The sequence below is a fragment of the Sinohyriopsis cumingii genome, chromosome 10 (genome assembly GCF_028554795.1).
Source record: "Sinohyriopsis cumingii isolate HCF-2022 chromosome 10, ASM2855479v2, whole genome shotgun sequence".
Taxonomy (NCBI): Eukaryota; Metazoa; Mollusca; class Bivalvia; order Unionida; family Unionidae; genus Sinohyriopsis; species Sinohyriopsis cumingii.
The window spans coordinates 25,699,340-25,824,483 of record NC_142970.1 but is presented as its reverse complement, the minus strand read 5'-3'; the positions used below and the strand labels follow the sequence as shown (position 1 = coordinate 25,824,483).

General features: G+C 37.5%; 2 protein-coding genes across 2 annotated transcripts; both read right to left on the bottom strand.

Annotated features, from left to right (window-relative positions):
* Positions 1 to 40,161: 40,161 nt before the first annotated feature.
* LOC149789773 (uncharacterized) lies at positions 40,162 to 51,304 on the bottom strand. Its single transcript, XM_089971773.1, has one exon. It carries the CDS (start codon positions 51,164 to 51,166, stop codon positions 49,625 to 49,627), a length of 1,542 nt encoding a protein of 513 aa, XP_089827899.1. The 5' UTR covers positions 51,167 to 51,304; the 3' UTR covers positions 40,162 to 49,624.
* Positions 51,305 to 78,155: 26,851 nt separating this feature from the next.
* Positions 78,156 to 122,403, bottom strand: LOC149789772 (uncharacterized). The gene is made up of 2 exons (XM_089973119.1): positions 120,792 to 122,403; positions 78,156 to 86,998 (listed from the first exon to the last, which is right to left on the bottom strand). Exons 1-2 carry the CDS (start codon positions 122,327 to 122,329, stop codon positions 85,339 to 85,341), a joined length of 3,198 nt encoding a protein of 1,065 aa, XP_089829245.1. The 5' UTR covers positions 122,330 to 122,403; the 3' UTR covers positions 78,156 to 85,338.
* Between the last annotated feature and the right edge of the window lie 2,741 nt (positions 122,404 to 125,144).

Below are 125,144 nucleotides of genomic sequence, written 5' to 3'. Positions count from 1 at the left end.
CAATGTTTCAGGAATATCTCACACATTTGGCAACATATATCGACACTCTTCCACTAATTTATGTGTAAGTATTTTAATTACTGTGCTGTCTTTATCCTGGCGGAATGAAAATATGACACCTGCAAATGGACGCATTTTCATGTTCCGTTGACATACATTTGAATTTGTTGCAATGTGACGGTAGTCGAGGTATTCCGAAGAATGTTTAAGTAAGTTCATGTGGCGGATAAATTTCTTGAACGAAACGAAGCATTACTTTACAGTTACAGCAGGTATAATATATTTTTATATTCGTAAAGAATAATATTTTAACTTAACCCGATATCGGCATTCCCAGCTTTCATCGCTTTCCTGCCAACTGAAATGTAGACCAACTAAACTTTAAAACAGGTCCGTTTCTTTTGTAAGAATTTGAATTTATTAGAGAAAAGACACCAGAGTAAGTAAAGTCTGACTGTAGTCTGACTCTACATCTCCTTTTGTTTGTACCCTCCACCGATTTCAAAAAAGAAATCGTTTAATGTGATAAAAAGTGCACAGAACTAAGTCAATTGAATTATTGATTTATAATTTCTAGCCTGACTGTGACCAGAATGGCATTAATACTGGAAACCACTTCATCTTTCATGCTTAACGGACTTTCCATACTAACACGGCGCCATATTACATACACCATGGGCTAGTTTATTTCCATCAGACAATATAATGACGTTTTTCATCCTGTTCAGTAACTGCCGGATAATTCCGTAAAGTAATTCACTTTGTAGACATGAACATTGAAATTAAACCGTATGTTAAATCCGTGGAAGATGCAAATTTGTTGTCATTCTTTTCGTTTGCTTGATTCGAAATTTTACAATTCGGAAGCAGACGAGTTAATGTATATCCATCTGAAGTCGTTCACACACCCCTTTGCTGAAAATGGACTTGTCCAGGAACTGGAAATTGATATCGAGCATATCCGTCCATTGTATTGAAAACTTTCGTTAAGCATGAAACTCGCAAACGATGACGGTGTTATTGACACCCTAGCGGCAGTCAGGTTAGAAATTGTTCATGCTTTTCTTTATTGGAATCGGCGGGGGGGGGGGGAGGGTACAAACAAACGGGCATGTATATTCTGACTATAAAACATTATGAGTTAACTTTGTAGAAAAGCGCCTTTATTTTATTTGCCAGTTATATGAAATATTCCTGAAATTTGACTTTCGTCACGATGTTAATCGACATCAAAACACACTGCACAGCTCTGTTTGTTAGGCAGTAAGACCTTGACGCAAAAACATAAATATCAGCGTCAAGGTCTAACCCGTAGGACTGCCTGCTGCTATGTGAAAACAAAAACTAACTGTAAGCGAAATCAAATGCTTGTACAAACCAGCAAGCGAAACGATGCGGTTCTCGGTATTATTTACAATTACAATATTTTCCCACGCGTCGATGACTGTTCATTGGCTTACCGACTTGCCGTGAGAACCAGGCCCAGTTTTAAGTTATTTCCGTCGCCGACGTTTGTTATTATTTGTGAAGTGAATCAAGCAAGGGGTGACAACCTCTCCGGCCTTAAAGAGATCTTTTGGTTGTTGTGATTGTTGTACTGAATGTGTGACTGTCCGGGGAATTATAAAAAATGTGAGCAATGGTCTGTAATTAAATAATTATTATATAAATAAGAATATGAGTGATTATGCACTATGGAATATCGTAGATCTAAATTAAATGACTAGAGGTAATTATCTCACCGTCCGTAATTCTATCAAGCAACAACTACGACACTGCAATTTGCAGAAGATACAGAATTACTAATATTTAAACCAATTTTGGAACAAACAAAAAAGATTTCTGAAGCGACAACAACATTGTCAACACAAATTCAAGACTTTAAAACTACTGTTGAGGATCTATCTAAATTGAGATTAAAAGCAAGATAAATTAATCCTCAAGGCTATGTACAAATGATAGAGAATCCACATGCAATTCCTGCGGCGGGATATCCGCTACAGCGTCAGCTTCTACGACCAGAATTGTGTAAAAGTAGTGAAGTGGGACGATTCAGGGACAATGCGAGAATAGATTGCAGACCCCACCTGAGACTGATTAGGGACAAGATTTATAGGGACAATGGGAAAATACATCACAGACCACCGGGGACTGTTTAGGGACAATGGAAAATTGAACATTGTAAATATTAGGTCTGTTTGCCACACGTCGAGGATTTTAAACAGAGACAGAAAGAAGAATTGGATACATTTTTACAGCAACAAAAGGAAGCAGAACAAGCTTTTCTTCTTCAACAACAACAGCAAGAAGAAGAGGCAAGAAGGGAACGACAGGAAGAAGAAGAAGTATCAGCGCAGAAACAAGGTCTAAGAGAGAATGATTAAAGTCAAACGGTTCCGGTACTTTTAGACATTTTAGGAGAGTTAAGGAGTGTGAAACAAATGTATCAGACTTCTTTATTACGACGCAAGAGAAAAGGACCTTCCTGAGCTGAACAACCCAATCCTGTTGCTACGTCTGTAGTACCACCCCTAGTGATTTCTACCAAATGATCATCACAGGAGGCAGTCCAGAAGTTGGCTTTGGCAGTGCCAAAGGCTTAAGACAGTTGAAGCAGATTACATCGCGTTCCTAAGTTTGTCTTTTAAACAAACAAATATCCAACCGTAATTTTCAAGGCCACTCACTTCTCTCGACAAGAGATAGTATTTCAATTGCCAACATCAAATCAAATTAAAAAAAAAAACCTTTTATCCATATTGTACGTGTGTGAATGCTTGAGTGAGTGCGTGAAGTGTAGACTCTTATTCTAAAAATCAATATCCAAGAGACACTTACGCTTTAAGCCTGGTCTATTCTGGTACAAATTTTAGAATCCAATTCACAACACAACACAACACTTTAAAAAGTTCAGAGGCTTCTTCTGTGTCCGGCTTCACTCTCTCTGTTTTTTTAATTTCTTCACTCTCACGACGTTTTCCTCCACTTCTTCCTCACTTTCTCCTCTTCTTTTCTTCTCATGTTTCCCTTTCTGAACGTGTCTGGGTTCTTCCTTTGGGGAGGGTACCTCTTCTTCCTGTTCTATACCCCTCTCTTCTTTTCCTTGCTAATGATGTTTCTTATGGCAATCTAAAGACCAATGTCCTTTTTCTTGACAATGATAGCAGATATCTTGACTTTTGTCTCGAAAGGAGAGTGAGTAGTCCGTCGGCTTGTCTGAAGAAAATTTTCTAATGACACCTCGCAAAGCTCTGATCAAAAGTTCGATCTGTTTTGGCACTTCCATCGTTCTGCTCGGTTTGAGAGTGAAATGAATATTGGAAGGAAGTCACACACCCTTCATATATACGCTGGTCTGCCATGGATATAAAGTAACCATGGCGTTTTAAATGTAGTCATTTTCGCAGTCAACATAAAGCGATCGCATAAATTAGTGAAGAAAGGAGAAGAAAATAAGAGGCAGAAACGTGATTTATGGCCTCTTATAGTAGTTGAAGTCATGGCACAAATTTATGCCAGTGATTCTGAAGATGACATGACTGAGTCAGAATCCAGGGGCAGAGAATCTACACCCAGCCAAACTTCACCACCATTAGTAAACTTTGAAAATGACTAGAAAATTTAGAACCACAACTTACAGCTACACGGTGAAGTTTAAAGATTTCAAGTCCAACGTACCCTTGAAGAAAGCAGAAGGCTTCATTACCGAGGTTTGGGATTCTTTGTTAACCACTCTGAAACGCCAATGTCAAGCCAAAGAAGACGATCGCTTGAGATTTCCATTCATCACGAGAGTGTCAAATCCCCCGTTTGGATCTAGTATAGCAACCCAGCAGAATTGACAGCTTCCAAAGTCATCGGCAAGATTCAATATGTGCAACAATCCAACGACACGTTTGACATCACCGATGGAAAAGCGACACTGGTTATGACCCACGTATCTCTCCCCAAGGGGACCGGACAACGCAGAAAAGTGTTATTTATGGACGACCTTCGCAGCACCGAAAGGAGCCTCGTCCAAATTAACAACTCTCAAGACCAGATGTGTTTAGCCAGGGCTATCGTCGTAGGACGAACGTATGCCGACAAGAACGACACGACAGAATGGAAAAGGGCCTTGGAGAACATTCGAAAATCGAACCGAGCCAAACAACGAAGTAGAGCAGAACTTCTGTTTCAACAAGCTGGCCTGTCCAAAGACACCCCCTATGGCATTCCTGAAATGCGAAAGAAAAAAAATGCAAGATGTCCTAGCTCCACGCTACAGCTTGTAAGAGCACCCTCAAGAAGTGCGCGGACCTTTGTTGTTTCGAGGCAAATATTACCAAGACGAGAAATATATTCACTTCGATTACCACGATGAACATTTTGATACCATTACCAGTATCACTGCATTCTTGGGATAAGGTAATTACTGTGAGAAATGTGACTATGGCTATAACAATCGAGAGCAGCACAAGCATTGTGGATCGAAATGCTCAGGATGTTTGGCCTCTCAACCCTGTCTGGACGAAGGACAAGAACGAGTGCATTGTTCTGCTTGTAAGCGCACTTTTTGTCAGCCCTGCCTGTTACCAACAACATCTGAAGACACAAGGTTCACAGTACAAATGTTTTTGTCAACTCCAGATATTGTGTCCTACTTATGGACAAGTCATACTTACCAATAATGCCAAGGCACACGTATTTTCAGGAAAGAAACGATGTCAGATTTGTTACCAAATCGAGGACTTGGAAAATCAATGCTACATTCAAAAATACCATTTCAAAAAGGAGGAAGAGGACCAAAAGAAAGGCAATTTCATATTTTTCGATTTCGAAAGCAGGCATTCGCATTCCTAATTTCTGCGTGGCTCATCGAGCGTGCGAAAAGTGCATTCAAGAACCTATCTTTAGTCATTGCCCTCTCTGCAGTAAGATTCCTGGAGGACGTGAAAACATCTTTCGGGGACCGAACACTCCAGCTGATTTTGCTCAATCGATCTTAGACCCTATCGACGAGACGTGGAGCCAAGAGGACATTGAACGCTACGGAGATTGTCATCGTCTTGCCCCAGTGATGGCTCACAATTTCTTGAGATAAGATGGACATTTTCTTTTGAGATACTATACGGAACAAGGCACCGAACGTCCTAAAGTGACTTTGAACGGAGGCAAAATCATTTCCATGAAAGTGGGACAAGTACAGTTTAAAGATTCGATGAGCTACTTGGCCACACCTTTGAATCGAATGCCTGAAACGTTTGGAATGACATAAATGACCATAGGCTACATTCAGCAATTTTTCAAAACCGAAGACAATCAACATACCGCTCTACTCCATTTGCCTGAGGCTCACGATTACGTGCGCACCGAACAACTAGAAGCTTTCTATGCTTGGTACCAGGCCCATGTCTCAGACCTTTTCGTCTTTCAGGAAGAAATGTTAAAGTATTGTCGTTCCGACGTGGACATTTTACGGCGTTGCTGTGGAAAAGTTCCAGAACTGTTCATGGAATACGTAGGGATCGATCCTTTGAAAGAAACTTGCACCATTGCCAAAGTATGTTCCTTAGTGTACCGTCAACGATTCATGCCCGAAAACACCCTGGCTGTCACGAGTTCTGAAACAACCAACTTTGTCAGTCGTCAGTACTCGGTCAAAGCCCTACGCTGTTTACATTACTTCTGCAACAAAGAAGACAAATGGTTCCAACATGCCCGCAACTGAGGAGGCGAAAAGACCATCGGAACGTATTCATTGGATGGCTGCTACTTAGAAAACCCCAAGATCGTGTACGAGTTTAACGGTTGCTTATTTCACGGATGTCCCCTCTGTTACCCTCAACGTCACACAAAAAAATCAGTTTTTACATCGAACCATGGAAGACTTTTACCAGCCCACTTGTCTGCGACGCTTGAATTTAGAGCAGGAAGGATACCAAGTGGTGGGAATGTGTGAACACGAGTACGATCATCGTTTGAAAACCGATCCCGAGTTTAAACGCATCGTAGAAAGTTACAAGTTGATGGATCCACTGAACCCGAGGGACAGTTTGTACGGAGGACGGACGAATGACACCTGTTTGTTGTACCACGATGACGAAGAGAAAGGAGAAGAAATCAAATACTTGGATGTGTGTTCACTGTATCCCTACGTGTGCAAATATTGTCGATTTCCTACAGGGCACACGCAATTGTTGACGGAACACATTGACCTAGACAACATTCGATAATACGAAGGCTTTATCAAGTGCAAAGTTTTACCTCCCACCAACTTGTGCCATCCCGTGTTACCTCACCTTTGCCAAAGAAAGCTGATGTTTCCCTTGTTCCGTATTTGTGCCGAAACGTGTAACCAAGGCCAACCATGTCAGCACACCCGAGAAAGAACGTGCCTTGACGGGAACGTGGGTCAGCGTGGAATTCTTTAAAGCTCTGGGCATGGGATACCAACTGCTAGAAGTGTACTAAATTTACCACTTTCACAAAACACAAAAATAACACAAGGGAGACGAGACTCAGAAAGACATTTTCGCAGACTATTTGTATGCCTTTTGAAACTGAAAGAAGAAGTCAGTGGCTATCCTTCCTGGTAACACACTCCCGAAGACCAAAATACATTAAAGAGAAATACTGGGAGCAGGAAGGCATCACTTTAGACCACACTGAGAAAAACGAAGGCAGGCGATCGTTTGCGAAAGTGATGTTAAATTGCTTGTGGGGCAAAATGACAAAACGACCGTGTTTGCCCAAGACAGAGTATTTGACAGAACCTTCTCGGTACTTCCAGATGATTCACGACAAAACCAAGTTCATGAAACACGTGGACGTCGTCCGTGAGGATTTGATCTTAGTCAATTACGAAGAAGATCTGAACTTTGTAGAAGCCGACGAATTTGGAAATGTCATCATTGCGGCTTACGTGACAGACCATGCTCGCTCAAAATTGTACGAAGCAGTAGAACTGTTAAGTGATTGCGTCTTGTACTTTGACACCGACAGTTGCATCTGCATCGATCGCCCGGGTCACCAACACCCTAACATCGAAGGAGACCGTTTAGGAGCCTGGACAGACGAACACCCGACGACAAGATTCTAAGTTTCGATAGTGGCAGTCCTAAACATTACCGCTACGAATACCGAGACCCACAAGGAGAGGTGCATACCGAGTGTAAAGTGAAAGGATTGACTCTCAGTTATCGCACCAGTCAAGTGGTGAACTTTGGCGTACTGAAAGATGCCTTGCAGTCTGGACAGGATGGAAACTTTAAAGTGATCACTCACGAACGGCATAGGATTGTACGTTTAACCACTCACCAAATCGTCAGTTGACCTTGGAAAAGCTGTATCAAATTGTGTACCAGAAGCGCGTGCGACTTCCGAACCACTTCACTTTACCGCCCGGTCACGTCGATATTGGTCAGTATGGTGGCGCTCTACAGTTTTGTATTTTGCACAGAGTTGGGGTTTTAAAAAAATATAATTTCCCCGGCTTTCCTCACTGGTTATACTGGCTTTTTAAAACGGCCTTAAATATCTTAGGTATAAATCAAAGAACCTTTAATTCCCTTTATTTTGGTATATGACTGATGGGTGTAATATGGGTTATAGAGGATACTGATTGGCCTTAATACAGATGTGCTCCTTTCAACAAAGTGCTAGCTCCACTTGGTCATTTTCACTTCCTGAACTTAGCGGTAAATTGTAACAAAAAAGAGCCGATAAGTTTTTTTTACATTTTTTATATTTTGTTTTTCATCCATTGCACTTTCAGAAGATGGTCTTGTCGAGTCTGTGCGTATCCCTGAATACTGCGACTTTGAAAATCGTCTTCCATCGTTCAAAGGAAAATGGCCTAAATATCTGGGGGGACCGACCCCTGAAGAATTAGCCAGAGGGGGATTTTTCTACTTGCGCGAAGGGGATAAAGTCAAGTGCATCAGTTGCGGTGTGTCGCTACACCAGTGGGAACAACAAGATTCAGCATACCTGGAACATGCTCGATGGTCCCCATATTGTCACTACCTACCTTTAGTGGGACCGAGTCATTGAAGTATCATACCATGTCGTTTAAGAAACCAGATTGGCTAGGAGTCAAATGTTGGACACCAGCGAAAATAGCATTTCAACCCCATTTAAAAAATAATATTCAAGCATTACCCAACGGACTGCAAGAGAAGACCTACAAGGAAGTTTGGCAGGGGCCTGCTAGTGCAAAGTCTTAATGGGCGACTGTAGAACTTTTGTGTCGAGAAATTCACAACAGGAAAGTGAAAGAACTCAACAAACGGAATAGATTTTTCTGGATCAAGTGTTCGTTCACCCTATTATTCCATTTAGGCCGTTTACAACAGAAGATTTCATTCACATTCTTGACCGTTACCCTGAATGGCAGTGGTCAGAAATTACTATGTTCATTACTTTCGCTCTAGTTGTTGTTATTGTTGTTGGGTTTAAGGACATTTTTCAGCAACAACAACTAGAGCGAAAGTAATGTTTATCAGAAGTGATTCAACCGATTCCGTGGAAGGAAATCAATGACACTATTCAACCAGTGGACGATTGCCAACACTTATTACGCGAACTGTGTCCATTGAATTGGGGTCGACGTGTGACGTGTGTTTTAGTGACATGTTTATTGGGCTTTTGTTTACCAGCCGATTCCTTGTGGACTCTTTACGAACAGTACTTACCACGCAATAAATCAAGAAAGTGGTTCTTTAAATGTCCCCGAGAGACTCATTTTGCTCAAAACCTTGCGTTTTCGTCTGGATACTTCTCGACCTCTACGGGATAAAAAAGATTCTTCAACTTTTAGGTACCGAAGATGTGTATGACGATGTGTGTGTAGCTTGTGACTTACACCCCCATTGGAGAGATGTACGAGACTGGAAGCATTGGGGTTTTGAGGTTAGGACCCAAGAAGTTCCCCACTATGCTCAAGATTTGTGATCCTTTCTTCCTTCCAAAGTCCAAGGAAAAAAGTCACTTTTAAACCTGTGTTAGTGACAGTACCAGAAGAACCCGTCACCGAGGACTATCAGTCCCTTCAGGACAGGACTGTCATGGACATTCCTAAAAGACCATTTCGGGAGGACACTTGTGTGACATTACCCTAAAAGAACCTGTATGAACAATACACCCTGTCCCTAGGACATCTTTGACATCTTTAACATGCTCATTGCTCGGCCTAGCGGTTGAGGCAAAATCGAATTTGTCAAACGTTTGATCGAACATAAACATTATTTGATCGATCGTCCACCTCAACGAATCGTGTGGTGTTACAAAGAGTGTTTGTTGTAGGCATTCCTAGCGAAAACGACGGAATCGTGTCTGACCGCAGTCAGACCCATCTGGTAATTTTCGACGACATGTTAGGAGAAGACGAAGAAGAAATTAAACTGTGGTTTACGCGCAAAGGGCTTCATCGTACTGCCAGTGTCTTCTGCATTACTCAACATTTGTTTCAACAAAGTGAACCCCACCTCACCATCAGTAGCAATGCTCATTACGTGGTCTTGTTTCAAAGTTCAAGAGATAAATCACATGTGCAAGTCTTAGCCATACAGTTATGAACCCCTTGGCTGACTCATGCGTACGACGATGCCACTCAAGCCCCACACGCCTATTTACTCGTGGATTTGAAACCCACTGCCCCCGATTATTTGCGATTTCGTACACATTTGTTTCACCACTGGTGTCAAGACGGAGGGCGTGTCATGTCCTGTATACATCCCCGTCGTCGACTTAACCAAAAAAAATCTATAAAAACCTCGGACACTTGGGTTCTGTCTCACACAGCGTCAACATTACGTCCCTTCAGTCTCATCTTCCCGTCAAATTGATTCGTGCCTTGTATGGCATTAGTCGCGAAATAAAACCACAAATACGTGCTCGTGTCCTAGAAGCCTGTCTCAAAGAAGTTTCTCGATGGTTCACGGTGACAGCACGTCAGTAAGTGCAAGGCATCATTCAAACTCATCATCAAACCGAATGCTTTTTTGACAGAAACAAAGTAGCCTTGAAACAACTGGCCGATCCTCCCATCGACACTCAAACCAAAAAGCAAATTATTTTGAAACCTAGCGGGAGCGGTTCTCTAGGAGGTGTCATCATTCGCTTCCTCTTAAGGTGGGATCCTAATGCCCCCAAAGTTTTCCCCAAGAAAAAACAAATCCCGAAGATGCTAAACGAAGCCCCGAGAAGAAAAAGAGCAGTGGTGGCAAGACCAGGTCACAACCCTCAGAAAAAGAAAAGCCCACATAAAAATAAAAGGAAAAGTGCTCAGAAAATAAAAGCCCTCAGAAGAAAAGCTTCTGCCCGCAAGAGAGACACATCGACCAGGACGCAATCTTACATTCGCAAACCACGACCTGCAGCTGCGATGACCGCGTCTCCAGTAGCCACAGATTCTTCTACTTCTCCGTTGTTGGGGATGCCACTCCAACCCCAGTTGCCACACGTTCTTCCTCAGGTGATGAGAGCATGGAAACCCACGTCTCGAAGAACTTCTGCAGTGGTTTCACCCTCCTCCTCCTTAGCTGCAGTGGCAGCTGCTCGCAAAGTACCTGCTCCCAAAATTAAAGTCCAAGAGAGATCGGGTATGTTACAGAGTTTACTGAATTCGTCCAAGCAAGAGCTATACCGATTTAGTCTGTTGCGAACCCCTCCACATCGTGTGATTCCTGTCATCAAGTTGATACGACGTAAAGACAATCAGTGGCAACGCGTTCTAGTATAAAAATGGCATGAGGCAAAGTATGGGTATCAGTGTTTTGTGCTCCTGAAGACCCAAAGATGCCACTCCCCAAAAGGTATCCCTCTTCTAGCCCAAAGGAAAGAAAATGAAAGGACTGCTTTCTCGTTCTGTCAAACATGGGGACATGTTGTCTGTCCTGTCCAAAGCTTCTCCACCCATGCGAAAAAAACTCATTCAAACTGCCTCCAAAGATGTCATCAATACCGTGTGCGAATGTTGTTTCAGCGTCTTGAAAGGCACGATACCTTTGTCAAAACACCAGAAACAATGCTTAGGCAAACATCGTCACGTTCTTCGCCAAATGGTTCAAAAGAAAATACCTATTCATCAAAAGAAGAAGATGTTGGTACAACGGGGTGACAAATTTAGCATCTATTGTTAGGACCCTTGCTGAAATGAATATTGGGAACCATATTGGGAGGACTCGTGGGAGCAAGATAAAAAGGACCTCTGAAGTCCAAAGATCTCAGACGTGACCCTTGACGTCAAATGGAAGGACGAAAACTGCCTTTAGTGCCTTACAAACGATGAATGGAATACCATCGTTTGAAAAAAGAACGGACCAGGCATTTGCCTCCCAATCCAATCATTCGACAGAAGCGAAAAAGAAAAAAGGGAAACAAGTAGTGAAGAAAGGAAAGAACAAAACCGTTGCATTACCACATCCACCATTTTCGACTTCTACACCCGTAGCCCATCGGACACGTAAATCCGTTTCCAAACCACCTTTCGTCCCGTCCAAAGTAGCATCAACGAAGTGTGGGTGAGTTATTAACAAAAAATGGAGAAGGTGTTAGCCACCATTTACTACGATCCATCCCTCCTGCAAGTTACGGATTAGTTCAGAAATTGTATCGTGCTGCCAAAACTCGACTGAAAAGTCTCGACATTGAAAGCATTCTCGAACGACGAACCCGTAAAGTGGGAAAACGACGTGTCAAAGAAGTCAAAGTTCGTTGGAAAGGATATCCACTCAGTTTTGATTCTTGGATCGACGCTTCGCAAGTCATCGACTATACAATGAAGAGACCATCATACCCTTTCACACAGCCTCAGATACCGCGACTACTGCAGCGACCACTCCTTCACACAGTTGTTCTCTGCAAGATCTACAAAAGCAACCCTTGTGGGTGTGGTGAGGAGAACGTGTATCTAAAACTCAAATCGTCTTTTTCAGCCAAATCTTTGTAGTGTATTGTGTCATCGGTGCGGCCATTGCCAATTTGAGTTTACAACAAGGTGACAAACAATTGAGGACCATTTTATTGAGCAGTTGCATCGGTTGCCTTCTTCCCAATGCATCCAATAAATACTCCTCGAACGGCAACAACGGGAATCTTGCGTCACCACTCCAACAACAACATCCCCATTTTTAGCGGAGACTTCCAGCAACCCCTCGGTCTTCCACTGAACTCTGGAATTATGAACAACCATAACCAATTTTACTTGACGTTACCCAGTGACAGTTCCTTGGAGGTGTTTCCCCATAACTCTTTGTGTTGTTACACGGCCAAATTACGTCAGGCCATCCAGTTAGATCAGGAAGCCTACTGGGAAGTGGCTTTGGTGGAAATCACCAGTCCTTAATGTCTTTCTAAATCATTTTTTTTTTACGGTCGAAGTTCATGACGAGCAAATTCAAAAGTACTTGAATACCCATGTAGATTATAAAAGGAAAACACATAAAGTACAAACTCAAAAGTGGACCTATCACTTGACAATTTCCCCATTCTATTATTTTAGCGGTCAATATTTGGTGAACACCATTGATTTCAAATTTAATGCAGTGTTTCTTAAAGTTTTGGAGAGTGCTAGAAAAGTGTTACCCTTGAGTACCATAAAGTAGCTCGTCGCCAACTGATAAAATTTCCGGAGGTTAAAGTGTTTTCTATTTTATTTTGTCCTGAAAATTGTATGACATGTTGGGCGGGGACATGTAGATGAGGAAGAAAGTAGAAGAAAAAGGCGAATTAGCAGTCATTTCTGACAACGATTCTTTTGTCAAGTTACTTCGTACCCCAGTAGAACTCAACCAAGGACTGAATTTGATCTTTGTGTACTCCGATGTGGTGGAGTATAACGTGGTGGGACTCACCACCGAACCGTTGCTGCGTGTCATTCATTTCAAAGTGGATTCTGCCACGGTTGCTGACGAAGAAAGTGGAAACACCTATCACTTCACCGCGAATTTGTAAATTCTCACTATCTGTCCTTCAGCAAGTCGGATTTTGACACTGTCAACAATACTATAAAAGGAGATCAGGGACAAAATATAAAGGAAAAGTGACGGTGAAACTCCAGTTTCGAAAACGATTCTCTAACGAGTTGTAAGTCATGTATCCAGTGTACCGATGCGTCGCTCGACAACGAAGACACGGTTTAGGAGATATGTTAAAATCGACCTTTCGTTCGGTTGCTCTCGTGTTGAAACCGATGGTAACACGCGGATTGCATGCCTTGAACGATGCCGCACTGACGCAAGGCAAAGAATTTCTCCAAAATATCATCATTGACAAACAAAACCCTAAAGAAGCTTTCTTGAGAGCAGGCAAAAATGTCTTGTTGCAAACAGGCAAAGACATTTTGGGTCGACGAGAAACTCCTATAAATGCCCTGAACTCTAATGAGGCAGGCATTTCCACTTCCCTTGCTCCACAGCATGGACAAGGCAGAAAAGGACGACGAAGAAAACACCTCTTCACACTGCTAAAGCTAGAAAGAAAAAGAAAAGAAGAACTGATCGAGACTTAGACGTTTTCATTATTAAATCATTGAAACAAAAATGATGCACCGAGAGTCTTCCGCCTGTTCAAAGTCGGAACTGGATCTGTTTGCCATGCCACCCACTATGATCACAATGCAAGAATCCCAGTGGCTCGATATTCATCTTGTCTCCGCTTTGCCGGATTCAGCTCTCATCGAGTTTGATATCGAAGGGTAACACTCCTCCAGGAGGCTATGGTAGAGTAGCTTCTGTCAACAATTTCATGCATTACGTGTTCAGTGAAGTGGATTTGTATTTGTATAACAAACTGGTCAGCATTAGCATGGATCCTTACCCTTAACGAGCGCACCTGTAAAATCTCTTGATGTACGGAAAAAGACTAAGAGTACTCATCTAGATACTTGCGTGGCATGGGAAACCTGATACAGCCGGTGAGAACACGTTTAACGACACACTCCTGACAGCAGACGACGATTCTCACAATGTGTGGTTTAATGACCGTCGTAAGAACATTCTGCAAGGATGTAGTTTAGAACTGTTGGATCGTTTACATTTGAACATGCGGTTACAAGAAAAGTATTTGCTGAACGGAGTGGATATCCGCCTGAGACTGAATCGTAGCAATGCCGCTTTCCATTTGATGGCCCATGCCAACGAATACAAAACCATAATCCAAGAAGCCAGGCTCAATGTGCGTTGTGTGGAAGTGTTACCTAAAGTGTGAAACGACATTAGTCCCACTTTGAGCAGAACGACCGCCAAGTATCCGATATGAAGACTGGAAGTGAAAACGTTCACTATTCCCGCTAGACAACTATCCTTGATCGAGCATCATCTGTTCCAAGGACAATTATCCAAACGTTTGATCATTGGCATCGACAAGAATTTACCCTTCAATGGACCTCACAACGAAAACTCTTTCCAGTTTCAACATTACAACGTAACCAAAATCGAAGTCAGTAGAGATGGCCAGACAATGTCTACCAGACCCTTTGAGGCTAAGTTTGGTGACAGAAATTATTTGAGATCGTATTTGTCCCTGTACGAAGCCACCGGACAGTTGGAGACCAACACCTGTCACGGCATTTCATACGACGATTATGCCGGAGGCTATGTTTTGTGGGCTTTTGATTTCACTCCAGTCCAAGGCAGCGTCGAAGGACATTTCCAGCCTATAAAATCTGGTCAGATTCGTGTGGAACTTCAGTTTGCAAATCCACTACCCCCAGATAACACAGTGAACATCATCCTGTATGCCGAATTTAATAATACCATGTAAATCAACAGTTTGAGAGAAGAAATTCTAGACTATGATGATGATCCTCACAATGTGGGGTTTAATGAGTCACGGCGTTTCATACGACGATTATGCCGGAGGCTATGTTTTGTGGGCTTTTGATTTCACTGCAGTCCAAGGCAGCTTCGAAGGACATTTCCACCCTATAAAATCTGCTCAGATTCGTGTGGAACTTCAGTTTGCAAATCCACTACTCCCAGAATAGAAGAAATTCTAGACTATTAGAAGCCATGGAAGATTGTTATCCCTCTTTACATAGTGGAGAATAATTGGACATAGAATAGAAGGAGACCGTGGAAGTAGAACCGGAAGACAAAGACAAAGATGACATCGTGATAAAGTCCAGATGGCGAGAACAAGAAGAACATTTAGTCTCCTGTTTTGCTAAATGCCCGGTAGAAAAATTAAGGAATTGATAAAGAATGATTGCTAGGGATGTCAAAACGATCATCCCAGTCAACATCAACACGATAAATGTCTGATGTTGAGTCAAGAAGACAAATTGGACGAATATCTGGACGAAGTTTGGAGTCTCATCTCGGAAGAAGACGTATTGCATCAGTGGCATAAAGGCTTGAGTGAACATTCTTGTCCTCCATTAACGACTCTAAAGATCCATCGCATCGAAGTTCTCTTAGCTCAGAGTGCAGAGGCAAAGCGAAGAAACGGTTAGTTGTCAGATATTTTCAAAGTGAAAGTCAGGATTGAATTGATCATTTATCATCAAATGTGAAGAAAACCAACATAAAAACGGATAGCTGGGAACTTTATTACCTTTTGTACCACAGTTCGTATACTACTTCCTGGAATCCTGTCGTGTGCGCTAAAGTTGAACTGTCTCATTGCAAACCTCGAGACCGTCAAGCTTGTCTCATCAACACGGACGACAGTTATCTCAAAGGAACCCACTGGGTAGCCGTCTACTTTCCCCGGGAGGAAACGTAGTGTAAATCAATGGCACAATGACTTCCAGCAGTTCACAGCGTTGTCAACCTTGTCAAAAATAGATGGGTATTAAAAAAATGTTTGTCAGTAAAAATTATTTATTGTTAATTGTTAATTGTGAGTTATTGGAATAAAAATGTTGTGTTTTGAAATAATGTGTCTGTCATTTGTTTGCCATTTGTATGATGAACCATGTTCTTTGACTTCTCGCTATCCCTCAAAACAAACTATTTTAGCGTTCCGACTCTAAACAGTGTAGGGATGTTTTATATCGCGTTGGCGCTTGAACCACATAAAGCGGGGTAGTCTCCACTTTGACCATCTGCAGTTTGACCATCCATTGTTGACTCATCCTCCTATGAAGATGTGTCTAAGATTACCGAAACTGAACTAAGCTTACGTTAATTTGCATCGTGTCAGGCAAAACTTGATACCGAAGCCTGAAGAGATAGAGAATGTCAGAATGTTGAAAGTCACTGAAGGCATGATAGAAGAGGTCTTCAGAGAGGAAATAAACAAGGAGAAAGAAGAATGGACAGAGAAGTACAGACTTCAGAAACAGCAGAGAGAGCAGAGGGAGAAGCAACATCAGCAGCAGGAACCTGACAGAGGTTTTGTCGACTGCCGTATCGACACCAAAGAGTTCTCCTTCTCTTTCCGAAAAAGCAGACCCTATTCTGTGTGAAAGCCTACCGCCGGAGGAGGTCGCAATCTTAGATCATAAAAGATTGCCATAGCTCCTCGTCCATAAAATCAGCCCTTTTCAGGGCTAACCAATACTCTAGAAAAGAAATACTAATTCAATTGCCAATGGTTCGGTAGTCAGAAAGTAGACGTGAGTCTTTTAGCACATCATTTCTTTATCTTTCTTCAAAGTGCGTCGATAAGCACTTGGTTTGTTTGACTTTCTTAGCTTTTATTTTCCCCGTAGCTTGTCAACATTTTTAATTAATGTTTGTAATTAAAAAGTGAATGTTTCTTTTAAGTCCGCGCAATTGTTAATAATAAGAACAATATACAGGCAACGCTCGTCAGTCTGGCTACTACTGTTGATTGGTGAACTGTAAAGAATATGAGAAGAGTCCAAAAATTACTGGAGCTTCAATGGGATCTGGAGAATGCCAGACGTCTCCTGGAGGAGATAAGAATAGAGAATGAACAAATGAAGATGGAGAAACAGAAGGAAAAGGAGAAAGAGAAGGAGAATGAGAAGAATAGTATCCTTCTAATGAGACCGATTTGCCATGTCAGACCGGTGATAATAATAAAGAAGCAGCTACCAATCTTCACGGTACCGCCTACAGAAGACTGGGATTGGCAGACAGAATTGGAAGCACACTGGCCCCAAAACCAGAAAAGAAGCCAAGTTTTTAAAAAAACAGCCCTTTTCACTGCTACTCCAAATCTCTAGAAAAGAAACTATTCAAGTTTCCAATTCGTGTGGATGTGGAGTAGTGTCATTATAAACACTTGCTCGTTTACTGATGTAATTAAGTGTGTGTGTGTGTGTGTGTGTGTATGTTTGCGTGTGTGTGTGTTTGTATGAGCTCATGTACGTTTGCGTGGATAGTAGATTATTGGGGTTGTAAGCGCTCACGTACGTTTGTGTGGATAGTAGAGTGTGTGGGTTTTTTACCTTCCCTTCTGTTGGATGGTATAATTTGGTATGTTTTTCTTCTTCCCGTGTGTGAATGGTATATTTGTGGTTAGTTTTTGCTTCTTTCCGTATGTGGATAGTATATTTAAGGTATTAATAGTATATTAAGGGTTTGATTTCGGTTCTTGGCTTCTGTGGATATTATATTTGGGGTTTGGTTTTGCTTTCTTGCGTGTGTGGATATTAATATTGTTGATAGTTTTTTCTTCCTCAGGTGTGTGGATAGTATATATGTATTGGGAATTTGTTTTGGTTTCTTCGCGTGTGTGATTAGTAGACGTGTGGTGTGGTTTTGCTCCTTCCCATGTGTGAATAGCAGATGTGTAGTCTTTTTAGCTTCCCTTCTGTGTGGATAGTATAATTGTTTGCTTTTCTTCTTCTTGTGTGTGGATTGTATATTTGTGGTCTGCTTTTGCTCCTTCCCGTGTGTGGATGGTAGATTTGTGGTCACTTTTTGTTACTTCCTGTGTGTGGAAAGTATATTTAGAATATTTATAGTAAAATAAGGGTTTGATTTTGCTTCTTGGCGTGTGTGGATAGTATATTTGGGGTTTGATTTTGTTTCTTGGCATGAGTGGATAGTAATATTGTGGATAGCTTTGCTCCATCAAGTGAGTGGATAGTATATATATATATATATATATATATATATATATATATATATATATATATATATATATATATATATATATATATATATATATATATATATATATATATATATATATATATATATATATATATTGGGGTTAGTTTTGGCTTCTTCGAGTGTGCGGAAAGTAGATGTGTGATGTGTTCTTTGCTCCTTACCGTGTGTAGATAGTCGATGTATGGTGTGATTTTTGCTTCTTCGCGTGTGTGGATAGTATATTTGTGTTTGTTATGGCAGCTTTCAGTGTGTGGATAGTATATAATATGTGAAGTGAATGTAAGGGTCATTCATATGCCTCGAAAAGAATTGCTTTCATGACTATTTTTTTTAAATGTTGTATAAGTGTTTGTCTATTATCTGTGTTATATAAATCTAAGTCCCACCCATTCATCCCGATTGAGGTCAGTCCGGTGCACACCTGTAAACTCACTCTTTGCTCAGTATTTTACGTCACCTTCCCTGGTTGCAACATTGTTACCAATCTCACCTACCGTAACGTCAGACGCTATACAAACTCCACTTTCCCTTGGAAGTAAACAGACCCAATATTCCTCATGTTCAATTTCCCCTCGTCACTAAACAGTCCCCGGGGGTGGTTGTCTGTAATGTATTTTCTCATTGTCTGTCCCTAAACAGTCCCGGGGCAGTCTGTAATGTATTTTCCCATTGTCACTGAGACGTCCCACTTCACTACTTATAACACTCCAGATAAAGAATGGTATGCCATTGGGTTAGGTGAACGCTGGAGTATTTTAACAATCGAAGGCAAACAGCATGAAAAGAAATATAAAGACATTGTATGAAAGAATTAATAAACCGCGGGCGAGACAACGATCAATATCACATCACCATCATCATCGCTCACCCCCCCCCCCCCATTAACCCTCTTCGTCGATCTCGACGAGGAAGACAACAATCACCATTACCGCCTCACTCAGCGTCGATCTGTACGAAGGAGATTTGTCAGGGATTGTTTGCGGGTGCGGCCATGGACATGAATGTTCATCCATCACTTATCGATGAAATTGATGATATACAGAGTTGGATATATAGAGACGGACTCGGTGATATTATTCTGTGTCTATTAAGAAGGATAGCCACAAAAGCGTTATGCATTGTAAAGCAATTATAAATGAAAGCTATTGATGTTGTCCGTGATAAAGGTACTAATAATATGGGTGTTGTTGCTAGTAAAGCACTTTCTGCAATCAAAGAACGACTAGCTCCATTAATACGAAGACGAAAATCACTTCCAGAACAGCAGGGAGTGTAAAAAGACCAATTTCGGAGTAAGTCTTCATTGAAAATAAAGCTTCATACAAAAAATAAAAGTACAAGGTTAATAACGTCAAACCGAAGCTTCTAACTCACCGAGATCTTCTCTAATTGAGTTGGCACATCTTGTTACTTTTTCGTTTGCCGCTTGTGGTATCCGTCGGACACTCATTTTTGGTCGTACCATCCTTGCTGATGTGGTGTGTGCGTAATTAAATCACTATTATACCGGTAATGGAATTTCACACATATACATTAGCTCGAGAGAGACCAGAGGCAATTAAGAAATATATCCGTGTTCGTGATGCTGTCAAGCAGCAACTACAAGCACGTCAGGAGTTTCAGGTGGAATTTTCAGAGTGTACAGTACAGTTATTTAAACGAATTGTCGAAAAAAATTTTTTTTACAGCAACTGAGGCAATCTTGCAAGAAACAGCGATGATTACTCAAGATCGACTGGTCAATGAATGACGTTTGCAAATGTTACAACTGATCATCCAGAAATCAGACAGTATGATGCACGACGATCAAGAAACAATGCCAACAGCCCTGACGCTGATGTGTGGCCGTTATTTAATGATACTGATCATGAATTCAGCTTAGGATTCGCGGCCCGTAGATCAATGTTAAATGGTGAGGAAGAATTTTCATATGTGATTCCACTACCACACATTTATGAATTTTATATTCATCTCTGAAAGGTTATTTTTGGAAACAAGCATATAGTTGTACTTACTACAAAAGACAACGACAATGATGCAGTCTGGTGACCCGACGCAGTTGGTACGTGTATAGTAAGACTAACTTTCGTTTCGCATGCCAGTAATGACTCCATCGACAGACGAAGAACAAGAGTTACTCTCTTTTATGAGTCAAGGCGGTAAATCAACATTGTCATGGTTGACGATGATAACAGACAGTATTTCAAGTGAACTTGCTGGTTTATTTACATGACAGCATCACAACAGGGTGTCTCTGCACCACTACATATATTTATCGCATTTCAGGAAAACGCACGAGAAAACACACAAACACGATATTCAATGGTATTTGACACACATGGAGTTACTGAAGTCTCTTTAAGGATGAATGAGCATCAAGAACCATCCGAAGAAGTATTACTGAGTTTTGATAACAGTCATGTAGCACGTGCTTATCATCGGTTGATGTAATTTATGGGGCGTTATCAGAATGTTTATTCTGGTTTGCAGATACGTTAATGTGATTTGACAACCCCGTATCCAATCTAATACTTATCGTTGGAACATTTAGACTTATTCAGGCAATCTGTTGTTGACATACACTTCCTAGCTCATGTAGCACAATCACCACCAAGAATACCTGGTACACCAGTTATTCCTTGTGGTTACAGAGCAATCGCTGTTACACTCTCATAGAAAACAATGCAACTTGAAGGTGTTGGTGGAAGAGTGAGAGTTATTGGTGCCCCAGTGGAAAACATGTAATTAAATTGCTCATGACATTATAATGTCATATTATAATTTTAGTGTTACTATGACCCCTGGTCAGATTACAAAACTTAAATCGAAATCAGCAACACACTGTGGAATAAAAATATGACTAAAAAAGAACAACTCGAAGGTGGTCAGAATAAACTATCAATGTCAGAACGTCAACTCACGCACTTCAATAAAGCAACATAATCAAAATCAGATGTTAGACTTAATCTTTCTTCTGGTGCCATTAAAGACGTAGTCAAGACGGGTGGTATATTTCACTTCATGCAGCTATATTAGCGTTAATATCCGCTGAAGCTGAAGCCCCAACTGTTGCGAAAGCAGCTGCACTTGTTGCTATTAGAACTGCCTTGAAATGGCATAAAGAAAGCAACTGGAAAAGGAATAAAGACTTCTAAACAAGGGAAAGAATCTAAGACTGCCAGGAACCCATCTCTTGGTACGGAAAAGGTCTGAGACTTCCCGAACACTTTTTTAGATGCATAGCTTCTCCTTCCTATGTCCAATTTTGATGAACGCCATGTTGCTAAAAAGTAAATATCAAAAACTTCACAGTAGTTTTAATGCGTGCTCAATTACCAAAAAAGAAAACAAACAACAAAACCGTGTTGAAACTGGTATCATTAATCACGATAAAAGTTCTGATCCTGGTAACCATTGGGCTTCATACGCGATTGATCCACGTGGAAATTTTTATTTTGATTCGCATGGGTTTGCCCCACTAAAAGAATTTGTAAAATATGTTAGCGCTGTAATACATAGCTTTCCTGCTATTCGGCATTCAACATTACCAACACAGACAATAACCAATATGTGACCGTAATGTAATTGCTCTACTCGACACTGTGTCAAGGTCACTGACACCACCTCATAAAAAATATCACTGAAAAACAACAACTCGAAGAGGTTCAAAATAAACTATTGTCAGAACGTCAACTCACATCATAAGGCTAAAGAATCAAAATCCGGTGTTAGACTGAATCTTTCTCTGGGTGCCATTAAAGACGCATTCAAGACGGGTGGTATATTTCCACTTCTTGCAGATATACCAGCGTTAATAGCCGCTGAAGCCCCAGTTGCTGCAAAATCATCTGCATTAGGTGTTGTTGTAGCTGCCTCTGGAATGGCATTAAAGAAAGCAACAGGTGAATGAATAAGGACTTCTTAGAAAAGGAAAAAGGTCTAAGACTACCAGGACCCCTCCATTAGTGGTAAGGAACAGGTATGAGACTTCCCGTAACACTTCGATAGATGCAACGCGTCTTTTTGCTATGTCCAATTTAGATTTACTTGATGCTGATAAAAATTTAAATATCAAAAACTTCCGAGGTATTTTGTGTGTGATCAATGTATCATTAATCACTATAAAAGATCTGATCCTGGAACTAATTGGGTTGCATATGCGATTAATCCACGTGGAATTGTTTATTTTGATTCGTATGAGCTGGCAGCACCAAAATAATTTTTAACGATGTCAGCACTGGAATACGTACTATTCTTGCAATTTGGTATTCAACATTACCATCACAGACAATAACCGATCCACCACTGTGTGGCCGTGAAGTAATTGCTGTACTCGACGATGTGTCAAGGTCTCTGACGTCACCTCATAAAGTCGTGCACGAGTATACAAGTAGATGGTATAACCATCCACCGTCATTTGAAACAGATTTAAAAGTATAATGGTAAATATTTATGGAAGATCTTCTGCGAGTCTTACTCTGAGTAAATATGTAACCCTTGATGAGGCCAAGGAAGAATTCGCTAATCTTTTGAGTCTTGCAAATGTGGACCAAAATGAAGTCGCTGTTTTTCAGGATAAACAAGGACGATTAAAAACGAGTAATACCCACTTTATATATATTATTATGCGGGTTCCATATTGATTATAACTGACGCTGAATACACAATTATGTCAACGATGACTACACTTGTCCGATATTCTTTTTTACTTTAACTGTATACTCGTCACCGATGTTTCTCAGGTTGGTTTGCCACACACATGCTAGATTTCATCTTTAATTTTGAACGTCGATTTGATAGTTAATTATATGTTAATTTGTTGGTACTTTAATGACTAATTCAAGACACCTATAATATGACACGGGGTTGCATATTTCTTCAGGTTCTAGCACGAATGGTATTTGGTCCTCTTGATCCAACATAATTAACTCACATCTAGTAAATTCGTTAATTGGATATCGCCATGGCTTTGTTGTGTTTATCGTAAATATCGTAGTACCGAATTATGATAACCTGTATATCCCGTTAACCTCAGCGTGATGTTGAATGGGTTATTGAGTGGTGACCATAATGTTTATCCAGATGCTACCGTATATACTACACTCTCGGTAGCTATCTACGTCACAGACTGATGACTGATTGACTCCGAAAAAATTGATTAATTATTATATTTATCTTTCTACGAAAATTTAAAAACCTGAGTACATGATTAAAATATTTACATCTAGATGTGGTCATTCCATCATTGCTATCAACAATAACAATAACATCACCAGCAGTTGTAACTACTTGTGTTTCAGATGCAACAACAACTACAAAATTGCATTAGAATACAATAAAGTTGCATACAGCAAAGCTAGAATACTCCAAATTACTTCCTTGAAATCATCATGTCTCCGCAATGGAATAATAGCTGATACTGAGTTTACAGAAATGATTAAGATTTAGAACAAGGCAATGACCATATCAGAATCTACGTCCGCTTTAGAAAACCGGGATTTTGAAATCCTGATTTGAAATCAGAGGTTTAACAATAATGTCATCATCGCAAGAATTACTGCATAAGATGGGTGCTATTAAACATACGTCAAAACTCCGATGATATCAGCAAACTCAACCAGTCCCAAGTTAAGCGTCAACTTTCCAACTGTAATGGCACTAAACGAAATAGCACTAGCACAATTACGAGAATATCATAGTTGGCCAAATATTAGATCAAATTTATTTGGTGGGTTGCAAGCAATAATTCACTGGTATTTGCATATATATATATATATATATATATATATATATATATATATATATATATATATATATATATATATATATATATATATATATATATATATAATATTACATTAATATACCAACAAATGTCGATGAAGAATTTATCAAATCATCTTACGACATAGTTAGACACGAGCATGCACGTGCATTTGGCGACCGACAAAATTTGTTTTCCAGTATAGCACAATATTGCAATAACGACGTAAAGCAGGATATTATTGAAATGATACATCTAAACCAGATTACATCTAACCTTAAATATATTAACAAAGCTGTCATTGAAACAATCATTAAATGCTATGAACTTTTTACAACACCCTATATAAAGAATCTTAGACGCTTGTTTCTCATCATTATCAAATAACTGAAACAGAATTATTAACATTTAAATTAACAGGATTCAATTACGACTACCTAACAAAATCAATGAAGGATCTATCGCGTTAGTGAATATTTTCCAAAAGGTATCGCTTTTTGGCGAAAAATAGCCCAACCAGCAGCTATTATCGAGTATAACAATGATCCAAACGGTGGCGGCAGGCATATTTCCCCAAGAATTGTAAATAAAACATCAACCATCGCGGTCAATCTTGCATGTGATGCAAATGTTGGCAGCTATCAAGTAGATCTTGAAAAATCCAGTCAAGCTGAGCAAAGATCAATTTTATATATATTTACACCTCAAGTACCTCCTGGATCTTTAATCGTACATGAATCAATTAATCCGGTTTATCTGCGATGTCATAATCCGTTATTACCAAGGATACATTTCAAACTTGCTGACCAGACCGGACACTTGCTTGATTTCCAATATGAAGCTTTGAATATAAATCTATATGTAAGATCACAGATCTTCACGTTTTTTTTTAATCCTGATTCATAATCAGGTGAAATAAAATATATTATCCTTGACAAAGTCAAGGCAGAATTAACTTTTTATTGATTCTCGTTCACATTTCAGTTAAATGGTACTCAAAGTTTTGAAAATCCCAATGAAAACAGAAAATAAAAATTACAATTTCATTAATATATTATAACAGAAATTAAAATCCTACCGAAAACAGACAAAAAATATTACAATTTTCATAAATATATTATAACAGAATTTATTTTTTACTGATCGTCAGTCAGATAATGGTAAATGGTACTTAACCTTGTCAAAGTCAAGACAGTAAGATTTTTTAATTTGATGGGGTACATGTTACTCAATTAATTCGTATATAACCCAAATTAAATTAGATAATTAGTCAAATTAGTATATTACCCATAATTTGTCGGATTATCAAACAGTTTCATCAAATCGATGGGTATATTACCAAAAATAAATCAGATTATCAAACAATTTCATCAACTTTATTGGGTCAATAATACGAATGAAAATAAATTTGAATCTGAATAAAGATTTATATCAGAATGAATATTATTGTCAGACAAAATATTCTGATCAGAAAAATATAATAATCAGAAATAATATTATTATGCAAAAGATAATTATCTCACAAAAAAATTATTATCTGAATAAATATTATAAACTTAATAAAAATATGAATCTTATTCTTCACTGATTTTTTAATTTGCTGGGGTAAATAGTACTCAAAATTGTGATCATAGATCACACTTCATGATTTGAAGGGGTAAATGGTATTTAAAATTGTGAAAATCATTCAGATTTTATAATTTGATAGGGTCAATGAAAAAAGTTGTATCAGAATAAATATTATAATCAGAATTAAAATAATTGAATCTGAATAAATATCATTATCAGAATAAAAATTAATCATGGTATTATTTGGTGTTAACACTTTTTAAATCACTAGTGACTTTGTCACTGCTTTCATTTTCACAATCCGTTACCCGGGACAAAGCTGAATCTCTTGCTGTTTGCTTTCACAATCCACATTAGTGACGTTTTTACTATTTTCACCTTCACAATCACTACCGTCAATGACAGCACTTTCCTTTCCACGATTTGACATAATCTTTCTCAATTGTCTTTCGCGATTATTCACAATATTTTCTATTTCTTTTTCATGAAATAATTCAAATCTTTTTTTTTACTCGTGCGTGAGAGAGATACGATCTTTTCAACTTCTGCATCTTTGACTGTCGCCTAGGATTAGAACATAGCTTTGTCGATTCTACTTAATGATCGGTATTCTGATGGTAATATATATCTATCTTCAAGATTTCGTTGTCATGGTTCAAAATCACAAATAATGTTTTTCAGGATTCATTTTATCATATATTTTAAACCCGCCATGTTGTAATTGCAGAAAAATAGCATTAATAGCTTCGAAATTCATTATATAAAAAATACATATCTAAAAAAATTAAAATATTTACACAACACTAACTTAAGTCTATAGACAACGTAACCTCCACGTGAACTCGTAGATTGCCAAACGGCATTCTAGCAAATCCAGACGGCGATAGGAAATATTTACATACACAACCCCATTTGAACTCGAAGGTAGCCAACCGACAATCTAGCAAGTTAAGAGATATGTAACATTTACACAACACAATTTCCATGTGAACTCCAACATTACCAAATGATATTCCAGCAAGTTCAGTGGGCGATATATTTACATTCTTAGCTCTAAGGACGGCACAACACCTATGTGAATCCCTAGATTGCCAAACAACATTCTACCAAGTCTATAGGGTATATATATATGGTTAGAATGGGTGTGTGCAATACTTATTGCCAAACGACACTCTTGATAATTCAGAAGGTACGAAACATTTACCGTATATACACTCTTAGTTCTAAGGACGGCATAGTGTACATATAGGAACTTATTTACGGTACATACAATCTTAGTTCGAAGGACAGCCCAGTGTATATATAGTAGCAAATTTACAGTATAATCAATCGTAGTGCTATGGATTGCACAACACATAATATGATCTAACCTTATCCTAAGGAAGTCACAGCATTAATTTATTCAAAAACTTATATTCTAAGGACAAGAAATGTCCAGAAATAAGGATCAGAAATATCAGTAAAAGCGATCCTGTATCCGACTGGCTGGTTAAAGTTCGGATGATGGAAACTATGATAAGTTTGTACAACCTAATAGAGATATTTATTGCAAAGAATCTATCCATGAAGAAATGAAACTTCTTGCGTTCAAAATATACCCATAAGGATGCTGAATAATTCAGGAGTAATTGTTTTCCGTTCCGTCAGTTGTTGATCATTTCGCTTAGAAGGAAAATTCAGGGAAACCAACACGATTTGAATTACTTAAAGATATGCAGAGCAGATGCATCGAATATGGACACGTCGGATTGTGGAATACTAAATAGGATTATAAAGATGTTATTTCAGTTAATATTGCTGCATGATATCCTGGACGTTTTCTCTGAATGGGAGAATGTTCTGAGTATTTTAAGATATTCGGTCATCCAACATACGAAATGACAAGAATTGTAATAAACTGACCGTTACCAGATTTTGTGCAAATTGAATTTGTTTGTATCAAGTCATTTAAGTAGGCCGAAAGTCTCCATTCGATTTGTTATGTCTGCTTTGGCAAACGCTTTTCAGAAAAAAAAATGTGGGCACTAATAGTTTTATTACGATATATGCTGGATGTAAAAGTATTATTGTTATTAGTAAGGGAAGCAATTATATAGCTCGCAAAAATAAGTTTAGTTACCACAGAAAAGAAATATTCTGATGATGAAAATCCTGATATAACATATTTTGACAATAAAAAAGCAAATGATCTTGGCAGAAAATTAATTGGTAAATTTACAAATGAGGACCATATGGTCATAAACGACATTGCAAAAGATTAATTAGAGATGATGCTGAACTCGATTTTATAATTACTGATACAACGAAGATTAACATATTTATAAGTCGAATTAATGTTAACTTATCGGAAGCAACTAAATTAGGTACATTTGAGAGTAATATTGATAGTGAATCAACGCTGTATACTCGTTTAAGATCTTCCACGCTCGCGTATGCTTCGATAAATCTATTATCGATGATAAACAGATTTTCTGATGCCGCTTTAGAGTCTCCACAGATTCATTTTATATATAAAAACAAAAGATTGCTAGAACAACAAGATATCAGCGCTGATGCATCATGGGGTGAATGAAGAATAAAACATGAAAAGATATTTAGTTGTTCTGAATCTGCCGACGTTGAAATCAAATATATATATATATATTACAAAAATAATCAGATATCAGAATTATCATCAGCACCATCGGTATGTGATCCTTTGACCAGACATAAGATTGTATTGTCTCAATGGAGCGGTATGTTCTGGTAAAGAAAAACACATGCGATCGAATTATTTCCTCGGAGTTTTTCAAACTATGTAGATATAATCGTGTTAATCCCTACACATAGACTCGGCAGAGAAATTAACGAATGAGGAGTGAAATCTGATGCTTACCACAGCTTCTTTCGATGGAAGGGATATACATGGAGTCCAGGTCGAATGGGTGAGAAATATAGTCCATGATTATTATGTGGGATGAAATATGTACAGAGGCATTAAAACTATTTTTTGTTTGGTTGTTGAGAAAAAATACTGTTATGAAAATGTGTGGTGATCATGGTCACCCGCCACACTTTGTTAGGTTGTTTACGCACGAATGGTTGAAATAATTCGTAGGTTATTATAAGACGATAACTGATGATCATATAGTGCTTGATAGAGAATTAAGTGAGCTTAAGAAATGAATTAGACTACAACCAGAAAAAATTCAGTGTGAAATAATGCGTGAGATAATTTCAGAAACTCATATGAATGAGTTTTGGAACATGTGGATAGCAGATGAGTTGATAGTTGCAAGTAGAAAAAATAATTCGTGATATATTTCAACGACAATTATTTCAGTTACATAAAGAAACTTTTCTAGAATTACCTGCAGCATTGTTTTATCGACCAACTGATACTCGACGACAAAATATTGAAGTTGAAATTCCAGGTACAGAGTCAAGCAAACGAAATCTTGTTTTAAATGATATTGTTTCAGTTCCCCTCAGTGTTGTTGAGGATGCATTAACGATGGATAAAACTACATGGACACTTGAATATGCTATAAATATTCATTTGTCATATGGATTAACTATTTATAATACAGATATTTGGAATGTTGATGATTGCATAGAATGATCAAATTTAGTTTCTCGCAGTGTCTCGAGTCAGCAGAATACCTCAGCTGCGGAGATTATCTTAAACGTTATAGGACATAATAATCAAACTCAGGAAAGCAACAATAAGTAAGTCATTGTTGATAATATACGAAGAAATAGGTATAAAAGATATTTAAAAAAATAAATGTGACTTTGATCTTGATGTTGAATTTATCATGAAACTACAACAGCAACAGAATAATCATTGTGCGAGGTGTAACACAGTACAATAGTGTCGTGGCCCTTGTCTAAAAAACAATGATTTAAATAATACTCCAAGAGGGTTTACTGTATATAGACTTAACAGTAATCTCGATCATACAAGAAAAAATCTGATGCTGACCTGTCTTGAATGTAATCGACATCGAGACACCAGTTTACAAAAGTAGAAATTACTTGTAATAATCGGTTGGTTAATTACCGGCTCCAATACTAGTTTACTTTTTATTACCGATTTTACAAAAAAGTCAGGAAGTATTCCGCTGATAGATTTATTTTTATGGAATTTAACCAATGAATCAACTTCAAATCGGCAATTTCATAGTTGTAAATCATTATTTGTATACGCCACCAAATGAACGTGGTATGCTTGATCAATTGAATTTATTGAATATTCAACAGGTTTTGGTTGATCTCGCCCATTAAGTCGGATATCAAGTCGCGTGCCAGGACCGCAATAACTATATCCTGGAAGGTGTTTTTCTCCTGGGTATTTAGTCCATAGAGCTCCTTGTAATTTTTCTAATGAAGAAGCAATATCACCACCAGACACTTTGTGTCCGGAGAAAAATTGGTATTTTTTTCCTACCACATTACATACACTTGCCTGTAACGGCAAACGTTTTATTTTGTGTTATTATTATTGTTAATCAACTGCTGGGGGTAGGTATTCTGCATCGAACACAAAATAAATTCATATTATTTATTATATTTGTACAAAATGGATATCCTTGATTTTCCATTGACACGAAAACAAGAGGCAGTCAAACATCATCCAGCGCTACTAAATTATATCAGGGCAATTATCACAGTTGATGATCAGCGATACTACGATGTACTCAAAGATTTTAATGAAAATGGAAAATTCTTGGATAACAATGGTGACGATAATATTAATTTTAACACCTATATTGATGAAACTCCATCAGTAGATGATGATGATATATTTATTTGTAATCTTGTAGTATATCACGATATAATTCTAGACAAATAATCAAAACCATCTAGATAATTTTCCACGGCAGGCATAAACATACAGATGTAATGTACGTTACTCGGGGATATACACAAATACCTAAAGTGATCGGAGATAACTGTAACATTTTAGTTGTATTTCATAAGCTATTACACATATTGTGCGAAACATTCATCAAACTTAGTTTTCTTGTGATATGAATATGATCATATGTAGTTTTTTGTCTTCCAAAAGCACAATGTACCACACACGGATTTATAACAACAAATTAACACGATCATCGATCGCGATCTCGTATAGGTCTTGACAAAATCTTTGGTTAAAATAAACAGCATCAAAGGGGGCCCGAAAGTAATGAATCATCCAAAAAAGTAAACATTTGTCGTCATTTTAGATTTCATTTTCATGAAAAGAAACTTAGAAATCGCTTCTTTTACAATTTATTCCTGTATTCTCTTTGTAAGGTTTATTTAATGCATGGGACCATTACAAATATGTAGGGTTTGAACCCTTTGATGTTGCCAGTTATACTTCATTGCACTGAATCAAGCTGCATATAGACGGTTGAAAAAATTAGTTGGAGCACCCGTACCACGATCAGAATTGGAGAGAGAGAAAAATTTAACCGCAATTGTAGTTGCTGGATGTTGTCTTCGTGTTTGACGATAATGAATTAATAATAAAATGTTCAAGTATGCATCTAATCCCTCATTTGACATGGATACCCTAGTCCTCAAGGATAAATCGATACGTGGTTATTAATATTAATTGTTGATGTACATGTACCTAACCCGCCAGGAAGAATTGTACTGCAATATCCGGATACAAGTAGATTTCTTATACACTGAGGCATTCACTGAAGTATGAGGCAAACCTTTGAAAACCGATGATGATTCACACAGAGCTGGTGTTGGAGTTGGTCTTGTTCATAATGGTGTTATGACGTTATTTAACATTGCCACTTACATCATGGACAGAAAGTATATTGAATCATGTCTAGAAAATGTTGATGTTGCTACGACAATCTTTGGTCTTGCAAGATACGGCAATTGTATGAGGTCAGTTAATTCATTATCGTCTAACACAAAGACCACATCCCGCATATAGACTTGCGGTTATGTTTTTCTCCCTCTCCGATTCTGACACGGATACTCCAACTACCCTTGACGGACCGTCAATGGTATTGGGAAAGGATATTATTAATCATCCAGATGACAAAGAAAAAAAAACAGAAGGTGATATAAGAAACACAAGAGGGACTGGAACTATCAACGCAGTACTATCAACAAATGACAATTACAACCTGGGATTTGCATCACGTCGGTTAATGGTAACCTATGATTAAGGATTTTCATGTGCAATTCCGATTACACATATCTTTGGATTTTCCAAACATGTTAGAAAATTTATACTTGGCGCTAAATACACCCTGATACTTGTGAGAAAAGCCATCTAGAATGATGCAATCTGGAGTGCTGCTAAGGATGATGCTGGTAAAGTAATGCTTACAAAACTTTCCTTGTGGATGACAACAATGACACCATCGCTGACTGAAGAACAACGTCTGCTCTCTTTCATGGATAGCGATGGTACGTCAACGTTGTCATTGTTGATGATGATAACATACAACGATCCAATTAATGCTGCTGGGTTAATCACAGGGCAGATAGCATCACAACAGGGGGTGTCAGCACCACGACACATATTCATAGCGTGTCAGGCACATTCCAGAGCAGAAAATCAAGAAAGAAATCCAATGGTGTTTGACACGCTTGGGACTAGTGAAGATTCTCTGAGAAAAATCGGAGATCAAGAACCCTCCAAGGACACATTATTGGATTTTGAAAACAATCATGTTACACGTGATTATCATCGATTGATGTCGTTCATGGGACCTGATAAAAATGTGGATTCTGATCTACAGATATCTCAGCGTGATTTCTCAAAGCTTTATCCGATTTATTATTTTTCACTGGAACACTTGGATTTATTTAGACAATCTGTTCTTGGTGTGCACTTCCGAGATCGTGTACCACGAGTATAAGCTGTCATACCATTGCACACTGAGAGAGGGATCGAATCGGCAGCCATTTGCAATTATTCTTTGCTCGAGTCATTTGTATATGAATTAAACTGAAGTTTAATTTGAGCTATTTCAGCAATATTAATAAGGAAACCTACTGGTTGATTTTATTCGACAACTTTTAATCACACCCTAGTACGATACTTCATAATTGCTGATAACAGGATGCAGTTGAAAAGCTGGCGTCCCATTTGCTTGTTTTCCATCTTTATCGTCGTTCTTTCCTTTTTCCATTTGTAAAGTAAATATTACTTGTCTAATTATGATCGATCGAAGAAAACAACCCAAAGAAACCAATAACGAGGCTTTAGATCGCCGACTTCGTTTGACAGTAATATCAAGGATGTCAGCATCAAGGTTACTGGAGACCATCATGCTAGTGGGCCTGAAACTATGATCCTTGATACAAATATCATTGATACAATCATCAGTCATGTTGCAGTAAATGGTCTCGAAAATCTATCGAGATAGTGGCCAGCATCCTTGATGCTAGCGTTTTCGACTGGAGGAGTATTTTTGTTGTTGTTGTTGTTATTGGTGGCCCTATCACGCTTATTTTACTTCTTATCATAATACCGCTTTAGCGCTCAATATTTTCAACCGACAATACACGCACAACTTCGTCGTCCCCCCATTTGTTACATTTTCAAACACGGTTTTGGTCTTTGACTTGTACTTCGCACACTTTCCATATGATATCGACAATAAACGTTGTAACATGCCTTCGCACACGTGGCGGGAAATCCAATAGGCCACCATTTGCAATTATTATTTGCTCGAGCCATTTATATATGAATTAAATTGAAGTATAATTATATATATTATACTTCAGTTTAATTCATATACAAATAGCTGGAGCAAATAATAATTGCAAATGGTGGCCTATTGGATTTCCCGCCCCGTAGATAGATAGATAGATAGATAGATAGATATATAGATAGATAGATAGATAGATAGATAGATAGATAGATAGATAGGTAGGTAGGTAGGTAGATAGATAGATAGATAGATAGATAGATAGATAGATAGATAGATAGATAGACAGACAGACAGATAGATAGATAGATAGATAGATAGATAGATAGATAGATAGATAGATGGAGTGTAGTGTTCGAGCTGGAGGTCATTTCAAATTTCATCTTAAGCATGGGACCAAGGGCGAGTTTAAACGTGTTGGGGAAATTCATGTTTGGTAAACATTGAGAGTTAGATACTTGTAGTTGGACAAGGACACAACTGCTGGTGCTAATCGCCAGATTGATGCAACCGTGAACGACCAACGAGCAAGGGAAATCGTCAATTATTTACAGGACGAACAAAAATATTTTTTAAGAATAAAATTTATTGATGCAGTGGTCGACGACAACTTCGACCCTTTTCGCGAGTCACGCAACCGTGCTGGTGCTTTTACCAATGCAGTGGTTTATGCTATTTATCCGTTAAGTAAGCCTGACGCTTACGCGCTTGCACCAATGGGAGGGTTACTAGATACCCCAGGTGGCATTTTAAATTGTGTCGCCCATAGAATCACAGAAGACGTTAAAAAAGCATTGTGAGGGAAAGGTTTGACAGCGTTACGACGTAATAAAATAAGACAATGGGAGACTAAAGTGTCATCAAGTGGGGCCACTATTAGCGATATTGCTGTCTTTGAATTGACCCTAAGATTTGCCATAACGGTTCAAACAATAACCAGTGAGTTTTTGTACAGCCCTAAATATAAACAAATGGAGCACAGATTACATTAATTGACCATAACGTTCACGCTTGGACATCAACTCTAACAATATTTCCACGAGATAAACGAGTTAGATATGTTCCCAGTGTAAACTCTGATGGGCGGGGTGATGATGTATTTGAGTATATTCGTGAAATCGGTAAAATCGATCCAGTGCCTATGTTGCTGTGTCAGAGTTATGATGAACAACAACGATTTGATCAATATCTTTATCGTGCTGAATCATTTCATACAACGATGACTAAAGTCGCACAAAAATAAACCGACGACGCCAAAGAGATAGAACGATTACTTTGTAATCGTGTCACTGTTTCCTCTGTGTTCGCTCATTTAACCAGAAGAAATATTCATGTAGACCAACGTAGAAAGAATTTCTCAATGATATTCAGCGATCGTGTGTCGAGTATGTAGGTTGTGGAATACCAATTATGATAGCAACGAAATTATCTCCGTTGATATGGTTGCATTTAAAGCTGGAAGTTTTCTTAGGATGGGTGATTGTGCGCCGTACTTTAGGCGATTTGGGCATCCTAACCATAAGATGACTATGGCATCGATAAATGGGATCCTACCCGATTTGGTCTTGACAGGATTTGCAATCTTTGAGTCACTTGAATTTGTAAGGGGATTCATCCTGTTATTGTAGTTTGGTTTGGTAGACATTTTAATAAATCTAATCAGGTGATAAATCCCAACGATTACTGTACTTCAGCTTAGCTGGTTTCAATGGTATTGTTACGATATCTACTTGATGGGGCGATGCTGTTATCGCTGACGGTGAGCGAGGCAATAATTTCGCACCGACCACACAAGCAAGTTTAGATACCAGAACCCGGTCACAACTGGAAGACGTCACAAGGAGCATCATAGCATCATAGAAGAAGTTGTACACGATTAATTATCATCTAGGCTGATTTTATAATCAAGGTCACAACGAGCAAAGACACGTTTGTTTGCAAAAATAGTGTACTTTTAAACGATGGAACTAAACTGGGTACTATTGTGTGTTATTATGATGGGAATTCACCCCCAATATAGTCATTTAAGATCATCGATGTTAGCTTATGTGTCCATAAACCTTATACCAATGATAAACAGATTTCCTGATACATTGGACAGAGTCGCCAAAGATTCATTTTATATCGATATAACAAATATTGCATTGTTAGATGAATGTAATATTAGGGCAGGATATGCTCCATGAGGTAGATGGCGTGTCATGAATGAGATGATACTTTATTATCCGAAATCTGCCAATAATACGCCGCTACATGAGCATTACAAAATCACATAGATGTCACAACCGTCCGCAGCACCATCTGAAAACGAAATGTTTGTAGGCATTGAACTGTTTATCATAACGGACCAGGGGGTTGCAGCAAGTCAGGTAATTAGCGACGACCGATCGGTCAGCAAAGTCCGATCACCTGCTACTCAACCAGCAAAACACGGTTCAATTAACTCGACTGCTGCTGTTCAATAGCTCTGTCGTGAGCTGTATTTTCATCTCTATGGTCCTGTTTACAGCTTCACAGCTGCTGTGGTCATCTCTATGGTCAGCTATACAGATACTAACCCGTCAACTCTGATCAGCTGAAAATATATTTAACACCGTGTGCTAAGAATGACAGGGGCATAAACGATAACACGTAATGACGTTATATGCTGTAAGTTATACAAATTATATTATCGGTACCACATTACAAAGCTATAAACAGGTTCAGGTGTGAGTCTACCTGTGTCCGATAAGAACCCTATTGAACTAAACGTTTGTTAATAAAATGCAACTTTATCGCTAAATTAGATCTTATGTCTAGTCATATTTTACTACACAAGCCTGAGCTACATAGAAAATGGACAAATAAAAGTTGTAGTACAATAGATATAACCTATAATATACATAAGAAATTAATAAATAACGCACATAACACTACAGCTGGAGGTCTGCATGTCCTTAAGCAGACTGTTCACCGACAAGACGTTTCCGTCGTATACTGTTTTCTTCTACGGTGAGCTATTTATACGCAGACGATGTAGCACTACATCGTCTGTGCACTTGATGGATATCTTTTTCTCCCATCGAAAGCACTTCGAACGAGCAGGATAGAATGAACCGAACTCACTGCTTTTAAATATTGTATAATGTACATAAATCACACTCGGGCATAGTTATGCACAGAAAAACGAAACCCGAGTTAATTTATTTAATAAATAACAAAGGGATACATACAATTCCGTGGCATCAGTATCGATGGTTTACTGAGATGAAATTGAGGTCAATATTTACCATGAATGGTATTTAATTCTCTTTGGTTTCTGTACTTAAGATTGGATCTATTAGTTTATATACAAGATTGATTCTGACAGCGGTGGCTAAGTTGGATAATCTACTGACAGGGTGTTTGATGAGCTGTCTAGCGATGGCAACAGTTCCATTTGTCGACGAACGTCGTCAAAGTGGCGTTAACAGAAACAAGTATATATACAAATGTTAAAGGCAAAATATAAATCAACGGTTGGAAGTACCCTGATGTATGAATACCAAATCGAGGCCAATGAAATTATCGCAAATGATGCAAACACGCAAAGTTGACTACACCACCTAGTGTCAAAACATTAAGATTTTTTTCAATAACGAAGAAGTGGCCTCACCATTCTATTCATCCCTGGTACGTTTGCCAATACACATTTTACACCAAGGTTTACTAAAGTGAGAAATAAGGGTATTGAACTTGATTCAGTAAGGACGCACATTATCGTGTAACTGGTGTGGGACGATAACGACGAGAACTATCCTTTAGTACACATGCCATAGATGCAACGGGTATATTTTGAAATGAATGTTGTGCTAAACCCCGGATCAGTGAATTGTGGATAACAGGAAAGTTACTAAATTAGTGGTTTTTGCAATTGTATAACAGATTCGCGTATACACAATCTTACCTGGTTTGTAGTTTGGATGTAACTGATGAGTCCCGAAAGGGTCTGCCAGTCGTGCAACTGAATATATCGATTATATTATTAATATAACGACAACGATTGACCCCCCCCCCCATGTAATGATATGAATAAATAATCGAAGAAGAGCACATACTCTGTGCCAGATTAAGGCCTTCCAAGCCCCTAAGCAATAAAAATAATATGCCCTACACCATACAAAATATGAAACTAAAGAATACATTAAAAGCTTCAAAAATATTCAAAATACACGGATATCCAGTTTTAAAGAATCATATAAAATTCATTAAATTTTATTATCAACACTTAATTTGAATTTGTTCTGGCGCCCCAGTTATGCTAGTGCCCTTACATGTGCTTAGCGTTCTTAATCAGTAATTCGGCCCTGCACATACTGATGTAATTTTCTCAGAAGTTTATGCAGAACTTCGTACTGCTCAGCAACCTGGTTGAAAAGAAATCGTCTAGATTTTCGACCCAATCTTACCTTGTATATCCTGTACTACTTACAAATACAAGTATTGATTGCCAAGTCATTTTTTCGTAATACAAATATTTATTGTCGTAGTTTTTTGATATTCTGGTTTTACCCAATAGATTCATCTTTGACTTGAACGGATAGGACCAAAAATGTTTTTTTGCCATTGAGAAATTCTTCTGGGATAAATATATTATTTACAATTACTGCAATTGTTGCAACCTATTTGTAGTATATAAACTATCGCGTGTTCAGATGTGTATACTTAACAGTTATCAAGGCATTAGATTTTTCTGTAATTTATATTTGTAAATTTAGCAACCTGGTCTCTCGGCTCCTAATAGACTATTCTATTTCTGATATTGTTCAGGTACAAAAGACGACCACTTCTACCAAAACATGTTCTTTAGTAATATATAACTTGATTTTAAGGCATCCAAATTTTCAGTCATTATTCTATAGGCAAATCTAATTATACTTATATTTAAAGATTTGCCTGATAATAATATATAAATGATAAAATATGTTATCAAGGATGCAGCTTTGACTGGATTTGACAAAACATATCAACTACAGCAACGACCGCGTACTAGGGCTGTAGATCGCAAAAAGAGGCTAATGCGATTTTAAAACAAATAAAAAGAGGTTGTTTTAAATATAAGATTATGAAAGAAACGTGCCATTCACATATAAACGTGACCGCCAACGGTCTATGGGTTTCTCAATAAATTTTATTTAAAAAGAAATTCTTAATATTGTCAGAAGCGAGATGGCGATTCATAGAAGTACAAAGTTCCTAGTCACATGAAATAATTAGCTTACATAAAATAATTCGTTATGATGCTTCGCGACATGCTACAAATCTTGCAACAGCAGAACCATGAGACAGCTCAACAACAAAATGAATCTTTGTGTCACGTTTGCCTACACGCGATTACGTAAGTCAGGATCAAAGGAATGGGTATGTAGTCCCTGCGTCTATCGTAGCGATTCGTGTTTGTACAAGAGCCCGCTTCGTTAGGTGTCAAAACTCACATGTAGACGTTGGAAACTTTGTTCTAGAACAAAGGACCCTCGATGCTGTTGTAAATCTCCCCGCGTTGACTGATGGCCTGAGGCTCGTCTGTTAATCTGGACCCACTGGGGTATAATTGATATCCAATCGGAACTGAGGAAGGGTGGGGCCATCAATTCGAACCAGAATTTAAGTCATTTGGGCTGGGAACAAATTAGTAATTGTAAGACATCGTGCTGGGAAGCTGTAGCAATAACTCCGGGAGCCACTCGCGATCTGGCGGGAAAACCCTTAATACATTCCAAGGACAGAAAGCTTTGTAAAGGTCAGTGAGTTATTTGCTCGATTGTTGCAGAATATTACGGCATTGTAATTGTAATTATGTGCAGTATGTATATTTACTTACTAGAATCGTTAGTACGTAGAATCATCTTTGTATTGTTTAATTTACATGCGTACTTGAGAAATGAGCTATGATTATGTAGATTGCCAGCTCGTCAGAATTAATATTGTAATTCGTTATTGGGTTACTTCGTGATAAACTAGTATATTTATTCATGTGATATTCTAGATATTGCAACTGTTGAATTGAATTGTAACTTTGGAAATGGTTGCAGTGTGTAAAATTCAATAATATGGATATTTGAATATTTGTGTACACTTGTGGGAGTGTAATATACAGAAAAGCGTCTGATTGTTGTGATATTGTTCAGAATCATGAGATTAAGAATATATCGATTCCGAGGCATTCTCTCTCCGATATGGAGTAGTTCTTCTCGGCAGCAGATAATTTCCGACTGCCATGCGCAATTTAGTGATGCCTGTATGAAAAGTAGAATACCGCTTTTTACTACAACGTTGTTTTCTATAAGAACGTGTGGGTTTTCGATGTGCACGAATGCGTGACCGAAGATGTAGATAGCCTTTATCTGATGATTGATTGTTGATTTAGTGTGAGGCGAGATGGCTAACAAAACATGCTAACGTCCTTGTGTTTTTCGCAGGAAGTTTTTGGGGGCAGAACTACCGGGTAGTAAGTCCCGAGTCACAAAGAGGGAGACAGGATAGAGCAAGGCAGTAGGCAGATAACAAGCCTAGTCGCTAGAGAGCGAGAAATAGGATGAGAAAAGGAGACGAGAAGGGGAAGAGTACAGGTAGAATCGTAGTACGGAGAACGCCGGAAGGAGGAAAGGAATTGGCAGAGTAAAACACAGATGAGTAGAAACCATGTACAGGGGAAAGCCATCTCACGTTATAATCACGTGATGAAATAGGTTGTTACATGGTCGAGAGGAAGAAGATTGGTTGAAATTAATATCGTTTAAATTGTATTAAATTGTGTTCTTAATAATTTAATTGTCGGTATTGCAGACTGGGGGCTCGGAGCTTTACCTATCTCTATCACTAATTTCACTTCCTACAAAAACGAGCCAGGGTGGGAGTTCCATAGTAAATTAAATACAATATTGGGAGCTACCCACCTCAACTCATAACAGTACGTCATAGAACCCCACACTTTGCCGGGGAAAATATAGGTTAAATATGTATCCAGCTGCGTTATGATATTGAGAAACAAAATTGACGAGTATACACATATGGGAAGTGGTTGGATTTTTAATCAAGTCATTGTTGTGCATATCAATACATTAAAAAAAACCTACGTTACGGGGTTCCGGTGAGGGTACATATACGAAAATTTACCAAACATGATCAAAAACACCAGAAGTTGCATTAATGTTTTTAATAAAGATAATACATGTTTTCAGTGGTCAGTATTAGCAGCGTTATTTCCTGCGGATAAAAATTCTAACAGAGTATCAAAATACATTGATCATGTTCATGAGCATAATTTTGATGGAATCCAGTTTCCTGTATAGGTTAAAGATGTTCCAAAATTTGAAAAACAGAATGATCCAATCACAATCAACATGTTTTCGATATCTTACAAATCTGATGTTTATCCGTTAAATATTAATGATTCTGCAGATATAACACAATAAATGTATTATTATATCAGGATCATTATTGCTTCATAAAACATTTTTTCACGGTTGGTTAGATCTGAAATCAGCAAAGATAATGATATAAAAGAATTCTGCTTCAGGTGTCTGCATCAATTTACAGATAAAGTAGAACTTGACAAACATAAAAGCTATTCCAAACATGTACAACGAATATATATGCCATCATACGACGAAAACGTGATTGTAAAATTTAAAAAAATTCGTCATGAACTTTAAGTACCTTTTGTGACCTATACAGATTTTTAGGCGCTGTCGTAAAGCTGATCAGGTAAAAAGAGATTATACAAAAGTTATTCATTATCATATTCCTTGTAGTATTGCCTACAAAGTTTGTGATGATGAGCGATAAAGTGTTCCTATTAACTTATATCGTGGTGAAAATCCAGCTCAATGGCTATTATTGAGCTAGTTGGAAGAAAACGAAAAAAATAATAGAATGTTAAAGTATGTCACGCCAATATTACCGATGACTAACGATGAAATAAAAGATTTAACGAAGCTAAAACTTGTCATATTTGTAATGAGACTCTTGGTCAAAAAGATCGCGTAAGAGTTCACTGTCAAATGACAAGTAAATTCAGAGGCGCGGCACATATCAAATGCAATACCTCTTTTAAATGTCCTGATTATATTCCGGAAATATTTCGAAATTTGAGATGTTATCATGCACATTTTATAGTAGAAGCTTTCAGTGATCCAAATATACCGAAACATAATATTAAGTGTAATCCAAACAATAGTGAAAAATATCTGTCATTCACGTTCAGCAATTGACTTCTTATTGATTCACTACAAATAAGGCAGCATCGTTGGCCGTGCTAGCCTGAAACCTTAAAAGAAGTGATTTTTTATAGTAAGCTCAACAATGAATATATAACTGATGCAGTGTATCAGCGAGCAAAATTTATCTGGGAAAAATTCGGTTGTAGAGCAATTGCGAACTACATGATTTATATCTAAAAGCCGATGTGCTATTTGCTCTCCATTATATTTGAGGAATTCATGAAACATTATAAATTAGATCCTGCACATTACTACATAGCACCTTGATTATCTTGAGATGCTATGTTATCAATAACAGCTACCACAATCGAGCTACTACCGGATGAAAGAATGTTTAACTTTATTGAGGCTGATATAAAAGGCAGAATACGTGTAATCACAAAGAAACATCCTGTTGCAAACAAGGAATATAAAATATTTGATCCTACCGACGAAATTACATCGTCTGTCTTGACATATATAAGGTGTATGAATAATGAATAGGCAATGATCCAGTCAATCCCTTTAAGCAATTTTATATGGGTTGATGATATTGATATTTTGATATAAAAAACCTGTTGATGTCGATTACTTTATTGAGGTTGATCTTGGTTACCCTTATTAATTACATGACTTCGGTAGATGTTAGTTCTTTGACAGACGAGCAGCGATTACAAATAGAAAACTTTGGTATCAGCAAATGCTAAGCAAAAACTTTATACCAAATTTAATGATTGAAACAAGTTATATCATGCATATAGAAAATCTCGAACAATGTCTGAAGCAAGGACTAATCTTAAGCAATATTTATCTGGCAATACAGTTTAAACAAGGGTGATGGCAAAGAAGTTATATTTATAATAATATGGAGCAAGCAAAGATATCCACAACAGATTTGAAAAAGACTTTTAAGCTCATGAATAATAGTGTATTTGGTACGACAATGGAAAATATCTGAAATCGGATCAATGTAGTACTAGTTAATAATATTGAACAGCGAAACAAGCTGGTAGCAAATAATGATTGTATAAGTATGAAAATTTTCAACACAAACCTTGGCGGTTCACGGAAAAAAGATTACTTTGATGTTAAATATACCGAGATATGTTGGGTTTAGTGTTCTGGAACAAAGTAAGTACCTATTCTACGAATTTCACTACGGAACAATAAAAAAAGATTTTGGTAATATAACAAAATTATTAGTTAAAGATAACAACTCGTTATGTTTTGATATCAGTGCAGATGATATTTACAAGTATATGTATGATAACAAGGAAAATTTTGATGACAGATTATCCTAACAGCTCTCCATACATTGATGAAACAAGCAAAAATTTTATAGGAAAATGTAAGGATGAAACAAATGTTGTTTTAATTACAGGATTTATTGGATTAAGAGGTAAAGTGTATTCTGTCCAAAAGGAAGGTGGTAAGCTAAATAAATGAGCAAAAGGTATGAAGAAAAAGATAGCAAGCAATAAGTTAAATTTTGATGATTATATCATATCATTGAATGGCGGACAGAATTTGGTTAAAATGACAGCATTATGGAATGACAAACATAAAATAGAAACACAAGTGATGACGAAGACTGCGCTATCACCATTTGATGATAAACAATATCATGATTGTAAAAGTCCAGATATGCTAGTGCATGGATATTACAAAACGGACAAAGGTTCCAATGACAATTTTTTTTATTGAGCTAGGTGTTCTTTGATTTCTTAGAATTTTATATGAATTTATACATAATAATTTTACAATTGTTCATGATGACATTATAATTAATCCTGAAGAAATTGTTGTTGAAATTTATTGTTGGTGTATAAACAAGGTCCACTGGAATTCATTATCGATAACGAAGAATGTGGTAAATATTTTGAATCGGGAAATAACACAATTAAGTTGTTGCTGGTTAAAGGAAGTAATAATACTTATTTTCCATTCCTTAAGACATTATCCGAGATTTTATCACAATGAAATGAAAACTTTTAATATCCTATCAGCAAAGATAAATATACCAGATTTACGATAGAACTGGATAAAGTAAATGCTTTACCGATCGAAATGAGTGGTTAAATAAAAATAAATTACTTGATGTTCTTGGTCAAGCCGGCAAATAAATATCAGGAAAAATATATCTGAGGTTTTGCAAGTATAACTATGATTTTCTATCTAAATAAAATACAAAATAAACAACACCAACAAGTCGAATGTGTGACCAGTTTCTAATGACAATCTTGTGCCAAAGGGACTGCGTTTAAAACTAAAAGTTCATATTGGGAATGCTACAGCATCAAAGAAGTTTCAAGAATATATTGACTCATTATTGGAAAAAGAATCGTTGGAAATATGTGATAGACTAAAGGAACATCAGAGGAGAGTGATCAAGATAGAGAACTAACTCGAAGAACATAAAGATGAACTAAAAACTTTGATAAAAAGACAATATTGGCATTTTTTTGAAGAATTTTTTTAATAAAAAAAACGGAATCTAAACTTCACGAACTATTATCGTCAACTTAAAAAGTTACACAATTCACAGAGACAGAAAAACAATTTTCCTGGAAAATGAGAAACTGCAACATCAAAAATTACTAGAGAAAAATCAAAAAGAGATAATCAACAACCAAACAAACAGGCAGAGGAAATTACCTTCATCAATGTAAAAAATAAACGTGCAGTAACTAAGAATCACACACGGAATAAACAACAACCAAGATATAAAAATAAAATGGAACAAACATTGCCAACAGCAAGAATTACCTATCAACTAAATCACACAGAAAAAAGACCTATTCAAAACAATTGCAAAAATGATCAAGCATAAAATTTAACAGCCCAGGCACAAAAAAGGCAACCTATGCAGATGCAGAAAATAATGTGGCGAAGAAAACTACGCAGGCATCTAATATAACCGTTATAGCAACAATACAAGGACTAATGGAAGCCCTCTGCGATCTGTTGCAAACAACGCAAACAGCAGAAAGAACAGGAAATTTATTAGAATAGAAAACAAGAACAGATGGAGGAAAGAAAAGACAAAAGGAAATCGAAAGAGGAAAAGAAATTGTGTTAAACCTTTCTAAGTGAATTCTAATAGTGATTACATTTTTCTAGGTAAGGGATTATCATATTGTCCAAGAAACAAAGTGCATGATAAATTAATATTAATTTAGAAGAAGCATTTTTCAAATACACAAGATCGTTAATATTAAAAGACTATTTCTCACAATCACGTATATATTCACAATATTAAAGTAATTTTCATCTACAAAATCAGCCCTTTTTTAAAAAAATAAAAATCACCATTTAAACCTTCTAGAGGACGAGATATTTATCTCGATTTTCATATTGAAGCAACTAGACAAGAAATTTTAAATATCGGTCCTAAAAGAAAACATTTCACAAACATATCTAAAGAAATTCTCTATGTACCTTATCGTAAGATGAAAGTTTTATTATTAAAAAAGCTGATAAGTCTAGCACCATAGCAATAATGAATAAGGAGGATTATATTAAAGAAGTAGAAAGACAATTAAATGATGAAGAATATTATATAAAACATTCCTATAATCCTTCTGAAGAATTTAAAGAAAAAATAAGCAAATGTGTTAATCAAATCTCTATACACAATTGTTCCATATATGATGAACTCAATATCTTCCCAAATAAAATAAGCACACCGCAGATTTATATGTTTTAAAAAATGCATACAACTTATGATAAGTCACTACCTTTAGAAATGTTCAGGTAGGTCCATTGTTTCTACATATAACTCATTTAAAAATAATATATCTTAATATATTGAACACACTTTACAACTACTGATGAAATCACCACTTACATATGTCAAAGATACTTTTGATTTCATCACCAAACTGAAATCTTTACCAAAACTAACCGAAAGTTCATTTCTAGTTAGACTTGATGTGGCTTCACTCTACACGAATATACCACACAATGATGGCATCGAAGCATGTAAATATTATCTTGAAGAAAACGAATATACATATAAACTATCAAAAGAACATGTTTGTGATAAAACTTGTGCTCGAAAATAACTTTTTTTAATTTGGTAATACAAACTATCTCCATAAAATGGGAACAGGAATACATAGTCCTATGGCACCAGCTTATGCATCTTTATTTATGTGAAAATTAGAAAATGATTTTCTATATAAATGCCTCTTCAAACCTGATGTATGGTTTAGACGATATCTTTATGAGAGTTACTCTTTGAAAACCTTTATTATTTTATAGACAGTTTAAACAAACTACATCCAACAATAAAATTTACATATAATGTGTCTCAAACTAAAGTATCATTTTTGGATGTAGATGTCATGATAAATGAAAACAATGACATTACTACCATGATTCATGTTAAAAACATAAATATTCATGAATATGTTGAATATTCTTCATGCCATCTTAAATCATGTAAAAATGGAATACCATATAGTTAAGCAAAATGATACAGTAGAATTTTTTTGGATGAGGCTGTTTTTAAATCATCTTTGACAGAGTTAGGTCAGCATTTTTTAAATAGAAATTACCAAACTGACATCATTAATACTGCTTTCCAAAAAGTATCTCCTCTTACACGACTTGAATCTTTACAATATAAAATCAAATATAGAGACAAGGATATCATTCCTTTTGTTATTGAATATAATCCAAGTTTGCCTAATATAGGTATAATTATCAATAAATATTGGGATTATTAAAATTATCATGAAAAGCAAGTGCTAAATCACTACACGAAAGCAAACCCACACTTGTTTATAAAAGGACTAAAAATCTTAAAGATTTCCTGATTCTAAATTAGAAAAAGACATCATATAAAATAGGATCATCAACTAAATGTAATAGACCTAGATGTTCACACTGTTCTTTTATTAATGAAAATACTTCTTTTAATAGTAATAATACGAAAGAAACTGTTAACATGCATTGTGATATTAATTGTGCAACATCAAATGTTATTTATTTGATCATATGCAAAATATGTGGCATTGAATATATAGGCCAAACCAGTCAACAAATATTTAAATGTATGAACCAACATATATCAGATATAAAACATTAAATTGATCAATCATTTTCATCTCATGTTGCCGCACAAAAATTTCCCATACTTTGCAAGATTTCTCCTTCCAACCTATTGTTAAAGCTGATTCTGAGATGGAACATCTGCTAATGGAAACTTATCCTGGTTTCTTTTATGTTCTTTTTTTTTCTTTCTTTATGAACTACATCTGCTGTTTACATTCAGATAAGAACATTTTTATATTATTCTAATTTGCAGAATAACTTAATTAGTGAAAGTATCAACTAATATCATAAAAATAAGTTTACTAATTCTTAAAAATGAAAGTGCATTTTTAAATTATTTCTTAATATATTATGTTTAATTATTTAAAAAATACTTGATTATAAGTATCATGCACACCATAATTTTTTATTACATAAATTGAGTTCTGATGAAATATTGAATCTTCGTCAATAATATAACATAATATATTATATTTTTTAAAATTAATTTATTTTCTGTATCTTTAATAAGTGTGCATTATACAAATATTAATAAAACTGTTTATCTCTATTTGGTCATAAATTTTTTATAGCTATCCCATAGCTAAAACATTAAATGTCAAGATCTGTTATATTGTGTATAAACATAAAGAATAATGGAACAAGAGTATAGATATATTATCATTGCAAAAATCGTTAATGATAGCGCTCTTCGGAACAGCATCATTAAAGCGTATAATGATCAGATTCAAAACCATCTCTTATTCTTATTCATGAGAAAGGAACAACAGATTTTGTTGTGCTAACCGCTGATGATTTCAATTGGTCTAACAAATATGGAATGGGATGAGTCTTCTGTGATCGAACTGCTATTATGCAACATAGTAGATCTTATATGAAAAATGATAATCTAAAAAATTGCTTAATAGTGCTAAGTAGGAGATAAAATTCTGACATTCCTAGCTCAGAAGGGTCCCCAGACACAAGACGAGTAAAGATTTGTTTCCTGTTTTGCAATCTGCATTGGTCCATGGAAGTTTTACTTAGCAAATTTTCCATGCAGTTTACTTTTGGTTTCTGGGCATGAGTTACAAACAGCAGTTGTTAAAAATAGATCTCAGGAAAAGATAAATATATTCTTGGGGAAAATTATTGGGGGACCAAAACTCTGGGGAGTTTGGAATCTCAGAATATACTAGGATAACGAGTCTGGGGACCCTTTTAAGTTAGAAGTGGTATTCTATCTCCTACTGAAGTTGCTCCATAAAATGAATATTGGAAGATATTACAATTCTAGAAAGACTGTTGCTATTCCAAAGTAGCTATATATTTCACACTTATGACAGTTATTCCAAGTGGCTGCATGATGCTTGCATGCCATGTAACTGATGTAACTCATGTTCAAAATTTACTCCTTGAAATATGCCAAGGGAATGAAGTAAGAATGTATTATTTTAAAGATATTTTACTTACAAGATTTCGTCTCGAAAATTAGCACAAAGGTATAACATTTTCATGGTTAGTGAAAAATATGGAACCTGTTGATACAAAGGATTACATCTGTGAAAGGTCAAAAATATGGAACCTGTTGATACAAAGGATTACATCTGTGAAAGGTCAAAACTATGGAACCTGTTGATACAAAGGGTTACATCTGTTAAAGGTCAAAAAGAAATCTTGCAAAGAAATAAAATTGCTGCTATTATGTGTCATACAATGATAAAGAAGAACTCAGTGATGATATTAAGAAGTTTGTGTTCTTATCTACAGTTTTATAAACATAAAAAGACACGAAACACTCATATTAAGAACTAATTGTGTGTGGACACATCTGGATGATGACCTCAGCCTTCAAATGAGAGATATTAAGAAGTTTGTGTTCTTATCTACAGTTTTATAAACATAAAAAGACACGAAACACTCATATTAAGAACTAATTGTGTGTGGACACATCTGGATGATGACCTCAGCCTTCAAATGAGAGATGCCTTCAACATCTGCTATCATGTGTATCAGTACTTGAAGTAGATGAAGAAATAAAATCTGCTTTAAAATATTTTAACAAACTAATGGACCCATGTGTTTTACTCAATATGTATCAATATACATGAATAATGTACAGTAATCTCTCTCTTCATTGCTCGTACAATAACATGCTTTTATAGGGAATATGAACCTAATTACAATCCAAACGAAACAGGTAAAACAGTTGCTAAATGTTGCCAAGCAGGGCTTGAGATAATCATTGGAGATTTACACTATTCATTACACCATATTAGCAAAATTACACCAGTAGGGTTATACATGTTTTACAAACAAAAATTTGAGACATTTGCTGTCATTTCTGTAGATCTGTAAATTATTATATGCAGACATACCACATTGTCATTTGGAATATTCAAGCCAGAAATCAAGGTCAGTCTCTTTGCCATGCTGAAGACCTGCTGCCCCTTCATTACTTTGAAATTATGGCAAACATTTTTTCCTGCAGATCCTCATAGAGCACAATGAACACAGGACACTTGTATATCTCTTATAGTCAGTGCTGCAGTGTTATGAAACCGACCCTCACTCTAAACTCTGTCAATTGTAGAACAGGCCACTTGTATATCTCTTATAGGCAGTGTTACAGTGTTTTGAAACTAACCCTCACTCTAAACTCTGTTAACTGTAAAACAGGCCACTTGTATATCTCTTATTGGCAGTGTTACAGTGTTTTGAAACCGACCCTCACTCTAAACTCTGTCAATTGTAAAACAGGCCACTGGTATATCTCCCATGGGCAGTGTTATGAAACCAACCCTCACTCTAAACTGTGTCAATTGTAACAAAAGCCACTTCTATAGGTTGTCTCTTATTATAAAGTCTCTCAATTATAACACTGGCCACTTGTATGTCTCACATGCATAGCTTAATAAACTCTCATCATAAACTCTGGAAAATGTAACACAGGTAACTTGTATGTCTCTGTTGAATAATGTTATCATAACATCCCCAAGTAATATAGTACAGGCCACATGTATAGCTCAGTTGAAGTGTTATCATAACATCCCTCATTACAAAGTACATCATTTGTAGTAATGGTCACTTGTATGTGATAATCTCTTCGATAAACACTAACATAAAATATTAATGATATGTATCAAATCTGTTATTTTATAACTTTTTTAACAAATGTATATTTTCAATAAACAGAATATTTATATTGTAAATGTTGTCAAAGAATCAAAAGTCAGACAAAATCATATTTGAAATGTTCACTCTTATTTTTAAACGTGTTAATTTGATAAAACATGGAAAGAAAATGATATGAATACATATCTTTGTATATCTCATTAAGATAGCAAACATGTGTTGACAACGAATTTACTTAAATGGTTTTTCTCCAGTATGGATCCTCATGTGCACTTTTAAATGTCCTCTCTGACTGAACATTTTATCACACACCATACATTGGTATGGTTTTTCTCCAGTATGTATCCTAATGTGCAGTTTTAAATCTCCACTCTGATTAAACATTTTGTCACAAAAATTACACTTATATGGTTTATCTCCAGTATGTATTCTCATGTGCACTTTTAAATTTGCACTCACACTAAACAGTTTATCACACACTTCACACTTGAATGGTTTACCTCCAGTATGTATCCTCCTGTGCTGTGTTAAATGTCCACTCTGATTAAACAGTTTATTACAAACTTCACACTTGAATGGTTTTTCTCCAGTATGTATCCTCATGTGCAGTTTTAAATATTCACACCTACTGAACATTTTATCACAAACATCACACTTAAACGTTTTTTCTCCAGTATGTCTTCTCATGTGAATTTTTAATTTTCCTCTCTGACTAAACATCTTATCACATAATTCACACTTATATGGTTTTTCTCCAGTATGCATCCTCATGTGAAGTTTTAAATATTGGCTCTGAGTAAACATTTTATTACATAGTTGACACTTATATGACTTCTCTCCAGTATGTTTCCTTGTGTGAAATTCTAACTGTGCACACGTAATGAACATTGTACCACAAACGTCACACTTAAACATTTTTTCTTCAGTATGCCTCCTCATGTGAAGTTTCAAATTTCCACTCTGACTAAACATTTTATCACACATTTCGCACTTATATGGTTTTTCTCCAGTATGTGTCCTCATGTGAAGTTTTAAATTTCCACTCTGAATAAACGTTTTATGACAAACCCTGCACTTATATGGTTTAACTCCATCATGAATCCTCATGTGGAGCTTTAAATTTCCACTTCCACTAAATTTTGCACCACAGACTTCACATTTAAATGGTTTTTCCCCAGTATGAATCCTCAAATGAAGTTTCAAACATCCACGATCACTAAATTTTGTATCACACACTTCACATTGAAATTGTTTTTCTCTAGTATGCATCCTCATGTGGAGTTTTAATTGTCCACCTTGATTAAACGTTTTACCACAGATTTTACACTTATATGGTTTTTCTCCAGTATGAATTCTCAGGTGAACATTTAAATTTCCACTCCTTTTAAATATTTTATGACACACTTCACACTTATATGGTTTTTCTCCAGTATGAATCCTTGTGTGACGTTTCAAACTTCCACTTAGACTAAATTTTGCATCACACACTTCACATTTAAATGGTTTCTCTCCAGTATGAATTCTCATGTGAAGTTTTAAACTTCCACTATGACTAAATTTTGCATCACACACTTCACATTTAAACGGTTTTTCTCCAGTATGCACTCTCATGTGACGTTTCAAATCGTGATTCCTACCAAAAAATTTATTACACGTTTCACACTTGTATGGTTTTTCACCAGTATGAATCCGTGTGTGAAGGTTTAAACTTCCATTATCACTAAAAATTTTATCGCACATGTCACAATTTAATTGGTTTTCTCCAGTATGCATTCTCGCGTGACGTTTCAAATATCCATTCCAACTAAAAACAATTATTATATATTTCAAACTTGTATGGTTTTCTTTCCAGTATGCTTCATCATGTGATGTTTTAAATTTCCACTCTGATTAAACATTTTGTCACATACTTCACACTTGAATGGTTTTCCTCCGGTATGAATCCTCACGTGTAATTTTAAATCTCCACTCTCATTAAACATAATATGTCATATTTTATAACTTTTCCATGGCATGCATCCTTCTTTGCCGTTTCTAAACTACACTTTCATGAAACATTTCAAGTTTTTTTTTTTCCAGCGCTTTCTCTTTACTCAAATATACTCAAATACAATCGAATATACATGGCAAAAACGTATACACGTAGACCAGTTTGTAATCGTTATTTGACGAATGCCATCATTTCTAACTTCTAGATCTGTTTTTTAACTGTTCACGTTATTTGCGGCCAGTCTATTAATAACTCAGAGCACGTGACATAGACTGGGCATGCTTGATGTCCATAAATGGTATATGTAAGACTAAAATGGAAAGATGCAATTTTCCTTTAGTTTTTTCCCCAATTTTTGGTTTGGAAGCATAACAAGCATTAGTATATAAAAAAAAAATAATTAAATTTCATGGGTATCTTTAATTTATCTGAATATTGACAGCTTACAAGCGTATCGATTGAGTTTTCTACTTTGTTTTGATCAACTGGTGTTTAGCAGCTGGGAGGGCGAATCCTACTGCCTCGTTTTGGTGTGTGTGTGTGTGTGTGTGTGTGTGTATGTAAAATCACTGATTCTACGCGTATGTGTCCGCTAGTGTGCTGCGCTACTGTGTATAAACATTTCTACAGACTGTTTGGAACTCGAATCAGTTATTGACGTTGACATCGGGACGAGTAGTCAAAGTTTCGGGAATATCTCACACATTTGGCAACATGTATCGATACTAATCCACTAATTTATATGCAATTAATTTACTTACTGTGCTGACTTTATCCTGGCGGAATGAAAATATGATACCTGCAAATGGATGCATTTTCATGTTCCGTTGACATACATTTGAATTTGTTGCAATGTGACGGTAGTCGATGTATTCCGAAGAATGTTTAAGTAAGTTCATGTGGCGGATAAGTTTCTTGAACGAAACGAAGCATTACTTTACAGTTCCAGTAGGCATAATATCTTTTTATATTCGTTTAGTTAAAGAATAATATTTTAACTTAACCCGATATCGGAATTCCCAGCTTTCATCGTTTTCCTGTCAACTGAAATGTAGACCAACGAAATTTTAAAACAAGTCCATTTCTTTTGCAAGAATTTGAATTTATTAGAGAAAAGACACCAGAGTAAGTAAAGTCTGACTTTAGTCTGACTCTACATCCCCGTCTGTTTGTAGCCCCCTCCCCAACGATTTCAAAAAAGAAATCGTTTAATGTGACAAAAAGTGCACAGAACTAAGTCAACTGAATCATTGATTTATAATTTCTAACCTGACTGTGACCAGAATGGCATTAATACTAGAATCCACTTCATCTTTCATGCTTAACGGACTTTCCATACTAACACGGCGCCATATTACGTACACTATGGGATAGTCTATTTCCATCAGACAACATAATGGCGTTTTTCATCCTGTTCAGTAACTGCCGGATAATTCCGTAAATTAATTCAATTTGTAGACATGAACATTGAAATTAAACCGTATGTTAAATCCGTGGAAGACGCAAATTTGTTGTCATTCTAAGACCCTGACGCCCAAAACATAAATATCAGCGTCAAGGTCTAACTCGTAGCAGAGGCGTAGCGGGGGGTGGGGGGGGGGGGGCAGGGGGGTACATATGTCCCCGGGCGCCAAGGTACAGGGGCGCCAAAATGAGGCTTACAACGTTACATTATAATAAGTAAACAAGGGTAATATTCAAAAATGTGATTAAACGGGGAGGGGGCTGGGGCGCCAATTTTATAGTTCGTCCCCGGGCGCAAAATATCATAGCTACGCCTCTGACTCGTAGGACTACCTGCTGCTATGTGAAAACAAAAACCAACTGTAAGTGAAATCAGTTGCGTGTATAATTCAGCAAGCGAAACGATGCGGTTCTCGGTATTATTCACAAATACCACATTTTTCCCACGCGTCGGTTACAGGTCATTGGCTGACTGACTGGCCGTGAGAACCAGGCCAAGTTTTAAGTTATTTTAGTCGCCGGCGTTTGCTATTGTTTGTGAAGTGAATCAAGCAAGGGGTGATAACTTCTCCGGCCTTAAAGTAATTTTTTGGTCGTAGTGATTGTTGTAGTGAATGTGTGACTGTGCTGGGAATTAGACAAAATGTGAGCAATGCTCTGTAATTCAATTATCATTATATCAATAAGAATATGAGCGATTATGCACGGACTATGGAATATCGTACATCTAAATTAAATGACTAGAGGTAATTAGAAAATATCTCACCGTCGGTAATTCTATCAAGCAACAAATACAACAGTGGAATTTGCAGAAGATACAGAATTACTAATATTTAAACCAATTTTGGAACAAACGTAAAAGATTTCTGAAACGACAACGGCATTGTCAGCACAAATTCAAGACTTTAAAACTACTGGTGAGGATCTACCTAAATTGAGATTAAAAGCTAGATATATTAATCCTCAAGGCTATGTACAAGTGATAGAGAATCTACATGCAATTCCTGCTGCGGGATATCCGCTACAGCGTCAGCTTCTACGACCAAAATTGTGTAAAAGTAGTGAAGTGGGATGATTCAGAGAAAATGCGAAAATAGATTGCAGACCCTACCTGGGACTGTTTAGGGACAAGATTTATAGGGACAATGGGAAAATACATTACAGACCACCCCCCGGAACTGTTTAGGGACAATGGGAAATTGAACATTGGGAATATTGGGTCTGTTTACCACACATCGAGGATTTTGAACAGAGTCAGAAATAAGAATCGGATAAATTTTTACAGCAGCAAAAGGAAGCAGAACAAGCTTTTCTTCTTCAACAAAAACAGCAAGAAGAAGAGGCAAGAAGGGAACGACAGGAAGAAGAAGAAGTATCAGCGCAGAAACAAGGTCTAAGAGAAAATGGTGAAAGTCAAACGGTTGCGGTACTTTTAGACATTTTTGCAAAATTAACGAGTCTGAAACAAATGCGTCAGACGTCTTTATCACGGCCCAAGAGAAAAGGACCTTCCTGAGCTAAACAACCCAATCCTGTTGCTACGTCTGCAGTACCACCCCTAGTGATTTCTACCAAATGATCATCACAGGAGGCAGTCCAGAAGTTGGCCTTGGCAGTGACATAGGCTTAAGACAGTTGAAGCAGATTGCCAACATCAAAATAAAACTATATAAAAAAAACTTGTACCCATGTTGTACGTGTGTGAATGCTTGAGTGAGTGCGTGAGTGTAGGCTCTTATTCTAAAAATCAAAACCAAGAGACACTTACGGTTTATGCCTGGTCTATTCTGGTACAAATTTTACAATCCAATTCACAACACAGCACAACACTTTAAAAAGTTCAGAGGCTTCTTCTTTGTCCGTCTTCATTCTCTCTCTTTTTTTATTTCTTCACTCTCACAAGGTTTTCCTCCTCTTCTTCCTCTCTTTCTCCTTTCTTCTTTTCTTCTCATGCTTCTGTTTCTGAACGTGTCTGAGTTCTTCCTTTGGGGAGGGTACCTCTACTTCCTGTTCTGTACCCCTCTTTTCTTCTCCTTGCTCCTGTTGTTTCTTATAGCAATCTGAAGACCAATGTCCTTTTTCTTGAAAATGATAGCAGGTATCTTGACTTTTGTATCGTCTAGCACCTGTTTCGCTTTTTTGACGGTCTGGACACTCTGAACACCAATGTCCTTTCTTCTTACAGATATAGCGAGTATCTTGACTTTTATCTCGAAAGGAGAGTGAGTAGTCCGTTGGCTTGTCTGAAGAAAGTTTTCTTATGGCACCTCGCAAAGCTCTGATCAAAAGTTGGATCTGTGTAGGCTCTTCCGTCGTTCTGCGCGGTTTGAGAATGAAATGAATATTGGAAGGGAAGTCACACACCCTTTATATATACGCTGGTCTGCCATGGATATAAAGTAACCCATGGCGTTTAAAATGTAGTCAATTTTTGCAGTCAAGATGAAACGATCGCATACATTAATGAAGAAACGAGAAGAAAGTAAGAGGCAGAAACGTGATGTATCGCCTCGTATAGAAGCTGAAGTCTTGGCACAAATTCATGCCAGTGACTTTGGCCCAGAGAATCTACACCTAGCCAAACTTCACCACCATTAGTAAACCCTGAAAAATTTAGAACCACATCTTACACTTAGACGGTGAAGTTTAAAGATTTCAAGTCCAACGTACCACTGGCGAAAGCAGAAGGTTTCATTACAGAGGTTTGGGAATCTTTGTTAACCACTCTGAATCGCCAATGTCAAGCCAAAGAAGACGATCGCTTGAGACTTTCCATTCATCAGAAGAGTCTCAAATCCCCCGTTTGGATCGAGTTTAGAAACCAAGCAGAATTGACACCTTCCAAAGTCATCGACAAGATTCAACATGTGCAACAATCCAACGACACGTTTCATATCACCGATGGAAAAGCGACACTGTTTCTGACCCACGTATCTCTCCCCAGTGTGACCGGACAACGCAGAAAATTATTATTTATGGGCGACCTTCTCAGCACCGAAAGGAGCTTAGTCCAAATTAACAACTCTCAAGACCAGATGTGTTTAGCCAGGGCTATCGTCGCAGGACGAACGTATGCCGACAAGAACGACACGGCAGAGTGGAAAAAGGCCTTGGAGAACATTCAAAAATCGAACCGAGCCAAACAAGGAAGTGAAGCAGAACTTCTGTTACAACAAGTTGGCCTGTCCAAAAAGACACACCCCATGGCATTCCTGAAATGGAGAAAAAAATGCAAGATGTCCTAGTTCCACGCTACACCTTCTAAGAGCACCCTCAAGAAGTGCGCGGACCTTGGTTGTTTCGAGGCAAAGATTTCCAAGACGAAAAATACATTCACGTCTATTATCACGATTAACATTCTGATACCATTACCAGTATCGCTGCATTGTTGGGATAAGGTTATTACTGTGAGAAATGTGACCATGGCTATAACAATCGAGAGCAGCACAAGCATTGTGGATCGAAATGATCAGGATGTTTGGCCTTTCAACCCTGTCTGGACAAAGGACAAGAACGAGTACATAGTTCTGCTTGTCAGCGCACTTTTTGTCAGCCCTGCCTGTTACCAACAACATCTGAAGACGCAAGGTTCACAGCAAAAATGTGCTTGTCAACTCCAGAGATTATGTCCTACTTGTGGACAAGTCATACTGACCAATGATGCCAAGGCAATTTCATCTTTTTCGCTTTCGAATGCATGCAAGAGACGGGCATTCACATTCCTAATTTCTGCGTGGCTCATCGAGAATGCGAAAATTGCATTCTAGAACCTATCACTTGTCATTGCCCTCTCTGCAGTAAGATTCCTGGAGGAGGTGGAAATATCTTTCGGAGACCAAACACTCTAGCTGATTTTGCTCATTGGATCTTAGACCCTATGGACGAGACGTGGAACCAAGAGGACATTGAACGCTACGGAGTTTGTCGTCGTCTTGCCCCAGTGATGGCTCACAATTTCTCGGAACAAGATGGACAGTTTATTTTGAGATACTATACGGAACAAGGCACCGAACGTCCTAAAGTGACTTTGAACGGAGGCAAAATCATTTCCATGCAAGTGGGACAAGTACAGTTTAAAGATTCGATGAGCTACTTGGCCACGCATTTGAATCGAATGCCTAAAACGTTTCGAATGACAGAAATGACCACAGGCTACATTCAGTAAGTTTTCAAAATCGAAGCCAATCAACATGCCGTTCTACTCCATTTGCCTGAGGCTCACGATTACGTGCGCACCGAACAACTAGAAGCTTTCTGTTCTTGGTACCAGGCCCATGCCTCGGACCCTTTCGACTTTCAGGAAGAAATGTTAAAGTATTGTCGTTCCGACGTGGACATTTTACGGCGTTGCTGTGGAAAATTTCCAGAACTGTTCATGGAATACGTAGGGACCGATCCTTTGAAAAAAGCGTGCACCATTGCTAAAGCATGATCCTTAGTGTACTGTCAACGATCCATGCCCGAAAACACCCTTGCTGTCACGAGTTCTGAAACAACCAACTTTGTCAGGCGTCAGTACTCGGTCATAGCCCTACGATGGTTACATTACTTCTGCGACAAAGAAGACAAATGGTTTCAACATGCCCGCAACGGAGGAGGCGAAATGACCATCGGAACGTATTCATTGGATGGCTGCTACTTAGAAAACCCCAGGATCGTGTACGAGTTTAACGGTTGCTTATTTCACGGATGTTCCCTCTGTTACCCTCAACGTGACACAAAAAAATCAGTTTTTACAACGAACCATGGAAGACGTTTACCAGACCACTTATCTGCGACGCTTGAATTTAGAACAGCAAGGATACGAAGTCGTGGGAATGTGTCAACACGAGTTCTATCACCGTTTGAAAACCAATCCCGTGTTTAAACGCATCGTAGAAAGTTACAAGTTGATGGACCCACTGAACCCGAGGGACAGTTTGTACGGAGGACGGACGAATGACACCTGTTTGTTGTACCACGATGACGAAGAGAAAGGAAAAGAAATCAAATACTTGGACGTGTGTTCACTGTATCCCTAGTGTGCAAATATTGTCACTTTCCTACAGGGCAACCGCAATTGCTGAATGAACACATTGTCCTGGAGAACATTCGACAATACGAAGGCTTGATCAAGTGAAAAGTTTTGCCTCTCACCAACTTGTACCATCCCGTGCTACCTCACCTTTACCAAGGAAAACTGATCCTTCCTTTGTTCCATACTTATGCCGAAACGTGTAACCAAGACCAACCATGTCAGCACACCCTGGAAGAAAGTGCCTTTACGGGAACGTGGGTCAGCGTGGAATTGTTTAAAGCTCTTGACATGGGATACCAACTGTTAGAAGTGTACTAAATTTACCACTTTCACAAGACACAAAAATACTACAAGGGAGACGAGACTCAGAAAGACGTTTTTGCAGAATACGTGTATGCCTTTTTGAAACTAAAACAAGAAGCCAGTGGGTATCCTTCCTGGTACGACACTCCCGAAGAGCAAAAGACATTAAAGGAGAAATACTGGGATCAGGAAGGCATCACTTTAGACCACATCCAGAAAACGAAGGTAGGCGATCGTTTGCCAAAGTGATGTTAAATTGCTTGTGGGGCAAAATGGCAAAACGACCATGTTTGCCCAAGACAGAGTATTTGACAGAACCTTCCCGGTACTTCCAGATGATTCACGACAAAACCAAATTCATGAAACACGTGGATGTCGTTCGTGAGGATTTGATCGTAGTCAATTACGAAGAAGATCTGGACTTTGTAGCAGCCGACGAATTTGGAAATGTCATCATTGTGGTTTACATGGCAGCCCATGATCGCTTAAAATTGTACGAAGCTTTAGAACTGTTAAGTGATTGCGTCTTGTATTTTGACAACGACAGTTGCATCTACATCGATCGGCCGGATCACCAACACCCTAACATCGAAGGAGACCGTTTAGGAGTCTGGACAGACGAACACCCCGACGACAAGATTCTAAGTTTCGATAGGGGCGATCGTAAAAATTACAGCTACGAATAACGGGACCCACAAAGAGAGGTGCACGCCGAGTGTAAAGTGAAAGGATTGACTCTCAATTATCGCACCAGTCAAGTAGTGAACTTTGGCGTACTGAAAGATGCCTTGCAGTCTGGACAGGATGGAAACTTTAAAGTGACCACTCACGAACGGCATACGTTTGTACGTTTAACTACTCACCAAATCGTCAGTCGACCTTGGAAAAGCTGTATCAAATTGTGTACCAGAAGCGCGTGCGACTTCCGAACCACTTCACTTTACCGTCCGTTCACGTCGATATTGGTCAGTATGGTGGCGCTCTACAGTTTTGTATTTTGCACAGGGTTGGGGTTTTAAAGAAAAAGAATTTCCTCGGCTTTCCTCACTAGGTATACTGGCATTTTAAAAAGACCTTAAATATCTTAGATATAATTCAAAGAACCTTTAATTCCCTTTATTTTGGTATATGACTGATGAGTGTAATGGGGGTTATAGAGTATACTGCTTTGCCTTACTCCAGATGTGCTCCTTTCAAAAAAGTGCTAGCTCCACTTGGTCATTTTCACTTCCTGAACTTCAGAGTTAAATTGTATAAAAAAGAGCCAATAACTTTTTTTTACATTTGACATATTTTGTTATTCATCCATTGCACTTCCAGAAGCTGGTAATGTCTAGTCTGGCAAAATTCATTTTCCCTATTTTAATAGCTGTTATAGATAGTGTACTTTAGACTAATTCAGGCTCATTTTTTTAGCACAAGGGAGCATTCATTTTAATTATTAGTTTGTTTAAATCATGTACAGTTTCCAACAGTCCAATATCCAAAGAAATATCATCCGCATTATATTATTGTAGCATAGAGGAATGCCACCATTCTCTTCATTGTGCATATTTTAAATGCAAACAACTTCAACTTACATACATCACTCTCTCAAAAGTACATAATAACTGGTGAGCGCACCCTATAAAAATAAGGACAATATGCAAGATATGTTCGTCGTGACTACCATTGCCAAGTAAGAAAGATGAATTCTTTCAGAGACGCACAAAAGAAGTTCAGACAGGCACAATTCAAGTTTTCGGACTCTGAGGAGGAGTGCGATGCTGTGCCTTGCAATGAGAGCGATGCAGTAACGCATCATGGGAACTTTGTTACAACTACTATTACTACCACTACACCAACAATGGATAGTGATGTTGTGCGTGTTATACCTGACATATGCGAAAGCGATGACACTCGTTATCGATGACTCTTTATTAGTTTTCATTGTGAAGGTCAACGTTCAAGGCTACCACCCTACGGATGTCATCCATCACTGATCAAATTCCCGTCGATGTCACCCTACCCTCATCGAAGCGAACCTGTGAAAGACGAATATTCGTTCCCTGTGCGTATCCCTGAATACTGCGACTTTGAAAATCGTCTTCCATCGTTCAAAGGAAAATGGCCTAAATATCGGGGGGGGGGGGGTACCGACCCCAGAAGAATTAGCCAGAGCGGGATTTTTTCTACTTGGGCGAACGGGATAGAGTCAAATGATTCAGTTGCCGTGTGTCGCTACATCAGTGGGAACAACAATATTCATCATACCTGGAACATGCTAGATGGTCCCCGAATTGTCACTACCTACCTTTAGTCGGACCGAGCCATTACAGTATCATACAACGTCGTTTAAGAAACCAGACTGGCCAGTAGTCAAATGTTGGACACCACCAAAAATGTATTTAAACCCCATTTAAAAAATAATATTCAAGCATTACCCAACGAATTGCAAGAGAAGATCTACAAGGAAGTTTGGCAGGGACTTGCTAGAGCAAAGTCTGAATGGGTGACTGTGGAACTTTTATGTCGAGAAATTGACAAGAGGAAAGTGAAAGAAGTCAACAAACGGAATAGATTTTTCTGGATCAAGTGTGCATTACCCTATTATTCCGCTTTAGGCTGTTTACAACAGAAGATTTCATTGACATTCTTGACCGTTACCCTGAATGGCTGTGGTCAGAAATTACTATGTTCATTACTTTCGCTCTAGTTGTTGTTATTGTTGTTGGGTTTAAGGACATTTTTCAGCACACGATAGGCTATGCATGGCGGCCAGTATTAATGGTGCAGGAAGAACCCGGGAAAACCCCGGGAAGAACCACCGACCCACGAGACGCTACTGGCAAGCTTTCTCACATACCCACATTGGCCGAATCCTAGACTCTAACCCACGCAGACAGGTGAGATGGCAGCGATCCGTAACGGAGAACGCCTTAGACCACTCGGCCACTCGGGGCCCCACTTCCGGTCTAGAGGAAGATTTTAAATACAATAATACTCACTGACATGATCATGGATACTTTACAAGAGAACATTCGTGGTTTGCCTGTGGAGTTGAGAGAACGGATTTACCGAGAACTGGTCAAGATTAAAAAGAAACGTAAATAACAATTGCATCCATTATGTCACCATTGTTTAAACCCCTGATACCTGAATGGTATTAAAGGACTGATTGAGATGAAAGTGTTCATATGGTCAGACATTGTTAAACTGGACGTGGGCCGAAACGATTGGTTTGTTACTCCTGATCATATGTACTACAAGGTACACTTACTGCAATGAATTCAAGAAGAAGAGTTAGAGAGTTACCAAAATCTTTAACGCAACGTAAACTGAGTGGAAGAGGAAACTTCTGAACGGTACCTTATGATGTTTGCACATCATAAGGCACCATTCAGAAGTTTCCTCTTCCACTAAGTTTATATTGTTTGAAAGATTTTGGTAACTCATTTAGATTCGCCACTGGAATAAAATCATCCTTGTGCAGAAAGTACACGTATTGTCTCCGACAACAAAAAGGTATAAAACTAACTACCATGCCACAATGTTTATCAGAAGTGATACAACATATTCCGTGGAAGGAAATCAATGACACTATTCAAACAGTGGACGATTACCAACACTTATTACGCGAACTGTGTCCATTGAATTGGGTTCGACGTGTGACATGTGTGTTAGTGACATGTTTTCTGGACTTTCGTTTACCAGCCGATTCCTCGTGGACTCTTTACGAACAGTACTTACCACCCAATAAATCAAGAAAGTGGTTCCTTTAAATGTCCTCGAGACACTCATTTTGCACAAAACCTTGCGTTTTCGTCTGGATACTTTTCGACCTCTACTGGATAAAAAAGATTCGTCAACCTTTAGGTACCGAAGATGTGAATGACGATGTGTGTGTAGCTTGTGACTTACACCCTTATTGGAAAGATGTACGTGACTGGAAAAATTGGGGTTTTGAGGCTAGGACCCAAGAAGTGGCCCACTATCCTCAAGAGTTGTGATCCTTTCTTCCTTCCAAAGTCCAAGGAAAAAAGTCACTTTTAAACCTGTGTTAGTGACAGTACCAGAAGAACCCGTCACCGAGGCCAATTGGTCCCTTCAGGAAAGGACTGTCATGGACATTCCTGAAAGACCATTCTGGGAGGACACTTGTGTGACATTACCCTATGTAGAACCTGTAAGAACAATACACCCTGTCCCTAGGACATCTTGATTACCAAAAACATGTTGTACAGAGAGTTGTTTATATTCCACTTTGATCGTTTTAATGTGTATATAATTGCTGTACTTAACCTGTTAGCTTTTATGCATTTTTGTCTTTCATGTTGTTCCATTTTGACTTGCAACAGACGTGTCCTGAGAAAAGGTATAAAAACTCTTGTCTTGTTTGCCTTCGTGTCACAAGTCCTTGCATTATGGCTACCTCTGCTGTCTCTGCTCCCTCTTCCTTCACTTTCAAAGTCATCGACTAACACTTAGATCGTGCCAGTTGGGAGGCTTTGTATTTTCGCCATCACTTTAACATGCTCACTGCTGGGCCTAGCGGTAGACGCAAAATCGAATTTCTCAAACGTTTGATCGAACATAGACATTGTTTGATCGATCGTTAACCTCAGCAAATCGTGTGGTGTTGCAAAGAGTGTTTGTTGTAGGCATTCCTAGCGAAAACGACGGAATCGTGTCTGACCCCAGTCTAACCCATCTGGTCATTTTCGACGAAATGTTAGGAGAAGACGAAGAAGAAATTAATCTGTGGTTTACGCGCAAAGGGCTTCATCGTAATGCCAGTGTCATCTACATCACTCAACATTTGTTTCAACAAAGTAAATCCCATCTCACCATCAGTATCAATGCTCATTACGTGGTCTTGTTTAAAAGTCCTAGAGATAAATGACATGCGCAAGTCTTAGTCAAACAGTTAGGAACGCCTTGGCTGACTGATGCGTACGACGATGCCACTCAAACTCCACACACCTATTTACTCGTGGATTTGAAACCCACTACCCCCGAGTATTTGCGATTTCGTAGACATCTGTTTTACCACTGGTGTCAAGTCGGAGGGCCTGTCCTGTCCAGTACACGTCCCTGTCGTCGACTTAACCCAAAAAAAATCTATAAAAACCTCGAACATTTGGGTCCTGTCTCACAGCGTCAACATGACGTACCTTCAGTCTCATCTTCCCGTCAAATTGATTCGTGCCTTGTGTGGCATCAGTCGCGAAATAAACCCACAAATACGTGCTCGTGTCTTAGAAGCCTGTCTCAAAGAAGTCTTACGATGGTTCACGGTGACAGCACCTCAATTACTTCAAGGCATCATTGAAACTCCTCATCAAACCGAACGCTTTTTTGACAGAAACAAAGTAGCCTTGACACAACTGGCCGGTTCTGCCATCGACACTCAAACCAAAAAGCAAATTATTTTGAAACCTGGCGGGAGCGGTTCTCTAGGAGGTGTCATCATTCGCTCACTCTTAAGGTGGGATCCTAAGGCCCCCAAAGTTCTCCCCAAGAAAAGAAAACTCCCAAAGATTCTAAACGAAGCCTCGAGAAGAAAAAGAGCAGTGGTGGCAAGACCAGGTCACAACCCTCAGAAAAAGAAAAGCCCACATAAAAAAAAGGAAAAGTCCTGATAAAAGAAAAGCCCTCAAAACAAAGCTTCTGCTCGCAAGAGAGACACTTCGACCAGGACGCTATCTTACATTCGCAAACCACGACCTGCAGCTGCGATGACCGCGTCTCCAGTAGCCTCAGATTCTTCCACTTCTCCGTTGTTGGGGATGCCAGTCCAACCCCATTTGACACCTGTTCTTCCTCAGGTGATGAGAGCATGGAAACGTACGTCTGAAAGAACTTATGCTGTAGTGGTGTCACCCTCTTCTTCTTTAGCTGCAGTGGCAGCTGCTCGCTAAGTACATGCTCTCAAAATTAAAGTCCAAGAGAGATCGGGTATGTTACAGAGTTTACTGAATTTGTCCAAGCAAGAAGTATTCCGATTTAGTCCGTTGCGAACCCCTCCACAACGTGTGATTCCTGTCATCAAGTTGATACGACGTAAAGACAATCAGTGGCAACGCGTTCCAGTATAAAAAAGGCATGAGGCAAAGTATGGGTATCAGTGTTTTGTGCTCCTGAAGACCCAAAGATGCCACCCCCAAAAAGTTATCCCTCTTCTAGCCCAAAGGAAAGAAAATGAAAGGACTGCCTCCTCGTTCTGTCAAACATGGGGACATGTTGTCTATCCTTTCCAAAGCTTCTCCACCCAAGCAAAAAAAAAAAAAAAAAAAAACTCATTCAAGCTGTCTCCAAAGATGTCATCAATACCGTGTGCGAATGTTATTTCAACGTCTTGAAAGGCACGATACCTTTGTCAAAACACCAGAAGCAATGCTTAGGCAAACATCGTCACGTTCTTCGCCAAATGGTTCAAAAGAAAATACACATTCATCAAAAGAAGATGTTGATACAACGGGGAGGAATTTAGCATCTATTGTTAGGAACCTTGCTTAAAGGAGTATTGGGAACCATGTTGGGAGGACTCGTGGGAGCAAGATAAAAAGGACCTCTGAAGTCCAAAGGTCTCAGACGTGACCCTTGACGTCAAATGGAATGACGAAAACTGGCTTTAGTGCCTTACAAACGATGGATGGAATACCATCGTTGGCAAGAACAACGGACCCGGCATTTGCCTCCCGATCCAAATTTGACCGAAATGTTCCAGGTACATTACGAATTTCAGCCATTGATGGATCGCCACGATTTGTACAAAGCTGAAAAATCGCAAAAGTACAGTCAACTCTTCCAACGACTACAACTCTTTCACCAGAAAACTTTAGATGAAACAGCTCTACCCACTCTGAGAGATTTTAAGAACTTGATGAAATGTCCATCACCCACACTACCACTACCCACAGAGGTCAAGACAGACGCCACCCGACTAAAATCTGAGGAAGAAGAGGCATGAAAAGTCTTTCAAACGCCGTTAGCAGATCCCATTCCTAGTAAGATTTCAGCGTCTTTGTTGACCCCTTCCCCCACAACCCAACGAGAAGAAATGAAAGCTTATGTTAAAAAGATGATGTCCACTGCTCATTTGACAGAAGCGAAAAAGAAAGAAGGGAAACCAGAAGTGAAAAAAGAAAAGAACAAAACCATTGCATTACCACCTCCACCACCTTCGACTTCTACACCCGTAGCCCATCGGACACGTAAATCCGTTTCCAAACCACCCTTTCATCCCGTCCAAAGTAGCATCAGCGAAGTGTGGGTGACTTATTAACAAAAAATGGAGAAGGTGTTAGCCACCATTTACTACGATCCATCCCATCCTGCAAGATACGGATTAGTTCAGAAATTGTATCTTGCTGCCAAAACTCGACTGAAAAGTCTCGACATTGAAAGCATTCTCGAACGATGAACCCGTAAAGTGGGAAAACGACGTGTCAAAGAAGTCAAAGTGCGTTGGAAAGGATATCCACTCAGTTTTGATTCTTGGATCGACGCTTCGCAAGTCATCGACTATACAATGAAGTGACCATCATGCCCTTTCACACAGCCTCAGATACCGCTACTACCGCAGCGACCACTCCTTCACACTGTTCTTCTCTGCAAGATCTACAAAAGCAACCCTTGTGGGTGTGGGGTGGAGAACGTGTACCTAAAACTCAAAATCGTCTTTTTCTGCCAAGTATTTGTAGTGCATTGTGTCATCAGTGAGGCCATTGCCAATTTGAATTTGCAACAAGGAGAAAAACAATTGTGGACCATTTTATTGATCACTTGCATCGGTTACCTTCTTCCCAATCCTTCCCTGAAGTACTCATCGAGAGGGAACAACGGGAATCTTGCGTATAGTGTCCGTCACCACCTCAAAACAACAACAATCCCATTTTGGGCGGAGACTCTCCTCTCACTTTCAGTGACCTCTCGGACAGCCACTGAACTCTGGAATTATGAACAACCATAACAAATTTTACTTGACGTTACCCAGTGACAGTTCCATGGAGGTGTTTCCCCCTAACACTTTGTGTTGTTACACGGCCAAATTACGTCAGGCCATCCAATTCGATCACGAAGCCTATTAGGAATTTTCTTTGGTGGAAATCACAAGTCCTCAATGTCTTTCTAAATCAAATTTTTTTTTACGGTCGAAGATCATGACGAGCAAATGCAAACGTACTTGAATACCCATGTAGATTATAAAATGAAAGCACATAAAGAACAAACTCAAAAGTGGACCTATAACTTGATCATTTCCCCAGGCTATTATTTTAGTGGTCAACATTTGGTAAACACCATTGATTCCAAATCTAATGCAGTGTTTCTTAAAGCTTTGGAGAGTGCCAGAAAAGTGTTACCCTTGAGTACCATAAAGTAGCTCGTCGCCTACTGATAAAATTTCCGGAGGTTAAAGTGTTGTCTATTTTATTTTGTCCCGAGTTGTATGACATGTTGGGCGGGGACATGTAGATGAGGAAGAAAGTAGAAGAAAAAGGCGAATTAGCAGTCATTTGTGACAACGATTCTTTTGTCAAATTATTTCGTACCCCGGTAGAACGGAACCAAGGACTGAATTTGATCTTTGTGTACTCCGATGTGGTGGAGTATAACGTGCTGAGACTCACCTCCGTACCGTTACTGCGTGTCACTACTTTCAAAGTGGATTCTGCCACGGTCGCTGACGAAGAAATTTGAAACACCTTTCACTTTCACCGCGGATTTGTAAATTCTCACTATCTGTCCGTCAGCAAGTCGGATTTTGACACTGACAACAATACTATAAAAGGAGATCTGGGACAAAATATTCCATTCACCAAAGGAAAAGTCACGGTGAAACTCCATTTTCGAAAACCATTCTCTAATGAGTTGTAAGTCATGTATCCAGTGTACCGATGCGTCGCTCGACAACGAAGACACGGTTTAGGAGATATGTTAAAATCGGCCTTTCGTTCGGTTGCTCTCGTGTTGAAACCGATGGTGACACGCGGATTGCATGCCTTGAACGATGCCGCACAGACGCAAGGCAAAGAATTTTTCCTAAATATCATCATTGACAAACAAAACCCTAAAGAAGCTTTCTTGAGAGCAGGCAAAAATGTCTTGTTGCAAACAGGCAAAGACATTTTGGGTCGACGAGAAACTCCTATAAATGCCCTGAACTCTACTTAGGCAGGCATTTCCACTTCCCTTACTCCACAGCATGGACACGGCAGAAAAAGACGTTGAAGAAAGCACACCTTCACAAGACTTCACATTCCTAAAGCTTGAAAGACTAAGAAAAGAAGAACTGCTCGAGACTTAGACGTTTCGATTGTTAAATCATAAAAACAAAAATGATGCACCGAGTGTCTTGCGCCTGTTCAAAGTCGGAACTGGATCTGTTTGCCATGCCACCGACTATGATGACAATGCAAGAATCCCAGTGGGTCGATCTTCATCTTGTCTCCTTTTTGACGGATTCAGCTCCCATCGACTTTGATATCAAAGGATAACACTCTCCAGGAGGCGATGGTAGAGTAGCCCCTGTCAACAAGTTCATGCATTACGTGTTCAGTGAAGTGGATTTGTATTTGAATAACAAACTGGTCAGCAGTAGCATGGATACCCTTAACGAGCGTACCTGGAAAATCTATTGACGTACGGAAAAGAGATTAAGAGTACTCATCTAGATGCTTGCGTGGTATGGGAAACCTGATACAGAGGGTGAGAACACGTTTAACTACACAGTCCTGCCAGCAGACGACGATCCTCACACTGTGGGGTTTAATGAGTCACGGCGTTTCATACGACGATTATGCCGGAGGCCATGCTTTGTGGTCTTTTGATTTCACTGCAGTCCAAGGCAGATTCGAAGGACATTTCCACCCTATAAAATCTGCTCAGATTCGTGTGGAACTTCAGTTTGCAAATCCACTACTCCCAGAATAGAAGAAATTCTAGACTATTAGAAGTCATGGAAGATTGTTATCCCTCTTTACATAGTGGAGAATAATTGGACATAGAATAGAAGGAGACCGTGGAAGTAGAACCGGAAGACAAAGACAAAGATGACATCGTGATAAAGTCCAGATGGGCAGAACAAGAAGAACATTTAGTCTCCTGTTTTGCTACATGCCTGGCAGAAAAAATTAAGGAATTGATAAGAAAGATTGCTATGGATGTCAAAACGATTATCCCAGTCAAATTCAACACGATAAATGACTGATGATGATTCAAGAAGAAAAACTGGACGAATATCTGGACGAAGTTTGGAGTCTCATCTCGGAAGAAGACGTGTTGCATCAGTGGTATAAAGGCTTGAGTGAACATTCTTGTCCTCCATTAACGACTCTAAAGATCCATCGCATCGAAGTTCTCTTAGCTCAGAGTGCAGAGACAAAGCGAAGAAACGGTTAGTTGTCAGATATTTTCAAAGTGAAAGTCAGGATTGAATTGATCATTTATCATTAAATGTGAAGAAAACCAACACAAAAACAGATAGCTGGGAACTTTATTACATTTTGTACCACAGTTCGTTCACTGCTTCTTGGAATCCTGTCGTGTGCGTTAAAGTTGAATTGTCTCATCGCAAACCTCGAGACCATCAAGCTTGTGTCATCAACACGGACGACAGTCATCTCCCATGAACCCACTGGGTAGACGTCTACTTTCCCCGTGATGGTTGTGTGGAGTATTTCGATTCGTATGGATTGCTTCCTTTTTAAGACGATATCATTGACTTTATGAGAAGAAATGCTCAGAGTCAATAATATGAAATTACAGGGCACAGATTCCATGGTGTGTGGACAATATTGTGTGTATTTCCTTCATCAACGTAGCCTGGGATATTCTTTAGAAAATTTAGTAACTTATTTTGATCGTCATTCTTCTAGAAACGATGAGAAAGTAGATAGATAGTTTTGTGATCATTGTGGTTATCTTTTGTTTTAAGCTAGGAAACGTAGTGTAAATCAATAGCACAATGACTTCCAGCTGTTCATAGCGTTGTCAACCTTGTCAAAAATAGATGGTTATTTAAAAATGTTTGTTAGTAAGTAAAAATTATTTAATGTTAAAATTTAATTGTGAGTTATTGGAATCAAAATGTTGTATTTTGACATAATGTGTCTGTCATTTGTTTGCCATTTGTATGATGAACCATTTTCTTTTATCCCTCAAACTAAACTTTTTAGCGTTCCGACTCTAAACAGTGTATGGATAATTTATATCGCGTCCGCGCTTGAACAATATAAAGCGGGGTAGTCTCCAGTTTGACCATCCATTCTTGACTCATCCTCCTATGAAGATGTGCTCAAAATTATCCAAGCTGAACGAAGCTTACGTCAATTTGCATAGTGTCAGGCAAGGCTTGATACAGAAGCCTGAAGAGATAGAGAATGTCAGAATGTTGAAAGTCACTGAAGACATTATAGAAGAGGTCTTCAGAGAGGAAATAAACAAGGAGAAAAAAGAATGGACGGAGAAGTACAGACTTCAGAAACAGCAGGGAGAGCAGAGAGTAGAGATAGCAGCAATAGCAACAGCAGCAGCAGGAAACTGGCAGAGGTTTTGTCGACTGTCGTGTCGATACCAAAGAGTTCTCCTTCTCTTTCCGAAGAAGCAGACCCTATCCTGTGTGAAAGCCTGCGGCCAAACAAGGTCGCAATCTTATATCATAAAAGATTGCTATAGCTCCTCGTCCACAAAAACAGCCCTTTTCAGGGCTACCCAATACTCTAGAAAAAAATACTAACTCGATTTCCAATGGTATGGTAGTCAGAAAAATAGAAGTTTGTCTATAAGTCTATAACATCTTTTCTTTATCTTTGTTCAAAGTGCGTCTATAAACACTTCATTTGTTTGACTTTGTTAGAAGTGTGACTATAAGTATTTCGTTTCTTTCCGTAGCTTGTCAAAAATTTTGATTAATATTTGTAATTAAAAAGTGAGCGAGTCCGCGCGTATTTGGTAATAACATGGGCAATGTAAGACCAATATACAGGGAACGCTCGTCAGTCTGGCTACCGCTGTTGATTGGTAAACTGTAAAGAAGATGAGCAGAGTCCAAAATTTACTGGAGCTTCAATGGGATCTGGAGAATGCCAGACGTATCCTGGAGGAGATAAGTATAGGGGATGAACAATTGAAGATGGAGAGAGAGAAGGAAACGGAGAAGGAGAATGAAAAGAATACTATCCTTCTGATTAGACCGATTTGCCATGTCAGACCGGAAATAATAATAAAGAAGCAACTACCAATCTTCACAGTACCACCTGAAGAAGAATGGGATTGGGAGATAGAACTGGAAGCACGCTGGCCCCAACACCAGAAGAGAAGTGAAGTTTTAAAAAAACAGCTCTTTTCAGGGCTACTCCAATTCTCTAGAAAAGAAACTATTCAGGTTTCCAGTTCGTGTGTATGTGGAGTAGTGTCATTATAAACACTCGCTCGTTTACTGACGTAATTAAGTGTGTGTGTGTGTGTGTGTGTGTGTGTGTGTGTGTGTGTGTGTGTGTGTGTGTGTTTGTGTGTTTGTATGAGCTCACGTACGTTTGCGTGGATAGTAGAGTGTGTGTTTTTTTTACCTTCCCTTCTGTGTGGATGGCATAATTTGTTATGTTTTTCTTCTTCCGGTGTGTTAATGGTAGAGTTGTGGTTAAATTTTGCTTCTTCCCGTGTGTGGATAGTATCTTTAAGGTAATGATAGTATATTAAGGGTTTGATTTTGGTTCTTGGCGTGTGTGGATATTATATTTGGGGTTTGATTTTGCTTCTTCGTGTGTGTGGATAGTAATATTGTGGATAGTTTTTGCTCCCTCAGGTGTGTGGATAGTATATATATTTCGGGTTTGTTTTGGTTTCTTCGCGTGTGTGAGTAGTAGATGTGTGATGTGGTTTTTGTTCCTTCCCATGTGTAGATAGCAGATGTGTGTTTTTTTAGCTTCCCTTCTGTGTGGATGGTATAATTCGGTTAGTTTTTCTTCTTCTTGTGTGTGGATTGTATATTTGTGGTTTGGTTTTGCTCCTTCCCGTGTGTGGATGGTAGATTTGTGGTTAGTTTTTGCTTCATCATGTGTGTGGAAAGTATATTTAGATTATTTATAGTAAAATAAGGGTTTGATTTTGGTTCTTGGCGTGTATGGCTAGTATATTTGGGGTTTTATTTTGTTTCTTGACGTGTGTGGATAGGAATATTTTGGACAGTTTTTGCTCCCTCAGGTGTGTGGATAGTATATATATATATATATATATATATATATATATATATATATATATATATATATATATATATATATATATATATTGGGGTTTGTTTTGGCTTCTTCGAGTGTGCGGAAAGTAGATGTGTGGTGTGATGTTTGCTCCTTCCCGTGTGTAGATAGTAGATGTGTGGTGTGGATTTTGCTTCTTCGCATGTGTGGATAGTATATTTGTGTTTCTTATGGCACCATTGAGTGTGTGGATAGTATATAATATGTGAAGTGAATGTAAGGGTCATTCATATGCCTCGAAAAGAATTGCTTTCTTGACTAAATGTTTTTTAAATATTGTATAAGTGTTTGTCTATTATCTGTGTTATATAAATCTAAGTCCCACCCATTCATCCCGATTGAGGTCAGTCCGGTGCACACCTGTACACTCGCTCTTTGCTCAGTACTGTTATGTCACCTTCCCTGGTTGTAACATTGTTACCAATCTCCGTTACCAAACACGTCAGACGCTATACAAACTCCACTTTCCCTTGTCCGTAAACAGACCCAATATTCCTCATGTTCATTTTCCCATCATCACTAAACAGTCCCGGGTGGTGGTGGTCTATAATGTATTTTCCCACTGTCCCTATAAAGCTTGTCCCTAAACAGTCCCAGGGGGAGTCTGTAATGTATTTTCCCATTGTCCCTGAATCGTCCCACTTGACTACTTATAGCACTCCAGAAAAAAATGGTATGCTATTGGGTTTAGTGAACGCTGGAGTATTTTTAGCAATCAATGGAACACAGCATGAACAGACGTACAAAGACTTTGTATGAAAAAATTAATAAACTGCGGGCGAGACAACCATCAATATCACATCATCATCATCATCGCCCCTCTCCCCCCCCCCATTAACCCGCAGCTTCGATCTCGACGAGGGAGACAACAATCACCTTTACCGCCCCACTCAGCGTCGATCTTTACGAAGGAGACAACAATCACCACCAGCATCACAACTAACGCATTCACCACCATCATCACCATCGCCAGACGAATTTTATGATCCATCTACTGTTTTTGATATTTCTACATCTAGTGCCACTGTCCGTAGTTTTGCTACTGCTTTTACAAGTGCTACCATTAACGTCCTTGCCGACGTTGATCGACTAAGATGTTAGTTGGATTTGGGCGATGGGCTGGTAATAATTTCACAGAAATTATCAATGAAATAGCTGGGATTTGTCAGGGACATTTTGCGGGTGCGGCCATGGACATGAATGTTCATCCATCACTAATCGATGAAATTGATGATATACAGAGTTGGTCTCAGCGATATTGATCAGTGTCTATTAAGAAGGATAGCCCAAAAGCGGTATGCATTGTAAAGCAGTTATAAATGAAAGCTATTGATGTTGTCCGTGATAAAGGTACTAATAATATGGGTGGTGTAGCTAGTAAAGCACTTTCTGCGATCAAAGAGCGACTAGCTCCGTTTAATACGAAGACAAAAACCACTCCCAGAACAGCAGGGAGTGTGAACAAACCAATTTCGGAGTAAGTCTTCATTGAAAATAAAGCTTCATACAAAAAATGAAAATACAAGGTCAAAGCTTCTAAATGGCCGAGATCTTCTCTAATTGAGTTAGCTCATCTTGTTACTTTATCGTTTGCCGCTTGTTTTCAAATTTGTAAATGTGTTTGGTTACCCGTCGGACACTCATTCTTGGTCGCACCCTCCTTGTTGCTGTAGTGTGTGCGTAATTAAATCACTATTATATCAGTAATGGAATTTCACAGATCTAGATTAGCTCGAGAGCGACTAGAGGCAATTAAGAAGTATATCCATATTGAATGGATTTGACAAAACATATCAGCTACAGCAACGACGTCGTACTAGGGCTGTAGGTCGCAAAAAGAGGCTAATACGATTTTAAAACAAATAAAAAGAGGTTGTTTTAAATATAAGATCATGAAAAAAACTTGTCATTCACATAAAAACGTGACCGCGAACGGTCTATCGGTTTCTCAATAAATTTATTTAAAAAGAAATTGTTAACATTGTCAGAAGCGAGATGGCGATTCATAGAAGTACAAAGTTCCTAGTCACATGAAATAATTAGCTTACATAAAATAATTCGTTATGATGCTTCGCGTCATGCTACAAATCTTGCAACAGCAGAAACATGGACCAGCTCAACAACAAAATGAATCTTTGTGTCACGTTTGCCTGCACGCGATTACGTAAGTCAGGATCAAAGGAATGGGTATGTAGTCCCTGCATCTATCGTAGCGATTCGTGTTTGTACAAGAGCCCGCTTCGTTAGGTGTCAAAACTCACATGTAGACGTTGGAAACTTTGTTCTAGAACAAAGGACCCTCCATGCTGTTGCTAATATCCCCGAGTTGACAGATGACCTGAGGCTCGTCTGTTAAACTGAACCCACTGGGGTATAATTTATATCCAATCGGAACTGAGGAAGGGTGTGGCCATCAATTCGAACCAGAATTTAACAGTCATTTGGGCTGGGAACGAATTAGTGATTGTAAGGCATCGTGCTGGGAAACTGTAGCAATAACTCCGGGTGCCACTTGTGATCTGGCGGGAAAACCCTTAATACATTCCAAGGACAGAAAGCTTTGTAAAGGTCAGTGAGTTATTTGCTCGATTGTTGCAGAATGTTACGGCATTGTAATTGTAATTATGTGCAGTATGTATATTTACTTACTAGAATCGTTAGTACGTAGAATTATTTTTGTATTGTTTAACTTACATGCGTACTTGAGAAATGAGCTATGATTATGTAGATTGCCAGCTCGTCAGAATCAATATTGTAATTCGCTATTGGGTTACTTCGTGGTAAACTAGTGTATTTGTTCATGTGATATTCTAGATATTGCAACTGTTGAATTGAATTGTAACTTTGGAAATGGTTGCAGTGTGTAAAATTCAATAATATGGATATTTGAATATTTGTGTACACTTGTGGGAGTCTAATGTACAGAAATGCCTCTGATTGTTGTGATATTGTTTAGAATAATGAGATTAAGAATATATCGATTCCGAGGCATTCTCTCTCCGATACGGAGTAGTTCTTCTCGGCAGCAGACAATTTCCGACTGCCGTACGCAATTTAGTGATGCCTGTATGATAAGTAGGATGCCGCCCTTTATTGCAACGTTGTTTTCTATAAGAACGTGTGGGTTTTCGATGTGCACGAATGCGTGACCGAAGATGTAGATAGCCTTTATCTGATGATTGATTATTGATTTAGTGTGAGGCGAGATGGCTAACAAAACATGCTAATGTCCTTGTGTTTTTCGCAGGAAGCTTTTGGGGACAGAACTACCGGGTAGTAAGTCCCGAGTCACAAAGAGGGAGACAGGATAGAGCAAGGCAGTAGGCAGAGAACAAGCCTAGTCGCTAGAGAGCGAGAAATAGGAGGAGAAAAGGAGACGAGCAGGGGACGAGTACAGGAAGAATCGTAGTATGGAGAACGCTGGAAGGAGGAAAGGAATTGGCAGAGTAAAACACAGATGAGTAGAAACCATGTACAGGGGAAAGCCATCTCACACTATAATCACGTGATGATATAGGTTGTTACATGGTCGAGAGGAAGAAGATTGGTTGAGAAATTAATATCGTTTAAATTGTCTTAAATTGTTATCCTTTTGAATTTCACAATTGTGTTCTTAATAATTTAATTGTCGGTATTGCAGACTGGGGGCTCGGAGCTTTACCTGTCTCTATCACTAACTTAACTTCCTACAAAAACGAGCCAGGGTGGGAGTTCCATAGTAAATCAAATAAAATATTGGGAGCTACCCACCCAACTCATCACAGTACGTCATAGAACCCCACACTTTGCCGGGGAAGATATAGGTCACATATGTATCCAGCTGCGTTATGATACTGAAAAACAAAATTCACGAGTATACACATGTGGGTAGTGGTTGGATTTTTAATCAAGTCATTGTTGTGCATATCAATACATTAAAAAAAAAACTCCGTTACGGGGTTCCGGTGAGGGTTCCTATATACAAAGATTTACCAAACATGATGAAAAACACCAGAAGTTGCATTAATGTTTTTAATAAAGATAATAAATGTTTTCAGTGGTCAATATTAGCAGCGTTATTTCCTGCTGATAAAAATTCTAAAAGAGTATCAAAATACGTTGATCATGCTCATAAGCTAAATTTTGATGGAATCCAGTTTCCTGTATAGGTTAAAGATGTTCCAAAATTTGAAAAACAGAATGATCCAATCATTCAATCACAATCAACGTGTTTTCGATATTTGACAAGTCTGATGTTTATCCGTTAAATATTAATGATTCTGCAGATATAAGCACAATAAATGTATTATTATATCAGGATCATTATTGCTTCATAAAATATTTTTTTCACGGTTGGTTGGACCTGAAATCAGCAAAGATAATAATATAAAAGAATTCTGCTTCAGGTGTCTGCATCAATTTACAGATAAAGTAGAACTTGACAAACATAAAGGCTATTCCAAACATGTACAACGAATATATATGCCATCATACGACGAAAACGTGATTGCAAAATTTAAAAAAATTCGTCATGAACTTTAAGTACCTTTTGTGACCAATGCAGATTTTTAGGCGCTTTCGTAAAGCTGATGGGGTATAAACCGATTATACAAAGTTATTTATGACCATATTCCTTGTAGTATTGCCTACAAAGTTTGTGATGATGAGCGATAAAGTGTTCCTGTTAAGTTATATCGTGGTGAAAATCCAGCTCAATGGCTATTATTGAGCTAGTTGGAAGAAAATGAAAAAAATAATAGAATGTTAAAGTATGTCACGCCAATGTTACCGATGACTAACGATGAAATAAAAGATTTAACGAAGCTAAAACTTGTCATATTTGTAATGAGACTCTTGGTCAAAAAGATCGCGTAAGAGATCATTGTCATTTGACAAGTAAATTCAGAGGCGCGGCACATATCAAATGCAATACCTATTTTAAATGTCCTGATTATATTGGGGAAATATTTCGAAATTTGAGATGTTATCATGCACATTTTATAGTAGAAGCTTTCAGTGATCCAAATATACCGAAACATAATATTAAGTGCAATCCAAACAATAGTGAAAAATATCTGTCATTCACGTTCAGCAATTGACTTTTTATTGATTCACTACAAATAAGGCAGCATCGTTGGCCGTGCTAGCCTGAAACCTTAAAAGAAGTGATTTTTTATAGTAAGCTCAACAATGAAAATATAACTGATCCAGTGTATCAGCGAGCAAAATTTATCTGGGAAAAATTCGGTTGTAGAGCAATTGCGGACTATCATTATTTATATCTAAAAGCCGATGTGCTATTGCTCTCCATTATATTTGAGGAATTTATGAAACATTATAAATTAGATCCTGCACATTACTACATAGCACCTTGATTATCTTGAGATGTTATGTTATCAATAACAGCTGCCACGATCGAGTTACTACCGGATGAAAGAATGTTTAACTTTATTGAGGCTGATATAAAAGGCAGAATACGTGTAATCACAAAGAAACATCCTGTTGCAAAACAAGGAATATATAAAATATTTCATCCTACCAACGAAATTACATCGTCTGTCTTGACATATATAAGGTGTATGAATAATGAATAGGCAATGATCCAGTCAATCCCTTTAAGCAATTTTATATGGGTTGATGATATTGATATTTTGATATAAAAAAAACCTCTTCATGTCGATTACTTTATTGAGGTTGATCTTGGTTATCCGTATTAATTACATGACTTCGGTAGATGTTAGTTCTTTGACAGACGAGCAGCGATTACAAAAAGAAAACTTTGGTATCAGCAAATACTAAGTAAAAAATTTATACCAAATTTAATGATTGAAACAAGTTATATCATGCATATAGAAAATCTCGAACAATGTCTGAAGCAAGGACTAATCTTAAGCAATATTTATCTGGCAATACAATTTAAACAAGGGTGATGGCAAAGAAGTTATATTTATAATAATATGCAGCAAGCAAAGATATCCACAACAGATTTGAAAAAGACTTTTAAGCTCATGAATAATAGTGTATTTGGTACGACAATGGAAAATATCTGAAATCGGATCAATGCAGTACTAGTTAATAATATTGAACAGCGAAACAAGCTGGTAGCAAACAATGATTGTATAAGTATGAAAATTTTCAACACAAACCTTGGCGGTTCACGGAAAAAAGATTACTTTGATGTTAAATATACCGAGATATGTTGGGTTTAGTGTTCTGGAACAAAGTAAGTACCTATTCCACGAATTTCACTACGGAACAATAAAAAAAGATTTTGGTAATATAACAAAATTATTAGTCACAGATAACAACTCGTTATGTTTTGATATCAGTGCAGATGATATTTACAAGTATATGTATGATAACAAGGAAACTTTTGATGACAGATTATCCTAAGAGCTCTCCATACATTGATGAAACAAGCAAAAATGTTATAGGAAAATGTAAGGATGAAACAAATGCTGTTTTAATTACAGGATTTATAGGATTAAGAGGTAAAGTGTATTCTGTCCAAAAGGAAGGTGGTAAGCTAAATAAATGAGCAAAAGGTATGAAGAAAAAGATAGCAAGCAATAAGTTAAATTTTGATGATTATATCATATCATTGAATGGCGGACAGAATTTGGTTAAAATGACAGCATTATGCAATGACAAACATACAACAGAAACACAAGTGATGACGAAGACTGCGCTATCACCATTTGATGATAAAAGATATCATAATTGTAGAAGTTCATATATGCTAGTACATGGATATTATAAAACGGACAAAGGTTCCAATGACAAGACATTTTATTGAGCTAGGTGTTCTTTGATTTCTTAGAATTTTATATGAATTTATACATAATAATTTTACAAGTGTTCATGATAACATTATAATTAATCCTGAAGAAATTGTTGTTGAAATTTATTGTTGGTGTATAAACAAGGTCCACTGGAATTCATTATCGATAACGAAGAATGTGGTAAATATTTTGAATCGGGAAATAACACAATTAAGTTGTTGCTGGTTAAAGGAAGTAATAATGCCTATTTTCCATTCCTTAAGACATTGTTTGAGATTTTATCACAATGAAATGAAAACTTTTATTATCCTATCAGCAAAGATAAATATACCAGATTTACGATAGAACTTGATAAAGTAAATGCTTTACCGATCGAAATGAGTGGTTAAATAAAAATAAATTACTTGATGTTCTTGGTCAACCCGACAATTAAATATCAGGAAAAATATATCTGAGGTTTTACAAGTACAACTATGATTTTCTATCTAAATAAAATATAAAATAAACAACACCAACACGTCGAATGTGTGACCAGTTTCTAATGAAGCATTAAAGCGAAACCAGTTACACATTCGACGTGTTGGTGTTGTTTATTTTATATTTTATCAATGTAAACCTGGACAACACCATGGCATCAACATATGATCCACGAATTAGCAATAGAACGACTTATTTAAAAACGACAATGGAAAAATTAGCGGAGAAAAAGATGAAAAATGGATTACACGCACGTTTTCTTGAAAATTGTCTGGAAGACAATCTTGTGCCAAAGGGACTGCGTTTAAAACTAAAAGTTCATATTGGGAATGCTACAGCATCAAAGAAGTTTCAAGAATATATTGACTCATTATTGGAAAAAGAATCGTTGGAAATATGTGATAGACTAAAAGAACATCAGAGGAGAGTGATCAAGATAGAGAACTAACTCGAAGAACATAAAGATGAACTAAAAACTTTGATAAAAAGACAATATTGGCATTTTTTTTTGAAGAATTTTTTTAATAAAAAAAAAGACGGAATCTAAACTTCACGAACTATTATCGTCAACTTAAAAAGTTACACAATTCACAGAGACAGAAAAACAATTTTCCTGGAAAATGAGAAACTGCAACATCAAAAATTACTAGAGAAAAATCAAAAAGAGATAATCAACAACCAAACAAACCAGCAGAGGAAATTACCTTTATCAATGTAAAAATTAAACGTGCAGTAACTAAGAATCACACACGGAAGAAACAACAACCAAGATATAAAAATAAAATGGAACAAACATTGCCAACAGCAAGAATTACCTATCAACTAAATCACACATAAAAAAAGACCTATTCAAAACAATTGCAAAAATGATCAAGCATAAAATTTAACAGCCCAGGCACAAAAAAAGGCAACCTATGCAGATGCAGAAAATAATGTGGCGAAGAAAACTACGCAGGCATCTAATATAACCGTTATAGCAACAATACAAGGACTAATGGAAACCCTCTACGGTCTGTTGCAAACAACACAAACAGCAGAACGAATAGGAGATTTATTAGAATAGAAAACAAGAACAGATGGAGGAAAGAAAAGAAAAGACAAAAGGAAATCGAAAGAGGAAAAGAAATTGTGTTAAACCTTTCTAAGTGAATTCTAAAAGTGATTACATTTTTGTAGGTAAGGCATTATCATATTGTCCAAGAAACAAAGTGCATGACAAATTAATATTAATTTAGAAGAAGCATTTTTCAAATACACAAGATCGTTAATATTAAAAGACTATTTCTCACAATCACGTATATATTCACAATATTAAAGTAATTTTCATCTACAAAATCAGCCCTATTTTTAAAAAAAAAAAATCACCATTTAAACCTTCTAGAGGACGAGATATTTATCTCGATTTTCATATTGAAGCAACTAGACAAGAAATTTTAAATATCGGTCCTAAAAGAAAACATTTCACAAACATATCTAAAGAAATTCTCTACGTACCTTATCGTAAGATGAAAGTTTTATTATTAAAAAAGCTGATAAGTCTAGCACCATAGCAATAATGAATAAGGAGGATTATATTAAAGAAGTAGAAAGACAATTAAATGATGAAGAATATTATATAAAACATTCCTATAATCCTTCTGAAGAATTTAAAAAAAAAATAAGCAAATGTGTTAATCAAATCTCTATACACAATTGTTCCATATATAATGAACTCAATATCTTCCCAAATAAAATAAGCACACCGCAGATTTATATTTTTTAAAAAATGCATACAACTTATGATAAGTCACTACCTTTAGAAATGTTCAGGTAGGTCCATTGTTTCTACATATAACTCATTTAAAAATAATATATCTTAATATATTGAACACACTTTACAACTACTGATGAAATCACCACTTACATATGTCAAAGATACTTTTGATTTCATCACCAAACTGAAATCTTTACCAAAACTAACCGAAAGTTCATTTCTAGTTAGACTTGATGTGGCTTCACTCTACACGAATATACCACACAATGATGGCATCGAAGCATGTAAATATTATCTTGAAGAAAACGAATATACATATAAACTATCAAAAGAACATGTTTGTGATAAAACTTGTGCTCGAAAATAACTTTTTTTTAATTTGGTAATACAAACTATCTCCATAAAATGGGAACAGGAATACATAGTCCTATGGCACCACCTTATGCATCTTTATTTATGTGAAAATTAGAAAATGATTTTCTATATAAATGCCTCTTCAAACCAGATGTATGGTTTAGACGATATCTTTATGAGAGTTACTCTTTGAAAACCTTTATTATTTTATAGACAGTTTAAACAAACTACATCCAACAATAAAATTTACATATAATGTGTCTCAAACTAAAGTATCATTTTTGGATGTAGATGTCATGATAAATGAAAACAATGACATTACTACCATGATTCATGTTAAAAACATAAATATTCATGAATATGTTGAATATTCTTCATGCCATCTTAAATCATGTAAAAATGGAATACCATATAGTTAAGCAAAATGATACAGTAGAATTTTTTTGGATGAGGCTGTTTTTAAATCATCTTTGACAGAGTTAGGTCAGCATTTTTTAAATAGAAATTACCAAACTGACATCATTAATACTGCTTTCCAAAAAGTATCTCCTCTTATACGACTTGAATCTTTACAATATAAAATCAAATATAGAAACAAGGATATAATTCCTTTTGTTATTGAATATAATCCAAGTTTGCCTAATATAGGTATAATTATCAATAAATATTGGGATTATTAAAATTATCATGAAAAGCAAGTGCTAAATCACTACACGAAAGCAAACCCACACTTGTTTATAAAAGGACTAAAAATCTTAAAGATTTCTTGATTCTAAATTAGAAAAAGACATCATATAAAATAGGATCATCAACTAAATGTAATAGACCTAGATGTTCACACTGTTCTTTTATTAATGAAAATACTTCTTTCAATAGTAATAATATGAAAGAAACTGTTAATATGCATTGTGATATTAATTGTGCAACATCAAATATTATTTATTTGATCATATGCAAAATATGTGGCATCGAATATATTGGCCAAACCAGTCAACAAATATTTAAATGTATGAACCAACATATATCAGATATAAAACATTAAACTGATCAATCATTTTCATCTCATGTTGCCGCACAAAAATTTCCCATACTTTGCAAGATTTCTCCTTCCAACCTATTGTTACAGCTGATTCTGAGATGGAACGTCTGCTAATGGAAACTTATCCTGGTTTCTTTTTTGTTCTTTTTTTCTTTCTTTATGAACTACATCCGCTGTTTACATTCAGATAAGAACATTTTTATATTATTCTAATTTGCAGAATAACTTAATTAGTGAAAGTATCAACTAATATCATAAAAATAAGTTTACTAATTCTTAAAAATGAAAGTGCATTTTTAAATTATTTCTTAATATATTATGTTTAATTATTTATAAAATACTTGATTATAAGTATCATGCACACCATACTTTTTTATTACATAAATTGAGTTCTGATGAAATATTGAATCTTCGTCAATAATATAATATAATATATTATATTTTTTAAAATTAATTTATTCTCTGTATCTTTAATAAGTGTGCATTATACAAATATTAATAAAACTGTTTATCTCTATTTGGTCATAAATTTTTTATAGCTATCCCATAGCTAAAACAGTAAATGTCAAGATCTGTTAAATTTTGTATAAACATAAAGAATAATGGAACAAGAGTATTGATATATTATCATTGCAAAAATCGTTAATGATAGCGCTCTTGTGAACAGCATCATTAAAGCGTATAATGATCAGATTCAAAACCATCTCTTATTCTTATTCATGAGAAAGGAACAACAGATTTTGTTGTGCTAACCGCTGATGATTTCAATTGGTCTAACAAATATGGAATGGGATGAGTCTTCTGTGATCGAACTGCTATTATGCAACATAGATCTTATATGAAAAATGATAATCTAAAAAAATTGCTTAATAGTGCTAAGTAGGAGATAAAATTCTGACATTTCTAGCTTAGAAGGGTCCCCAGACACAAGACGAGTAAAGATTTGTTTCCTGTTTTGCAATCTGCATTGGTCCATGGAAGTTTCACTTAGCAAATTTTCCATGCAGTTTACTTTTGGTTTCTGGGCATGAGTTACAAACAGCAGTTGTTAAAAATAGATCTCAGGAAAAGATAAATATATTCTTGGGGAAAATTATTGGGGGACCAAAACTCTGGGGAGTTTGGAATCTCAGAATATACTAGGATAACGAGTCTGGGGACCCTTTTAAGTTAGAAGTGGTATTCTATCTCCTACTGAAATTGCTCCATAAAATGAATATTGGAAGATATTACAATTCTAGAATGACTGTTGCTATTCCAAAGTAGCTATATATTTCACACTTATGACAGTTATTCCAAGTGGCTGCATGATGCTTGCATGCCATGTAACTGATGTAACTCATGTTCAAAATTTACTCGTTGAAATATGCCAAGGGAATGAAGTAAGAATGTATTATTTTAAAGATATTTTACTTACAAGATTTCGTCTCGAAAATTAGCACAAAGGTATAACATTTTCATGGTTAGTGAAAAATATGGAACCTGTTGATACCAACGGTTCCATCTCAGAAAGGTCAAAAATATGGAACCTGTTGATACAAAGGATTACATCTGTGAAAGGTCAAAACTATGGAACCTGTTGATACAAAGGGTTACATCTGTTAAAGGTCAAAAAGAAATCTTGCAAAGAAATAAAATTGCTGCTATTATGTGTCATACAATGATAAAGAAGAACTCAGTGATGATATTAAGAAGTTTGTGTTCTTATCTACAGTTTTATAAACATAAAAAGACACGAAACACTCATATTAAGAACTAATTGTGTGTGGACACATCTGGATGATGACCTCAGCCTTCAAATGAGAGATGCCTTCAACATCTGCTATCATGTGTATCAGTACTTGAAGTAGATGAAGAAATAAAATCTGCTTTAAAATATTTTAACAAACTAATGGACCCATGTGTTTTACTCAATATGTATCAATATACATGAATAATGTACAGTAATCTCTCTCTTCATTGCTCGTACAATAACATGCTTTTATAGGGAATATGAACCTAATTACAATCCAAATGAAACAGGTAAAACAGTTGCTAAATGTTGCCAAGCAGGGCTTGAGATAATCATTGGAGATTTACACTATTCATTACACCATATTAGCAAAATTACACCAGTGGGGTTATAGATGTTTTACAAACAAAAATTTGAGACATTTGCTGTCATTTCTGTAGATCTGTAAATTATTATATGCAGACATACCACATTGTCATTTGGAATATTCAAGCCAGAAATCAAGGTCAGTCTCTTTGGCACGCTGAAGACCTGCTGTCCCCTTCATTACTTTGAAATTACAGCAAACATTTTTTACCTGCAGATCCTCATAGAGCATAATGAACACAGGACACTTGTTTATCTCCAGTAGGCAGTGCTGCAGTGTTATGAAACCAACCCTCACTCTAAACTGTGTCAGTTGTAACAAAAGCCACTTCTATGGGTTGTCTCTTATTATAAAGTCCCTCAATTATAACAGTGGCCACTTGTATGTCTCACATGCATAGCTTAATAAACTCTCATTTGCTGTCATTTCTGTAGATCTGTAAATTATTATATGCAGACATACCACATTGTCATTTGGAATATTCAAGCCAGAAATCAAGGTCAGTCTCTTTGCCATGCTGAAGACCTGCTGCCCCTTCATTACTTTGAAATTATGGCAAACATTTTTTCCTGCAGATCCTCATAGAGCACAATGAACACAGGACACTTGTATATCTCTTATAGTCAGTGCTGCAGTGTTATGAAACCGACCCTCACTCTAAACTCTGTCAATTGTAGAACAGGCCACTTGTATATCTCTTATAGGCAGTGTTACAGTGTTTTGAAACTAACCCTCACTCTAAACTCTGTTAACTGTAAAACAGGCCACTTGTATATCTCTTATTGGCAGTGTTACAGTGTTTTGAAACCGACCCTCACTCTAAACTCTGTCAATTGTAAAACAGGCCACTGGTATATCTCCCATGGGCAGTGTTATGAAACCAACCCTCACTCTAAACTGTGTCAATTGTAACAAAAGCCACTTCTATAGGTTGTCTCTTATTATAAAGTCTCTCAATTATAACACTAGCCACTTGTATGTCTCACATGCATAGCTTAATAAACTCTCATCATAAACTCTGGAAAATGTAACACAGGTAACTTGTATGTCTCTGTTGAATAATGTTATCATAACATCCCCAAGTAATATAGTACAGGCCACATGTATAGCTCAGTTGAAGTGTTATCATAACATCCCTCATTACAAAGTACATCATTTGTAGTAATGGTCACTTGTATGTGATAATCTCTTCGATAAACACTAACATAAAATATTAATGATATGTATCAAATCTGTTATTTTATAACTTTTTTAACAAATGTATATTTTCAATAAACAGAATATTTATATTGTAAATGTTGTCAAAGAATCAAAAGTCAGACAAAATCATATTTGAAATGTTCACTCTTATTTTTAAACGTGTTAATTTGATAAAACATGGAAAGAAAATGATATGAATACATATCTTTGTATATCTCATCAAGATAGCAAACATGTGTTGACAACGAATTTACTTAAATGGTTTTTCTCCAGTATGGATCCTCATGTGCACTTTTAAATGTCCTCTCTGACTGAACATTTTATCACACACCATACATTGGTATGGTTTTTCTCCAGTATGTATCCTAATGTGCAGTTTTAAATCTCCACTCTGATTAAACATTTTGTCACAAAAATTACACTTATATGGTTTATCTCCAGTATGTATTCTCATGTGCACTTTTAAATTTGCACTCACACTAAACAGTTTATCACACACTTCACACTTGAATGGTTTACCTCCAGTATGTATCCTCCTGTGCTGTGTTAAATGTCCACTCTGATTAAACAGTTTATTACAAACTTCACACTTGAATGGTTTTTCTCCAGTATGTATCCTCATGTGCAGTTTTAAATATTCACACCTACTGAACATTTTATCACAAACATCACACTTAAACGTTTTTTCTCCAGTATGCCTTCTCATGTGAATTTTTAATTTTCCTCTCTGACTAAACATCTTATCACATAATTCACACTTATATGGTTTTTCTCCAGTATGCATCCTCATGTGAAGTTTTAAATATTGGCTCTGAGTAAACATTTTATTACATAGTTGACACTTATATGACTTCTCTCCAGTATGTTTCCTTGTGTGAAATTTTAACTGTGCACACGTAATGAACATTGTACCACAAACGTCACACTTAAACATTTTTTCTTCAGTATGCCTCCTCATGTGAAGTTTCAAATTTCCACTCTGACTAAACATTTTATCACACATTTCGCACTTATATGGTTTTTCTCCAGTATGTGTCCTCATGTGAAGTTTTAAATTTCCACTCTGAATAAACGTTTTATGACAAACCCTGCACTTATATGGTTTAACTCCATCATGAATCCTCATGTGGAGCTTTAAATTTCCACTTCCACTAAATTTTGCACCACAGACTTCACATTTAAATGGTTTTTCCCCAGTATGAATCCTCAAATGAAGTTTCAAACATCCACGATCACTAAATTTTGTATCACACACTTCACATTGAAATTGTTTTTCTCTAGTATGCATCCTCATGTGGAGTTTTAATTGTCCACCTTGATTAAACGTTTTACCACAGATTTTACACTTATATGGTTTTTCTCCAGTATGAATTCTCAGGTGAACATTTAAATTTCCACTCCTTTTAAATATTTTATGACACACTTCACACTTATATGGTTTTTCTCCAGTATGAATCCTTGTGTGACGTTTCAAACTTCCACTTAGACTAAATTTTGCATCACACACTTCACATTTAAATGGTTTCTCTCCAGTATGAATTCTCATGTGAAGTTTTAAACTTCCACTATGACTAAACTTTGCATCACACACTTCACATTTAAACGGTTTTTCTCCAGTATGCACTCTCATGTGACGTTTCAAATCGTGATTCCTACCAAAAAATTTATTACACGTTTCACACTTGTATGGTTTTTCACCAGTATGAATCCGTGTGTGAAGGTTTAAACTTCCATTATCACTAAAAATTTTATCGCACATGTCACAATTTAATTGGTTTTCTCCAGTATGCATTCTCGCGTGACGTTTCAAATATCCATTCCAACTAAAAACAATTATTATATATTTCAAACTTGTATGGTTTTCTTTCCAGTATGCTTCATCATGTGATGTTTTAAATTTCCACTCTGATTAAACATTTTGTCACATACTTCACACTTGAATGGTTTTCCTCCGGTATGAATCCTCACGTGTAATTTTAAATCTCCACTCTCATTAAACATAATATGTCATATTTTATAACTTTTCCATGGCATGCATCCTTCTTTGCCGTTTCTAAACTACACTTTCATGAAACATTTCAAGTTTTTTTTTTTCCAGCGCTTTCTCTTTACTCAAATATACTCAAATACAATCGAATATACATGGCAAAAACGTATACACGTAGACCAGTTTGTAATCGTTATTTGACGAATGCCATCATTTCTAACTTCTAGATCTGTTTTTTAACTGTTCACGTTATTTGCGGCCAGTCTATTAATAACTCAGAGCACGTGACATAGACTGGGCATGCTTGATGTCCATAAATGGTATATGTAAGACTAAAATGGAAAGATGCAATTTTCCTTTAGTTTTTTCCCCAATTTTTGGTTTGGAAGCATAACAAGCATTAGTATATAAAAAAAAATAATTAAATTTCATGGGTATCTTTAATTTATCTGAATATTGACAGCTTACAAGCGTATCGATTGAGTTTTCTACTTTGTTTTGATCAACTGGTGTTTAGCAGCTGGGAGGGCGAATCCTACTGCCTCGTTTTGGTGTGTGTGTGTGTGTGTGTGTGTGTGTGTATATATGTAAAATCACTGATTCTACGCGTATGTGTCCGCTAGTGTGCTGCGCTACTGTGTATAAACATTTCTACAGACTGTTTGGAACTCGAATCAGTTATTGACGTTGACATCGGGACGAGTAGTCAAAGTTTCGGGAATATCTCACACATTTGGCAACATGTATCGATACTAATCCACTAATTTATATGCAATTAATTTACTGACTGTGCTGACTTTATCCTGGCGGAATGAAAATATGATACCTGCAAATGGATGCATTTTCATGTTCCGTTGACATACATTTGAATTTGTTGCAATGTGACGGTAGTCGATGTATTCCGAAGAATGTTTAAGTAAGTTCATGTGGCGGATAAGTTTCTTGAACGAAACGAAGCATTACTTTACAGTTCCAGTAGGCATAATATCTTTTTATATTCGTTTAGTTAAAGAATAATATTTTAACTTAACCCGATATCGGAATTCCCAGCTTTCATCGTTTTCCTGTCAACTGAAATGTAGACCAACGAAACTTTAAAACAAGTCCATTTCTTTTGCAAGAATTTGAATTTATTAGAGAAAAGACACCAGAGTAAGTAAAGTCTGACTTTAGTCTGACTCTACATCCCCGTCTGTTTGTAGCCCCCTCCCCAACGATTTCAAAAAAGAAATCGTTTAATGTGACAAAAAGTGCACAGAACTAAGTCAACTGAATCATTGATTTATAATTTCTAACCTGACTGTGACCAGAATGGCATTAATACTAGAATCCACTTCATCTTTCATGCTTAACGGACTTTCCATACTAACACGGCGCCATATTACGTACACTATGGGATAGTCTATTTCCATCAGACAACATAATGGCGTTTTTCATCCTGTTCAGTAACTGCCGGATAATTCCGTAAATTAATTCAATTTGTAGACATGAACATTGAAATTAAACCGTATGTTAAATCCGTGGAAGACGCAAATTTGTTGTCATTCTAAGACCCTGACGCCCAAAACATAAATATCAGCGTCAAGGTCTAACTCGTAGCAGAGGCGTAGCGGGGGGTGGGGGGGGTGGGTGGGCAGGGGGGTACATATGTCCCCGGGCGCCAAGGTACAGGGGCGCCAAAATGAGGCTTACAACGTTACATTATAATAAGTAAACAAGGGTAATATTCAAAAATGTGATTAAACGGGGAGGGGGCTGGGGCGCCAATTTTATAGTTCGTCCCCGGGCGCAAAATATCATAGCTACGCCTCTGACTCGTAGGACTACCTGCTGCTATGTGAAAACAAAAACCAACTGTAAGTGAAATCAGTTGCGTGTATAATTCAGCAAGCGAAACGATGCGGTTCTCGGTATTATTTACAAATACCACATTTTTCCCACGCGTCGGTTACAGGTCATTGGCTGACTGACTGGCCGTGAGAACCAGGCCAAGTTTTAAGTTATTTTAGTCGCCGGCGTTTGCTATTGTTTGTGAAGTGAATCAAGCAAGGGGTGATAACTTCTCCGGCCTTAAAGTAATTTTTTGGTCGTAGTGATTGTTGTAGTGAATGTGTGACTGTGCTGGGAATTAGACAAAATGTGAGCAATGCTCTGTAATTCAATTATCATTATATCAATAAGAATATGAGCGATTATGCACGGACTATGGAATATCGTACATCTAAATTAAATGACTAGAGGTAATTAGAAAATATCTCACCGTCGGTAATTCTATCAAGCAACAAATACAAAAGTGGAATTTGCAGAAGATACAGAATTACTAATATTTAAACCAATTTTGGAACAAACGTAAAAGATTTCTGAAACGACAACGGCATTGTCAGCACAAATTCAAGACTTTAAAACTACTGGTGAGGATCTACCTAAATTGAGATTAAAAGCTAGATATATTAATCCTCAAGGCTATGTACAAGTGATAGAGAATCTACATGCAATTCCTGCTGCGGGATATCCGCTACAGTGTCAGCTTCTACGACCAAAATTGTGTAAAAGTAGTGAAGTGGGATGATTCAGAGAAAATGCGAAAATAGATTGCAGACCCTACCTGGGACTGTTTAGGGACAAGATTTATAGGGACAATGGGAAAATACATTACAGACCACCCCCCGGAACTGTTTAGGGACAATGGGAAATTGAACATTGGGAATATTGGGTCTGTTTACCACACATCGAGGATTTTGAACAGAGTCAGAAATAAGAATCGGATAAATTTTTACAGCAGCAAAAGGAAGCAGAACAAGCTTTTCTTCTTCAACAAAAACAGCAAGAAGAAGAGGCAAGAAGGGAACGACAGGAAGAAGAAGAAGTATCAGCGCAGAAACAAGGTCTAAGAGAAAATGGTGAAAGTCAAACGGTTGCGGTACTTTTAGACATTTTTGCAAAATTAACGAGTCTGAAACAAATGCATCAGACGTCTTTATCACGGCCCAAGAGAAAAGGACCTTCCTGAGCTAAACAACCCAATCCCGTTGCTACGTCTGCAGTACCACCGCTAGTGATTTCTACCAAATGATCATCACAGGAGGCAGTCCAGAAGTTGGCCTTGGCAGTGACAGAGGCTTAAGACAGTTGAAGCAGATTGCCAACATCAAAATAAAACTATATAAAAAAAACTTGTACCCATGTTGTACGTGTGTGAATGCTTGAGTGAGTGCGTGAGTGTAGGCTCTTATTCTAAAAATCAAAACCAAGAGACACTTACGGTTTATGCCTGGTCTATTCTGGTACAAATTTTACAATCCAATTCACAACACAGCACAACACTTTAAAAAGTTCAGAGGCTTCTTCTTTGTCCGTCTTCATTCTCTCTCTTTTTTTATTTCTTCACTCTCACAAGGTTTTCCTCCTCTTCTTCCTCTCTTTCTCCTTTCTTCTTTTCTTCTCATGCTTCTGTTTCTGAACGTGTCTGAGTTCTTCCTTTGGGGAGGGTACCTCTACTTCCTGTTCTGTACCCCTCTTTTCTTCTCCTTGCTCCTGTTGTTTCTTATAGCAATCTGAAGACCAATGTCCTTTTTCTTGAAAATGATAGCAGGTATCTTGACTTTTGTATCGTCTAGCACCTGTTTCGCTTTTTTGACGGTCTGGACACTCTGAACACCAATGTCCTTTCTTCTTACAGATATAGCGAGTATCTTGACTTTTATCTCGAAAGGAGAGTGAGTAGTCCGTTGGCTTGTCTGAAGAAAGTTTTCTTATGGCACCTCGCAAAGCTCTGATCAAAAGTTGGATCTGTGTAGGCTCTTCCGTCGTTCTGCGCGGTTTGAGAGTGAAATGAATATTGGAAGGGAAGTCACACACCCTTTATATATACGCTGGTCTGCCATGGATATAAAGTAACCCATGGCGTTTAAAATGTAGTCAATTTTTGCAGTCAAGATGAAACGATCGCATACATTAATGAAGAAACGAGAAGAAAGTAAGAGGCAGAAACGTGATGTATCGCCTCGTATAGAAGCTGAAGTCTTGGCACAAATTCATGCCAGTGACTTTGGCCCAGAGAATCTACACCTAGCCAAACTTCACCACCATTAGTAAACCCTGAAAAATTTAGAACCACATCTTACACTTAGACGGTGAAGTTTAAAGATTTCAAGTCCAACGTACCACTGGCGAAAGCAGAAGGTTTCATTACAGAGGTTTGGGAATCTTTGTTAACCACTCTGAATCGCCAATGTCAAGCCAAAGAAGACGATCGCTTGAGACTTTCCATTCATCAGAAGAGTCTCAAATCCCCCGTTTGGATCGAGTTTAGAAACCAAGCAGAATTGACACCTTCCAAAGTCATCGACAAGATTCAACATGTACAACAATCCAACGACACGTTTCATATCACCGATGGAAAAGCGACACTGTTTCTGACCCACGTATCTCTCCCCAGTGTGACCGGACAACGCAGAAAATTATTATTTATGGGCGACCTTCTCAGCACCGAAAGGAGCTTAGTCCAAATTAACAACTCTCAAGACCAGATGTGTTTAGCCAGGGCTATCGTCGCAGGACGAACGTATGCCGACAAGAACGACACGGCAGAGTGGAAAAAGGCCTTGGAGAACATTCAAAAATCGAACCGAGCCAAACAAGGAAGTGAAGCAGAACTTCTGTTACAACAAGTTGGCCTGTCCAAAAAGACACACCCCATGGCATTCCTGAAATGGAGAAAAAAATGCAAGATGTCCTAGTTCCACGCTACACCTTCTAAGAGCACCCTCAAGAAGTGCGCGGACCTTGGTTGTTTCGAGGCAAAGATTTCCAAGACGAAAAATACATTCACGTCTATTATCACGATTAACATTCTGATACCATTACCAGTATCGCTGCATTGTTGGGATAAGGTTATTACTGTGAGAAATGTGACTATGGCTATAACAATCGAGAGCAGCACAAGCATTGTGGATCGAAATGATCAGGATGTTTGGCCTTTCAACCCTGTCTGGACAAAGGACAAGAACGAGTACATAGTTCTGCTTGTCAGCGCACTTTTTGTCAGCCCTGCCTGTTACCAACAACATCTGAAGACGCAAGGTTCACAGCAAAAATGTGCTTGTCAACTCCAGAGATTATGTCCTACTTGTGGACAAGTCATACTGACCAATGATGCCAAGGCAATTTCATCTTTTTCGCTTTCGAATGCATGCAAGAGACGGGCATTCACATTCCTAATTTCTGCGTGGCTCATCGAGAATGCGAAAATTGCATTCTAGAACCTATCACTAGTCATTGCCCTCTCTGCAGTAAGATTCCTGGAGGAGGTGGAAATATCTTTCGGAGACCAAACACTCTAGCTGATTTTGCTCATTGGATTTTAGACCCTATGGACGAGACGTGGAACCAAGAGGACATTGAACGCTACGGAGTTTGTCGTCGTCTTGCCCCAGTGATGGCTCACAATTTCTCGGAACAAGATGGACAGTTTATTTTGAGATACTATACGGAACAAGGCACCGAACGTCCTAAAGTGACTTTGAACGGAGGCAAAATCATTTCCATGCAAGTGGGACAAGTACAGTTTAAAGATTCGATGAGCTACTTGGCCACGCATTTGAATCGAATGCCTAAAACGTTTCGAATGACAGAAATGACCACAGGCTACATTCAGTAAGTTTTCAAAATCGAAGCCAATCAACATGCCGTTCTACTCCATTTGCCTGAGGCTCACGATTACGTGCGCACCGAACAACTAGAAGCTTTCTGTTCTTGGTACCAGGCCCATGCCTCGGACCCTTTCGACTTTCAGGAAGAAATGTTAAAGTATTGTCGTTCCGACGTGGACATTTTACGGCGTTGCTGTGGAAAATTTCCAGAACTGTTCATGGAATACGTAGGGACCGATCCTTTGAAAAAAGCGTGCACCATTGCCAAAGCATGATCCTTAGTGTACTGTCAACGATCCATGCCCGAAAACACCCTTGCTGTCACGAGTTCTGAAACAACCAACTTTGTCAGGCGTCAGTACTCGGTCATAGCCCTACGATGGTTACATTACTTCTGCGACAAAGAAGACAAATGGTTTCAACATGCCCGCAACGGAGGAGGCGAAATGACCATCGGAACGTATTCATTGGATGGCTGCTACTTAGAAAACCCCAGGATCGTGTACGAGTTTAACGGTTGCTTATTTCACGGATGTTCCCTCTGTTACCCTCAACGTGACACAAAAAATTCAGTTTTTACAACGAACCATGGAAGACGTTTACCAGACCACTTGTCTGCGACGCTTGAATTTAGAACAGCAAGGATACGAAGTCGTGGGAATGTGTCAACACGAGTTCTATCACCGTTTGAAAACCAATCCCGTGTTTAAACGCATCGTAGAAAGTTACAAGTTGATGGACCCACTGAACCCGAGGGACAGTTTGTACGGAGGACGGACGAATGACACCTGTTTGTTGTACCACGATGACGAAGAGAAAGGAAAAGAAATCAAATACTTGGACGTGTGTTCACTGTATCCCTAGTGTGCAAATATTGTCACTTTCCTACAGGGCAACCGCAATTGCTGAATGAACACATTGTCCTGGAGAACATTCGACAATACGAAGGCTTGATCAAGTGAAAAGTTTTGCCTCTCACCAACTTGTACCATCCCGTGCTACCTCACCTTTACCAAGGAAAACTGATCCTTCCTTTGTTCCATACTTATGCCGAAACGTGTAACCAAGACCAACCATGTCAGCACACCCTGGAAGAAAGTGCCTTTACGGGAACGTGGGTCAGCGTGGAATTGTTTAAAGCTCTTGACATGGGATACCAACTGTTAGAAGTGTACTAAATTTACCACTTTCACAAGACACAAAAATACTACAAGGGAGACGAGACTCAGAAAGACGTTTTTGCAGAATACGTGTATGCCTTTTTGAAACTAAAACAAGAAGCCAGTGGGTATCCTTCCTGGTACGACACTCCCGAAGAGCAAAAGACATTAAAGGAGAAATACTGGGATCAGGAAGGCATCACTTTAGACCACATCCAGAAAACGAAGGTAGGCGATCGTTTGCCAAAGTGATGTTAAATTGCTTGTGGGGCAAAATGGCAAAACGACCATGTTTGCCCAAGACAGAGTATTTGACAGAACCTTCCCGGTACTTCCAGATGATTCACGACAAAACCAAATTCATGAAACACGTGGATGTCGTTCGTGAGGATTTGATCGTAGTCAATTACGAAGAAGATCTGGACTTTGTAGCAGCCGACGAATTTGGAAATGTCATCATTGTGGTTTACGTGGCAGCCCATGATCGCTTAAAATTGTACGAAGCTTTAGAACTGTTAAGTGATTGCGTCTTGTATTTTGACAACGACAGTTGCATCTACATCGATCGGCCGGATCACCAACACCCTAACATCGAAGGAGACCGTTTAGGAGTCTGGACAGACGAACACCCCGACGACAAGATTCTAAGTTTCGATAGGGGCGATCGTAAAAATTACAGCTACGAATAACGGGACCCACAAAGAGAGGTGCACGCCGAGTGTAAAGTGAAAGGATTGACTCTCAATTATCGCACCAGTCAAGTAGTGAACTTTGGCGTACTGAAAGATGCCTTGCAGTCTGGACAGGATGGAAACTTTAAAGTGACCACTCACGAACGGCATACGTTTGTACGTTTAACTACTCACCAAATCGTCAGTCGACCTTGGAAAAGCTGTATCAAATTGTGTACCAGAAGCGCGTGCGACTTCCGAACCACTTCACTTTACCGTCCGTTCACTTCGATATTGGTCAGTATGGTGGCGCTCTACAGTTTTGTATTTTGCACAGGGTTGGGGTTTTAAAGAAATAGAATTTCCTCGGCTTTCCTCACTAGGTATACTGGCATTTTAAAAAGACCTTAAATATCTTAGATATAATTCAAAGAACCTTTAATTCCCTTTATTTTGGTATATGACTGATGAGTGTAATGGGGGTTATAGAGTATACTGCTTTGCCTTACTCCAGATGTGCTCCTTTCAAAAAAGTGCTAGCTCCACTTGGTCATTTTCACTTCCTGAACTTCAGAGTTAAATTGTATAAAAAAAGAGCCAATAACTTTTTTTTACATTTGACATATTTTGTTATTCATCCATTGCACTTCCAGAAGCTGGTAATGTCTAGTCTGGCAAAATTCATTTTCCCTATTTTAATAGCTGTTATAGATAGTGTACTTTAGACTAATTCAGGCTCATTTTTTTAGCACAAGGGAGCATTCATTTTAATTATTAGTTTGTTTAAATCATGTACAGTTTCCAACAGTCCAATATCCAAAGAAATATCATCCGCATTATATTATTGTAGCATAGAGGAATGCCACCATTCTCTTCATTGTGCATATTTTAAATGCAAACAACTTCAACTTACATACATCACTCTCTCAAAAGTACATAATAACTGGTGAGCGCACCTTATAAAAATAAGGACAATATGCAAGATATGTTCGTCGTGACTACCATTGCCAAGTAAGAAAGATGAATTCTTTCAGAGACGCACAAAAGAAGTTCAGACAGGCACAATTCAAGTTTTCGGACTCTGAGGAGGAGTGCGATGCTGTGCCTTGCAATGAGAGCGATGCAGTAACGCATCATGGGAACTTTGTTACAACTACTATTACTACCACTACACCAACAATGGATAGTGATGTTGTGCGTGTTATACCTGACATATGCGAAAGCGATGACACTCGTTATCGATGACTCTTTATTAGTTTTCATTGTGAAGGTCAACGTTCAAGGCTACCACCCTACAGATGTCATCCATCACTGATCAAATTCCCGTCGATGTCACCCTACCCTCATCGAAGCGAACCTGTGAAAGACGAATATTCGTTCCCTGTGCGTATCCCTGAATACTGCGACTTTGAAAATCGTCTTCCATCGTTCAAAGGAAAATGGCCTAAATATCGGGGGGGGGGGGTACCGACCCCAGAAGAATTAGCCAGAGCGGGATTTTTTCTACTTGGGCGAACGGGATAGAGTCAAATGATTCAGTTGCCGTGTGTCGCTACATCAGTGGGAACAACAATATTCATCATACCTGGAACATGCTAGATGGTCCCCGAATTGTCACTACCTACCTTTAGTCGGACCGAGCCATTACAGTATCATACAACGTCGTTTAAGAAACCAGACTGGCCAGTAGTCAAATGTTGGACACCACCAAAAATGTATTTAAACCCCATTTAAAAAATAATATTCAAGCATTACCCAACGAATTGCAAGAGAAGATCTACAAGGAAGTTTGGCAGGGACTTGCTAGAGCAAAGTCTGAATGGGTGACTGTGGAACTTTTATGTCGAGAAATTGACAAGAGGAAAGTGAAAGAAGTCAACAAACGGAATAGATTTTTCTGGATCAAGTGTGCATTACCCTATTATTCCGCTTTAGGCTGTTTACAACAGAAGATTTCATTGACATTCTTGACCGTTACCCTGAATGGCTGTGGTCAGAAATTACTATGTTCATTACTTTCGCTCTAGTTGTTGTTATTGTTGTTGGGTTTAAGGACATTTTTCAGCACACGATAGGCTATGCATGGCGGCCAGTATTAATGGTGCAGGAAGAACCCGGGAAAACCCCGGGAAGAACCACCGACCCACGAGACGCTACTGGCAAGCTTTCTCACATACCCACATTGGCCGAATCCTAGACTCTAACCCACGCAGACAGGTGAGATGGCAGCGATCCGTAACGGAGAACGCCTTAGACCACTCGGCCACTCGGGGCCCCACTTCCGGTCTAGAGGAAGATTTTAAATACAATAATACTCACTGACATGATCATGGATACTTTACAAGAGAACATTCGTGGTTTGCCTGTGGAGTTGAGAGAACGGATTTACCGAGAACTGGTCAAGATTAAAAAGAAACGTAAATAACAATTGCATCCATTATGTCACCATTGTTTAAACCCCTGATACCTGAATGGTATTAAAGGACTGATTGAGATGAAAGTGTTCATATGGTCAGACATTGTTAAACTGGACGTGGGCCGAAACGATTGGTTTGTTACTCCTGATCATATGTACTACAAGGTACACTTACTGCAATGAATTCAAGAAGAAGAGTTAGAGAGTTACCAAAATCTTTAACGCAACGTAAACTGAGTGGAAGAGGAAACTTCTGAACGGTACCTTATGATGTTTGCACATCATAAGGCACCATTCAGAAGTTTCCTCTTCCACTAAGTTTATATTGTTTGAAAGATTTTGGTAACTCATTTAGATTCGCCACTGGAATAAAATCATCCTTGTGCAGAAAGTACACGTATTGTCTCCGACAACAAAAAGGTATAAAACTAACTACCATGCCACAATGTTTATCAGAAGTGATACAACATATTCCGTGGAAGGAAATCAATGACACTATTCAAACAGTGGACGATTACCAACACTTATTACGCGAACTGTGTCCATTGAATTGGGTTCGACGTGTGACATGTGTGTTAGTGACATGTTTTCTGGACTTTCGTTTACCAGCCGATTCCTCGTGGACTCTTTACGAACAGTACTTACCACCCAATAAATCAAGAAAGTGGTTCCTTTAAATGTCCTCGAGACACTCATTTTGCACAAAACCTTGCGTTTTCGTCTGGATACTTTTCGACCTCTACTGGATAAAAAAGATTCGTCAACCTTTAGGTACCGAAGATGTGAATGACGATGTGTGTGTAGCTTGTGACTTACACCCTTATTGGAAAGATGTACGTGACTGGAAAAATTGGGGTTTTGAGGCTAGGACCCAAGAAGTGGCCCACTATCCTCAAGAGTTGTGATCCTTTCTTCCTTCCAAAGTCCAAGGAAAAAAGTCACTTTTAAACCTGTGTTAGTGACAGTACCAGAAGAACCCGTCACCGAGGCCAATTGGTCCCTTCAGGAAAGGACTGTCATGGACATTCCTGAAAGACCATTCTGGGAGGACACTTGTGTGACATTACCCTATGTAGAACCTGTAAGAACAATACACCCTGTCCCTAGGACATCTTGATTACCAAAAACATGTTGTACAGAGAGTTGTTTATATTCCACTTTGATCGTTTTAATGTGTATATAATTGCTGTACTTAACCTGTTAGCTTTTATGCATTTTTGTCTTTCATGTTGTTCCATTTTGACTTGCAACAGACGTGTCCTGAGAAAAGGTATAAAAACTCTTGTCTTGTTTGCCTTCGTGTCACAAGTCCTTGCATTATGGCTACCTCTGCTGTCTCTGCTCCCTCTTCCTTCACTTTCAAAGTCATCGACTAACACTTAGATCGTGCCAGTTGGGAGGCTTTGTATTTTCGCCATCACTTTAACATGCTCACTGCTGGGCCTAGCGGTAGACGCAAAATCGAATTTCTCAAACGTTTGATCGAACATAGACATTGTTTGATCGATCGTTAACCTCAGCAAATCGTGTGGTGTTGCAAAGAGTGTTTGTTGTAGGCATTCCTAGCGAAAACGACGGAATCGTGTCTGACCCCAGTCGAACCCATCTGGTCATTTTCGACGAAATGTTAGGAGAAGACGAAGAAGAAATTAATCTGTGGTTTACGCGCAAAGGGCTTCATCGTAATGCCAGTGTCATCTACATCACTCAACATTTGTTTCAACAAAGTAAATCCCATCTCACCATCAGTATCAATGCTCATTACGTGGTCTTGTTTAAAAGTCCTAGAGATAAATGACATGCGCAAGTCTTAGTCAAACAGTTAGGAACGCCTTGGCTGACTGATGCGTACGACGATGCCACTCAAACTCCACACACCTATTTACTCGTGGATTTGAAACCCACTACCCCCGAGTATTTGCGATTTCGTAGACATCTGTTTTACCACTGGTGTCAAGTCGGAGGGCCTGTCCTGTCCAGTACACGTCCCTGTCGTCGACTTAACCCAAAAAAAATCTATAAAAACCTCGAACATTTGGGTCCTGTCTCACAGCGTCAACATGACGTACCTTCAGTCTCATCTTCCCGTCAAATTGATTCGTGCCTTGTGTGGCATCAGTCGCGAAATAAACCCACAAATACGTGCTCGTGTCTTAGAAGCCTGTCTCAAAGAAGTCTTACGATGGTTCACGGTGACAGCACCTCAATTACTTCAAGGCATCATTGAAACTCCTCATCAAACCGAACGCTTTTTTGACAGAAACAAAGTAGCCTTGACACAACTGGCCGGTTCTGCCATCGACACTCAAACCAAAAAGCAAATTATTTTGAAACCTGGCGGGAGCGGTTCTCTAGGAGGTGTCATCATTCGCTCACTCTTAAGGTGGGATCCTAAGGCCCCCAAAGTTCTCCCCAAGAAAAGAAAACTCCCAAAGATTCTAAACGAAGCCTCGAGAAGAAAAAGAGCAGTGGTGGCAAGACCAGGTCACAACCCTCAGAAAAAGAAAAGCCCACATAAAAAAAAAGGAAAAGTCCTGATAAAAGAAAAGCCCTCAAAACAAAGCTTCTGCTCGCAAGAGAGACACTTCGACCAGGACGCTATCTTACATTCGCAAACCACGACCTGCAGCTGCGATGACCGCGTCTCCAGTAGCCTCAGATTCTTCCACTTCTCCGTTGTTGGGGATGCCAGTCCAACCCCATTTGACACCTGTTCTTCCTCAGGTGATGAGAGCATGGAAACGTACGTCTGAAAGAACTTATGCTGTAGTGGTGTCACCCTCTTCTTCTTTAGCTGCAGTGGCAGCTGCTCGCTAAGTACATGCTCTCAAAATTAAAGTCCAAGAGAGATCGGGTATGTTACAGAGTTTACTGAATTTGTCCAAGCAAGAAGTATTCCGATTTAGTCCGTTGCGAACCCCTCCACAACGTGTGATTCCTGTCATCAAGTTGATACGACGTAAAGACAATCAGTGGCAACGCGTTCCAGTATAAAAAAGGCATGAGGCAAAGTATGGGTATCAGTGTTTTGTGCTCCTGAAGACCCAAAGATGCCACCCCCAAAAAGTTATCCCTCTTCTAGCCCAAAGGAAAGAAAATGAAAGGACTGCCTCCTCGTTCTGTCAAACATGGGGACATGTTGTCTATCCTTTCCAAAGCTTCTCCACCCAAGCAAAAAAAAAAAAAAAAAAACTCATTCAAGCTGCCTCCAAAGATGTCATCAATACCGTGTGCGAATGTTATTTCAACGTCTTGAAAGGCACGATACCTTTGTCAAAACACCAGAAACAATGCTTAGGCAAACATCGTCACGTTCTTCGCCAAATGGTTCAAAAGAAAATACACATTCATCAAAAGAAGATGTTGATACAACGGGGAGGAATTTAGCATCTATTGTTAGGAACCTTGCTTAAAGGAGTATTGGGAACCATGTTGGGAGGACTCGTGGGAGCAAGATAAAAAGGACCTCTGAAGTCCAAAGATCTCAGACGTGACCCTTGACGTCAAATGGAATGACGAAAACTGGCTTTAGTGCCTTACAAACGATGGATGGAATACCATCGTTGGCAAGAACAACGGACCCGGTTTTTGCCTCCCGATCCAAATTTGACCGAAATGTTCCAGGTACATTACGAATTTCAGCCATTGATGGATCGCCACGATTTGTACAAAGCTGAAAAATCGCAAAAGTACAGTCAACTCTTCCAACGACTACAACTCTTTCACTAGAAAACTTTAGATGAAACAGCTCTACCCACTCTGAGAGATTTTAAGAACTTGATGAAATGTCCATCACCCACACTACCACTACCCACAGAGGTCAAGACAGACGCCACCCGACTAAAATCTGAGGAAGAAGAGGCATGAAAAGTCTTTCAAACGCCGTTAGCAGATCCCATTCCTAGTAAGATTTCAGCGTCTTTGTTGACCCCTTCCCCCACAACCCAACGAGAAGAAATGAAAGCTTATGTTAAAAAGATGATGTCCACTGCTCATTTGACAGAAGCGAAAAAGAAAGAAGGGAAACCAGAAGTGAAAAAAGAAAAGAACAAAACCATTGCATTACCACCTCCACCACCTTCGACTTCTACACCCGTAGCCCATCGGACACGTAAATCCGTTTCCAAACCACCCTTTCATCCCGTCCAAAGTAGCATCAGCGAAGTGTGGGTGACTTATTAACAAAAAATGGAGAAGGTGTTAGCCACCATTTACTACGATCCATCCCATCCTGCAAGATACGGATTAGTTCAGAAATTGTATCTTGCTGCCAAAACTCGACTGAAAAGTCTCGACATTGAAAGCATTCTCGAACGATGAACCCGTAAAGTGGGAAAACGACGTGTCAAAGAAGTCAAAGTGCGTTGGAAAGGATATCCACTCAGTTTTGATTCTTGGATCGACGCTTCGCAAGTCATCGACTATACAATGAAGTGACCATCATGCCCTTTCACACAGCCTCAGATACCGCTACTAACGCAGCGACCTCTCCTTCACACTGTTCTTCTCTGCAAGATCTACAAAAGCAACCCTTGTGGGTGTGGGGTGGAGAACGTGTACCTAAAACTCAAAATCGTCTTTTTCTGCCAAATATTTGTAGTGCATTGTGTCATCAGTGAGGCCATTGCCAATTTGAATTTGCAACAAGGAGAAAAACAATTGTGGACCATTTTATTGATCACTTGCATCGGTTACCTTCTTCCCAATCCTTCCCTGAAGTACTCATCGAGAGGGAACAACGGGAATCTTGCGTATAGTGTCCGTCACCACCTCAAAACAACAACAATCCCATTTTGGGCGGAGACTCTCCTCTCACTTTCAGTGACCTCTCGGACAGCCACTGAACTCTGGAATTATGAACAACCATAACAAATTTTACTTGACGTTACCCAGTGACAGTTCCATGGAGGTGTTTCCCCCTAACACTTTGTGTTGTTACACGGCCAAATTACGTCAGGCCATCCAATTCGATCACGAAGCCTATTAGGAATTTTCTTTGGTGGAAATCACAAGTCCTCAATGTCTTTCTAAATCAAATTTTTTTTACGGTCGAAGATCATGACGAGCAAATGCAAACGTACTTGAATACCCATGTAGATTATAAAATGAAAGCACATAAAGAACAAACTCAAAAGTGGACCTATAACTTGATCATTTCCCCAGGCTATTATTTTAGTGGTCAACATTTGGTAAACACCATTGATTCCAAATCTAATGCAGTGTTTCTTAAAGCTTTGGAGAGTGCCAGAAAAGTGTTACCCTTGAGTACCATAAAGTAGCTCGTCGCCTACTGATAAAATTTCCGGAGGTTAAAGTGTTGTCTATTTTATTTTGTCCCGAATTGTATGACATGTTGGGCGGGGACATGTAGATGAGGAAGAAAGTAGAAGAAAAAGGCGAATTAGCAGTCATTTGTGACAACGATTCTTTTGTCAAATTATTTCGTACCCCGGTAGAACGGAACCAAGGACTGAATTTGATCTTTGTGTACTCCGATGTGGTGGAGTATAACGTGCTGAGACTCACCTCCGTACCGTTACTGCGTGTCACTACTTTCAAAGAGGATTCTGCCACGGTCGCTGACGAAGAAATTTGAAACACCTTTCACTTTCACCGCGGATTTGTAAATTCTCACTATCTGTCCGTCAGCAAGTCGGATTTTGACACTGACAACAATACTATAAAAGGAGATCTGGGACAAAATATTCCATTCACCAAAGGAAAAGTCACGGTGAAACTCCATTTTCGAAAACCATTCTCTAATGAGTTGTAAGTCATGTATCCAGTGTACCGATGCGTCGCTCGACAACGAAGACACGGTTTAGGAGATATGTTAAAATCGGCCTTTCGTTCGGTTGCTCTCGTGTTGAAACCGATGGTGACACGCGGATTGCATGCCTTGAACGATGCCGCACTGACGCAAGGCAAAGAATTTTTCCTAAATATCATCATTGACAAACAAAACCCTAAAGAAGCTTTCTTGAGAGCAGGCAAAAATGTCTTGTTGCAAACAGGCAAAGACATTTTGGGTCGACGAGAAACTCCTATAAATGCCCTGAACTCTACTTAGGCAGGCATTTCCACTTCCCTTACTCCACAGCATGGACACGGCAGAAAAAGACGTTGAAGAAAGCACACCTTCACAAGACTTCACATTCCTAAAGCTTGAAAGACTAAGAAAAGAAGAACTGCTCGAGACTTAGACGTTTCGATTGTTAAATCATAAAAACAAAAATGATGCACCGAGTGTCTTGCGCCTGTTCAAAGTCGGAACTGGATCTGTTTGCCATGCCACCGACTATGATGACAATGCAAGAATCCCAGTGGGTCGATCTTCATCTTGTCTCCTTTTTGACGGATTCAGCTCCCATCGACTTTGATATCAAAGGATAACACTCTCCAGGAGGCGATGGTAGAGTAGCCCCTGTCAACAAGTTCATGCGTTACGTGTTCAGTGAAGTGGATTTGTATTTGAATAACAAACTGGTCAGCAGTAGCATGGATACCCTTAACGAGCGTACCTGGAAAATCTATTGACGTACGGAAAAGAGATTAAGAGTACTCATCTAGATGCTTGCGTGGTATGGGAAACCTGATACAGAGGGTGAGAACACGTTTAACTACACAGTCCTGCCAGCAGACGACGATCCTCACAATGTGGGGTTTAATGAGTCACGGCGTTTCATACGACGATTATGCCGGAGGCCATGCTTTGTGGTCTTTTGATTTCACTGCAGTCCAAGGCAGATTCGAAGGACATTTCCACCCTATAAAATCTGCTCAGATTCGTGTGGAACTTCAGTTTGCAAATCCACTACTCCCAGAATAGAAGAAATTCTAGACTATTAGAAGTCATGGAAGATTGTTATCCCTCTTTACATAGTGGAGAATAATTGGACATAGAATAGAAGGAGACCGTGGAAGTAGAACCGGAAGACAAAGACAAAGATGACATCGTGATAAAGTCCAGATGGGCAGAACAAGAAGAACATTTAGTCTCCTGTTTTGCTACATACCTGGCGGAAAAAATTAAGGAATTGATAAGAAAGATTGCTATGGATGTCAAAACGATTATCCCAGTCAAATTCAACACGATAAATGACTGATGATGATTCAAGAAGAAAAACTGGACGAATATCTGGACGAAGTTTGGAGTCTCATCTCGGACGAAGACGTGTTGCATCAGTGGTATAAAGGCTTGAGTGAACATTCTTGTCCTCCATTAACGACTCTAAAGATCCATCGCATCGAAGTTCTCTTAGCTCAGAGTGCAGAGACAAAGCGAAGAAACGGTTAGTTGTCAGATATTTTCAAAGTGAAAGTCAGGATTGAATTGATCATTTATCATTAAATGTGAAGAAAACCAACACAAAAACAGATAGCTGGGAACTTTATTACATTTTGTACCACAGTTCGTTCACTGCTTCTTGGAATCCTGTCGTGTGCGTTAAAGTTGAATTGTCTCATCGCAAACCTCGAGACCATCAAGCTTGTGTCATCAACACGGACGACAGTCATCTCCCATGAACCCACTGGGTAGACGTCTACTTTCCCCGTGATGGTTGTGTGGAGTATTTCGATTCGTATGGATTGCTTCCTTTTTAAGACGATATCATTGACTTTATGAGAAGAAATGCTCAGAGTCAATAATATGAAATTACAGGGCACAGATTCCATGGTGTGTGGACAATATTGTGTGTATTTCCTTCATCAACGTAGCCTGGGATATTCTTTAGAAAATTTAGTAACTTATTTTGATCGTCATTCTTCTAGAAACGATGAGAAAGTAGATAGATAGTTTTGTGATCATTGTGGTTATCTTTTGTTTTAAGCTAGGAAACGTAGTGTAAATCAATAGCACAATGACTTCCAGCTGTTCATAGCGTTGTCAACCTTGTCAAAAATAGATGGTTATTTAAAAATGTTTGTTAGTAAATAAAAATTATTTAATGTTAATTTTTAATTGTGAGTTATTGGAATCAAAATGTTGTATTTTGACATAATGTGTCTGTCATTTGTTTGCCATTTGTATGATGAACCATTTTCTTTTATCCCTCAAACTAAACTTTTTAGCGTTCCGACTCTAAACAGTGTATGGATAATTTATATCGCGTCCGCGCTTGAACAATATAAAGCGGGGTAGTCTCCAGTTTGACCATCCATTCTTGACTCATCCTCCTATGAAGATGTGCTCAAAATTATCCAAGCTGAACGAAGCTTACGTCAATTTGCATAGTGTCAGGCAAGGCTTGATACAGAAGCCTGAAGAGATAGAGAATGTCAGAATGTTGAAAGTCACTGAAGACATTATAGAAGAGGTCTTCAGAGAGGAAATAAACAAGGAGAAAAAAGAATGGACGGAGAAGTACAGACTTCAGAAACAGCAGGGAGAGCAGAGAGTAGAGATAGCAGCAATAGCAACAGCAGCAGCAGGAAACTGGCAGAGGTTTTGTCGACTGTCGTGTCGATACCAAAGAGTTCTCCTTCTCTTTCCGAAGAAGCAGACCCTATCCTGTGTGAAAGCCTGCGGCCAAACAAGGTCGCAATCTTATATCATAAAAGATTGCTATAGCTCCTCGTCCACAAAAACAGCCCTTTTCAGGGCTACCCAATACTCTAGAAAAAAATACTAACTCGATTTCCAATGGTATGGTAGTCAGAAAAATAGAAGTTTGTCTATAAGTCTATAACATCTTTTCTTTATCTTTGTTCAAAGTGCGTCTATAAACACTTCATTTGTTTGACTTTGTTAGAAGTGTGACTATAAGTATTTCGTTTCTTTCCGTAGCTTGTCAAAAATTTTGATTAATATTTGTAATTAAAAAGTGAGCGAGTCCGCGCGTATTTGGTAATAACATGGCAATGTAAGACCAATATACAGGGAACGCTCGTCAGTCTGGCTACCGCTGTTGATTGGTAAACTGTAAAGAAGATGAGCAGAGTCCAAAATTTACTGGAGCTTCAATGGGATCTGGAGAATGCCAGACGTATCCTGGAGGAGATAAGTATAGGGGATGAACAATTGAAGATGGAGAGAGAGAAGGAAACGGAGAAGGAGAATGAAAAGAATATTATCCTTCTGATTAGACCGATTTGCCATGTCAGACCGGAAATAATAATAAAGAAGCAACTACCAATCTTCACAGTACCACCTGAAGAAGACTGGGATTGGGAGATAGAACTGGAAGCACGCTGGCCCCAACACCAGAAGAGAAGTGAAGTTTTAAAAAAACAGCTCTTTTCAGGGCTACTCCAATTCTCTAGAAAAGAAACTATTCAGGTTTCCAGTTCGTGTGTATGTGGAGTAGTGTCATTATAAACACTCGCTCGTTTACTGACGTAATTAAGTGTGTGTGTGTGTGTGTGTGTGTGTGTGTTTGTGTGTTTGCATGAGCTCGCGTACGTTTGCGTGGATAGTAGAGTGTGTGTTTTTTTTACCTTCCCTTCTGTGTGGATGGCATAATTTGTTATGTTTTTCTTCTTCCGGTGTGTTAATGGTAGAGTTGTGGTTAAATTTTGCTTCTTCCCGTGTGTGGATAGTATCTTTAAGGTAATGATAGTATATTAAGGGTTTGATTTTGGTTCTTGGCGTGTGTGGATATTATATTTGGGGTTTGATTTTGCTTCTTCGTGTGTGTGGATAGTAATATTGTGGATAGTTTTTGCTCCCTCAGGTGTGTGGATAGTATATATATTTCGGGTTTGTTTTGGCTTCTTCGCGTGTGTGAGTAGTAGATGTGTGATGTGGTTTTTGTTCCTTCCCATGTGTAGATAGCAGATGTGTGTTTTTTTAGCTTCCCTTCTGTGTGGATGGTATAATTCGGTTAGTTTTTCTTCTTCTTGTGTGTGGATTGTATATTTGTGGTTTGGTTTTGCTCCTTCCCGTGTGTGGATGGTAGATTTGTGGTTAGTTTTTGCTTCATCATGTGTGTGGAAAGTATATTTAGATTATTTATAGTAAAATAAGGGTTTGATTTTGCTTCTTGGCGTGTATGGCTAGTATATTTGGGGTTTTATTTTGTTTCTTGACGTGTGTGGATAGGAATATTTTGGACAGTTTTTACTCCCTCAGGTGTGTGGATAGTATATATATATATATATATATATATATATATATATATATATATATATATATATATATATATATATATATTGGGGTTTGTTTTGGCTTCTTCGAGTGTGCGGAAAGTAGATGTGTGGTGTGATGTTTGCTCCTTCCCGTGTGTAGATAGTAGATGTGTGGTGTGGATTTTGCTTCTTCGCATGTGTGGATAGTATATTTGTGTTTCTTATGGCACCATTGAGTGTGTGGATAGTATATAATATGTGAAGTGAATGTAAGGGTCATTCATATGCCTCGAAAAGAATTGCTTTCTTGACTAAATGTTTTTTAAATATTGTATAAGTGTTTGTCTATTATCTGTGTTATATAAATCTAAGTCCCACCCATTCATCCCGATTGAGGTCAGTCCGGTGCACACCTGTACACTCGCTCTTTGCTCAGTACTGTTATGTCACCTTCCCTGGTTGTAACATTGTTACCAATCTCCGTTACCAAACACGTCAGACGCTATACAAACTCCACTTTCCCTTGTCCGTAAACAGACCCAATATTCCTCATGTTCATTTTCCCATCATCACTAAACAGTCCCGGGTGGTGGTGGTCTATAATGTATTTTCCCACTGTCCCTATAAAGCTTGTCCCTAAACAGTCCCAGGGGGAGTCTGTAATGTATTTTCCCATTGTCCCTGAATCGTCCCACTTGACTACTTATAGCACTCCAGAAAAAAATGGTATGCTATTGGGTTTAGTGAACGCTGGAGTATTTTTAGCAATCAATGGAACACAGCATGAACAGACGTACAAAGACTTTGTATGAAAAAATTAATAAACTGCGGGCGAGACAACCATCAATATCACATCATCATCATCATCGCCCCTCTCCCCCCCCCCCCCATTAACCCGCAGCTTCGATCTCGACGAGGGAGACAACAATCACCTTTACCGCCCCACTCAGCGTCGATCTTTACGAAGGAGACAACAATCACCACCAGCATCACAACTAACGCATTCACCACCATCATCACCATCGCCAGACGAATTTTATGATCCATCTACTGTTTTTGATATTTCTACATCTAGTGCCACTGTCCGTAGTTTTGCTACTGCTTTTACAAGTGCTACCATTAACGTCCTTGCCGACGTTGATCGACTAAGATGTTAGTTGGATTTGGGCGATGGGCTGGTAATAATTTCACAGAAATTATCAATGAAATAGCTGGGATTTGTCAGGGACATTTTGCGGGTGCGGCCATGGACATGAATGTTCATCCATCACTAATCGATGAAATTGATGATATACAGAGTTGGTCTCAGCGATATTGATCTGTGTCTATTAAGAAGGATAGCCCAAAAGCGGTATGCATTGTAAAGCAGTTATAAATGAAAGCTATTGATGTTGTCCGTGATAAAGGTACTAATAATATGGGTGGTGTAGCTAGTAAAGCACTTTCTGCGATCAAAGAGCGACTAGCTCCGTTTAATACGAAGACAAAAACCACTCCCAGAACAGCAGGGAGTGTGAACAAACCAATTTCGGAGTAAGTCTTCATTGAAAATAAAGCTTCATACAAAAAATGAAAATACAAGGTCAAAGCTTCTAAATGGCCGAGATCTTCTCTAATTGAGTTAGCTCATCTTGTTACTTTATCGTTTGCCGCTTGTTTTCAAATTTGTAAATGTGTTTGGTTACCCGTCGGACACTCATTCTTGGTCGCACCCTCCTTGTTGCTGTAGTGTGTGCGTAATTAAATCACTATTATATCAGTAATGGAATTTCACAGATCTAGATTAGCTCGAGAGCGACTAGAGGCAATTAAGAAGTATATCCATATTGAATGGATTTGACAAAACATATCAGCTACAGCAACGACGTCGTACTAGGGCTGTAGGTCGCAAAAAGAGGCTAATACGATTTTAAAACAAATAAAAAGAGGTTGTTTTAAATATAAGATCATGAAAGAAACTTGTCATTCACATAAAAACGTGACCGCGAACGGTCTATCGGTTTCTCAATAAATTTATTTAAAAAGAAATTGTTAACATTGTCAGAAGCGAGATGGCGATTCATAGAAGTACAAAGTTCCTAGTCACATGAAATAATTAGCTTACATAAAATAATTCGTTATGATGCTTCGCGTCATGCTACAAATCTTGCAACAGCAGAAACATGGACCAGCTCAACAACAAAATGAATCTTTGTGTCACGTTTGCCTGCACGCGATTACGTAAGTCAGGATCAAAGGAATGGGTATGTAGTCCCTGCATCTATCGTAGCGATTCGTGTTTGTACAAGAGCCCGCTTCGTTAGGTGTCAAAACTCACATGTAGACGTTGGAAACTTTGTTCTAGAACAAAGGACCCTCCATGCTGTTGCTAATATCCCCGAGTTGACAGATGACCTGAGGCTCGTCTGTTAATCTGAACCCACTGGGGTATAATTTATATCCAATCGGAACTGAGGAAGGGTGTGGCCATCAATTCGAACCAGAATTTAACAGTCATTTGGGCTGGGAACGAATTAGTGATTGTAAGGCATCGTGCTGGGAAACTGTAGCAATAACTCCGGGTGCCACTTGTGATCTGGCGGGAAAACCCTTAATACATTCCAAGGACAGAAAGCTTTGTAAAGGTCAGTGAGTTATTTGCTCGATTGTTGCAGAATGTTACGGCATTGTAATTGTAATTATGTGCAGTATGTATATTTACTTACTAGAATCGTTAGTACGTAGAATTATTTTTGTATTGTTTAACTTACATGCGTACTTGAGAAATGAGCTATGATTATGTAGATTGCCAGCTCGTCAGAATCAATATTGTAATTCGCTATTGGGTTACTTCGTGGTAAACTAGTGTATTTGTTCATGTGATATTCTAGATATTGCAACTGTTGAATTGAATTGTAACTTTGGAAATGGTTGCAGTGTGTAAAATTCAATAATATGGATATTTGAATATTTGCGTACACTTGTGGGAGTCTAATGTACAGAAATGCCTCTGATTGTTGTGATATTGTTTAGAATAATGAGATTAAGAATATATCGATTCCGAGGCATTCTCTCTCCGATACGGAGTAGTTCTTCTCGGCAGCAGACAATTTCCGACTGCCGTACGCAATTTAGTGATGCCTGTATGATAAGTAGGATGCCGCCCTTTATTGCAACGTTGTTTTCTATAAGAACGTGTGGGTTTTCGATGTGCACGAATGCGTGACCGAAGATGTAGATAGCCTTTATCTGATGATTGATTATTGATTTAGTGTGAGGCGAGATGGCTAACAAAACATGCTAATGTCCTTGTGTTTTTCGCAGGAAGCTTTTGGGGACAGAACTACCGGGTAGTAAGTCCCGAGTCACAAAGAGGGAGACAGGATAGAGCAAGGCAGTAGGCAGAGAACAAGCCTAGTCGCTAGAGAGCGAGAAATAGGAGGAGAAAAGGAGACGAGCAGGGGACGAGTACAGGAAGAATCGTAGTATGGAGAACGCTGGAAGGAGGAAAGGAATTGGCAGAGTAAAACACAGATGAGTAGAAACCATGTACAGGGGAAAGCCATCTCACACTATAATCACGTGATGATATAGGTTGTTACATGGTCGAGAGGAAGAAGATTGGTTGAGAAATTAATATCGTTTAAATTGTCTTAAATTGTTATCCTTTTGAATTTCACAATTGTGTTCTTAATAATTTAATTGTCGGTATTGCAGACTGGGGGCTCGGAGCTTTACCTGTCTCTATCACTAACTTAACTTCCTACAAAAACGAGCCAGGGTGGGAGTTCCATAGTAAATCAAATAAAATATTGGGAGCTACCCACCCAACTCATCACAGTACGTCATAGAACCCCACACTTTGCCGGGGAAGATATAGGTCACATATGTATCCAGCTGCGTTATGATACTGAAAAACAAAATTCACGAGTATACACATGTGGGTAGTGGTTGGATTTTTAATCAAGTCATTGTTGTGCATATCAATACATTAAAAAAAAAACTCCGTTACGGGGTTCCGGTGAGGGTTCCTATATACAAAGATTTACCAAACATGATGAAAAACACCAGAAGTTGCATTAATGTTTTTAATAAAGATAATAAATGTTTTCAGTGGTCAATATTAGCAGCGTTATTTCCTGCTGATAAAAATTCTAAAAGAGTATCAAAATACGTTGATCATGCTCATAAGCTAAATTTTGATGGAATCCAGTTTCCTGTATAGGTTAAAGATGTTCCAAAATTTGAAAAACAGAATGATCCAATCATTCAATCACAATCAACGTGTTTTCGATATTTGACAAGTCTGATGTTTATCCGTTAAATATTAATGATTCTGCAGATATAAGCACAATAAATGTATTATTATATCAGGATCATTATTGCTTCATAAAATATTTTTTTCACGGTTGGTTGGACCTGAAATCAGCAAAGATAATAATATAAAAGAATTCTGCTTCAGGTGTCTGCATCAATTTACAGATAAAGTAGAACTTGACAAACATAAAGGCTATTCCAAACATGTACAACGAATATATATGCCATCATACGACGAAAACGTGATTGCAAAATTTAAAAAAATTCGTCATGAACTTTAAGTACCTTTTGTGACCAATGCAGATTTTTAGGCGCTTTCGTAAAGCTGATGGGGTATAAACCGATTATACAAAGTTATTTATGACCATATTCCTTGTAGTATTGCCTACAAAGTTTGTGATGATGAGCGATAAAGTGTTCCTGTTAAGTTATATCGTGGTGAAAATCCAGCTCAATGGCTATTATTGAGCTAGTTGGAAGAAAATGAAAAAAATAATAGAATGTTAAAGTATGTCACGCCAATGTTACCGATGACTAACGATGAAATAAAAGATTTAACGAAGCTAAAACTTGTCATATTTGTAATGAGACTCTTGGTCAAAAAGATCGCGTAAGAGATCATTGTCATTTGACAAGTAAATTCAGAGGCGCGGCACATATCAAATGCAATACCTATTTTAAATTTCCTGATTATATTCCGGAAATATATCGAAATTTGAGATGTTATCATGCACATTTTATAGTAGAAGCTTTCAGTGATCCAAATATACCGAAACATAATATTAAGTGCAATCCAAACAATAGTGAAAAATATCTGTCATTCACGTTCAGCAATTGACTTTTTATTGATTCACTACAAATAAGGCAGCATCGTTGGCCGTGCTAGCCTGAAACCTTAAAAGAAGTGATTTTTTATAGTAAGCTCAACAATGAAAATATAACTGATGCAGTGTATCAGCGAGCAAAATTTATCTGGGAAAAATTCGGTTGTAGAGCAATTGCGGACTATCATTATTTATATCTAAAAGCCAATGTGCTATAGCTCTCCATTATATTTGAGGAATTTATGAAACATTATAAATTAGATCCTGCACATTACTACATAGCACCTTGATTATCTTGAGATGCTATGTTATCGATAACAGCTGCCACGATCGAGTTACTACCGGATGAAAGAATGTTTAACTTTATTGAGGCTGATATAAAAGGCAGAATACGTGTAATCACAAAGAAACATCCTGTTGCAAAACAAGGAATATATAAAATATTTCATCCTACCAACGAAATTACATCGTCTGTCTTGACATATATAAGGTGTATGAATAATGAATAGGCAACGATCCAGTCAATCCCTTTAAGCAATTTTATATGGGTTGATGATATTGATATTTTGATATAAAAAAAACCTCTTCATGTCGATTACTTTATTGAGGTTGATCTTGGTTATCCGTATTAATTACATGACTTCGGTAGATGTTAGTTCTTTGACAGACGAGCAGCGATTACAAAAAGAAAACTTTGGTATCAGCAAATACTAAGTAAAAAATTTATACCAAATTTAATGATTGAAACAAGTTATATCATGCATATAGAAAATCTCGAACAATGTCTGAAGCAAGGACTAATCTTAAGCAATATTTATCTGGCAATACAATTTAAACAAGGGTGATGGCAAAGAAGTTATATTTATAATAATATGCAGCAAGCAAAGATATCCACAACAGATTTGAAAAAGACTTTTAAGCTCATGAATAATAGTGTATTTGGTACGACAATGGAAAATATCTGAAATCGGATCAATGCAGTACTAGTTAATAATATTGAACAGCGAAACAAGCTGGTAGCAAACAATGATTGTATAAGTATGAAAATTTTCAACACAAACCTTGGCGGTTCACGGAAAAAAGATTACTTTGATGTTAAATATACCGAGATATGTTGGGTTTAGTGTTCTGGAACAAAGTAAGTACCTATTCCACGAATTTCACTACGGAACAATAAAAAAAGATTTTGGTAATATAACAAAATTATTAGTCACAGATAACAACTCGTTATGTTTTGATATCAGTGCAGATGATATTTACAAGTATATGTATGATAACAAGGAAACTTTTGATGACAGATTATCCTAAGAGCTCTCCATACATTGATGAAACAAGCAAAAATGTTATAGGAAAATGTAAGGATGAAACAAATGCTGTTTTAATTACAGGATTTATAGGATTAAGAGGTAAAGTGTATTCTGTCCAAAAGGAAGGTGGTAAGCTAAATAAATGAGCAAAAGGTATGAAGAAAAAGATAGCAAGCAATAAGTTAAATTTTGATGATTATATCATATCATTGAATGGCGGACAGAATTTGGTTAAAATGACAGCATTATGCAATGACAAACATACAACAGAAACACAAGTGATGACGAAGACTGCGCTATCACCATTTGATGATAAAAGATATCATAATTGTAGAAGTTCATATATGCTAGTACATGGATATTATAAAACGGACAAAGGTTCCAATGACAAGACATTTTATTGAGCTAGGTGTTCTTTGATTTCTTAGAATTTTATATGAATTTATACATAATAATTTTACAAGTGTTCATGATAACATTATAATTAATCCTGAAGAAATTGTTGTTGAAATTTATTGTTGGTGTATAAACAAGGTCCACTGGAATTCATTATCGATAACGAAGAATGTGGTAAATATTTTGAATCGGGAAATAACACAATTAAGTTGTTGCTGGTTAAAGGAAGTAATAATGCCTATTTTCCATTCCTTAAGACATTGTTTGAGATTTTATCACAATGAAATGAAAACTTTTATTATCCTATCAGCAAAGATAAATATACCAGATTTACGATAGAACTTGATAAAGTAAATGCTTTACCGATCGAAATGAGTGGTTAAATAAAAATAAATTACTTGATGTTCTTGGTCAACCCGACAATTAAATATCAGGAAAAATATATCTGAGGTTTTACAAGTACAACTATGATTTTCTATCTAAATAAAATATAAAATAAACAACACCAACACGTCGAATGTGTGACCAGTTTCTAATGAAGCATTAAAGCGAAACCAGTTACACATTCGACGTGTTGGTGTTGTTTATTTTATATTTTATCAATGTAAACCTGGACAACACCATGGCATCAACATATGATCCACGAATTAGCAATAGAACGACTTATTTAAAAACGACAATGGAAAAATTAGCGGAGAAAAAGATGAAAAATGGATTACACGCACGTTTTCTTGAAAATTGTCTGGAAGACAATCTTGTGCCAAAGGGACTGCGTTTAAAACTAAAAGTTCATATTGGGAATGCTACAGCATCAAAGAAGTTTCAAGAATATATTGACTCATTATTGGAAAAAGAATCGTTGGAAATATGTGATAGACTAAAAGAACATCAGAGGAGAGTGATCAAGATAGAGAACTAACTCGAAGAACATAAAGATGAACTAAAAACTTTGATAAAAAGACAATATTGGCATTTTTTTTGCAGAATTTTTTTAATAAAAAAAAAACGGAATCTAAACTTCACGAACTATTATCGTCAACTTAAAAAGTTACACAATTCACAGAGACAGAAAAACAATTTTCCTGGAAAATGAGAAACTGCAACATCAAAAATTACTAGAGAAAAATCAAAAAGAGATAATCAACAACCAAACAAACCAGCAGAGGAAATTACCTTCATCAATGTAAAAATTAAACGTGCAGTAACTAAGAATCACACACGGAAGAAACAACAACCAAGATATAAAAATAAAATGGAACAAACATTGCCAACAGCAAGAATTACCTATCAACTAAATCACACATAAAAAAAGACCTATTCAAAACAATTGCAAAAATGATCAAGCATAAAATTTAACAGCCCAGGCACAAAAAAAGGCAACCTATGCAGATGCAGAAAATAATGTGGCGAAGAAAACTACGCAGGCATCTAATATAACCGTTATAGCAACAATACAAGGACTAATGGAAACCCTCTACGGTCTGTTGCAAACAACACAAACAACAGAACGAATAGGAGATTTATTAGAATAGAAAACAAGAACAGATGGAGGAAAGAAAAGAAAAGACAAAAGGAAATCGAAAGAGGAAAAGAAATTGTGTTAAACCTTTCTAAGTGAATTCTAAAAGTGATTACATTTTTCTAGGTAAGGGATTATCATATTGTCCAAGAAACAAAGTGCATGACAAATTAATATTAATTTAGAAGAAGCATTTTTCAAATACACAAGATCGTTAATTTTAAAAGACTATTTCTCACAATCACGTATATATTCACAATATTAAAGTAATTTTCATCTACAAAATCAGACCTTTTTCAAAAAAGAAAAAATCACCATTTAAACCTTCTAGAGGACGAGATATTTATCTCGATTTTCATATTGAAACAACTAGACAAGAAATTTTAAATATCGGTCCTAAAAGAAAACATTTCACAAACATATCTAAAGAAATTCTCTACGTACCTTATCGTAAGATGAAAGTTTTATTATTAAAAAAGCTGATAAGTCTAGCACCATAGCAATAATGAATAAGGAGGATTATATTAAAGAAGTAGAAAGACAATTAAATGATGAAGAATATTATATAAAACATTCCTATAATCCTTCTGAAGAATTTAAAGAAAAAATAAGCAAATGTGTTATCAAATCTCTGTACACAATTGTTCCACATATGATGAACTCGATATCTTCCCAAATAAAAAAAGCACACCGCAGATTTATATTTTTAAAAAAATACATACAACTGTTGATAAGTCACTACCTTTAGAAATGTTCAGGTAGGTCCATTATTTCTACATATAACTCATTTAAAAATAATATATCACAATATATTGAACACACTTTACAACCACTGATGAAATCACTACTTACATATGTCAAAGATACTTTTGATTTCATCACCAAACTGAAATCTTTACCAAAACTAACCGAAAGTTCATTTATAGTTAGACTTGATGTGGTTTCACTCTACACGAATATACCACACAATGATGGCATCGAAGCATGTAAATATTATCTTGAAGAAAACGAAAATACATATAAACTATCAAAAGAACATGTTTGTGATAAAACTTGTGCTCGAAAATAACTTTTTTTTTAAATTTGGTATTACAAACTATCTCCATAAAATGGGAACAGGAATGCATAGTCCTATGGCACCTGCTTATGCATCTTTATTCATGTGAAAATTAGAAAATGATTTTCTATATAAATGCCTCTTCAAACCAGATGTATGGTTTACACGATATCTTTATGAGAGTTACTCATTTGAAAACCTTTATTATTTTATAGACAGTTTAAACAAATTACATCCAACAATAAAATTTACATATAATGTGTCTCAAACTAAAGTATCATTTTTGGATGTAGATGTCATGATAAATGAAAACAATGACATTACTACCATGATTCATGTTAAAAACATAAAGATCATGAATATGTTGAATATTCTTCATGTCATCTTAAATCATGTAAAAATGGGATACCATATAGTTAAGCAAAATGATATAGTAGAATTTTTTTGGATGAGGCTGTTTTTAAATCATCTTTCACAGAGTTAGGCCAGCTTTTTTTAAATAGAAATTACCAAACTGACATCATTAATACTGCTTTCCAAAAAGTATCTTCTCTTACACGACTTGAATCTTTACAATATAAAATCAAATATAGAAACAAGGATATCATTCCTTTTGTTATTGAATATAATCCAAGTTTGCCTAATATAGGTATAATTATCAATAAATATTGGGATTATTAAAATTATCATGAAAAGCAAGTGCTAAATCACTACACGAAAGCAAACCCACACTTGTTTATAAAAGGAATAAAAATCTTAAAGATTTCCTAATTCTAAATTAGAAAAAGACATCATATAAAATAGGATCATCAACTAAATGTAATAGACCTAGATGTTCACACTGTTCTTTTATTAATGAAAATACTTCTTTCAATAGTAATAATATGAAAGAAACTGTTAATATGCATTGTGATATTAATTGTGCAACATCAAATGTTATTTATTTGATCATATGCAAAATATGTGGCATCGAATATATTGGCCAAACCAGTCAACAAATGTTTAAAAGTATGAACCAACATATATCAGATATAAAACATTAAATTGATCAATCATTTTCATCTCATGTTGCCACACAAAAATTTCCCATACTTTGCAAGATTTCTCCTTCCAACCTACTGTTAAAGCTGATTCTGAGATGGAACGTCTGCTAATGGAAACTTATCCTGGTTTCTTTTTTCTTCTTTTTTTCTTTCTTTATGAATTACATCCGCTGTTTACATTCAGATAAGAACATTTTTATATTATTCTAATTTGCAGAATAACTTAATTAGTGAAAGTATCAACTAATATCATAAAAATAAGTTTACTACTTCTTAAAAATGAAAGTGCATTTTTAAATTATTTCCTAATATATTATGTTTAATTATTTATAAAATACTTCATAGTAAGTATTATGCATCATGGTTTTGTTATATCAATTGAGTTCTGATGAAATATTGAATCTTCGTCAATAATATAACATAATATATTATATTTTTTAAAATTTATTAATTTATTTTCTGTATCTTTAATAAGTGTGCATTATACAAATATTAATAAAACTGTTTATCTCTATTTAGTCATAAATTTTTTATAGCTATCCCATAGCTAAAACAGTAAATATCAAGATCTGTTAAATTTTGTATAAACATAAAGAATAATGGAACAAGAGTATAGATATATTATCATTGCAAAAATCGTTAATGATAGCGCTCTTCGGAACAGCATCATTAAAGCGTATAATGATCAGATTCAAAACCATCTCTTATTCTTATTCATGAGAAAGGAACAACAGATTTTGTTGTGCTAACCGCTGATGATTTCAATTGGTCTAACAAATATGGAATGGGATGAGTCTTCTGTGATCGAACTGCTATTATGCAACATAGTAGATCTTGTATGAAAAATGATAATCTAAAAAAAATTGCTTAATAGTGCTAAGTAGGAGATAAAATTCTGACATTCCTAGCTCAGAAGGGTCCCCAGACACAAGACGAGTAAAGATTTGTTTCCTGTTTTGCAATCTGCATTGGTCCATGGAAGTTTTACTTAGCAAATTTTCCATGCAGTTTACTTTTGGTTTCTGGGCATGAGTTACAAACAGCAGTTGTTAAAAAAAGATCTCAGGAAAAGATAAATATATTCTTGGGGAAAATTATTGGGGGACCAAAACTCTGGGGAGTTTGGAGTCTCAGAATATACTATGATAACATGTCTGAGGACTCTTTTAAGTTAGAAGTGGTATCATATCTCCTACTTAAGTTGCTGCATAAAATGAATATTGGAAGATATTACAATTCTAGAAAGACTGTTGCTATTCCAAAGTAGCGATATATTTCACACTTATGACAGTTATTCCAAGTGGCTGCATGATGCTTGCATGCCATGTAACTGATGTAACTCATGTTCAAAATTTACTCCTTGAAATATGCCAAAGGAATGAAGTAAGAATGTATTATTTTAAAGATATTTTACTTACAAGATTTCGTCTCGAAAATTAGCACAAAGGTATAACATTTTCATGGTTAGTGAAAAATATGGAACCTGTTGATACCAACGGTTCCATCTCAGAAAGGTCAAAAATATGGAACCTGTTGATACAAAGGATTACATCTGTAAAAGGTCAAAACTATGGAACCTGTTGATACAAAGGGTTACATCTGTTAAAGGTCAAAAAGAAATCTTGCAAAGAAATAAAATTGCTGCTATTATGTGTCATACAATGATAAAGAAGAACTCAGTGATGATATTAAGAAGTTTGTATTCTTATCTACAGTTTTATAAACATAAAAAGACACGAAACACTCATATTAAGAACTAATTGTGTGTGGACACATCTGGATGATGACCTCAGCCTTCAAATGAGAGATGCCTTCAACATCTGCTATCATGTGTATCAGTACTTGAAGTAGATGAAGAAATAAAATCTGCTTTAAAATATTTTAACAAACTAATGGACCCATGTGTTTTACTCAATATGTATCAATGTACATGAATAATGTACAGTAATCTCTCTCTTCATTGCTCGTACAATAACATGCTTTTATAGGGAATATGAACCTAATTACAATCCAAACGAAACAGGTAAAACAGTTGCTAAATGTTGCCAAGCAGGGCTTGAGATAATCATTGGAGATTTACACTATTCATTACACCATATTAGCAAAATTACACCAGTAGGGTTATACATGTTTTACAAACAAAAATTTGAGACATTTGCTGTCATTTCTGTAGATCTGTAAATTATTATATGCAGACATACCACATTGTCATTTGGAATATTCAAGCCAGAAATCAAGGTCAGTCTCTTTGCCATGCTGAAGACCTGCTGTCCCTTCATTACTTTGAAATTATGGCAGACATTTTTTCCTGCAGATCCTCATAGAGTACAATGAACACAGAACACTTGTATATCTCTTATAGTCAGTGCTGCAGTGTTATGAAACCGACCCTCACTCTAAGCTCTGTCAAATGTAGAACAGGCCACTTGTATATCTCCCATGGGCAGTGCTATGAAACCAACCCTCACTCTAAACTGTGTCAATTGTAACAAAAGCCACTTCTTTGGGTTGTCTCTTATTATAAAGTCTCTCAATTATAACAGTGGCCACTTGTATGTCTCACATGCATAGCTTAATAAACTCTCATCATAAACTCCACAAAATGTAACACAGGTACTTGTATGTCTCTGTTGAATAATGTTATCATAACATCCCCAAGTAATATAGTACAGGCCACATGTATAGCTCAGTTGAAGTGTTATCATAACATCCCTCATTACAAAGTACATCATTTGTAACAATGGTCACTTGTATGTGATAATCTCTCTGATAAACACTAACATAAAATATTAATGATATGTATCAAATCTTGTATTAAATATGTATTAAACTTTTTTAACAGATGTATATTTTCAATAAACAGAATATTTATATTGTAAATGTTGTCAAAGAATCAAAAGTCAGACAAAATCATATTTGAAATGTTCACTCTTATTTTTAAACGTGTTAATTTGATTTTGTTGTTGTTGTTGTTGTGGGGTTTAACGCCATTTTTCAGCACATGATAGGCTATACATGGCGGCCAGTATTAATGGTGGAGGAAGAACCCGGGAAAACACCGGAAAGAACCACCGACCCACGAGAAGCTACTGGCAAGCTTTCTCACATACCCACATTAGCCGAATCCTAGACTCGAACCGCCGCAGACAGAGGTGAGATGGCAGTGATCCGTAACGAAGAGCGCTTTAGACCACTCGGCCACTCGGGACCCCCGTGTTAATTTGATAAAACATGGAAAGAAAATGATATGAATGCATATCTTTGTATATCTCATTAAGGTAGCAAACATGTGTTGACAACGAATTTACTTAAATGGTTTTTCTCCAGTATGGATCCTCATGTGCACTTTTAAATGTCCTCTCTGACTGAACATTTTATCACACACCATACATTGATATGGTTTTTCTCCAGTATGTATCCTAATGTGCAGTTTTAAATCTCCACTCTGATTAAACATTTTGTCACAAAAATTACACTTATATGGTTTATCTCCAGTATGTATTCTCATGTGCACTTTTAAATTTGCACTCACACTAAACAGTTTATCACACACTTCACACTTGAATGGTTTACCTCCAGTATGTATCCTCCTGTGCTGTGTTAAATGTCCACTCTGATTAAACAGTTTATTACAAACTTCACACTTGAATGGTTTTTCTCCAGTATGTATCCTCATGTGCAGTTTTAAATATTCATACCTACTGAACATTTTATCACAAACATCACACTTAAATATTTTTTCTCCAGTATGCCTCCTCATGTGAATTTTTAATTTTCCTCTCTGACTAAACATCTTATCACATAATTCACACTTATATTGTTTTTCTCCAGTATGCGTCCTCATGTGAAGTGTATAATTTCCACTCTGATTAAACATTTTATGACAAACTTTACACTTAAATGGTTTTTCTCCAGTATGAATCCTCATGTGAAGTTTTAAGCTTCTACTTACACTAAATTTTCTATCACACACTTCACATTTAAAAGGTTTTTCTCCAGTATGCATCCTCATGTGAACTTTCAAATGTCCGCTCTGACTGAACATTTTATCGCATATTTCACACTGATATGGTTTTTCTCCAGTATGTGTCCTCATGTGAAGTTTTAAATTTCCACTCTGAATAAACGTTTTATGACAAACCCTGCACTTATATGGTTTAACTCCAGCATGAATCCTCATGTGAAGCTTCAAATTTCCACATCCTCTAAATTGTGCACCACAGACTTCACATATAAATGGCTTTTCTCCAGTATGAATCCTCAAATGAAGTTTCAAACTTCCACGATCACTAAATTTTGTATCGCACACTTCACATTGAAACATTTTTTCTCTAGTATGCATCCTCATGTGAAGTTTTAATTGTCCACTGTGACTAAACGTTTTACCACAAATTTCACACTTATATGGTTTTTCTCCAGTATGAATTCTCAAGTGAAAATTTAAATTTCCACTCCGATTAAACATTTTATGACACACTTCACACTTATATGGTTTTTCTCCAGTATGAATCCTTGTGTGGCGTTTTAAACTTCCACTTAGACTAAACATTTTGTGACACACTTCACATTTAAATGGTTTCTCTCCAGTATGAATCCTCATGTGAAGTTTTGAACTTCCACTATGACTAAATTTTGCATCACACACTTCACATTTAAACGGTTTTTCTCCAGTATGCACTCTCATGTGACGTTTCAAATCGGGATTTCTACCAAAAAATTTATTACACATTTCACACTTGTATGGTTTTTCACCAGTATGAATCCGTGTATGAAGGTTTAAGCTTCCATTATCACTATAAACTTTATCGCACATGTCACAATTCAATTGGTTTTCTCCAGTATGCATTCTCGCGTGACGTTTCAAATGTCCATTCCAACTAAAAACAATTATTATGTAGTTCAAACTTGTATGTTTTTTATCTTCCACTGTAGCAGGAAGGGTGAACAGACCAATGGTCGAAAAACGTCCAAATGTCGAAAATAAGCCTTCCTACAAATGATCGAAAAATAAAAAGCGTCGACAGATTTTTAAAAAAACATCGACACTTTCCTGAGAAAATCTCTCCGGAATTTTCCTCATTAATATTACTCCATTGTCGTTGGTGATTTTTTCTAGTTTATTATGCACGCGCTTTATGCAATTACGTCAACTTGAGGTCGCGCCTTCCCTGCTGCTATTAATTAAAAAAATTATTGTTATAATAAAATGGTACATCCGGAATCTTATACTGCAGAGCGACTAGAAGCAATTAAGAAATTTCTTCCTGTTGGAGATTCATTTAGAGAAAACTTACGAGTGCAGCAGGAAGCACAAACTGAATATGATGAAGACACTAAAAAGTTATTTAAACCTGTTACTACATCGTTAGCGCGTACTGCTCAACAACGAAACTTTGCAACAAGGCGGCTAGAAGCAGCAGCTGAAAGATCCGCTGGAGCAGCCGCTAGGGCGGCCACTGCTGTCAGGGAGGCTACAATAAGACCGCCTGGAGATGTTTTCATAGATGCACCAGAAACGCTACTTGAAGCCGAAGCGCCGCCGAAATACCGACTTGGTAAAGCAAAAATCAGGGAAGATATGGTAAAAAATATCAAGTTGAAAAATTACGATAACGCGGTTGATCTTGTAGGTGAACTTGCTAATCATGACCGATACCTGGAACCGGGTTCATCACCGTTGACTTATGATAAGTGGGAATGGTTGGTATTTACTACACATAAAGATATTCAGCAGGTCACGGCAAAGTACTACGATGAATTCACACAGTTTAAGGAAGATGTTAAAGCAAGAACCGTTGCAAGTCCTGTTGTAACCACAGATCCGTTAACACCGTTAAAAACGTCGTTAAAAACAACAGAATCATCCCCACCGCAACAGAAAAAGTCACAGATTCCTCAACGATAGAAAAAACAACCTCCTCGATCACAATCTCCAGAAGAAGAATTTCATGATGCACCTGCTACTGGTAGTGGTTTCGGAGGTAATATTATTTTTCCTGATAATATTATCAATGACGTGTCACGGTTAGAAGTTCTCATAAGAGGAAAACGTGCCGGAAATAACTCACCAGAAACAATTAATGAAGCAGCTGATATTTTCCAGCGATTATTTCGCGGCGGCATCATGGATGTTGGTGTTTACCGAGAACTCATCGATGAGCTCGTTGATGATTAGTCAACGCGATTAGATAAATGATAAATAAGATAAGATGATCATACATAATAACTATCGTAGACCTGTACCGGTCAGAGTAGTAAACTCACGACTACCAGTCTACGGAGCAATTTACGGAGATGGACATGGTAATGTTATTCAGGGATTATTTAGAAGGATAGCCCCAAAATTAGCACCTGTTGCAAAACAATTATCGATCAAAGCTATCGATGTTGTTCGTGGAAAAGCTCCTGGTGTAATTATCAATGTTGCTGGTAGGGCGTTCTCGGCGATCAAAGATAGACTAGCACGATTAATACGACGAAAACGACAACCAGTAAAATTATCATGTACTGAAGTGATGCCCGCAGATGTCAGTAAAATAATAAATCAAGCTGCAAATAAAAAACTAGCAGAACTAGCAGATCAGGGACTCGGTGAATCGGAAAATAATATCTCAAGTTTAATATCCGGAAGTGGAACTACCCGAAGTGGAATTTCCAGAACGCGGTAATCAACATGTTAGACAAAAATTATTACAATAATATGTTCAAGCGCATGTCCGACACGTCATTTGGCATGGAAGCACCTGTCCTTAAAGATGAGTCTGTTCGCGATTATCAGTTTTATTCTTATGACGCACCATTACCAGATCAACGTGGAAGAATTGAACTACAAGTTCATGATACAAGTAGATACTTTTCACCCGCAATTTTTTACCCGCTGAGGTTTTTATTGAGGTAGAAGTTACCATTGTAAAAACGAATAATAATGATTACGAAGATGTAGTAAAAGTTGGTTTTGTCGACAATGGTATTATGACACTGTTTGATAGCGACACTTATATGATTGATGGAAAAAAAAATCGAATCGATTCAGAAAGATGTCGTTTCTACAACAATAATAGGATTATCAAGATATTCTGATGATTATACAAGATCAGCAGGTTCCACGATGATGTTTGTAAAAGATAATAATGATCACCCCGATGATAGTCCGTATAATATAAGACGACCGAAAAAAAACACCCTGCTGCTGCCGATGATACTGATGTGGGCCGGTGGTTCTTGGTTCTAATCCAAATTTCAACTTGGGATTTGCAACGCGTAAAAATGTGTTACTAGGTGTCAAAATAAGTTTTTCATGTACAATTCCACTATCGCATATTTTAGGATTTTGTAGGAATGTTACAAAAGTTATTTTTGGAGCTAGACACACGGTTGTTTTTGTAAGAAAGGGTGATGATAACGATACTCTGTGGAGACCTGTTGGTGATGCTGGTAAAGTAGTTTTAGCAAAATTTTCCTTGGATGCCGGTGATGACTCCAACGATCGCAGAAGAACAAAAATTGCTTTCTTTCATGGACACAGGTGGTAAATCCCTATTGTCATGGTGAACAACAAGAACGGATAGCCTACAAAGTAACGCTAATGGTCAGTTTACATGGCATATAGCATCACAACAAGGTGTTTCTGCGCAGCGGCATATTTTTATTCCGTTTCAGGA

Coding starts and splice junctions, on each gene's coding strand:
- LOC149789773 (XM_089971773.1), bottom strand. CDS start 51,166: ATGCATACTGGAGAAAACCAATTAAATTGTGACATGTGCGATAAAATT.
- LOC149789772 (XM_089973119.1), bottom strand. CDS start 122,329: ATGCATACTGGAGAAAACCAATTGAATTGTGACATGTGCGATAAAGTT. Junction 86,999..120,791: donor ACTGGAGAAAAACCATTTAA/GTAAATTCGTTG, acceptor ACAAAATGTTTA/ATCAGAGTGGAAATTTAAAA.